The sequence below is a fragment of the Lynx canadensis genome, chromosome C2 (assembly GCF_007474595.2).
Source record: "Lynx canadensis isolate LIC74 chromosome C2, mLynCan4.pri.v2, whole genome shotgun sequence".
Lineage (NCBI taxonomy): Eukaryota > Metazoa > Chordata > Mammalia > Carnivora > Felidae > Lynx > Lynx canadensis.
The window spans coordinates 119,616,511-119,760,689 of record NC_044311.2 but is presented as its reverse complement, the minus strand read 5'-3'; positions in this window follow the sequence as shown (position 1 = coordinate 119,760,689).

The following is a 144,179-nucleotide window of genomic DNA, read 5'->3' as shown; positions in this document are numbered from 1 at the left end:
TTGAGAAACTCAGGCAAAATTCAAGCAGTTGCTTCAATTGCTCACATCACTTCTGCAGTAGCATAAGGCTACAGTGGGGAAACGAAGCACACTGATTTAATAACTGACAAGGATGCAGGATATGTAGAAACTACTGGGACTGGCATTACTGTGCCAATGCTCTGATGTTGATTTTCTAGAACTTAAGAGGAAAGTATACATGTAAGGTAATCAGTTTTGACATTCTGAGAAAACTTTCTAAATTACCTTAATATTTCAATTAAATGTGGATATAAATAGCTAACCAAAATGTTTTGGATGTTGATGTTTCATTGTAAATGGCACAATATATGTTTCAGAAATCTTGTAGTAATTTATTGCAAAAGATCGTAATATAAATGCAACCTATTTAAAAGCAGCAGAGTGGAAAGCAAACAAGGATGTTGTCTTTTAAAATATGTTCAGATAAGGCAGAAGAAAAAAAAATCTTTAAAAAACTGGAAGAGAGGGGCGCCTGGGTGGCGCAGTCGGTTGGGCGTCCGACTTCAGCCAGGTCACGATCTCGCGGTCCGTGAGTTCGAGCCCCGCGTCAGGCTCTGGGCTGATGGCTCGGAGCCTGGAGCCTGTTTCCGATTCTGTGTCTCCCTCTCTCTCTGCCCCTCCCCCGTTCATGCTCTGTCTCTCTCTGTCCCAAAAATAAATAAACGTTGAAAAAAAAAATTAAAAAAAAAAAACTGGAAGAGAAAGAGAAAGAGGCAGATAGTAAGAATTTCTTAATAGAATTGAAATGGATTTTCCCTGGGCTTTAAATACTGAAGAAGGTAATGAACTAGAAACTCTCTAGGCCAAAATCAGCCAGGAGGTTATTGCTATGAATCTGAGTTGTCATTCCATCCTGGGAAAATTCAAGGATATGAGCATAGATCACACTCATTTGACTCTAATATTAATGTATTTGGACCTAAATGGCAAACAAATGATTGCTTTTGAGTAGGATTCCCTTCTTATTACTTCTGCATCTAGGCTTGACAATTCTATGGTGTCTACCTCTCATCTGCTTTCCTACTTGTGCTAACATCGATGACAAAAATTCCTTTTTGGTTAAATTTGCATTATCTTCATGCATCTTTGCACTTCACTTTCCACAGGAATAAATGCTGATTTAAAAAAAATGAACTCTTCATTGCAGAAGAAAAGAAAATATCTTGGGAATGTCTTTAGCAAACCTTGCTATCCCTGACTTTTATACCATAGTAACACTTTTGTTAGACATCTCTCCATCTCTCCATTATCTGGTAGATCAAGGGGTGTATTCCATTATAGGTTTTAAGGATTGCTTCTTTGTGGTTATAAACTGAACCAAACTGTATATAGTCTAGTCATCTGAAATAGCAATTGGATAATACATAATTCCCTATTTGGATTCACATAAGTTATATTGGACATTACATCAGTCTATTAGTCTATTTTGTTCTTATACATATGTATATGTGTATGTATGCATAGTGAGTCTAGGTGCTAAATAACATAAATTTATATAAATATCTAATAAATATTTTTTTATTTTTACAATGAACAAATTAGTCTTCAGTTTCATCATATGCGAAATGGACTTGATTACTATGCTTATTTCATTGGGTTTCACTTGTTCAAAAAATACACACACTAGAAAAAAATAACACTGCAAATGAATACGTATATGCTAAATATACACTATGGACAATTTTCTCAGGGAATTAATAACTTTCAAGATTATCTTGGTAAAAAGGAGAATTATTTTTGTGTTTTTATAGATACAAAGTCTTCTCTAGATACACATATTTACGTGTGAGAACAGTTATTACCACATTTGTGCAACCTGCTTTTCTTTAATATAATAATAATTATATAATATACCACATAGAACAATAAGTAACACAAATCATTTCAAGTGGGCAGGATAGAGATTAGCCAGCTAAATTCAGTAAGGCAAAACTCAGCCTGTAATCTAGTCTATTATTTCCTGAGAACGTTTAAATAAGTTCATGACATGATTGTTGGAAGCAGTTTTGATTGGATCCCCATTAATGAAGGTAGTTTCAAACAAGCATATACTAAAAGTTTCACAACTACTCAAGGCTAACTCTAAAAGTTTGGCTACTTCTGTCTCTCAGTCTGAACTCTCCCAAGACCAGACTACTCGTGGTATGTACCAGTAACTCTGAAGAGAACAGCAGCAAGCTTGCACCTAATTCTAACTAATTTTACAATTTTATGACTCAATAGGATGGTGGTTGCCAGGGACTGAGGTGTGGGGGAAATGGGGACATATTGGTTAAAGGGTACAAACTTCCAGCTATAAGATGAGTAAGGTCCGGGGATCTAACACACAGCATGGGACTACAGTAAAGAATACTACATTTATATACTAGAAAGTTGCCATGAGAGTAGAGCTTTCATTGGAACAGCAAAAACAACAGTAATATGGTAACAATGTGAGTAAAGGATGTATTAGCATCCTTTCCAATATATATGTTTATTAAATCGTACATTGTACACTTTAAAATTACACAATGACACAATGTTATACCTCAATTTTATATCAACAAAGCTGGAAAAAGAAAAAAAAAAACAACAGAGAAACTTTACCACTCCAGATACTCTATAAGACTGACTCCAGAAGAAAAAAAAAGTATATACCTCAATTGTATTAGCACTAACGCATTTAAATGACAGCTTTGTATAGAATTTTCCCAGCTTGTTTCCCTGAGTTGATTTTCATCTAATTATATGAGTAGAGTAGGCAGTAAAATCATAGAAATCAATACCATAACTAAACAGATAAAAAACAATAAAGCAAAAAACATGTGTACATGTTATTAGAACTATATCCAACAGAAGAAAAAACAAAAACAAAAACAGAGTGTTCTCTACTAAAATTATCCCGCTTGGAAAACCTCATTTTAATGGCTGTTCTGTCTTAAGAAACAGAAACAATCTTTCCAAAACTCTTTTTACACAAAAAATATGCAATTAATGAAGGTATCCACACCCCAGTTTCTAAAGCACCTTAATGAGTAGATATTGCAGCAGCAAAACAACAACAACAACGACAATGACAACACTCCTGGTTACACAGTTGTCATTCAGTTTCAAGGTCACTGCACTACTTTATAAAAGAGAGAATTTGGCAAACAGACTATTTGGGAAGCAATAGGTCTATTTTGTAAAGTAATGGAAAAACTTCTGTGATTTTAGTTACATATTGAAATATTTCTATACTTTTTTATTTGTTGATCCTTAAAGCAGCAAAGAAGGGAAAAATAGGTTGATGGGAAATCTAAGTGTTTTATTCATGTTTTTTTACTATTGCATTTTCATTAAAGAAAAAAATATAGAATGTGTCTTCATGGAACCATTGAATCAAAGATTTTAATGAATATTATTTTTAAGTCTTTTTATGCAAAGGTAATTTTAAAAGGGACAAAAGATGTCTTTATAAATATGTTATTCTTTATTCAGAAATTTTAGAGAATTTTCCCAGCTTTTTTCTCTGAGCTGATTTTCATCTACCTAATTATAGGAGTAGGGTAGGCAATAAAATCATAGAAATTAATATCGTAACTAAACAGATGCAAAATCAAGCAAAACATGTGTACATGTTATTAGAACTATATCCAACAGAAAAAAAAAAAAAAACCTTAATGTGGAGGTTAAGAAGGTATGAAGGGTAAGAGTGTGGGGGCAGGGTGTGGGTGTGTCTGTGTGTGTGTGTTGAGGGGTGAGAAAAAGAGACAAATGTTATTTATACACAATATTTCTTATAGGTACTATTCTATAATTTTCCCCAGCTGGTTCTGAATTACTAATCAAATCTCATAGCTCTTAAAGTTGAAGTAACTTCCGATTTCCTTCCTATCTTTTGTGAGGCTGATTAAATTTAGCACTCATGATATATAGGCTTTTAAAACAGAAGAGCATATTTGACATGAAGCCATTAGACTAGGAAACACTGTGTAGATTTCTTTCCTCCCATTTTTCCCACACCTCTGCTCTAATTTCTAGAGATGGGTATCTTTTACTGATATCCAAAGGCCGTGTTCCTTTATTAAAGAAACAGGAAAAGTGATGGCACTCACCCCTCCACACACTGACCATGGATGACAGGCTTGCTGGTTTTTTCTCTTGGGAAAATGTCCAGATCAGGACCAAGAGTCCTGAGACAACTTAGACTTCCACTGAAGTCCAATGACATTGGAAAAAAGTAAGACTAGAGAAGTTTAAGCCACCCTAATCAGTATTTATAAAATATTACAGCAGGAAATAGATTTTTCTCAATTGCACATGGAATGTACACCAAGAATAGACTATAAATCAACTTTCATAAGTTTAAAAGAATCAAAATCATATAGATTATGTTCTCTGACCATGATTTTATTAAATTAAAAATCAGTGACAAAACGATAATCTGGTAAATCTTCAAATATCGGAAATTAAACAGTCTACTTGTAAATAAATCACAGGTTTGTAGAATAAAACTCAGTGAATATTTAAATGATATTTCTAAATGAATAATAATGGAAATGCAGCACTTCAAAATTTAAGGAATCCCAGTTAGGCAATGTTTGGAGAGAAATATATATTTTTAAAAGCTTTTATTAGAGGGGAGGGGCACTTGGATGGCTCAGTTGGTTAAGCGTTGGACTCTTGATTTTGGCTCCAGGTCATATCAGTTCATGAGATGGAGCCCCATATGGGACTCTGCGCTGACAGCACAGAGCCTGCTTGGGATCCCTCTCTCCCTCTCTCTCTACCCCTCCCCTGCACTCTCTCTCTCTCAAAAATAAATAGAAATAAAAATTTTAAAAAGAAAAAGGGAAAGATACAAAATCTCTGTTGCCACGTTAGAAATATATTTTACAAAAAGCAAAATTATAAATGAAATTAAAAAAAGAAAATAGTACAAATAATAGTGGAATCGATGAAATATATAATAGATAAGCAGTAGCTAAAATCAATTGTCAAAACTAGTTCTTTGATATGGTTAATAAAATTGTTAAATTCCTAGGAACATTGATCATGAAAAGTAAAAAAAAGAGAGAGAGAGAGAGAGGGAAATACACACAGTACCAATATCATGATAAGAGGGAACATCATTACAGATGATATTAATATTTAAAATATTATAACAACATTATGCCAATGAAATTGACAGGTGAAATGCATATGTTCCTTAAAAACCACAATTTACCAAACCTGAATCAAAAAACAGAAAACCTAAGTTGTTTTATATCTGTTGAAATTTTTTAGTCACGAAAAATACAAAGAAAATTCCAGACATGGGTAGCTTCACTGATGAATTATATAAGGCATTTAAGGAAGATACAATATGGCATTATGCCAGGCTCTGGGGAAATTATAAGAAGAGTGAATGCATAACCCTGAAACAAAAGACAAGCCTATTAGGAGCAAAGAAAAATGCAGACTGATATTCCTCATAAACATAACGAAATATTAGTAAAATCCATCCAACAATACGTAAATAGGATAATATATCATGACCAGGTAGGTCTTATTCTAGGACTATAAAATGGTTTAACACACAAAAAACAAAGAATATAATCTGCTACCTATTTTTAAAAATCATTTACTGACATCAATAGATACAGAAAGCATCATTTAACAATATTCAACACTGATTCATGATGAAAGCTATCAGAAAACGAAGAAGAGAATTTCCAGATCAAAAACTAGGCAGCTGTATCATAACTGGTAGCTCATATCATATCTAATGGTGAAATATTGAACACTCCTTCCATCTCAATATTGAGGACAAGAAAAGGATATTTTCTTTTAACATTTCTACTCAACTTTGTACCAAAGCAGTGAAAGTGAGATCACATCTGTCCAAACACTTCTGAAGAGTGTGGTGTTTAGACAGGCACTATAGCTATTACTTGGAGCCATAATTTTCTATGGGTTCTACAGTAATTTTGTTCAAAAATTTAACCCAGATTTATGTCACACAGGTGAATCATTGTGTCTGTTGATGAAAAAATATAGGTGCTCTGGTTTTCTAAAATCCATATTAATGACAAATGAATCACAAGTTTAATATTTCTCAGTATTACATGACTAGATCAATAGCCCTTCGGAAACCACATTATTTATTAATTATAACAGCATGCAAAAGAAACAAGTTAAAACTTTATAATCTCAAATAATTTGACTTGAAATTTCAACATGATACAAGATGATAATTCAAACCATGTGCTAGAGTACAAGAATTTGGGGAGATGTAACAAGATAGTTATGGCATCAATGGAGTTTTATTAATTATAATTTTGCAAAATATTACAGGGAGGCATATAGAAATCTAACAACTGATGTGGCACTTATTCATTTTAAAATAGCAGAAAAAGTCCCCACTGCTACTCTAGTATGGATCTAAAAGGAAATAAGGCATTTTAATAGCACTGTTCCTCAGACAAAAGAAGAAATAAACACCAGACATGAGAAACAACCAATAAACATTAATTGTGGTGCCTTCAAATAAAATTTGAAGAATAATTTGAGCTACAAAATATTGTGCTAATGAATTGGAAAGAGTGAACTGTTTAATTTTATGAGTGTGCTTTCCCAATCTGATTAGGGTCATTCTTTCATTTTCCCCTGAGCAATTAATTCTTGAGAAATAACCATATGCCTGATACTGTGTTTGGTAATGGAAATTGGAAACAGAAAAGTAGATAAGACATGGACTTTCTGATCCAGTGTAAGAAATAGAGGATACAACTGGTAAATTATTATAATACCATCATGTAGTGACTGTTGCAATTATAGGAACAGATGTGGGATAGGCAACATGAAGTTAAGTCATGACCTGAAGAGGGAAAAGCAGTGTCACCAAGGATCTGTTCTCACAAGTTCACTTTCATGTCAGGTTTGCAAAGAAAACTAGAAGTTTGCTATGTGAGAAAGGGAAAGAAATGCATTCCAGGTAGAGAAAACAAAATTAAGCTTTGAGCTATTAAACGATGCCTTGCCTGTTTGAGAAATGTTGAAGATTTAGAGTAGTGGGATCCTGGGTTGTACCTTGTGGCAAGCAGGTGGAGAGCCTTGGGGAATACAAAGGAGACACAAAGCTTGAAACAGAAGCTGAAGCAAGGCTGCAGATCCTCTTAAAGCCTAGGCCAAAGTGGGATTTTATCCCATAGACAAGCAACAGGGAAGAGCTACTTTTAAACCAGGAAGTTACGTGACACATATTGTTTTCAGAGAGACCTTTCCTTGGAAATTTATCAGATGGATTTGACTACTGAGACACTGGTAGAAGGGTGGCCGGTCTGGAGGCTAAAGCAGTATTTCAAGTGAGAAATGAGAATCTGGACTTGCACAGAGATAATGGTGCCATCTAAAATAAAATTCCATATTATCACTAGGTACATGGGCGCCGCTGATTTTTGAAATATGACTTTTGAGGTGCGTTGTACAAAAATGTAGATGACATCCACAATTCTGTTTCTGTCTGTCTCTGTTTATTAATTCTTCTCTTTCCTTTCCTGTATGGCTAAACACTCATCTTTTATGCTGTAAGTGTGTAAAAATGATCTGTGCTTGATTCTTCATTTATGCATCCGATGATTTAAAACAACAAAATTCTAGAAGGAGATACTAGAATTTCTTTAGCCTGTGCTGAAGCACTTTTTAGAGATAAAAATCCCTAATAATGCCAATCTTCCTCTCATTCTCTTTCTATTTGATTTTGGTGAAGGAAGAAAATGATATAATAAGATGTTTATGATTTTCTCTGTAAGAATGATAATTTTATGCTCTTGCAAAAACAGTAGGATATATATGTGTGTATATTTGAGTGGGGAGCTGGTGGTTACTACTGATCACTTTATGAATAGAGGGAAGAGACAAGATTAGAGATCCAAACAGGTTTTTTTTAATTTTAAGTTTTATAACAAGTTTTTAAAAATAATATGCACATCTTAAATTGCTGAGGTCACTTTTTAAAATTTTTGCAAAGCACAATGCTTGGCCAAATAAAGGGTCTAAAGGGATGGTCATGTTTGATGAAACAGTCTGTTTTGTAATGGAATTTCAACAGCACAATACTATGCTCAGAATTTCAATAGTTCTACTCCTTGTTCCTTTCAAATTCGAGCAGATTCTCAAGTCGGCAAGGAACTTTGGTGTGTTATTTTTCAGGGAACCACATTTAAGTCAGGTAGACCTGTTTATGTGCTCAGAGAATGTGCACTTCCTAGGGGTGTGTACAGCCCTCTAGGTATAGGTGTGAAGGATGAGGGAGAGAGAGATGCCTTCTCCCACTGAGGCTTATGACAGGCTGCTGTAACCTCCTACTGGAGAGAATTGGTCGGTTTGTGCAGCCTGGTGACAACCCTTAGCCTTCACATATATATCAGCTCAGTGAGAATGGGGCGGGGGTCATCTTTCCCCTCGATGTATCTTACCACTTAAAACGGTGAATATGGCCGACACTTAATAACTACTTATTCAATGAAATTAGTCTAAATGCCCAGACTGCTAAATGGATGGTACACTTTCCCTATCTTCCCAACTGCAAAGTTACATTAACAGGGATGCCTCAAAGACAAAATAAAAACCGTGTAAGTTTTTAAATGCAGTCTTTGAGGCAAGTGTGGGAAAAAGCTGGGCCTTGATGAACCTTTAATTTGACTATCAGTCCTGCTGCAAACTAACTGTAGGCAAGTTTTCTAGCCTCCTGCAACCTTGGTTTCCACATCTACAGTTACGGTGAATGATTTTTCCATTTCTTCAATGACACAGTTTCCCTGGAGATTGTGAATTGCAATAATGGACAAAAGGGAGAGAGGGAACATTAGTTTTGTGCATGCATACACACACAGGCACAGGACACACATGCACACACGAACGCACAGCACAGTGAGGAGTATTTCACCTGAGGACACTTTAGGTAATGGAATCTCTACCTTTCTCCTACTTGTCCCCACTCACCGTCCTACTTCTGTACCACGATGAGACATGATTCCTTAAGGAGGGAAGTGTGCTGGTTACGATTATCACTCACATTGCAAGTGACACAAAGTCAGCTGTATCCAGAGGCATAAGCTTCCATTTTCTTTGCTAGTTCTGCATCATGATTTTACTCTTCTGTCTGTTCATTTTATATCATAATAAAGGTGAGATTGCTTGCGACATTGAAGATATAATTTGGCCAAGTATAAACAGAGCACCAAAAATTGCTGAACACGAGGATGATTACCCTGTCAGGGGAGATATGCAGGCAGGTTTGGGGATAACAAGTAATCACAGTATTCTACAGGCTGAAACTCCTCCTCCGTTCATAAGGAGCAGCTAGTGACATTTAACTCAGTGCTGTGTTATGTCAACACTTATGCACTGGGTTTTTTCAACAGTGACGTGAAGTTTCTTAACCTTACCAATATATTTTCACTTCATATTATATCACAATTATAAAAGCTGCTAATATTACAGGTGTTATTTAAATCAAGATGTTTTATGGACATAAGAAAAAAACAAGCATAAAAATATGTGGGTGGTACTCTTAGATGTATTTCCTTTTTTTAACTTTTTTTTTTTTGAGACAGAGAGACACAGAGTGTGAGTAGGGTAGGGGAAGAGACAGTGGGAGACACTGAATGTGACGCAGGTTCCAGGCTCTGAGCTGTCAGCACAGAGCCTGATGCAGGGCTTGAACTCACAAACCGCGAGATCATGATCTGAGCCGAAGTCAGACACCCAACTGACCGAGCCGCCCAGGCACCCCTGATGTATTTCTAATAAGTGTTTTGGTTTGTTTTTTTTTTTTCTTTCTGTTGAAACAGATAACTAGAAAATTACTGTTCAATGATTTTAGAATTGTAGAATTAAACACATCATGTAAAACTGCACAAACACTCTGTCACACCTTCAAGTCATGACTTATAGAATTTCTAGGCACTGTCGGGATATCTAAGAACTAGAAAACTTTCTTACAGGTTTCCAAAACCATCCAGTTTCAAAGTCACAAATATTTACTAATAGTAGAGACACTCGACGTCTCGGGGTCCCCTGTGTCCTGAAGACCTCTCTGCAAAGAGGTGGTAGGTACCTGTACTTCTCAAAATTTAACATGTATCTGAAGAAACTGCCGAACCTATTAAAATGCAGATTCTGGCTCAGTAGCTCCAGGACAGGGCCTGAGAGTCGGGAGCTATAACAAGCTCCCAAGGGAGGCTAGTGCTAGTGGATAGTGGAACACGGCAGCAGTATAGACTCTTCCGTTACCAGGAAACCCTAACTGCTGGTTTCTTGCTGCACAAACCACATTAACGATGAAGCTGTGGACGCCTGTTCGGCAAGTGCTATACCGAGAGACTGTTTCTACTAGCACAGTGCCTGACCGAAGTCCGTATTATTATGTATTTGCTGAACTACTCATCTAGGCCATAAAGCTTGATACAAACATGCTCGGGTAGCTATCACAGCTATGATAAAGTAAGAACTGTGTTAAATAGTAAGGAGAGGGGGACCTGTGAAAAAGTGGGGAATCATTTACAATGTCTAATGAAGTACCTTTAACATGTAAATAGTCACAAGACGTTTTTCTCTGATTAATTCAGGTGTTAATTAATATAGCACTATGAGAAGCAGGTTGCACTTTTGGAGTATGAGTGTGGAGACTTTTAGTTATAAAGTTATTTTAAATTTGCATCAAGTTGCACTATGTAAAATTATGTGACTCATTTTAGGTGTCTCCATGTGTAATTATTTTCAAATATCTTTTAAATACATATACGAACTTTAAAAATCACATTGTTATTAATGTGTAAATATCTAGGCAAACAGAAATTTCCCATCTTTATTTCTGTTTTGTAAAGAAACAACTTATTAAACATGTTATACTCTATCAAAAGAGAATTTTCAATATACTCTCATTGTTACCAATAAGAAAAGCCATAGGTCTTTAGGAGATAGGACATAGCTTTTCATCTGACTGTATAATGTTTATGGGGGCTAGGTCAATAAATCTGCCCCCTAATGTTATGTAGTCTGAACTTTTTTTCCCCCAAACAATGAAGCTAAATAGATATAACAATAATAGGAAAAGGAGCAAACACTGGTATAGTAGCTGTTTATACATTTTTTATACTACTGAAATTTCATAAATTAGAGGCAGGATGAAAAATGGAACGTAAATTATAAAAGGTCTTCATTTCTTTACTGCATCAAAAGGAATTACAATAAACTTGATTTTTAATTCATTTTACAACTTAAAAAATGTTAAACTCATTTAGGTAGTTCTTATTTATTTATTTATTTATTTATCTATTGATTTAAATTTAAAAAGGGACTGGTAAATTGATGTTAGGAATCTGGTATAGTTACTTTCATGAGCATACACTACTTTGTTTTCAAATTTAGACTATGTAGATAATGGCTCCCTCTACTGGTAAAACTGTTGGTGATATATATGTAAAATCTTTGAATGACCCAAATTCCCAAACACTGATGAGAATAGCTGTTCACTAAGTTAGTGCTATTTGTAATGCTCTCAAAACAAAAAGAATTAGGTACGCAGTAATACCGTGAGTCCTTAATTTATAAAAATGTAATTCTCTTCTCTATTACAAATTAACCTGAAGAGTCAAGATAGTTCTAAATATACTAAAGATACAGTGATGACCAAAAACATTTATTTAAATGCAAAGAACTACTATATTTTGCAGCAATTATGCCCCTTTTCTAAGCTAAATGATATCATGGAATATCTGTTTTCTTTTTCTGAAATTCAGATGTCTGGATGGTCTCCAACTGAATAATGTTTAATTTGGGCCCATACAGTTTATTTTTCCAGCTAAATTATGCATTTCCTGAAATAAAGAAAGAAATATTTCCTATATTCCTAATTTAATACTCAAACTTTTAATAAATTCAAATGGCTCTTCTGACTTAAAAAAATTAATACTGCTGGCTGTGATTTTTTCTTTCATTTCCAATTTGTTTACAAATCAATTTCAAATCTGATTTAAAAAAGAGACTTTCTGGGGCGCCTGGGTGGCGCAGTCGGTTAAAGCGTCCGACTTCAGCCAGGTCACGATCTCGCGGTCCGTGAGTTCGAACCCCGCGTCGGGCTCTGGGCTGATGGCTCAGAGCCTGGAGCCTGTTTCTGATTCTGTGTCTCCCTCTCTCTCTGCCCCTCCCCTGTTCATGCTCTGTCTCTCTCTGTCCCAAAAATAAATAAAAAAAAATAAAAATAAAAAAGAGACTTTCTTATTTCAATGTTAATATGCAACTATGTTTTAGATCATATGTAGAGCATACTAAGGGAATTATTTTAAATTACTTTCATAGTATATCATTTTTTTCTTATAGTTTTTTTTCTCTTTTAAATCTGATTGGCCACAAAAATCAAGATTTTTTTAAAAAATTATACTAAAAAATTAATAACTTGGCAAATCTTAAGCTTTTGTTCTACTTGTCAGTAAGAGCGATCAAATTCTTTGATGTTGAAGAAAGAAAGAAAAGAGTACAAGCATGTGAAGTTATTGTCCCAGCAAAATTCACATAGTCATTACTTGGTAGATTGCCTCTTGAATGTCAAATCAGAGCTCATTCAACTAGAACCATCTCAGTGATTCCTTTTAAGGTTTATAGGACCAAATTTTTGCTACACCTGGCATCCTTCAACATACCTCCACAAAAGATATTTCTGTACTCAAACTCAGATTTTGAATTCTGCCTATCTTTGTGGAACTAATAATTTTCTTTTTGAATTATATTAATTTTTTATTCTTTTTACTCTGGCTATTTCTCAATCCGTCAACAGCTAAACTCCCAGAAGATTAATACATGTAATTTACAATCGAATTACACTTTCAATACAATCTTTTTGGAAAGTTATAGATTCAGGGTTCTTCCTTCTTTCTCTAATCTCTTAAAAATACTATTACAGAAATTTTCATAATCTCTTGCATATAAAATATTGGCAACCATTCAGGTGATCAAATTACATTAGCCACAATGTAACCTTATTAATGTGAATACAAGTCAAACTTGCAAAAAAAAAAAAAAAAATTGCCAATTCCTCCATTCACAATAAAGAATTGCTTTTTTGAACATCATCTTAACAAGAAGATACAAAAAAAAACGATGCTTCTACGTATAGATTATAAATCTATTTAAACTGGAATGACCTTTGAGCTTATCTAAATGTAAAAGCATTACCATAAACTATTCTCAAAGTGAAAAAGTATTATGCAAATGAAATGGGTCTCTAGAATTCCAATTTGGGGAACAACAGGTTCCCAACAACTGGTATGAAAAGCTTAACTGATGTTGAACATTTAAAAAGAGAAGGGAATAATCATACTTTTTTCTATGTTTTTTCTGATGGAAGAGCAGGTTTAACAGCCAAAACTGGCTGTTAATTTTTAATTAAATGTAAGCCTAAAAATATGTGGCTTAAAGACACCATAGGGCACGATTTAGTAGCCCATTAATATTTGTCTGCATCTTGTGTTTCAGTTTTAGATACATTCATGGAACTCCAAAATATATCTTTCGAATATATGAAATTTAATAGATCCAATCTTAGCATTTTGAGGACTCCTAGAGGTCACCTAATGCAACCTTTAGTTAATGAATCAATCCTATGCCATTTCTAATAAATAGTTAGAAATGTGCACATTTTTAGTAATGGGTAATTTATAACTTTGTCAAGATATTAGCAAGAAGATATAACTTTGAGAAAGTTTGTATATTACATCAAAAAAAGTCTCCTTTTAACTTCTATCCATTGGTCCTTCTCCTGCATCTTGGAAAGTATTGGTGGTTTTTACTTCATAATTTCTCTTAAAACATATTCACAAAATATTTTATTCTGATTACCTTTTTCTGAATATTTCTTAGGTTGTTAATATTTTCTTGAAAGTCTACAGACGATAAGTGAGCAATTTTCCACATGCAGTTCATAAAAATAAAAAGTATAGGAAAAACAGATTCTTCATCATCCCCAAATCTTTAATGTGCATATTTTGTATACATTCAAATACAAAATATATTTATAACATTTTCTTAGAAATTAAAAAACAAATAAATAATACCAGTACTTAGAACACCTTATTGGTTATGCTTATAACATTCCACAAAAATTATGTGAAATGTGGGCTACTGGGACAAAGCTGCAGAAATTGATAATTAATTATAAAAGATACTGTTGTGGGATTACTAAAGAGATCCATCGTTTCTTTTAATTAAAAATGAGGCTCCAGACACACCATCTCCTTCCCAGAAGTCACTGTGACCAGTCTGTGTGCCTCGTTCCAAAAATACTGTAGCTACTGCTGCTTTATAAAAATGTTCTCCCTCATAAGAATAAGTATTATATAATTCGGTGTATAAATAAAATAGCGGACATGTGTGTGATGACGGGGAAAGAGGAAATGGAATTATCTTTGAGATCTGAATTGCTATCATTTTGACATTTAATAATTCAATGTACATAAGAAATGGAACGTTTACCTTTTAGCCTTTTCATTTTTCAAAGATGGTAAAGATAAGTCTGTGTCCTGCTGGGAAAATTTTCAAAGAAGTTATAGAGTTTTCAAAATAGTTATAGACAACAATTCTAAAGATTTCCCTCTCAGATAGTATGAGGTGGTTCGGAAACTAATCATTTGATAGAGATTATAGTTTTTTTTCTGTACGAAATAGGTTTTTAGATCTAAATTGTTGTGCTGCATTGTCTTTATTTATTACTCTGATTGTTTATAGATATTATGAATGCCCTCAGATGCAGAAATTTTAGGAAGAGAGATAATAGCTTCACAATGAGTGGATGGACTTAAACCTAGAGCCTCTAGAAGATGATATATAGTGTGGAATGCACTTTCCTGAATTGATTTTATCCTTAAATAATTGTTGAACACCGTCTTTTGAGTAAACAAGTGCCCAAATCTCCTAATTTCTTGCTTTGTAGTTACTCAATTTTATACCTAAAAGGAAGCTAAAGTTAATTGCTACAACACAAAATGTAAAATTACAACTTCACATGTGTTATTGAATGTGTAGATTGAAAAGGTTTCCTGATTTGTAGACATGAGTAGTGAAGATGTATTTTTCTGTTAAGTAACACTCCTTTACCAGTATTTCTGTCTCTGTGATATATGTAAATCTTGTCAGAGTCCTCTTTTTGGAAATGTATACAACACATATTTACACAATATTAGTGGCTATTAATATCATTGTTATTTAATAGTAAATGCTAATAATTTTTTGGTTTCTTTTAATTACTTTAAAGAGTCGTCACTGACTATATGAAGTTTGCTTTACATGTGTATGAAAATAAATGTTACTCAAAACGGATCATAGACATGAATGTAAAATGTAAAGCTATGACACTCCTGGGAGACAACATAGGAGAAAACTTAGATGACTTTGAGTGTGATGATGACTTTTTAGATACAATACCAAAAGCATTATTCATAAAAGAAATCATTGATAAGCTAGACTTCATTTAATTAAAAGCCTCTGCTCTGTGAAAGACAAGGTCGAGAATAAGAAGACAAAGTCACAAACTGAAAGAAAATACTTGCTAAAGATACAGCTGATAAAGGACTATTGTCCAATGTATATTAAAAACCCTTAAGACTCAACAATAAGTAAACAAATAATGCAATTTAAAAATGGGCTAGAGACCTTAAGAGACACTTCAACAAAGAAGATGTACAGATGGCAAGTAATCAAATTAAAAGATATTCCACGTCATATGTCATCAGGAAAATGCAAATTAAAACAACAATAAAATACTGTTACACACTTATTAAAGTAGCCAAAATCAGGACACGGAAAACACCAAATGCTGGTGAGGATGTGAATAACAGGAACACTCACTCGTTGTTGGTAGGAATGAAAAGTGGTATTGTGCTTTGTAAGACAGTTTGACGATTTCCTCCAAAGTGAAACATACTTTTACTGTATGATTCAGCAATTGTGCTCCTTCGTATTTACCCAGAGGAGCTGAAAATTTATGAGTCACAAAAACCTGCACATGAATGTCTAAAACTGCTTTATTAATAATTGCTAAAACATGGCAGCATCCAAGATGTCCATTAGTAAGTGAATGAATAAACTGTCACATATATAGACAATGGAATATTCTTCAGTGTTAAAAAGAAATGAGCGATTTTCCAGAGTGGCTGCACCAGTTTGCATTCCCACCAACAGTGCAAGACAGCTTCCCTTTGTCCACATCTTCACCAACATCTACTGTTTCCTGAGTTGTTAATGTTAGCTATTAAGACAGATGTGAGGTGTTATCTCATTGTGGTTTTGATTTGTATTTCCCTGATGATGAGTGATATTGAGCATCTTTTCATGTGTCTATTTGCCATCTGGATGTCTTCTTTGGAAAAGTGTCTATTCATGTCTTCTGCCCATTTCTTCACTGTATTATTTGTTTTTTGGTGTTAAGTTTGATAAATTCTTTACAGATATTGGATACTAACCTTTTATACCATATATCATTTTCAAATATCTTTTCCCATTCCATCGGTTTCCTTTTAGTTTTGTTGATTGTTTCCTTTGTTGTGCAGAAGGTATTTATCTTGATGATGTCCCCATAATTCATTTTTGTTTTTATTTCCCTTGCCTTCAGAGACATGTCAAGTAAGAAGTTGCCGTGGCCTAGGAATATTACTTGGCAATGAAAAAGAATGAAATCTTGCCATTTCTAACAATGTGGATGGAACTGGAGGGTATTATTCTAAGTGACATAAGTTAGAGAAAGACAGATATCATATGATTTAACTCATGTGGAATTTTAGAAACTCAACAGATGAACATAAGGGAAAGGAAGGAAAAATAAGATAAAAAGAGAGAGGGAGGCAAAGCATAAGAGACTCTTAAATACAGAGAACAAACTGAGTGTTGCAGGGGAGTTGCTGATGGGGGGGGGGTTTGAATAGATGACAAGCATTAAGGAGAGCACTTTTGGGGACGAGCACTGGATGTCATATGTAAGAGATGAATCACTGGGTTCTACTCCTGAAGCCAAGACTACACTATGTGTTAACTAACTTGGATAAAAAAAGAAAGAAAGAAAGAAAGAAAGAAAGAAAGAAAGAAAGAAAGAAAGAAAGAAAGAAAGAGAGAAAGAGCTATCGAGCCACAACTTTTTGTGAAAACTTAAATGCACGTCACTAAGTGAAAGAAGCCAATCTGAAAAGGCTACATATTATATGATACCAACTAAAATCTTATTGTTATTTAGTTACAAATCTTTAGCATATTTAAATTTCAGGAAAATTATATGAGAAGGGGCTATATCTAAAAGTCAAATTAAATATAAATATCTATATCATTTTGAAAATTTATTTTTTCTGGTTTATAAATATCCCCGACTCAAAATCCCTTTGAATTATAAAGGTCCCCTTTTATTTATAAGGAAATTAATTTCTTTTCCATTACATATAGCAGCAAAAAAATAAGTACCAACAAATTACATCATAAGAAAACTAATATTCTTTGAGTAATGTCTTCTAACAATAAATGGTTATATATAAAATTCAGAAACTATATTATATTAAATTTCTGAAATGATGAAACATTATAACTCTAATTTCTGAAGTATCCACTTCTATGTTCCTTTGGGGACATGTATGAGCATCATTATCCCTTACCTAAAATGAATGGTAATTTTAAGGAAGATACAGAATATTTATATACCAGAAAAAATCCTTTTTTAAATGGGAGTTTTCAATATCTTAAAATTATCAATAAGCTAATAATTAAATTACCATTGGTTTTTTTCCATGGTGAAGAAAACAACACGGGAAGGCACAATGACATTATACATTGTTTATCTTTGAATGATTTATCTCATTCATGGTATTAATAACTTAGTTTCTGGATGTATTACTTTCCTTGCATGAGCAGAGCTCTAAGTGATCATCAAAAGCCATTGCAGTGCTAAATTGAGGAAAAGTTTTCAAGTGTGGTCTTTCATTTTTTTAGCTGATTTCCTCATGAAACCTGATGTCACTCCCTGGCCTCCTTCCAGAAATTAATTCCACATGATTGGAAACTCATCAGCATTTTGCATTAGCTGGGGCATGCCTAAGAATCTTTTCAATGGAAATACATATTACCTATTTAAATCACTACCTTTTCTATTGGTTCAGTGAACACTGACTTAGCAGAATTCTCTCCTTGAAACTCTTAAAAGGCACTGTAGATATGTAGGGAACCCAGAAGATTGTAAACTAAAGAGCCTCATAGCTCTAATGCAACATAGGAGGTGATGGCTAAATGAAGGCATTTTTGCTCACATGAATCAGTGATCTTACGTGGATTATATCTACATGGATAATGAGACTTCCATTTCAAAAACAGGTGTTTTAAGTGTCTGCTTTGCTTGTTTTTGTTTTTAAATCACTACTTTTAGAAAACATTAGAAGCATGGCTTTAGAAAATCATTAGTATGTATTTTTTTAAGTTTACATAATATTTAATATATTGGCTTGAGCGTAGGATTTTCTTAAATATTGGAAGATAAAGGGGAATATTATTTATACTATTCATGAGCACAGGAAAAAAAAACAAATTAATATGCATGAATTCTGAGACACAGGGAAGGAAATTTTCAGATTACAACATAGCAGTGTTAAATTTAGAGAGATAGATAGTATATAAATTAATTTCCCTTGTAAAATGAGAAGGAAACATCTTTTTCTCAGACTTCCCTTTAAAATGAGAAAGCATCAGACATTTATGAGAAATAATTTATGAAGATGATCTTTCTCTAATAATGATGAACAACACTAATATTTGTCTTAAGATGCTATTTTAGCTCACCATGCCATAACCAGTTTTTTTTATTAATCTATTTTGTTCTGGCCTACAGGATTTGCTTTTCGTGATATATGATTATATAAAAGAATAAGCCATATTTTAAGAGACATTTATTCTATTTCAAAAATAAACTTTGAATATCATGTCAAGATAGAAACTCTGATTTAGTGCTGCCTGAATAACAGTGTAGTACAGGCAAAATACCTATTTTGGCTCTATGACTTTAAAAGTTTTTGAAATAAAATTTGAAGTTAGTTAACTCATAGGCTTAAAAGAATTCACGAATGTTTTGTAGACAAGGCAAGTGCTTTTACATCTTTTTCTTGCACATGTAATTTAGATATTCAATAGGGTGTTAGAATATGAAGTACTTGTTTATGTGGAGACATTCACTAAAAGTTTTTAAAGGATTTTAATAGACTGAAATTCTTTTGCCTAATTTTAGCAATATGTGAGGACTGATGGTGTGAGACAAATCAGAATATTTTAATTTATAGAGAGCTGAGCTGATTACAGAATATTGTAAAGATATTTTTATTTGTACAAAAAAGACTATTTTCCAGGTGCACCTGGGTGGCTAAGTTGGTTGAGCATCTGACTCGATTTCAGTTCAGGTCATGATCCCAGAAATGGGGGATGGAACCCCGCGTTGGGCTCTGTGCTGAGCATGGAGTCTGCGTAAGATTCTCTCTCTCCCTCTGTCTCTCCCTGACTTGTGCTCTTAGTCTCTAACATTAAGAAACAAAGACTATTTCCGAATATTAAACCATAGTTTTTGTCTTCAACTTTATGGCACAATAAATTATATACGCTACACTGATAGGTAAAATCGAAACAGAGCAAAGATCCTTCATTAAATCCTGTTTTGATGAACAGTTGTAAAAAATGATACACATTCCTTTTTCTATTTCTCCATCTCTACCACTATCTCTTTATTGAAGAGCTGAAGAGATTGCTTTCCATCAGTAAAGCTCCCACATATAGAGATAATCTTTTGTTATATGTTTTGATTTTGGTGATGAATTGGGTTGTTTTAAAAATTCTGTATTTTCCAGATTTTTTTTTCCTCATTCAATGGCCAACTATCTTACTCAAAACAAAAACACTAATTTGAAAAGTTATATGCACCCCTATGTTTATTGCAGCATTATTTACAATAGCCAATATATGGAAGCAACCTAAGTATTCAGCCATAGATGAATAAGGAAGATGTGGCATTATTACTCAGCCATAAAAAATAATAAAATCTTGCCATTTGCAGCTACATGGATGGACCTAGATGTTATTATGCTAAGTGAAGTGAATCAGACAGAGAAAGATAAGTACCATGATTTCACTCATATGTGGAATCTAAAAAACAAAACAACCAACCAAGAAAAGTAGAAACACGCCTGCAAATACAGAGAACAAACTCATGGATGCCAGATGTGAGGAAGTTGGGAGGTTGGGAAAAATGGAAGAAGGAGGGTGGAAGGTACAAGCTTCCAGTTATGAAATGAATAAGTTATGAGGAGAAAAGTTACATCATAGGGAATATAGTCGATGGTACTGTAATAGTATTGTATGGTCACAGATTGCAGCTATACTTGTGAGAATAGCATAACATATAGATTTGTTGAGTCACTATGTTGTACACCTGAAACTACTGTAATATTGTGTAACCGTATTTCAATTAAAAAATACTTCATTAGAAAAAAAGTCAACTAGGGCACCTGGGTGGTTCAGTCAGTTAGGCATCCGACTTTAGCTCAGGTCATGATCTCACAGTCTGTGGGTTCGAGCCCCACATCGAGCTCTGTGCTAACAGCTCTGAGCCTGGAGCCTGCTTCAGATTCTGTGTCTCCCTCTCTTTCTGCCCCTGCCCTGTTCATGTTCTGTCTCTCTGTCTCAAAAATAAATAAAAAACATAAAAAAAAATTAAAAAGCCAACTATCAGTTCACTTCAAAATGGTTTTAACTAGGTGTGACTAGAGTCTCTTAAATAGGATGAAATTTGTTTTAGACTTACTGGTTTGAGTTTAATTTATTTCAATTGTCAAAAAAGAAAGAGATGAAGGATACTTAGCATAATTGACTCTCCCCATCTACTTTTAAAAATATATTTTAACTACATATTTAAATATAAATATTAATATTAAATATAAATATCAAAATATTTTAAAAATCTTTTAAGCAGCTCAGCTTTACATGAATATAGCATGGAAGAATATTATTTAACTCCTATCATTGATTGAGTGCATGGTGTCAACGATCTTGTTTGCTTCAAAGAGCCTTGCATAAAGTCACAGATTACACTTTCTTCAATAAAGAGGATAGACATTCCACGTCTTTCAAGGATTTCAGTTTTAGAGAGAGTTACCTATGGAAAGCTTTACTTAGGCCTGCCCATACATGCATGGTAGAAAAGAAGTCTTCTTATTGATAGTTTCCACTGGAACAAAAAATGGATGCAGAAGAGTGGTATTAACTTAGAAGGATAGTACAAACAATTATAGGATACTCTAGTTACAATCAAAGTAGCAGTGTGGTTAAAAAACAGACTCTGGAAGCAGAGTCAGAGTTATATTTTTAGAGTTCTATGTCAACTTTGACCATCCATGTTTCTAATCTCAGCCACTTCTTCACTCTGTGACCTTGAGTAATCATTTAATCTATCTGGACCTTGGCTTTCTTATTGGTAAATGGGAAAAATAATAATAGTATATAGATAAATATACTATATATATATATATATATAGTATATTTATCTATATATAGTATATATAATATATATAGTCTATATTATAGACTAGTTACAAGGACCAGAGGAAAGAACTTATATTGACACTTGCAATATATTATGGAATATAATAGTTTCGGGATTATTTTCTCCAATTCTGTTCTTTTTGGTTTTTACTCCTCAACCCTGAGAAGTGTACCCAGAGAAAACATCAATAGATTGCAACCAAAATAACAGATATCCTAAGTGATTTTATTTTACAATAAATTTTAGGAGAGATTCTTTTATTTTCCTTTACTTGAAAAAATACATGCATAATGTTAATTAAAATTTACCATATATATATATATATATATATATATATATATACATGGTAATATATATTTACATTTGGTACTATCCACAATTTCAGGCATCCCATGGAGGATCCGGAACATATCCCTCATGGCTAAGGGGGAAACCACTATATGAATTAAATTTATTATTTGTAAGTGACAGGAAAACGATGAAGCTTCAATATCATTTATTAAAAATGCAAATAATAAATTATATTTACTTTTATTCATTTCATCATTAACGTGATATTTCATTATGTTATTTAGTTTAATTACTTTTATTGCTGTCCATCTAATGCCATCCTTTCCTTGTTGTTATTCTGTCACAGGTGATTTTAACAACATGGTATCCATATACCAACTATTGAGATTTTACTATATGTAGAAACTAAGCTTTTCCTTCATAAGAAAAGAGGTTTATAATCTAATTATATATTATATTTTAGAGTTACATGTCAACTCTGATCTACTTTCTATTCAAATAATAAGGTATATGTTAATTTTACTTATGATATGCAAGAAACTCATTCATTCATTGCAGCCACCTTTTACCTATCAGTTTCACTTGTGGTGAATAAAAGAGATTTGGGACATGGGTGTCTAAAGAAAGAAGTGGGATCTAGGTTGAGTTGCTGAGTTAGTCTCACACTGAAATTGAAACATTAGCATGTGCCTTTTGCACTAAAAATCAAATTGTTCACCAGGTAGTTAGCTTTGAATAGATTAAATACTTCCAGATTGTGTATAGTTTCTCATTTTTATTCCTCTTTCTCCCTTTTTCAACTCATCCTCTTAGAAGAAAATATCCATATTTGGAGTAACTCTACTTAAACCTTGTCTGACACATTGTAGGGAGGGAGGGAGGGACAAGTATCAGTGTCTATTCACACCTTGGCCAGGCCAATAAAAGGAGATTTTGATGGTCAGTACCCAAGGGAACAGGAGATACCCTGAGTTGTGATGGGTGTCACCATCTTTAAATGCACAGGATCAGAACACAACTACAAGGGTACCATCTAATACCTTCAAATGTTCTTAAATACCAATAACCTTCCCTCAACTATTATCCATAGCCTCCAGGTAACAGAGTTGTGAAGGCAGTCTTAATTTGTAAGGAGAACCAATCAAGAGTTTATATCCTTTAGAAGAGTTTTCCTCTACATGTGCTTAGAGATATTTGTAAATTTTCTTTTAAAATCTAAGTCATAAAATAATTTAGCCAAAGATAACAAATGCATTCATAGAAACATTCATAAATATATTCACAGAAACACAAATTGGACTGAAGAGAAACATTCTCAGTGAAAGCTCCATGATTGTACATCATGTACACTAACTCTGTGTCTATAGCCTTGACTTGTGAAGGTGAATTTACATCAAATGCAGATAAAAAAGTTTATTATCCACACTGGGTCCATGAGAGTTAGAGTCTAGCTCCCTTTAGTCAGAAATGCCTAAACACTTACATAGATGGATCCACAGATACACGTCTTACACATAGATAAAAGGGTGTTGCAATGGTTACATCAAGTTACAAACATTAAAAGAAGTATCATAGTGTACTTTTGAAGAATAATATTTTAAAAAATTGGTCACGTTCTTCTGCTATGGAAAAGTTTCTATTTTAAATATAGATTGTGATAATCCTGGCTGACCTCTTAGCTTCTGGTTGATGTCATTTTTAATCATAGGTATAAATTTTCCAGAGAGTATTTACTGCTTAAATAGTACAGTGCATACCAAGGCGTCCACTTAATGCAGTATATAATCAAGCAATTATCTTCACGTTTAATATATATTATGTTTCAATCAAAGTGCCATCTGCCCATGAAAATCTGAGCTTTTATAGGCATGCCATATAGCATCCTTTTCAACATAACGCATATTATTCAAGCAGAGGTATGTTCTTCTTAATGAAATCTCCAGGGGTATACAGTGTTCTACACACCTGTGGAGCCACCCTGTATATCTGTTTAAATGTTCAAGAAGGCCAGATCACATTATCAGAAAATATAACAATCTTCAAAATGACAGAAAGTGGAATTGAGAACTCATTTTTATTTTGGGTAAATTTCGTGCTGTAAAAGTTAAAAATTATGACATGGGAAGGACACGGGATAAGGAGCCAGAAAATATGCTTGTTTTTAATGGTATCGTTACATGTTATAACCACAAAGCTGTACATTGCACATTGCCACTTCTCTAGGAGTAGGCCACAAAGAATCTTACCTACTTTTTATTGATATCTTGTGCTTTGGGTGGGTGCTAGACAGTACAGGTTTCTTCTTTTTGTCCCAGCCTCTTTCACTTTCAAATGTATCATGACTTGCACAAAAAATAATGTGGTCTTCCTGCCCATAGACTAGGGACTGCATATAGCTATTTGTGCACATTATCTCACTGAATTCCTAAGGTATTCCCATTGGTGGAGATATATGAAGAAAATCATATTAAAAGATTTTAGATGATACAGGTAGAGGTCACACAGGAATTACAAGTGCCAAAGTTAGGACTTGACACTCAAAACTTCTCTTATGCTATGTACTATTTATAGGTGTGTTAACTTTTGTTTGTTTGTTTGTTTGTTTGTTTGTTTGTTTTCGGAGTTCTCAGTTGTCATATAGTCAACAAGAATGTATATCCTGAAAAGTCGTGGGATAGTTGCCAACCTAAATTATATTTCAAAAAACTTTTCTTGAGGGAGTAAACCACTCAATAATTGGCCTTCACTGATTGTCAATTATTCTATTCTAATCTTCATGTATTCAATAAGCAGAGATCTACTATGTCCTAGGCAGTGGGAGTATAAATAGTGATATACTTTAATCTTAATAAGCTTAACAGTTTGACAGGAAAAAGAAAACAACAACAATTGACACAAATGCACTTTGTGATACATGCTATACTAGAGGTATAGGTAAGATATATAGGAACATATGAGAAACTACACTGAAACCTTGGATTATTAGGATGTCAGTTCTGAGAGAAGAGTCTTAAGGAGCAATAGGTATTAGCTAGATAAAGGTGGGAAGAGGAACCTTCTCGACAAAAGAGATAACATATAACAAGGATTTGCATTCAGAGAACAAGTAGCTTAGGGTATCTGGGTCCCAGAATTTGAGAATGGGTATGATGAGCTATGAGGATACAAAAGTGCTATGGAAAACAAGGAGATAGCAGTTCCATTAACATATTTCTTATCTTGATCCTTTACTCTTGCTCAAGATTGAAAATAACTGGTATAATATAATTTTTAAATAATCAAGTCTATGAAAATGTATGTATTAGTTACCACGTGAGAATCACTATTCAGTGCAAAGGATCTCAATCTAAGGAATTTTTTCCCTAGAGGATATTTGACAATAGAATGTTACAGAATAGGATGATAGAATTATAGAATGATTGTTGGGTAAAATAAAAAGAGCGCTAAAGAAATCCCTTCCTCAATGGATAATTTATATATCTACTCAATAACAGTATATTAAGAATCTAGTATATCCCAGGTAGTAGAAATAAGAAAAGCAAGAAGCAAAACAAAATCTAAAAAAAATGTCCATTCTAGCAGAGACAAAGGCCAAAAAATAATTGCTATATAGCTAGTGGATACTCTAAGTTACTTGCCTAATATGTATATATTTTCCTCTCTTTTAACTAGAACACTGATTTGAATTTTTTTTCTACCTCCATTAGGTCATGGTTCTTAATATTCTGATTAGTTTAGTCCAGTGCTTTTCAACTGGGGGAGAATGTCCCCTGGGGACATTTGGCATTATCTAGAGATGTTGTTGGTTGTCATGATTTTTATGGGGTGGCATCTAGTGAGTGTGGGACAAGAATGCTGCTGGACGTCCAACAACCTCCCCTACAACAACAACACAAAAAAAAATCATTTGAATCAAAATGTCAGTAGTACTGAGATTGAGAAAACCTGGTGTAATAGTTAAGAGCACAAACTGTCTGGATTTGAATTCAGCTCTACATATCCTAGCTATGTGACCTAAAAAAGTTTCTCTTCTTCTTTTAACAATTTTATTAAGGTGTAATTAAATTACAAAGAACTTCACATACTGTATTGTATACAATTTGATGAGTTTGAACATAAGCAAACACCTTTGATACCATCACTGTAACCAAGGTTATAGGCATACCTGTGACACCTTCCAGAGTCTCCTTACATCCCTTTGTTTTTGTTGGCTTACTTTGTTTTTGTGGCAGAAACACAACATGAAATCTACCCTCTAAACAAATTTTGAAATGCATAATATTGTATCATTAATTATAGCCACTATGTTGTAGAACACATCTCTAGAAGGTTTCATCTAGCACAACTAAACCTCTATACCAATTGAGTTTACTAACAATGTACTTAATCTTTTAGGGCTTTGTTTTCCTCATCTATAAAATCATTATGATAATAGTTTCTATTTCACAGAACTGTTTTAAGTGACTTGAGTACAAAGCACTCAATAAACATTAGCTAGTAGTAAGTTCTTCAACAAAGCACTCAGTAAATATTAGCTAGTAGTAAGTTCTTTAAGAACCAGGGAATGGGACTATTTACAAAAACTGTATCCAGGTCATTTGAAATGTAATATACCATTGACAATTCAGTTTTCTTATTTCCTTTTCAGGATTCTGGCCAGTATACTTGCTTATATTTCAAGTTTACATTTTGTTGTTGGTCCTATTTTTTTTAGGACCTAGAATATATTAGGTGTAAAGAAAGCTACAATATTTACTCTTACAGTAACTTAAGTTTGCAAACACACTCGAACTAATTAATTTGGACATTTAAAATTTTGAATCTCTAGGGCTCAACCAAAATATATCTTTCACAAAGTGAAAAACAAAGTGTGCAAATAATTCAAGATATCACTGGAGAATATTTAATTGTTCAGGAATTAAATTTTTCAAGATTTTAAAATATCTTTATATAAAGTAATGTGGTAATTGCAAATATGTCATCTACTTTATCCTATTAAAGCAAAATATCAAAGGACTTCCAAAAGAAAATATAACTTCATTCCTATTTAACAATTCAACATGAAAAAGACATTTCCCTGAATTGTGCATGAAATAGTAAATCTTCACTTTACTTAACCAAAACTTTAACCAGAAAAGTAAATAATTACTTTTATTACTTTCTTACTAATTTTGCATAACAAATTTATTTTAAAAGTACCAAATGCAGGGCTCAGTCAGTTAAGCCTCCAACTCTTGGTGACAGCTCAGGTTTTGATCTCCCGGTTGGTGAGTTCAAGTCCCTCATCGGGCTTTGCAGTCACAGTACAGAGCCTGCTTGGGATTCTCTCTCTTTCCCTCTCTCTGTTCCTCCCCTGCCTGTGTGTATGCTCTCTCTCTCTCTCTCTCTCTCTCTCTCTCTCAATCTCTCTCTCTCTCAAAATAAATAAGATAAAAAAAAAATTAAGTTAGCAAATGCAGCCAGATGTTAAATAGTAATACTGATAACATCTGATGTATTTAATATTTGGACATAGTTTTAAAGTTATGCTTCAAAACTATCACAACTAGATATAGAAAATGTTAGGAGAATTTATACACAAATATTTTTCTGAAAATATTATTGTTTTTCTGTATCATACTACTATCCAGAAAATTTATTTTAGGAAATGATCCCAAATTACATTTAACATTTTGGATTTGACTCTCAGCATCATAAGTAAACAGAAGTAATTAAATAATCATTCTTTTTGGAATGAGGCTCAAACTTCCACAACTAAAAAAAAACAAAAACAAACAAACAAACAAAAAAACCCACAAATCTATATAGGGTGCCACTTAATATATTTACCACTCTGAAACAGAATCATCATTTTTAAAAATTTTGAAACTTTAATTAAAGTTCTTCATGTACATAGACACATACATATAATGATGCATAAATACATAAACAATGTTGCAATATCCATGGTTTTTTTTAAAGAACAACTTTTCTTCTTTTTCTGGCTTTGCTTTTTTTTGCTCTTTTTTTCTCTTATTTTCAAAACAGCACCATTCTGCACCCCTGCCTCTCAGGAACTTGTTACCCCATAGTATGGACCCTTCTCTATTATTTTTATGCTTACGTAATCTTACGTAACAGGGATATTTCATAAATGTGTGCAGACATACACATATAAAGGTTTTCAGGTCCATTGTGCATCGGGTCCATATGCACACAAATCCATATATTTCACTCTCTGTACCTTGCTTTTTCATCTGTGACTACTTTCTTATTAACTCTTCTTTTTTATTTTTTAAATATTTATCTTTTTAGAGAGAGAGAGGGAGACAGAACATGATTGAAGGAGGGGGCAGAAAGAGGGAGTAACAGAATCCGAAGCAGGCTCCAGGCTCTGAGCTGTCGGCACAGAGCCTGACGTGGGGCTCGAAATCACAAGCTGTGAGATCATGACTGGAGCCTAAGCTGGACACTCAGACACCCCTCTAATTAACTCTTACAGACTACTGTTACTTCAATTGTATCTTTTAATGGGCATGTAATCGTTGTACAATGGATATACCCTCATTTATTTCACCTTTTCTTGTAGATAGTCATTCAATCTTGCTTCCAAGCTTTGTTTATTACTACCTACATACACATAATGCATATACATGTATTTACCTGATAATTGTTTTGTTTTCCACAACATAGGATGACTGCAAAAATGATCCAGAATTATTTAAGAGAGGTGTTTGTGAATAAAATAAAAGTAATTTTGAAAATGTTTGAACTTCCCTATAAAGTCAGAATGCTATACAGCTTAATAGATCTTAAGCAACATATATCTCTTTGTATTCAGAAAATAAATAACAAATGTGAAAATATTGAAGTTAATTTTAACTCTCTCCTTTAAGAAACTAGAGGAAGCCATTCATATGCTTGGTGGGTCTGGAACTTTTTTTCTGAGTCCTCAGTTACCCAAGTTCTGTTGCTATGCTTTTGTAGCGTCTCTTTGCCTTTCTTCTCCCAGGATAATCTGCACCAATTTTCCTACACTATTTATAGAAAATCTTCAGCCTGTGTTTATTCAATTGTTCAACATTCATATTAGGCACCGACCAGTATTAACTCTATGCTAACATTTTTCGTCCCTCTAATATGCCCAGCAAAACATGTCCCACCAGTTACTTCTACTGAAGAAGAGCTTGTATTTCTATCTCCTCTTCCTTCCGCTCTGCTCTCTATGCCTCTCTTACTCATTGCCTCTATAGTCTTCTTTTGCTACTGTAAAGGGAGGTATTCTCTCCTGCCAGCTTTCTACACAAAGAGTAGTTTTTTTCATACTGAGTCTGGAGTGAAAGCTTCCTTCGTTGAACACAAACATGGGTTCATGCTTCCTATGTACCCGCATTATACTGGCCCCATAGCTCTTTAATGTGTTTATGTTCACAAATTACATCAGCTTCACTTTCACATAGTTTTATAAGGTACCTCCTTAAAAAAATAATAATTCTGCCTTTTTGTTGAGTCTATTGGATAAGAGAATAATTATTTTCTGAAAGAGTAACTGTTAAACTACTGTTTATTTACCCCTTCATACAACCTCTACCTGGATTCTATACTAAATGGAATAAACTCATGATCTAGTAAATTAAATGGCAATATTTGAACGTAGAATTCTTTGATTTTATAAATTCTTTGTTGCAATTAGACACAGGGTTACATTTTCTTACATTTTATAGACACTCAAAAAATCCATCTTAAAGTTCCATAATGCTGTTTTCCCCCAGCACTGTTTAAAAAATACAGTGTGTATGTGGTGTGTGTGTGTGTGTGTGTGTGTGTGTGTGTAATTTTATCTAAAGATATGGAACATTTAGTATTTATTTTTTATTCATAGGTTTCAGACTTTACAAATCCTGAATCAGGGCCTTTCTAAAATTTGAAATTAGAAAGACTAGCAGTTAAGTAATTTCCTAAAAATACTAAAATTGATTCATAGGTGTGATGTTTTTAAGAAGCTTAGATTATTATATTTTAAGCATGGCTGTTCTTACCTGTTATTTTACCCTTGGTGCTTAGGCCACTATTGAGCACATAATAGACATCCCATGAATGTTCAGAATAAATGCATGAATACTATGGTTTTGAAGGCTTGGACTTGCCTTCAAAACCAATTAGAAAAAAGTTTCAAAGACCAGGAGATGGAAGTGGCCATCTTATCTATTATCCATCTGGAGGCAATGCTAAACAAAATAAAATTTACTCTCTGAACTTACCTTTCTTAATGCTGAGATCAAGTTCTTTCTTCAAACATCCAAGTAGTCTGTCATCATTTATTCTTGGGGGAACACACAGAGGGGTGTTCTGGCACCAATTGCTAACACAAGTCAGAGATTGCTTAAAAGAGAGAATTCCTTCAAGTCTCCTGCTAATTTTTCTAGGGCATACATCATGAGAACAAATGAAATTCAATCATACTTCTGGTACATTTTCTGAGTTAGGTTCAGTATGTGGTTTTCTCTACCAGACATATGAACTTTCAGATTAGTAGAAATTGGGGCAAAAATATTTCATAAGAATTTTGCAAGTCTAAATGATTATTTCTCTTTTTTCAATATTTATTATTTGTAAGCTTCTTGATACTTATAAGTACCAATGTATGCCCCCAAAAGACATAAAAAAAACAAAATAAATTATTAATTGTTTTATAAGAATCAGAGGTTTATATAGTTGCAAAGGAGAAATAGACCAGGAATGTCACAGACATTCCATTCATATTTATTTGTAAATTAAATTTATGAATAGATATATTTCTAAAAAATAAATACATGAATAAAATTTTCTAAATTGAATCATATTTTAATGCATCTAAGGTTATTAATACAGGTTAGCCAGGAATGTTTTGGTAGTGCTGATTATTACTTTATTTATCTTCATTAATAAGTGGACGCACTTGTGTACTAGGTTTCATTTAAAAAGACAAAACATACCTATATATTATGTCTTGCACCCACTGTGTAATAAAATTGTTTTATATATTAGTTGTTTTTAGAAAGTATAATCTCAATATTATCAGATTAATTATATGTTGTTATAGCCCTCATAATCTCATTATTAATAATAACCTCCTTAGAAATCCATAGTTTGAAGCCAACTACAATGTCAGATCTATAAAGCTGGTGGACTATCATAAATCTAGATCTCATATTGTGTAGAGTGATAGACTATACTTTATAGGTGCTTATCTGATATTTGAGCCAACCTTAATTCTCTCTTCAGAGTATGTCTGATTCTTTCCCCTGGCTTGGAAAATACAGTGACTCAACTCTCAGTCTGAGAAGAGTAAGCAATCATACTCTAACACTTCAGAAGAGAGAGAGAGAAAAACTGCTTGCAACCCTATAAAGGTCAAGATAGAGAATTCCTACTTGACTTTTTAACAATCTTGCTTGAAACAGTGGTGGAAAAAGGCTGAATATGCCCTTTTTGGGGATCTATCTATATTTATGAAGAATCAATATGACTTTCAGAGATAAAGCTTGATATGTTCCATTTTCCTTAAAAATAAATTATATTAAAACATAAATATAGTACTGAAAACTAATCACAATTATAAGAACTAAAAGGGTAAGAAGATTAGGAGAATAATCAGGTTCTATAACCTTGAGAAAAACTTACATTCTCTGTGATTTTTATGGTGATGTATGCTGACATATTTTAGAATATTTAGCTCATGCTTCAAATCTGATTAACCCCATATTATTGACCCCTTTGGCTTAACTCTAGGAATAGAGCTAGTAGACAAATCCACATTCCATATTAGAATAGTCTCTGAGGGCTTATTGAAACATTCTTTTTATATTTTTCCTGCTGTTAATGACAGGCAACTGAGAGCTCAGATTTCCAGACACATCCTCCATGAAGCAAAACTTCAGAAAAAGACCTACCATCAACCTAGGTATTCCTTAGAATATTGCAATCAACAAGAATAGCCTATAAAATTTTAGCCCAAACTTGAATTACAAAAGTAGTTCTAAAATTATTCAAGGAAATTACCGAAGGAAGTAATTGAATGAAAGTTCAGAGAGAAGACAGATATATTCTCTTTCATTGAAACAAGTAAGACTCATTATGCTATTTTTGAATAAATGAACATAAAATTGTGAATAAGCAAATGAAACACTATTTAGAATCAGGTGTTTGAGAAACCAAAAAAGTAATTCATGCTATAATTTTGACAAAACTTCTTAATAAGATTATTGAGTTTTCTTATCATAACTTAAAAAATCTAAGATGACAAAAATAAATAAATGTTCCATGTATTTTTGAAAGAAAATGGAGGGACGTAATGTTAAATGCAACAAAAGGTTGAGGTATTGAAGTGTAGAGTTAGAGCTTTGTTAGTTTTTTGTGTGGTTTTTTTTTTTTTTTTTTTTTTTTTTTTTTTTTCTTTTGAGGAAGGTGGATGGATTGGATCCCTTCCCTTTAAAATAAAAACAGTTTTCAGTTAGGATAAAGAAATCCATTTAAAATATTGTATTTCTTTTTTATAACATAGTAATAGGTAACCTCTTGATTTTCATTTATCTGAATAAACCTTTTTACATGGGAGGGACTATAGTAAGCAGATGCCAAGTTCTCCTACTTAGTTGTAAATTATTAGCATTCTGGCTTATAAATCAACCTCTTTTAAGTATGATAACTGATAATCAGAGACTGGTCACACTTGGATATACCAACAAAAGTGAGCATCTGAAATAGCAAAGCTGGGTCATGGTGAATCTGTGAGGGTAACTTCCCAGTAAGGCCTGGCCTGAGCAATCAGCTGGCTTTACCCATCATGTTACTATCTGGAGGCCCAGGAAATGGCAAATTTCAAATCCATATCCCTAGACTGCAAATGGTACTGAAAGCTCTCACAAACTCTGGATTTATGGAGCTTGTATACTACAGAATTTAAAAGCCAACAGCTTAGTGAGTAAACTGGAGATGGGGGATGAATGTATAAATTAATAAAAATAAATATCCATGGATTCTTTCAAATGACAGATTATTAAATCTTTTGGAGAGATTTAGTGAAGATGATGGCAAAGAAATATCCTGGACTCACCTCTGGTGAACACAAATCTACAGCCACATAAGGAACGATGCTCACTGAAAAGAATATGAAAGCTAGCTGAACAGCACCTCCACAACAAAGGATGAAAGGATCACATTGAGACAGGTAGGAAGAGCAGAGACATGGTCTTGCAAGAAATCTCACCCCAGGCTCTGCAACCCACAGTTGGGAGGGATCTCACACTATGGAGCTGGTCCCTGAGAAGCAAAGCATTTGTACCCCACATCAGGCACCCCAACCTTTGGGAAATGCAGAGAAACGAACCTTCAAAGTGTCTGGCCTTAAAAACCTATGGGTCTTACTTCCAGGGTAACCATAAGGCATAAAGAACGGAAAATTTGTTCCTAAAGGACCCACACAAAGACCCACTTACCCTGGGACCCAGTGCAAAAGCAACAGCTTGAAAGGTGCCTAAAGCATACGCAAAGGACACTTCCTTGTTAATCTTAATATATCTGCCAGAGACGTAGAAATCTATTGGGATTCTCTCCAGAGCTGGAGGCAGTGATGCACACCATTTTTGCATTTTCCATCTGCCTTGTTGGTGTCAATGCTGGAAGATGCCATTTTTTGCACCACCCCTCTAGACAATCAGCTCTTGTAGGAAACCAACCCCAAGCACCACAGCTTCAGCCTAGCCCACCCCTGCCTTCCAGCCAGCAGGCACCTGCAGCCACACAGGGCTATGGTGGCCAGACAGGATTGTGTTTCTAGGCTTCAAGGGTCTACAACAATCACAGAGACTGTCCTTTGCAGGTTACCACTCCGTAGGGCACTGTACAAACATCAGACAGAAACATACCCCCAGTCTTCATGTGAAAAAAGGTCTATTTTCTTATTCTGGAGTTTCAGATTGAGGGACATGCCACATGTTCACCACACATCAAGAGGCTAGAGAGGCAACCCCTAGACCATATTACTGCCTTCCCTTAGCTTCTCCTCAGCTTGCTGATACCTCCCGGAAAGGGGCTTATACATACAACAAAAGCCATAATTTTCACAACTGTCACCCAGGGGACACTTCCAGATCTCCCGGTCTGGAAGTTAGCAGGGTTTACAATTGCAGACCTTAAAACTGTTGCCTAGGACTCTGCTTACAATTAGCCTGAAACTGAGAACAGTCTGAGCCCCTTCCCTTTGGAACACTGAGAGTACTTGGCATACTCTCAAAACTTGGGACCTAATAAGAATAGATCAGGCTACTTTGAAGATCACAAAGGTTCAAGAATCACCAAAAGCTAAGACAAGGTTGAACAATAAGTTCAGAAGATAAAGAAGGGTGTTACATAACAATATATACATACGAAAGGAAGTACCACACTTTGCTATAAAAAAAGAAAATGAGATCTTGCCATTTATGACCACATGGATGGACCTTAAGGGTATCATGCTAAGTGAAATAAGTCAGGTGAAGAAAGACAAATAATGTATTATTTCACTTACGTGTATAATCTAACAAAAAAATGAATAAACAAAAAAAATCAAAAACAAACTCATAGATACAGAAAAAGGATTGGTAGTTACCACAGGGGAAGAGAATTGGGGTGTGAGAAAATGGGCAAAGGAGTTCCATTTTATGGTCTAGAAGTAACTAGACTTATGACAGTGACCTCTTGTAATGTATACAAATATCAAGTTACAACGTTGCATGCCTGAAACTTATTTCATGTTCTATACCAATTTACATAAGTTAAACAAAGGGGGGGTTGAATGTCTGTGGGATGGATAACTTGTGAAAGATAGAAAAGGAGAGCATTGAGCACTGAGTAAGAAGGAAAGCTGGCTTGTTTGTAACACAATTCTAAATTACCTGAAGTTGATTTTTTTCTCTTCAATTCCCTCATTAAGGCAACTTACAAAGCCATTTTGAATGCCCCAGTATGTTCAGTAGATTTTAACCAGCAAAGTGCTTTATTTTAAGAGATTATGCATCCATGCCTTCTATTTGGATCATAGAAAATAAGCAATTCTTTTTAACAAAGATGACAAGAAAGTTATTGATATGATATCTCTTCTGTCAGTTATTAATATTAGCTACACAAAACAAAACAGGATACTTTATTTTGGGTTACAAATTCTAATTATGAGCTGGGTTACAATTCTGAGTACGGTTCTATAGTGCTACTAGAAAAGTACAGATACAGTTTCTAAGTCTGTTTTTTTTTTCCAGAGAAAGAGAGAGAGAGAGAGAACGTGAGCATGCCAAAGTAGAGAAAGAGCAGAAGAGGAGAGAGAGAATCTTAAACAGGCTCCACACCCAGCATGGAGCCCAACGGGGGGCTCAATCTCTCAAACATGAAATCATGACGTGAGTTGAATTCAAGCCGGGTGCTTAACAAACTGAGCCACCCAGGTGCCCCCTAAGTTAAAGTCATTTTAAGAGTGACATCATTTATGTTTACTGATAACATAAAGTTAATCTAGAGAAGATACTATAATTTTACACCTCAAGTAAATAATATACTAATAGTTTAGAAGTGTTCAGAAATGGTCATTTAATGCTATAGGATTGTATATTTTGGGCTTCACAGAACTCTAGTGCTTAAACCAAATATTTATGACACTGTTTTGAAATAATTCAACAATGACTTTTAAAAATGGTTTTCTTGGGGTGCCTGGGTGGCTAAATGGATTAAGGATCCAACTTTAGATATCAGCTCAGGTCATGATCTCACGGTTCATGAGACTGAGCACAGATCCTGCCTGGGATTCTCTCTCTCCTTCTCTCACTATCCCTCCCCCACTTTCTCTCTCACTTTCACTCAAAATAAATAAATAAATAAATAAATAAATAAATAAATAAATAAATAAATATAAAAAAAATATTTTCTTTCTATTATTTATTCAAAGGATACAAAAACTGATTCAAGAGGCACATGCAAAAAAAATTTTAATTAAAAAGCAAAAAGGGGGGCACCTGGGTGGCTCAGTCAGTTAAGCGTCCGACTTTGACTCAGGCATAATGTCACTTTTGGTCCATGAGTTCAAGTCCCATGTTGGGCTCTGTGCTGACAGCTCAGGGCCTGGAACATGATTCAGACTTTGTGTCTCCCTCTCTCTGTCCCTCCTACACACACACACACACACACACACACACACACACTCTCTCTCTCTCTCTATGTCTGTCTGTCTGTCTGTCTCTCTCAAGAATAAATAAGCATTATTTTTCTTTAATTCAAAGGGGCGCATACACCCTGATGCTTACAGCAGTATTACCAAAGTAGCCAAATTATGGAAAGAGCCCAAACATCCACTGATTGATGAATGGATAATGAAGTTGTGGTATATAAACACATACAATGGAACATCACCCAGCCATCAAAAAAGAATGAAATCTTGCCAGTTGTAAAACATGGATGGAACTAGAGTGTATTATACTAAGCTAAACAAGTCAAGCAGAGTAAGACAAATACCATATGATTTTTCTCATATGTGGAATTTAAGGAGCAGACCAGGTGAACATAGGGGATGGGGGAAAAAAGAGGGGGCAAACCATAAGAGCTTCTTAATTATAGAGAACAAACTGAGGATTGATGGAGGGAGGGAGGTGGAGAATGGGATAAATGAGTGATGGGCATCAAGGAGAGCACTAGTTGGGATGAGCACTGGGTATTGTATGTAAGTGATAAACCACTAAATTCTACACCAGAAACCAACATTACCGTAATGCTAACTAACTAGAATTTAACTAAAAATTGAAACAAAAAAATGATTATCTATTTTATCTGTTTAGAGAATATGGCTCAAAGTCATATTGATATAACAGGAAAAATCTTGGTCTTGCCCAAAGTATAGGTCTAGCATAAAGTTGGTACTAAATTAATGTTTGTTGAGTGAATAGATATCCTGTATTTGAATTTGGTTTGACCAGTTTCTAGCTCTATGTGACTTTGGAACTGTTAATACTCTGTAGGAGCCACCATTTTTCAATCTGACAGCTTTCAGACTAAATGTAAGTAACCGATAAACTTATTAAACTACTTTGAAAATTATGAAATTATGTATCTGTATATTTCAATATTTTCTCAATGGTGTCTTTTGAATATTTGCATACATTTTAAAATATACCTAAATATAACTAACTATTCTGAAAAAAAAATAGATACGCAGAGGTCATAAAATTCTTATTTATCATCCTGTTGACATCCAGGGTACATTGATAGGATTCAGATACTTAGTGTCTCCTTCCTCTCTATTTCATGTGCTTCTCTTCAAAGCTTCTTCCTTGCAGTAAGTGAGCAATGAATTTTTCACAGGACATCCTTTTTACAATATTTAAGTTACATACCAGAATTATACTAAATATAGCACACCCTCAGCTGAGTTCTAGGTATAAATGCATTAGCATATGTGTAGTCTCTGGCCTTGGAAGTAGATAAAGCTAATAGTTAGCCCCACTGGGATAGAATCTGTACTCTTGCCCTTATTATCACAATGGTATGAATTGGCATTTAATTAGTTGGTATATGGAGCTAAAGAGGGGAGATGGGAAATTTTCAGGAATAGGACACAACACAAAGCTACAAAGCTGAGCTTTTACTAAGAAAACAGATCTTTAGTAACTTTTCTCAGAAGTGAGGTGGAATTAAGTGTGCAGTAGATCACAGGTTGATTGGACACTTGAGGAGAAACAATTTGTTTTTCATCCTTTGGTAGTGGGAGTAACTTGAAGCTGGTACATGCTCAGGATGATCGTGATATGGTAAAGATGACACAGCAACGAAAGGAAAAGGCTTTGGTCGTGATTTATTATTTAATTCGCTTTATCTTGATTGAAGACTCGAACACAATTAGGTGAATAGAAAATAAAATACATTTATGGAGCCAAGAATGTGAAATCTAAACGAGGTCAGGGCATGAAGCCAGGCCCACATGTGCGGCAGGGTGAGACCAAGGAGATCAGCCAGCCTCTGATGCTGGGAAAAAGCTATGTTTACAGGTGCACTCCCGTGGTCCTAGCAGTGCTAAGAGGGAAGTGCCAAAGCAGAGGTTGCCCAAGGAAGTCATATTTTCATTACATCAAGAGCCTGTGGTGTTTAGCAAGGGTTTGGACAGGATAAGTTTAAAGGCCCTTTCACATCTATAAAGTCTCTATTAACAATAGATAATTTCTCTGAATATTGTTTCTCCAAGACCCAACTTAAATCTGGAAGGTCTTTAAATTGGAGGTTTTATGATCAGATTCTTATACAACCTTGGTGTATGTATCAACCCTGTTAGACACTATCATTCAACAAGGTGAAAAGCACAGCATTATATCTGAGCTTTCATGTACCCTCTCTACTCACAAGAGATGCATGTCTCCATGGTGAAAATGCCCCCAAAAGTGTTAGGTTTCATCAAGATTGATTGATGGGAGGAGAGGCACAAATGGGTGGTCTCACATCTCTGAAATTGGGCTGCTGCTCTAGCCGCAGAAGGCTGATATTTAGATTCTGAAATGTGGGTATCTCACACAGTATAACATTCTGTCTTTCCTACTCTCCTCCTGAAGTATTTCACTAGGCCATGAAATAAAAAGATCGTGCCTAATGTCCTGTATTAGTTTCCTGGGGATGCTGTAACAAAGCATCAAAAACTGAGTGACTTAAAACAACAGAAGTGTATTACTTCACAGTCCTGGAGGCTGGAGGTCTGACATGAAGGTGTCAGCAGGACCGTGTTTCCCTCTACTACCCTAGGGGAGTATCCTTCCTTGCATCTTCTAGATGCTGATGTTTGGAGTAATTCTTGACATTCCTTGGCTTATAGATGCCATTCCTCCAGTCACATGGCTGTCTGCTTCCTGCATTATCTCCCTATCATCTCTCCTGTGTGCATGTTTGTGCCCAAATTTCCCCTTTCTATGAGAATACCAGCAATATTAGATTAGGGCTCACCCCATTGACCTCATTTTAAGTTTACCACTGTAAAGACCCTATTTCCAAATAATATCACATTCTGAGGCAGTGGAGGTTAAGACTTTATCATTTTGGGGGGGGGACACAAATCAACTCATAAAAGACAAATTTGTGGATTTAAATTGTCGTATTCTGGTTTTCCACACTGGTATCTGACTTTTGCAGGTGCTTTTTGAAAGATTCCAATGTGGTAAAGTAACTGAGATTGAGTTTAGGAAACTTCTGCTGGAGGAATTACAATTTTGGTGATAATGACAGACTGAAAGGATATTGTTTTCTCTCTCACTTGGCTTGTGAAGGTCCGGAATGCAGTTAGCATTTAGTTGTATCACCAACATATAAGTCAGTGGAAATAATGCATAAGTTATGAGATACAGCAAAATGTTTAAGTGCTGAGATACTATGAACAAGCTGTGTTCAGAGTGCTTCTGTCCTGTTCTTACCATGTTGTTGCTCAGACAAAATTTCTCTTTTCACATCAATTTGGCACCTTTGCTCAAAAAGGAAGTCTGACCTGACTTTTAAAGTTACTATGAAGAGAACTTTGTTTTATGTTATACAAAACTGGCTCTAATATTAAAAGATTAATCCCTTTTGCCTCTAAACATATGATTAACCATAAATTACCACACTAGACCTGATCACATCTTTCAAAAGCCTATTAAAAAACAAATTAACCTTTTCTCTCTAGTCTGAACTCCCTTGTTAATATGAAAATCAGGAGTAATTCAGGACTCTTAGCTTTTGTTATCCCAGCCATATTCCTTTGTGTTTTTCAAGTTGAGTTGTGACTGGAGAGTGAGTCATACCAGCTTAATTAATTTAGTTAAGAACCAATTAAAAGCAGTATTTTGTGCATGAGAAAGCTTGTCTGAAGTGTTTTGAATTTCATCAGGAGTTTCCTCATTACCCAGGCTTCTATATAGATGGCTGTGCCATGAGGAGGGGGGACACTTACTTACTGAGTTAGACATCCTCTAATTCCTAGTCATAAGTGAATTCATATGAGTTTTCAATTCTAAAGCAGGTGCAATTTATATTTACTCTCATAAATATATGACACACATCAAAAATTATTACCAAATTTCTTATTGTAATAATAATGTAGCAAGGTTTATGAGCAACTAACCCATATATTTTCTTCCTCCAGTAGACTAAATGATCTAAACATGCACTGTAGGAAGAAGATTAAAGGGAGATGTATTCTTTCTGTATCCTTCCTACCTCATTAATTCGGAGTGGAGCAATGTGACACAGTGCATTTTTAAAGTAATGTACTCTAAGAGTAGTGTGGGTTAAAGCAGTCTGGTCTTCAGATTTTTGCCCCATGGAAGCAGATGTTTAGACAAAGAACTAGCACATGAATCTCCTTATCAGGACTTCAGTCTGTGTGTGTTAATTTGTACCTATGTGTGAGGCAAATCCAGCAAACAAAAACCGTGTATTAGGAAAGAGTGGGAAAATTATTGGACAGTGAACTGGCTGATTTAAGGCAGGAGTCAGCAAATGTTCTCCAAAAGGGACAGATAGTAGGTGTTTTAGGCTTTGTGGACCAGATGTATCTGTATTTGGTCTCAGTTGCAACTAATCAACTCTATAGTGTAGCATGAAAATGGCCATTGATAATATATAAACTAATGGATGTGGCTGTGTTCCAATAAAACTTTATTTACAAAAAAAAAAAAAAAAACAGAAGAAAGATTGACTCTGACCCATGAGCTATGGTTTTCCAATCCTTAATGTAGGATATGGTAAGAGCACTGACCCTTAATGGGTGGGTAAGACTTTCATCATGCTGGTGTTCACTTTCCTCATCTTAAAATGAGTAGGTTAGACTAAAAGCCAGAAGGACTCTCCTGCTTTGCATTTCTAGGTTCACATAGAGAAATGGTCTTTAGATATAGTTCAAAGATAGTCTAGGGTCAAGCAGCTGATTCTCCAGTGTCCTCTTGGGAAAAAAAAATTCTCAGTAAGAGAAAATACTGGGACTTTTTTCTTTGTGTATGGGTATTATCTAGATTAAACACGGAATTGAAACAGTTATGACTTTAATACTTGTGAATTATTTATTCTCTAGAGGTCATAGTTCTGTTTAGGAAAAAAAGGTAAATATAAATATTTCAAAAGATTTCAAAAAACATTTACTTTGGAGTTAGAAATGGACTTTTCAAACTTGCAGATGACAATACGAGTATTAGAGGCTTGAGTGCTGGTAGACCACAGGCTAGAAAGTGGCTTTCAAAAAAAAATTTTTTTGAAGGGGTAAACTTCACTGGGAACATTCTCTTTGCTGGAATACCTCATTACCCAGCAATGTAGAATAAATGGGGCATTGCTGTCTATTGATTTGCCACCACAGCCTCTGTAACTAAATGTGGCCTGAGATAGTTCTTCAAACAAGAGAATCCCTGTTTAATTGTTGCTTGAGTAATTTTTCATTATCACTACCTGGGGATTGGAATTTCTATTTTCACTTGATGTTACTTGAAATATACCCTTTGTATAGTGTGTTTTTCAGCATATCAGAATCAGTCACCTATTACAGGAGTATCATCAAATGTACACACTAATTCCACTGCAGCGTGACTCAGAACTATAAATACACAAGTAATCAGCCCTCATTACTTATTTCCACTGGATTAAGGAAGGTTCTTACATGTATAAATTTTACTCATGTTTAGACTATCTTTATCACCTTTACTTTGAACCCCATCCTTATGAAGCTCCCTGTCATAGTTCAGAAAAACCAGAATTCTATATATTTTATCTGCTGGTCTCCACATGAGTTGGAAATGTTCTCTTTGAGATTATTCAAATAATGGCTCGATGGGAGTCCATTCACAGAATTTTTCTACCTTAGGCTTTGTCTTTCCCCTGCCTTAAACATAGGATCTATTATTAATATCCTTTCAAGGCATACAACAGAGGTAGTTATATAATTTGACCTATCAGTTTCTCTTTGTCCAAAGCAGCATATGTAAAAACAAATTAAAATTTGGTTACTATGTACTTAACCAGGCCAGTAAATTCTGAGTATCCATGATATCTTTATATTTCACAATGAGAAAGAGATGTAGGGAATAATTTAATTACATGGATACTCTGGGCACTTATTTTGAATCAGGTTTATGTGACTAAATTACATAAGCCACAAAGTCTGGTTCACCCTCCCAACCCCTCAAATATCATAAAATTTGATATTATTACCATTTTATCAGATAAGCATCTCTGGCCAAATGCAGATCCCTGTTCAACCAGAAAATTTTCTTTAATGTAACTATTATTTATCCTGCTAGTGTCTTCTACTTCTGACCACTGTAACTGATAATACTTGAAAGAGTGAGACAGTTTGAAGATATCCACTCAGCCACTTATTTCATTTATACAGCTGTTCAGTGGCTTGACTCCCATAACTTTAAAACTCTGGCTTTTACAAAAGTCCCAGATGTAGGAGAAGTATAAACAAATTTATAAATTTTGAAATAATGGTTGAAGATTATATCTCTGTAAACAATGTGAAATTATTTGAATGCTTATTTAGGTATTTGTTCAAGCTACTCTTAAATTTTTCAAATTGTTAAATCCACTTTAATTTTATAAGAATTCTTGAAAGACTTTGAGTTCTCTTGAATATTTTATCAGATGCAGAGGGTACTATTAAAGGAAAAATAATAGATAGATGATAGATATAGATAGATAGATAGATAGATAGACAGATAGATAGATAGAAGATAGAAATAGCTAGGAATTATAGTAAAAGTTGAATTGAGCTGGCAAGGGGAAAACACAAGAGTGAAAGTTGAATGAGGAAATATTCATTGATTTTTTATAAGAAATGTCCTTAATATTGTCTATGAATGCAAATATACTTCAAACTACAAATATATTATACTCTATTCATTCTTCCTCAGCTTCATAAAGAGTATTTACTTTGGCCTGATTATATAATGTTGTAAAGTGTGTGTCTGTGTGTGTGTGTGTGTGTGTGTAATCATATACACAATTGTTTTATATTTTGATATACTTATAAATAAGCCACCTTCATATCCCCAGAAATTATTTTCCCTAGAAATTTAATAATCCAATACACGAAAGAATGAGAATAAAACAAAGGAAAAAAGTGATTCAAAATTCTTATCTTCTAGACATCTCTAACTTACAGTGTTTTGGTGTGTGTGTGTGCATGTGTGTGTTAATCTTTGGGCAGCTTTTAGCTGGTAATCTATTGGGCACTCTGACTAGATTGACCAAACACCCTACACAACTATAAATGGAGAGGATGAAAGGCAAAGTGAGATTTACAGGCTTGCTCTTGAAGATAAAACCAAGAAGGCTGAGAAAAATACTGTCTGTTAGAAAAGAAATTATTCCTATCAGAGTATATCCTTTATAAAAGGTATTTTTATTCTCTCTATTAAAATTGTTCATCACCAGTGCTCTTTGGGATTATATCACCCAGAAAAAACAACGCTTGAGGCAAAAGGTTGAAGATTTTCTTAACAAGAAAAAAGCACTATGAGATTTTCAAAGGAAATACAGAATGTTTTTCTAATAAGCACATTAATAACTTGCAAATGTGTTGTCACATTTAGGGCAATAATTTATAGTACATTTCTCCCTAAGTATAAGAATTTCTGCATCAATTTGAGGAAAACATAAAGAAGGAATAAAAACTAGGCAAAATTACTTGTTGAAAACAGTTTTAAATTTAAAACTTAGTCAATTCAATTCTTATACTGACTACATGTTGACAGTTTTCCATAAACCATTCAGTCTTGTGTTACTTAACACATATGCTTATATCTTAATTCGGCTTTTTGAATTACTTTATGTCTCCTTTTTAGCCTTTATGTTGTTATACAGTACTGGTTGGTTTATCATTCAATTCCATTTTAAATTTACATAATAAAAACTTGCTTATAAGCAATTCAGGGTATCTTACATGTTGACACATATTACCATGCTGTAGAGTAAATAACTCAATGTTAATAATAAAAAGTAAAAATAAAGTAATAATAATCACCAGTGCTAGAAGGATTGTTGCTGCTACGATTGATTACTCCTGTTACTTTCTGAAGGCATTTAAACACTGTGTGTGAGCACGCGTTAGGAGAATATGGGTTGCAAGCGGAACAAATCAAATACAAGTAAGCTCAAGCACAAGTGATATATACTGACAGGGTGCCAGTATGGAAAGGCGTGCACACCATTGTTAAGAGTTCCAACTCTGCACACTTTCCATGTGACTTCAGACAAGTTATTAAGCACCCTATATTCCAATTTCTTCATCTGTAAAATGAAAACAATACTATCACCTAGCTTGTAAACTTATTGTGACCATTACGTGACCTTGTTTTTCAGAAGATTCAGAACAGAGCTTATATGTTTAGTGCTTTAGGACTGTTTATAATAAGCTATTTATAATACGTTGCTCTTGGTAAGGCATTTTTTAAGTTTATTTATCGAGTGGGAGAGAGAGAGAGAGAACAAGTGGGGGAGAGGCAGAGAGAGAGGGAGAGAAGCAGGTTAGTGCAGAGCCTGATGTGGGCTCAAACCACAAACCGTGAGATCGTGACCAGAGCCGAAATCAAGAGTCAGATGTTTAACTGACTGACTGAGCCACCCGGGAGCCACCTTAAAGCCTTTCTAAAAATCAAAAGGGAAAGTATGCAGCTGGTCCTCTAGAAAGAAAGCAGGATCAGAGGTGACACAGGAAACACAGAAGTGCTCTCTGTCTCCCACTCTGAATCTCTCTGTACATCTATTTTAGTCTAGTAGATGTTATTCCCATTTTACAACTAGGAAACCTAAAACTTAGAGAGGCTAAATACCTTTCCAAAGTCACCCACTAAGTGCCACAGACAGGATTTGAAGTCTAGTTTGTGTAACTCCAAATGCTTGTCATTAAAAACTACACTAGGCACATCAATCAAAACTTCTTAAAGTTTCAAGTAATGTCAAATGGTGATTATATACTTTTTCAGTTAATTTTTACAGTTAATTCTTAACAAATTGATAAGTACTTACAAGCGAGATGATTAGGTCTTCATTAGTAGGACATTCAATGTAATTGAATTTGCAGAAAAGGAGATGGATTTGCATCACTGCATTCATTCATATTCCATTTCTTGGTTTCTTTGAGGCCACTGGTCTCTACCGAGACAATATGGCCGTCACGTTATCTAAAAAATAAAGTAAATGAGGCTTTTAAGGACTGAACATACATTGTCCACCATATTAAGGCCATGTTATCTGCCCTTAATCTAGGGCAGGATATAGCTAGCTAGGATGTAGGAAGCTGATAAACTGGCTAAGAACAACATCATCGTGAGACAAATACTTCTCCTCAACCAAAGGTTCTTGGCACTTTTGACAAAGATCAAAAGGGAATTGAAACATTATGAAAAAAAATTAAGTGACATGTTGAAGTTACAGATTAAAAAAATTAAAAAAAAAGAAAATTTATAATTTTGGAATATCTTTGGAGTGGCTCTGGGCCCACAAATGTTTAATTTTAGTCTCAGAGAAATATTGAAATATTAAGTAAAGTAGAACCTTATATTGTAGAAGATACATTTATTTCTCAATATTTGTATCTAAACCATTGAAGAACTTGGAATAGCTCAAGAACTAGACAGTGGCTTTGGGGGCCCATGAAGAGGAAGGAAGAGAGGAGCAAAAAAATAATTCTTTTTGATATGGGCTAGCAAAGGGGGTACAAAGAGTTTCTTCATGCTCAGTTTTCCCTTCACTGTATCCTACAGCAATGGTGGTCATAATCAGTATTATTCAATTGCTAGTTAATTGTAAATCTGTGGTGATTATATACCAGCATCCTGTTATCATTCAAATTTTGTTACACTGAGTCAACTGAAGTTGATAGACTTACTTTTTTGGTTTAAAAACTTAAAGGAAGTACAAATAAATGAAAAGGAAAGCTAAAAGTGCATCATAAAAAAAGGATGCAGAAAATAAAAACTTCAGCAGTTCGAAGATGGACATCATTTGCTCATTTTATTAATTTAATAAAGTATAATAATTCAAGAGTCCAATTATAAAATTTGTTATAATTGGCCTATGTTATCACTATAGTATTTTATTACTAAGGCTGCTGACAATATTTAAAAGTATTAATTGAAATGTTGGAAAAAGGTACCCAATATAGAGTTATAAAATCTATCCTTTTAAAAGAATATTTATTAGACTTTTATGAAAGTAAAAATATATTTTCTGGACCTTTAGAAAATATAGACATGTATTGTTTTAACATTCATTTAAACACTGAAAACTCAAGGAAAACTATCAACATCTGTCTTGAAGACTATCAAAGAAAAATATACCAATAATTTATGGTACACATTTGCTGTCTTATCAGGTAAGAGTTCTTAGATCATAATTAATTATACTAAAATTACAAGTTGCTTATTAAGTATCAAAATTCCAATTTGGGAGATATTTATTTATCAAAAGTTTAACATGCTATTTAAAGTCTAAATAACATATAATCTGGTTGTTTTGATTCACACTATAAGATTCGCAGAATTAATATTTTAAAATAGTTAATATGTTTGATGTTATGGTTATTTTAAAGGTTTTTCTGAAATACAAGTCAAACTGTATTTTGTAATGTAAAGAGACAATGAGACTTTAAAACTTTATTAGCATTCTTAACATAGTTTTTTACTGCTAATTTGGTTCCAATATGATATGGATACATGCTATGGATACATGATATGATACATGATATTTCTTCATTTTCTTAAGATTCACTTCCAATGTACTTTTTAAAAATATTTTAAAGTAAGTGCTAATGGAATACAACAAATGAAAAGTATTTATTCAAGGAAATCTTCTAAAACTTAAGAACTACAAAAGTCTACATTATTTCAAACAAGTACTGCACCCTCCTTCCAACCTCCCAGCTCCCAGTCAGAGGGCAATCTTCCTAAGATGGGTGGGACATCAGCAAATCTCATCTTCCCCCAGTTACCTGTTGCTGAAGCTAAGTTCCGTCCATTGTGGTTAAGGGTTAGGACTCCCTTCATCTGCTCAGCCCCTACTTGTAGGATACAAGCTCTACCTTGGGAACAGCACTGCTTGAGGACAGTGGGGTCCTAATAGCCCTTGCCCCAACTAGTGGGGTTGGTGTGGCACACTGAGAGAGTCAAGCTGACACGTGGGGCAACCCCCACCCATCTGCTAAGTGCCAGTTCCTAAAGTGGGATTGTTACACAGAGAAAAGTGTGCCATTGTTCTTATTACACCAGGGCAGTGGCTCAGAAATTTTGCTCAGGGGGAAAAGCAGACTATAGAAGAGTTCTCCAATCCTTCCTCAAAGAAAGTGCACTTAATTTACACCAGTATATGGAGAAAGTCAAGCCTAAGGACACTCTCAAAAGAACAGTGAAAGTTGTAGTGAAAGGCAATCAAAAGGAGAATCATAGACTCATTGTAGTTGGAGGATCAGATGTAGGCCTGTTAGTTTGTAGAGAGAAACAATAAAAGAGACAGCTAAGAAGAACCTTCTTGGGATCACACAAATCTGAACCACTGACTTCAGAAACTATGGCTTCAAAGCCTGGATCAGTCTTTAAATCAATTTATGCCTAAAAGCATTGTCGAAAAATAGAGCTATCAGCCAGCAAATAGTGGGTTTAACTCTTTGGTGTGGCGAGGTTGAAGGGAACCCTGAGACATAACCAGTCCCATAGGGGTAGAGAAGGGAAGGAGGGAGATCAGAATCAAAGGTTGCTACAGTATCAGTTGATTTTCATTATTCATGGTAGTTACATTCTACAAAGTCACTGCAAACACTGTATTAGTGAATACTGAACCATTAGCTCCTAGGGGAAATACAGGGATAAAGTGCTACGATTTCAGCCTCTGGTCACATTTTTGTCAATGGATCAATTCATAACCTTACCATACATGTGTTTCTGTTTAAAGACACCTTATTTAATGTATAATGTTGATTCATAAACATTGAACTCACAGCCAACAGCATATAACTCATGCCTGAACAAAGCTTATCTAACACATGTATTTTCTCCTGAAGGTACATCACAGCCTCTTTCAGCACTGTGCTTGGGGCCATTTAAAACAGCAAAAATCACCAACATAAAGCACAATAACATGGCTCTAAATAGATTCTGAGAGGGACACTTGTTTATAATAGGAAAGTGGAAACAGTGAAGGGAGACTATCAATCACCTTGTTCGACCTCAGTTGAGAACATGCACATTGGGTGATTCAAATTTTTCACTGTTCTGTGCATATCCATGAAAGATCACAAAAGCACAGTGAGTATTGATTTGGGGTTACAGATAAATTTTAGTGAAAAGATAGATTCACAAATACTGAATCTGTGAATAATGAGGATCAACTATATTATCTAAAAGGTCCATTTTCCAGCAATGAAAGTTGTAAGACATACAAAGAAACAAGAAAATATGTCCCATTCACCAGAAGAAAAAAAAACAGCAATAGAAACTGCCTGTGAGAGCAAACAGATGCCATTTAAAAACAAAGACTTCCAAGCAGCCACTATAAATGCGCTCAAAGAACGAAAAGAAACAGTGACCAAACAAGCAAAGGAAGGCATGATGGCAATGTCCATTAGTACTGGGTTGTAACAGAGCTGAAGGTAAATACATGTCTGAATAATTTCATTCTCTTTACTAAGAATAAGTTATGTTTTAATTTATAGAGTAGGTCACTGAAAAACCATTCACTGACGTGGATTTATTCCAAACAATATATGATCTAATTGTATAACATATGTGAATGATGCTTTTTTTCATTAAGCCTAATGAAATACAGTTAAATAATTCAGAATGTTGTAAGAATGCATCACCATGCACATTAATATGGTATGAATGAAATATTGAAATGGAGCCTTAGTCTGTTCAGGCTGTGGAAACAAAAATATCATAGACTGGGTAGTTTAAACATCAGAAACTTATTTCTTGCTGTTTTGGAGGCCAAAAATTCTAAGATCAATTTGCCAGCAGCTTAGGTTCCTGGGGAAAATTCCTTCCTGGTTGCAGAGGGACACCTTTTTGCTGTTGATTTTGGAGAGACAGAAACCCCTCTCTAGTTAGTGGTTCTGCCTACAAAGTTAATAATCCCATTCATAAAGGCTCTCTCCTCATGACCTAACTATCTCCTAAGGTTTCCACTTCTTAACACCATCACCCTGGGGATTAGTACCTCAAAATGTAAATTTAGAGAAAAGACACAAACATTTAGTCCTTAGCAGAGAATATCAAACATTCTATAGAACAAAGGAAAAGAATTACGTGGAAAATTAGAGGAAAGGCAACCTTCTAGGCTGGGGACAGCCCACACACACACACACACACACACACACACACACACTCAAACAGAGAGTTAGCTCCTACTTTGTTCCAAAAATATTACTCAGAGCTAAAGTTGTTAATGGGAAAGAGATGATCTGTTTTCATGGGGCTGTTAGTTATCAGGAAGATAATCATAATGGAAATAATTATGAATGTAATACGTGTTAGGAATCCCACAAGGAAAAAAAATCCATTAAAAAATAAGAACAAAAGCAATAACCAAATAATTGAATTAAAATTTTTAAAAGTTAAAAGAAAGAAAAAGTATTCATCATGTCCTACTAAATACTAATAAAAATTTAGTACACTCAGACACAAAATAAGGCAAAAAATATGAATTAAAAACATCTATGGGAGGAGTTAAGATGGTAGAGAAGTCTGGGAACCCTGGGCTTTCCTCATCCCTCCAACACAGCTGTATTGAGGTTAGATCACTTGGAACACCCAGGAAATTGGTCTGCAAAATGGCAGAAGGATCTCCACATTCTCCAACTCGCAGGTGCCAGGTGTGTGGAAGTGAATTGGGGGAGAGAAAAACTGTGGTGACACAGAGGGGAGGGAACCCTTTCTGTGGAGAGATAAAAGGGAGAGATAGAGAGAGGGGTTGACTGAGTGTGGCATAAGATTTGCACAAGAGGAAAACTAGACCATGGACTGGGGAGTGAGAAGTACTGAGTGTTGCAGGTTTTTTTGCAAACACCTTTTGGAGCTCAAAGTTTGAGATTTTGACGTGCACGACTTTCTCTGGAGTGGAGCTATGGTATGCATTCCTGGGGAGAAGGAGGGAACTGACCCCAGAGTACACAGTGGGGTGTAGGGATCTCCAGGACACACTGGGAGAGAACATTCCCCTTCTAGAGTACCTTTGGAAAAGGGTATATTGCCTCTCCAAGGACAGAAGACTCTGTAGGTACCAGCAACAGGCATTTCGTTAGCAAAGGATAGAGGCCCACCTAGAGGGAATATAACCTTTGCGCTGCTTTTAGTGGTACCTCACCATAGATTCTGCACACTATGCAGCTCTGGGATTATTTTTCTGGAACAAAGGACTACAGACACAGTGTGGAGAGGCTCTACTCTGGAGGAGGGGGGGAACAGATCCGCATAGTGCCAGATCCTTTAAGACTTCAGGTTTTGAATCCCAGCCATGTGACAAAGAAAAAGGCAGGAGAGCTGTGGAGACAGAGCAGCTGACTGCCCTTTCTATTCTGTTAGGGCTTCCTAAACAGTGAGGGGTGTGAGGCCCCTTGTTTGGGGACTGGAGATTGAGGTGGTGACATTTTCCCCCCAATACCAACACGGTGCAACTTTAGAGAGCAGCATAGTGACCCCTTGTGGAGGCGGGACCCGCTTACACCAAACTCTGCCCCTCTGTGCCTGGCAAGTGCTTATTTACTGGGGCCAGACTGACTCTGAGCCAACACAGCCAGTGTCTCCTCCAGAAGACCAGCACAGGCAACATCCCACATGTGCCAAGCGTACTGAAAATTGAATGCCTCAAAATGACACCTGCAGTTCTGATGGAAATAGGACCAGGCTTACTTTTTCTTTTACTTTTTCCTTTGAAATTAGGCTCATAGTTTCTTGTTTGTTTCATTTTTTTTCCTCTCTCTCTCTTTTTTTTTGGATCAGGCTTCAGTTTTTCCTTACTTTTTCTTCCTTTTTTTTTCCTTCTTTCTATTTCTTCAGAATCAGCCGTATAACTTTTTGATTCCCTGATTTTTTTTTTTCATTCCCTTTCCTTTTCTCTTTTCTTTGGATTAGGATCAGGCTTCCCCCTGCCCTTTTTTTCCCAGGCATATTCTAACAAACAAATCAAAGGACAGCTAGTTAAAGGTCTAAACATTCCCCACTACAAGCAAGGAGGAGCTCTGCAGAGGACTGACCAGTGGGAAGGAGCAGCCAAAACACAGTAGCAGAGTGCACACAGTATTCACCAGGAACATGTCCTGAAGTTCTAGGTCCTGGAAAGTGTATGACCCCTTTTTTAATACAGTAGTACTCTCAGGTACAGGAAACATAACAATATTTTGAAACATGCAGATGGGGGCGCCTGGGTGGCTCAGTCAGTTGAGCTTCCGACTTCAGCTCAGGTCATGAACTCATGGTCTGTGAGTTCGAGCCCTGCGTTGGGCTCTGTGCTGACAGCTCAGAGCCTGGAGCCTGCTTCAGATTCTGTGTCTCCCTCTCTCTCTGTCCCTCCCTCAGTCATGCTCTGCCTCTCTCTGTCTCAAAAATAAAATAAAAGATTTAAAAACTTTTAAATAAAAAAAAAACATGCGGAAGACAGAAACTTAGCCAAAATGACAATGTGGAGGAATTCTCCTCAAAGAAAGGTCAAAAAGAAATTACAGCCAGGCACTTGCTCAAAATAGACATAAACAATATATTTGGGCAAGAATTTAGAACAATAATCATAAGACTACTAGCTGCACTTGAAAAATAAGCATAGAAGACACCAGAGAAAACTTTGCTGCAGAGATCAAAGAACTAATCTAGTCAGGCTGAAATAAAAAATGCTATAACTGAGATGGAAAACTGACTGGATATTGCCACAATGAGGATAGAAGAAGCAGAAGACAGAATAGGTGATATAGAAGATAAAATTATGGAAATAATGAAGCTGAAAAGAGAGGGGAAAGGAACCTATTATATCATTAGAAGAGACTTAGAGAATTGAGTCATTTAGGAGTCCCAGAAAAACAATATCAGGAAAAGGAGGCTGAAGGTTTATTTGAACAAATTATAGCTGAGAACTTCTCTAATCTAAGGAAACAAGCATTCAAATCCAGGAGGCACAGAGAACTCCCCCCAAAATCAACAAAACAGGGAAACACCATGACATATCATAGTGAAACTGCATAATACAAAGATAAAGAGAAAATTCTGAAAGCAGCTAGGGACAAAAGGTCCATAACCTACAAGGGTAGACACATAAGGTTAGCAGAAGACTTGTCCACTGAAACTTGGAAGGCCAGAAGGGAGTAGCAGGAAATATTCAACATGCTGAATGGGAAAATATATGCAGCCAAGAATTCTATCCATCAAGGCTGTCATTCAGAAGAGAAGAGAGATAAAGACTGCCCCAGACAAACAAAAACTAAAGGAATTCATGACCACCAAACCAGCCTTACAAGAAATTTTAAGGGGGACTGAGTGGAAAAAGAAAAAAAAAAAAAAAAGAATAAGACCATAACAACAAAGACTACAAAGGACCAGAAACATGACCAGAAATACCAACTCTACAAGTAACACAATGGCCCAAAATTCATACCTTTAAACAACCACTCTGAATGTAAATGGACTAAATGTTCCAATAAAAAGACATAGGGTAACAGAATAGATTAAAAAAACAAGATCTATCTGTATGCTGCCTACAAAAGATGGATGCTAATGGATGTCAAAAGAAAGTCTGAGTAGCCATACTTATATCAGACAAACTAGATTTTAAAACAAACATGTAACAAGGGATAAGGAAGGGCATTATATCATAATTAAGGGGTCCATCCACCAAGAAGATCTAACTATTATAAATATGTATGCCTCCAACTTGAAACTCCCAAATATATAAATCAATTAATCACAAACATAAAGAAAACCATTGATAATAATACCATAATAGTTGCGGGCATTAATACCCCACTTACAGAAATGAACAGATCTCTAAGCAGAATATCAACAAGGAAACAATGGCTTTGAATGACACACTGAACCGGCTGGACTTACAAGATACATTCAGAACATTTCACCATAAAACAGTAGAATATGCATTCTTCTCGAGTACACATGGAACATTCTCCAGAATAGATCACATACTTGGTCACAAATGAGCCCTCAATAAGTAAAAAAAGATCGAGATCATACCATGCATATTTTCAGATCACAACACTATGAAACTTGAAATCAACCACAAGCAGAAATTTAGAGAGCCCTCAAATACATGGAGGTTAAAGAACATCCTACAAAAGAATGAATAGGTTAAACAGGAAATTAAGAAGAAATTTTTAAATATACATGGAAACAAATTAAAATGAAAACACAACAGTCCAAAACCTTTGGAATACAGCAAAGGCAGTCCTAAGAGGAGAGTATATTGCAATTCAGGCCTAACTCAAGAAGCAAGAAAGGTCCCAAATACACAATCTCATCTTATACCTAAAGGATCTAGAAAAGCAACAGTAAATAAAATACCTAAAGGAGCTAGAAAACGAATAGTAAATAAAGCCTAAAGCCAGCAGAAGAGAAATAATAAAGATTTAGCAGAAATAAATTATATAGACACACGCACACATGCATGCACACACACACACACACACACACACACACACAGAGCAGATCAACAAAACTAAGAGCTGGTTCTTTGAAAGAATTAATACAATTGATAAACCCATAGGGAGACTTTTAAAAGGAAAAGAGAAAGGATCCAAATAGATAAAATCAGAAATGAAAGAGAAGACATCACAATCAACACCACAGAAATGCAAACAGTAAGAGAAGACTATGAAAAATTATTTGCCAACTAACTGGCAAATCTAGAAGAAAGGGACAAATTTCCAGAAACTCACACACTACCAAAACATAAACAGGATAAAATAGAAAATTTTAACAGACCCCCTAACCAGCAAAGAAATTCAATGTTATCAGAAATCTCCTGGGGCACCTAGGTGGTTCAGTCAGTTGAGCATCTGACTTCAGCTTGAGTCATGATCTCACAGTTTGTGAGTTTAAGCCCCGCAACAGGTTGCATGCTGGCAGTGCAGAGCCTGCTTGGGATTCTTGCTCTCTTCTTTCTCTCTGCCCTTAACAAATATTGTTAAGATGTCTATAATACCAAAGTAATCTACACATCCAATGCAATCCCTATCAAAATAACACCATCATTATTCCCAGAGCTAGAACAAACAATCCTAAAATTTATATGGAACCAGGAAAGACCCTGAATAGTCAAAGCAATCTTGAAAAAGAAAACCAGAACCAAAGCAGCCTGGAGCCTGCTTCCAATTCTGTGTCTCCCTCTCTTGCTGTCCATCTCCCCCTCATTCTCTGTCTCTTTCTCTCGAAAATAAATAAATGTTAAATTTTATTTTTTTAAAACAGTCTCTTCAGCAAATGATGCTGGCAAAACTGGACAGCAACACGCAGAAAAATGAAACTGGACCACTTTCTTACACCATACACAAAAATAAGTTCAATATGGATGAAAGACCTAAATGTAAGACAGGAAGCCATCAAAATCCGAGAGGAGAAAACAGGCAGCAACCTCTTTGACCTTGGCTATAGCAATTTCTTGCTAGATATTTCTCCAGAGGCAAGGGAAACAAAACCAAAAATGAACTATTGGGACTTCATCAAGGTAAAAAGCTTCTGCACAGCAAAGGAAACCATTCAGCAAAACTAAAAGGCAGCTGACAGGATAGGAGAAGTTATTTGCAAATGACATATCATATAGTAGTGTCCAAAATCTATAAAGAAGAACTTATCAAACTCAACTCCCAAAAGACAAAAAACCCAGTTAAAAATGGGCAGAAGGCACAAATACTCACTTTTCCAAAGAAGACATCCAGATAGCTAACAGACACATGAAAAAATCCTCAACATCACATCATCAGGGAAATACAAATCAAAACCACAATGAGATACGACCTCACACCTATCAAAATGGCTAACATTAACAACTCAGGAAACAACAGATGTTGGCGAGGATGCAGAGAAAGGGGAACACTTTTGTACCACTGGTAGGTTGCCAACTGGTGTAGCTACTCTGGAAAACAGTAGGAAGATTCCTCAAAAAATTAAAAATAGAACTACTCTATGACCCAGAAACTGCACTACTAGGTATTTATCCAAAGGATACAAAAATGTTGATCTGAAGGGGCATGTGCACTCCAATGTTTCTAGCAACACTAACAACAAAAGCCAAAGTATGAAAAGAGTCCAAATGTTCATCAACTGATGAATGGATAAAGAAGTGGTGTGATATATATATATATATATATATATATATATATATATTAATATATACATACATATATGTATGTATATATTTACATATATATTCATATGCATATACATATATACATATATACATGGATGTACATATATATGTATATACACACAATGGAATATTACTCAGCAATCAAAAAGAAGGAAATCTTGCCATTTGCAACAATGTGGATAGAAATACAGTGTGATATGCTAAGCGAAATGACACAGAGAAAGACAAATATTATATGATTTCACTCATATGGGGAATTTAGGAAACACAAGAGATGAGCATAAGAGAAGGGAAGGACATATAAGATAAAAAGAAAGAGGGAGAAAACCATAAGAGACTCTTAAATACAGAAAATAAACTGAAGGTTGCTGGAAGGGAGGTCAGTGAGGGGATGCACTAAATGGGTGATGAGTATTAAGGAGGGCACTTGTTGGGATGAGCCCTGGGTGTTACATGTAAGTGATGAATCACTAAATTCTACTCCTGAAACTAATACTACACTCTATATTAACTAACTTGAATTTGAATTAAAAAGAATATGGATATCTTATATTTAATACAAAAAATTATGTGTAATTCAACAAAAATTAGACTCATTTAAATTTTCATTAAGTTTCTCACTAAATGCTAAAAGTGAAAGGCAGAATAGTTTCAGAGATTTGAGGAAAAAACTTTTAATCCAATAACTTCTTCTCTTTGTGCACAAGAGAAATATTTCTCAACTATACAATGGTTCAACAATTACTACTACCTATATCTTCCATTTTAAAAGTAAAGTGATATAAACATGGTTAATTGGAACATATATTAAAATTATTAATGCAGGTTTGGGAAAGTTGTGGTAAAATGTAAAAAGCACTGTAAAATAGTGTGAAATTGGAATATTATACAGCCATTTATGTTACATATTCCAGTTTTAAATGACCTGAGGAATAATAACAAAGTCTAATAGATATTAAAACACCCTATGTGCTAGATACTGTTCCAAGTATTTTACACGTATTAATTCATTTAATGTTTACACAACCTTGTATCTTATGGTTGCTTTATTTTACTTTTGAGGAGACTGAGGCACAAAGAAGTTAAATAAGTTGTCCATCCATGAATCTGGTGTTTGAACAAATGTAACCTAATCCAGATATCCAGTCTTCACTACTTCTAATATTCCATTAAGTGGGAAAAAAGGCAGAACACAGTGTTGTACATGATATAATTTTTATATCATTTATTTCAACCAAACTTTATAAAGTCCTGCCAAGACTCAAACACAGAAGCTATAATGTTTTAAATTTTCTACAATTAGAATATATTAACCAAGAAAATGTTTAATTCTTATTAAACAGAAAAGTATAGTAAAAAAAAATCTAAAAAGCTTGTGTATCTATACTTCACAATTAAAAGTGATTATTTCAATTTTGACTTCATATAATTTTTCTTAAAATTAAAATATTACAAACAGTTTTTAACTCCCCTCTTCCCAGTAAAGTTTTGACTCTATCTCTCCATAGGGATGGGGAATGAGGGGTAGGTGGACAGTCATAATTTAATGTAACACTTTGTAACCTTTGTACTTATATTTTGTCTGCATATAAATATTTCTATAAACACAAAGAGGGACTGTTTACATATTATAAAACTACATGAAATCCTTCTGAAGCTTGATTTATTCACTTACATTATTTTCTTGAGACATAGCCAAGTTGATGCATATAAAGCTACTTTATTTTTAATTTCTCTGTACAAAGTATTCAAAGAATGCGCTAACTGTATTCTACCCATTTTCTTACTGATGCACATTTGTTTCCATGTTTTTTGAACTCTAAACAATGCTACAATGAACATCTTCGTACATACATTCTTATACATATTGGAAAATGTATCTCAAGAATGTAAATTTAAAAGTTAGACATTAGTATAATCAGAAACATGCAGTCTTTTTCAATTTTAATAGCTATTGCTCATATCTGGTTTTCAATCCATATACAAGGACCCCGGAAGTCACCACTCCATCCTAACCACAAAAAAAAAAAAAAAAAAAAAAAAAAAAAAAAAAAAAAAAAAAAAAAAAAAGGCTTAGTGGACTGAAATAGCTTCAGTTCTTCTTGGATTCCTAAAAGAGCAAGGAACAAGGGCAAGCCAATGCCCCCAAGACTGGAGAGACACATAAGCAAATACAGGGAGTCATAGCTTACCTTGAGCAGATATTCATGAGCAAATACCACCCTGGGAACCACCCAGTGGTTGGAAAACCTGAACTTATTTGACAAATATCAGGAGACTCAGTGTGGACAATTCTGAGAGTTAAAAATTCCAGAGAGACCGAGTAATATAGATGCCCCTACTATATTGGAAGATTTATCTCCAGAAGTTGGACCAGGTTCCCACAGTAAATATCTGAAAAAAAGTTACCATGGGCTCTGGCAGGGGTCAAGGAAAAGGAACCATTTTGAAACATGCCCAAGCACTCCGCTTTTCTTTACAAGGCCTGCTGTCAGGGGAAAGTAGTTAACCAGACCCTAATGTGCTGGCCTATTACCAGAGCCTGACTGACTGGGGGAAAGAAAATCACCAACTCTACCTGGCTCTAGATTTCCAGGTGGAAGAAGGGAAAAACCTACCTCCAACCCCCTCTAGAGGCTTGTCTCAGTGAGGAGAAAAATGAGAAACACTTGTAAGTTTTACAGTCCCGAGGAATAGGCTCATTGGAGTCTGAAACCTAATAATCCAAAGATTACAGAATATTTTCCTCCCCCACCACCTCATTACATCGTTAAAAGACCTATTTACAGCAGTTTCTTTACCTGATACCTCATGAAAAAAAAAAAATTACAAGGCATACCAAAGGCAAAAACACACTTTGAGAAGAAAGAGAAAGTATCCAAACCATACACAGGGTGTTGGGATTATCAGACCAGGAATTTGAAACAGCTATAATTAATATGGTAAGGGCTCTAATAGGTAAAGTAGACAGCATGTAAGAACACATGGGCAACATAAGCAGAGAGATGGAAATCCTAATAAAGAAACAAAAATAAACACTAGAGATAAAAAATACCGTAACAGAAATGAAGAATGCTTTTTCTTGGGCTCATTAGTAGACTAGATACAGCTGAGAAAAGAATCTCTCACCTAAAGGATAGACCAATAGAATTCCCAAAAAATAAAAAACAAAAAGAGAGAGAAAAAGAAAGAAAAAACTAAAGCAAACAAGAAAACAAACAAAAAACAGCAAACAAAAAACAGCAAACAAAAGACAGAACAAAATATCCAAGGCCTGAGGGATAACTATAAAAAGTATAATATACACATAATGAGAATAACAGAGGAAGAAGAAAGAAAGGAACAGAAAAAATATGTATATTTAAAGCAATAATTACTGATAATTTCCCCAAATTAATGTGAGACACTAAAACACAGACCCAGGAAGCTTAGAAAACACGAAGCAGGATAAATGCCAATACATACATATATACGTACATACAAGCATATATATATAAAATAAGGAAAAATTCCTGAAAGAAGCCAGAGGAAGAAATACCTTACCTATAGAGGAATAAAAGATGAAAATTACATCTGATTTCCCAGGCACCGTGCAAACAAGAAGAGAATGAAGTATTTAAAGTGTTGAGAAAAACAAAAAGAAACAAAACAAAACAAACAAACAAACAAAAAAAAACCCACCTCCAATGTAGACTTCTGCACTGTGCAAAATCATCCCTCAAAAGCAAAGGAGAAATAATGATTTTGTCAAAGAAATAGAAATTGATGGAATTTGTTGCCAGTTGACCTGCTTTTCAAGAAATATTTAAAATTCTTTAGAGAAGGATCTATAATACAGGTCAGAAACTTGGATCTACATAACATCAGGAATAGCATCAAAGAAAAAATAAGTGAAGGTAAAAACTTTTAGTTTTCCTCTTAGCTAATGTCTAATAATAGCAACAATGTATTTGATTATGTATGCTTATGTATATATCTTATACATACATATTATATGTACATAGGCCCATTTATGCTTATTTATGCTTTTATATATAAGTAAAATGAATGGCAGGAATGTTATAAGGGATATGAGGGAAGGATAAGAATTATTTTGTTATTTTAAGACATTTGTGCTACCCATGAAGTGGAATAGTTTTACTTGATATAATTCCTTGCATTAGCTGTAAATGTATTTTGCAAACTCTAGGACAATCACTAAAAAAAGTACGGAGAGAAATAGAACTGATTTGCTAAGACAGGAGAGAAAATGGAATCATCACATGCTCAGTAAAAACCACAAAAAGACAAAGGGTGAAAAAGATAGAAACTAAGAACAAGAAAAAAATAAAATAGTAACAAGCATGTTAGATATTAATCCAACTATCAATAACCACGATGAACATCAATGGTCTAAAAGAACAATTAAATGACACAGACCATCAAAGTAGATCAAAAAACAAGACCTAACTCTATGTTGTCCGAAAGAAACCCACTTTAAATATAAAGACACATCTAGATTAAAAGTAAATGGATGCAGGAAAATGTACCATGCTGATATGCATCAAAAGAAAGCAGGAGTAAATACATTAATTTAAGACAGAGCCGACTTCAAAGCAAGGAAAGTTGTGAGGGAAAAAGAAGCATCACTTAACGGGGTTTAAAAAGTTTGTGCTGGGGACACCTGGGAGGCTCAGTCCTTTAAACGTCTGACTTGATTTCACCTCAGGGTCTTGATTTTGGCTCTGATCATGACCTCGTGGTTGGGCATCTTTGAGCCCCATATGGGGCTCTGTGCTGACAGCAGGGAGCGTGCTTGGGAATCTCTCTCTCTCCCTCTCTCGATGACCCTCCCAATCTCATGCACACACACTCTCTCTCTTAAAATAAATAAAAACAACTTAAAAAATAAAAAATAAAAACTTTGTGCCAACGTATATACCCACAAGCACTGAATCAGTTCCAATTTCACTATGTCATCACCTCTGAGTAAGTCATACTTCTAGACGTCACAGTTTCGTTTTTTTGTTTTCTGTTTTTTGGTTGTTTTCATTTTCCATCCTTTTTTCTTCTCCAGATATATTTTTAGTCTATTAGTTTACTTGCACAGGGTGGTTTCATCTCATTTATTTTTTAAATTCTTTAGACATTGTATATATACCAATTGTTGGTCAAAATACCACAACTATCTCTTCTTAGTCTAATCGTTTTGTTATTATAGTACTATCATATAGAAAACTAATTTTGCTGTTGTCCACCTTTATTATCATAAAATCATCCATGTTCCTCTATATGTGTTGTCTTTTAGGGTGTTGTCTTATTTGACGTGTTTTTTTTTTTCTTAACCTGAGATCTTTCTTCTACATTTCCTCCTAAGAGCAGTCAGCTGTAAGTTTAATTGAAAACACTCCTTTGAAAGTAGTGTAATTCTTTGTGTATGGCTTTGAAATACCTAAATGATATCTTTATTTTCTCATGAAAAGCCAATGGATCCCAAACTGTTGACTTAAAATTCCCTTTGTTGTTGTTGTTCTTGTAATCCCTACACATTTGGAGACTGTCCATATAATTGTGGATTTGTTTCTAAAAAGATATCTTTCATTTACTCCATGAGGCAATAGTATCCTGTTTTATATATTATAGCTTAAGTCTTGATATCTAATAGTGAAAGGTTTTCTCTCTCTCTCTTTTTTTTTTAATGTTTATTTTTGGGAGAGAGAGACAGAGTGCAAGCAGGGGAGGGGCAGAGAGGGGGAAACAGAGATTCTGAAGCAGGCTTCAGGCTCTGAGCTGTCAGCACAGAGCCCAAAACAGGGTTTGAACTCAGGAGCAGTGAGATACCTGAGCTGAAGTTGGGCACTCAACTGACTGAGCCACCTAGATGCCAGAGGAGAGATAGTCTTTTAGAAATGTTGTGGATATTTATATCCTTCACTGTTGTACCAGTGAAGTCTCTTAGTTACAGACAACAGAATACTGGAAAGGGGATTTATTAAAGATATTAGATATCCAGAATGAGCAGGCAACTTGGCTTGGATATACAAAGCCAGAAGCAAAGCAGTCAGGGAAAATGTCTCATTGAAGTTTTTTTGTTTTGTTTTGTTTTGTTTTGTTTTGTTTTGTTTTGTTTTGTTTAACCTTGGGTCAGCCTGTGTCACTGTAACCTTGAATACCAGACTGGTCTCCGAAACTTTATCACAGCTTTATCAGAAATACCACATGCTTTGGGGCACCTGGGTGGCTCAGTCGGTTGGGTGCCCAACTTTGGCTCAGGTAATGATCGCACAGCTCGTGAATTCGAGCCCCACATCAGGCTCTGTGCTGACAGCCCAGAGCCTAGAGCCTGCTTCCGGTTCTGTGTGTGCTCCCCCTCTCTCTGTCCCTCCCCTGCTCACGCTGTCTCTTTTCTTCAAAAATAAACATTAAAAAATTTTTAAAAACAATACCAGATGCTTCATACAGTGATGTTTGCTACAAATCCAACTTTTTTGTGAATAGTTGATATCACATGTTGTTAAACTTTACTATTTTCTACAGATTTGGCTTCTTGGCTACCTGTGGGTCTTAAGCTTCTAGGAATTCTGAGGTAAATAGTTCTTAGCTTTCTAGTCTTCATAATAATAGATGACTGTTTAGAAGGAGGTGAAAATCTGTTCTGGCAAAGTCTTCTTTATGAAACATCGAGACTATCTTTTAATAGAAACCTAGAATATCCTTGTTGTTGTAATTAAATTAATTTGGGGAATTAATATATTTTTAAGCTAATGAGTTTCTCTATGAATATAGAATATCTTACTTTCTTTCTGAATCTTATTTTCTCTCTTTCATAATATTTTCTCTTTTTTGAGGTCTAACATAGTAAGATATATGGATCTTAAGTGTATAGTTTGATGAATTTTGATGAAAGCATAGCTTATGTAGAACACTATCATATCTTAGGAAGTTCTCACAAATTACTTTTCAGTCAACCTCCCCCCCCCCGCCCCCACCACCAATAGCAATTCACTATTTTGATTCCTAAAACCATAAATTAACTTTGTCTGATTTTGAAACTCACATAATCCAAATACTATACATACTTTGTGTCTGGCTTTTTGAGATCACTTTTGGTTTATTTTGAGATTTATCAATGTTGATGTTTATATTAGTATTTTTTTTTTTACTGCTGAGTAGTATATGATTAGACAAATGTGCCAAAAAAATTTTAGCATTATAAATAACAATAGGCATGCTTGCCCAAGTCTCTCTTTTCTTTCTGTGTGGATATATGCTTTTATTTCCTAAAGATAAATGTTTTGCAAATGCTGAATCATGAACTTGCATAATTTTATTACAAACTACCATTTTCCAAAATTTTTGCATACATTTTGTACTTTCAGTAGTGGTGAGTGAAATTTTAAAATTTTCTCCATCCTCTCTTATATTTCACACTTAGCCCTTCATAATTCGATGTACTTCATGTGTATGTAGTTATATCTTATTATATTAACTTTCTTGATAAGTAATGATGGCTAGCAATTTTCCACACACATTTTAACTAGTTGTACATGCTCTTTTGGGTGCAAGACTTTGGCCCATTTTTAGTTGCATTGTTTGCCTTTATAATTATGATAACTATTTACATATTCTGAATATTAATTCTTTATCAAATATATATTTTGAATATTTCTGTGTTTTGATTTTATTTTAAAAAAATTTTTAATGTTTACTTATTTTTGAGAGAGACAGAGACAGAATGTAAGTTGGTTAGGGGCAGAGAGAGAGGGTGGCACAGAATCTGAAGCAGGCTCTAGGCCCTGAGCTGTCAGCACAGAGCCCAATGCGGGGCTCGAACTCACGAGCTGTGAGATCATGACCTGAGCCGAAGTCAGAGGCTCAACCGACTAATTGAGGCGCCCCTTTGGTTTTATTTTTATAAGGAGGTTTCAATAAGAAGAGGTTCTTTTTTGTTTTTCAATTTTCAGTTTTCCAGTTTAATATTTATTTTGTGGTTAGTAATTTGTGATTTCTGAATAAAAAAGTTTTTATGAGACCATGCTCCCAAAGATATTCTCCTATATTTTGTTAGAGGAGCTTTACAATTAAGTCTACAATTTATCTCCAATACATTTTTTGTACATTTATGGAGTATTACAGAGTCTCAATTTTTTCTCATATGGATTTTTCATGTGTGTTTATGGGGTGTTATCATGTGTTATCTTTTTTCCCATTTGAATATTGTTCCAGTGCCATTTGTCGGAATCACGTTTCTTATTGCATTGCATTGGTGATTTTGTATTTTCGGTCTTTCGAATTATTTGTTACATTTATTCCTAGATATGTTTTTCTGATATTTTCAATGGTCTTGAGAGAATTCACTATTGATGCTATCTGGACCAACAAGTTTGTGCAGTTATCAATGTATTGCTTCCCAACTTCATATGAACCTTTCTTTGACAGACTTTGTGATATGGAGCTGGACCTTGAAGCCATTTCCGCTTTGCCAGCTGGACCAATATTAGACTTTGCCAACAGAGGGTGCTAAAGAGACACTATAAGACATAGTAGTGGGAGGGGCTTTTCACCCCTGTTTTGGAGTGGTTTTCTTCCTCTAATTCCAGAGCTGCCTGCCCCATGCATGAAACCTAGTGATACTCACCCTACAGTGTGTTTTTACTGCACTGCAGTGGATTGCTTCTTGTGGACCAAGTCCAGACTGCTAGCACCCCAGTGGGTGAATTCCTGTACATCATAGGTAGCCCATTAATACCTAATGAACTCTGCCTGTACCCCAGGAAGTGGCTAATAGCAGACAAGCTCTTGTTTGTAGCACCTCAGTAAACTTCATTATTCTATGAGACGCAGCCATACTTTTTCCAAAGACATCTGAATTTGTGGGAGTCCCATTTCCAAGTATGTTCCTCCCTGGTTTTTCTGCCCCTTGCCTCAAAGTCATAGCTGCTTCCTACATTTATTATTCCTTATAATTTAGAATCCTCTTTTATCCCTTTTAACAGCTGTTATCTCCTTTTCCAGTTAATAATCTTTATATTTAATGTTCTATGTTCAAACTGTTAATAGTATTTCTGTCTCCTGATTGGATCCTGATGGCCAGTTATCTTTGTTTCAAAATTTAGTTACAAATTTAATATCTTTATAGATATAGGATTATTCGGATTTTAAATTTTTTCATGTGTTATGTTTTTAGATTTGTTTTTTGATAAATTTGCATATTTTATCTAAATTTGCATTTTATTCTAAAATGACTTAAAATATTATTTTATTACCATTTTAATGCCTTGAATATGCAATATTAGTTTTACTTTCATTTTTTTATATTGAATAAAATTATCAATTTTTTTCTGTTATTTTTCTCAGTCTTTATATATTTTATGATGGTATTGTTGGCTGCATACAACTTTATGATTCTTACCTTAAATTTAATTTTGATTGATATTAATATTGCTATAAGAGTAGTCTTTTGGCTAGCATTTGCCTGGTGAAATATTTGTCATCTTTACATTTTCATACTTTCTGTGTTAATTGCATATTTTTTAGGGTATATCTTTAGCAAGCGTTTTATTGCTGAGATTTAAAAAATAATAATTTCTGATAATTTGTAAATTTTAATTAGTGACTTAAAATCTGTTTTTACTTTGTAATTACCAATATATTTAGATTCATTTCTACTATCTCCTAATATGTTTTATCTTTATTATTATTTTTTCTTAGATTTTTTTTACAGGATTCTCTTGGATTTTTTCTTACTGATTTAGATATTATAGAATTTATTTCTCTTATGCTATCTACTACACTTAGTATTTTATTTTAATTAATTTATTTTTTGGGGGGTGGGTGGAGGGAGATAGAGAATCCCGGGCAGGCTCCCCACTGTCAGTGTAGAGCCCAATGTGGGGCTCACTCGAATCCATGAACTGCAAGATCATGACCTGAGCCAAAATCGGAGGCTTAACCAGCTGAACCACCCAGGCTCCCCTACACTTAGTAATTTTATCAAACATATTTACCTTCATAATATACTGGGTTTAAAGATACTCAGTACATCAATTCCCCTTCCCTTAAAAAAGATGTGAATCCCATCTGTCTTTAACTCATTATCTAATTTTATTATTATCACTATTTTTTAAGTTTATTTATTTATTTTGAGAGAGACAGAGAGACTGCGAGCAAGGGAGAGGCAGAGGAAGAGGGAGAATCCCAAGCAGGATCCATGCTATCATTGCAGAACCCATGCCTGGTTCAAAGCCACCAACAGTGAGATCATGACCTGAGCCATAATCAAGAGTCTGACACTTAACCCACTGGACTACCCAAGCACCCTTATTATTACTATAGTGTAGTTCATATTTTCCAGCATGCTTTGACAAATTTGCAGCTTACATTGCTTCTAAGTTTTCAGATTCAGATTAACTTACTAGCTCTTTTTCTAGAATCTATAAGTGGTAGTATACCTTAAAATATTTCTATTTTTTTGAATGACATTTTAGCTAAAATTTAAGATATTACAGGTATTTTCCTTCATCATTTTGGAAATATTAATCCAATTTTTTCCATAATAAATTTTTACTAACAAAAATTATATTGCATTAATGACATTTATCAGTAGATTATCTGTTTTACCTTCTGAGTAAACATTTTTTTTAATCATTGACATTATTTTCAATTCAAAATTTGTGAGTTTGGATGTATTTTTATTTTTTTTCTTCAATATTGGATGTTTATTTTCTCTTTCAGGATTTAAATTCTCTTTAAATTCTTGAAAACTCTTAGGCATTGTCTTTTTGAGTATCAACTCTGCATTCTGTGTTCTCTTTTCTACTTCTAGAACTTTTTTTTTTTATGAAATTTATTGACAAATTGGTTTCCATTCAACACCCAGTGCTCATCCCAAAAGGTGCCCTACTCAATACCCATCACCCACCCTCCCCTCCCTCCCACCCCCCATCAACCCTCAGTTTGTTCTCAGTTTTTAACAGTCTCTTATGCTTTGGCTCTCTCCCACTCTAACGTCCTTTTTTTTTTTTTTTCCTTCCCCTCCCCCATGGGTTCCTGTTGAGTTTCTCAGGATCCACATAAGAGTGAAACTATATGGTATCTGTCTTTCTCTGTATGGCTTATTTCACTTAGCATCACACTCTCCAGTTCCATCCACGTTGCTACAAAAGGCCATATTTCATTTTTTCTCATTGCCACGTAGTATTCCATTGTGTATATAAACCACAATTTCTTTATCCATTCATCAGTTGATGGACATTTAGGCTCTTTCCATAATTTGGCTATTGTTGACAGTGCTGCTATGAACATTGGGGTACAAGTGCCCCTATGCATCAGTACTCCTGTATCCCTTGGGTAAATTCCTAGCAGTGCTATTGCTGGGTCATAGGGTAGGTCTATTTTTAATTTTCTGAGGAACCTCCACACTGCTTTCCAGAGCGGCTGCACCAATTTGCATTCCCACCAACAGTGCAAGAGGGTTCCCATTTCTCCACATCCTCTCCAGCATCTATAGTCTCCTGATTTGTTCATTTTGGCCACTCTGACTGGCGTGAGGTGATACCTGAGTGTGGTTTTGATTTGTATTTCCCTGATAAGGAGCGACGCTGAACATCTTTTCATGTGCCTGTTGGCCATCTGGATGTCTTCTTTAGAGAAGTGTCTATTCATGTTTTCTGCCCATTTCTTCACTGGGTTATTTGTTTTTCGGGTGTGGAGTTTGGTGAGCTCTTTATAGATTTTAGATACTAGCCCTTTGTCCGATATGTCATTTGCAAATATCTTTTCCCATTCCATTGGTTGCCTTTTAGTTTTGTTGGTTGTTTCCTTTGCTGTGCAGAAGCTTTTTATCTTCATAAGGTCCCAGTAATTCACTTTTGCTTTTAATTCCCTTGCCTTTGGGGATGTGTCGAGGAAGAGATTGCTACGGCTGAGGTCAGAGAGGTCTTTTCCTGCTTTCTCCTCTAAGGTTTTGATGGTTTCCTGTCTCACATTTAGGTCCTTTATCCATTTTGAGTTTATTTTTGTAAATGGTGTGAGAAAGTGGTCTAGTTTCAACCTTCTGCATGTTGCTGTCCAGTTCTCCCAGCACCATTTGTTAAAGAGGCTGTCTTTTTTCCATTGGATGTTCTTTCCTGCTTTGTCAAAGATGAGTTGGCCATACGTTTGTGGGTCTAGTTCTGGGGTTTCTATTCTATTCCATTGGTCTATGTGTCTGTTTTTGTGCCAATACCATGCTGTCTTGATGATGACAGCTTTGTAGTAGAGGCTAAAGTCTGGGATTGTGATGCCTCCTGCTTTGGTCTTCTTCTTCAAAATTCCTTTGGCTATTCGGGGCCTTTTGTGGTTCCATATGAATTTTAGGATTGCTTGTTCTAGTTTCGAGAAGAATGCTGGTGCAATTTTGATTGGGATTGCATTGAATGTGTAGATAGCTTTGGGTAGTATTGACATTTTGACAATATTTATTTTTCCAATCCATGAGCAGGGAATGTCTTTCCATTTCTTTAAATCTTCTTCAATTACCTTCATAAGCTTTCTATAGTTTTCAGCATACAGATCCTTTACATCTTTGGTTAGATTTATTCCTAGGTATTTTATGCTTCTTGGTGCAATTGTGAATGGGATCAGTTTCTTTATTTGTCTTTCTGTTGCTTCATTGTTAGTGTATAAGAATGCAACTGATTTCTGTACATTGATTTTGTATCCTGCAACTTTGCTGAATTCATGTATCAGTTCTAGCAGACTTTTGGTGGAGTCTATCGGATTTTCCATGTATAATATCATGTCATCTGCAAAAAGCGAAAGCTTGACTTCATCTTTGCCAATTTTGATGCCTTTGATTTCCTTTTGTTGTCTGATTGCTGATGCTAGAACTTTCAGCACTATGTTAAACAACAGCGGTGAGAGTGGGCATCCCTGTCGTGTTCCTGATCTCAGGGAAAAAGCTCTCAGTTTTTCCCCGCTGAGGATGATGTTAGCTGTGGGCTTTTCATAAATGGCTTTTATGATCTTTAAGTATGTTCCTTCTATCCCGACTTTCTCAAGGGTTTTTATTAAGAAAGGGTGCTGGATTTTGTCAAAGGCCTTTTCTGCATCGATTGACAGGATCATATGGTTCTTCTCTTTTTTTTTGTTAATGTGATGTATCACGTTGATTGATTTGCGAATGTTGAACCAGCCCTGCATCCCAGGAATGAATCCCACTTGATCATGGTGAATAATTCTTTTTATATGCTGTTGAATTCGATTTGCTAGTATCTTATTGAGAATTTTTGCATCCATATTCATCAGGGATATTGGCCTGTAGTTCTCTTTTTTTACTGGGTCTCTGTCTGGTTTAGGAATCAAAGTAATACTGGCTTCATAGAATGAGTCTGGAAGTTTTCCTTCCCTTTCTATTTCTTGGAATAGCTTGAGAAGGATAGGTATTATCTCTGCTTTAAACGTCTGGTAGAACTCCCCTGGGAAGCCATCTGGTCCTGGACTCTTATTTGTTGGGAGATTTTTGATAACCGATTCAATTTCTTCGCTGGTTATGGGTCTGTTCAAGCTTTCTATTTCCTCCTGATTGAGTTTTGGAAGAGTGTGGGTGTTCAGGAATGTGTCCATTTCTTCCAGGTTGTCCAATTTGTTGGCATATAATTTTTCATAGTATTCCCTGATAATTGTTTGTATCTCTGAGGGATTGGTTGTAATCATTCCATTTTCATTCATGATTTTATCTATTTGGGTCATCTCCCTTTTCTTTTTGAGAAGCCTGGCTAGAGGTTTGTCAATTTTGTTTATTTTTTCAAAAAACCAACTCTTGGTTTCGTTGATCTGCTCTACAGTTTTTTTAGATTCTATATTGTTTATTTCTGCTCTGATCTTTATTATTTCTCTTCTTCTACTGGGTTTAGGCTGCCTTTGCTGTTCTGCTTCTATTTCCTTTAGGTGTGCTGTTAGATTTTGTATTTGGGATTTTTCTTGTTTCTTGAGATAGGCCTGGATTGCAATGTATTTTCCTCTCAGGACTGCCTTCGCTGCGTCCCAAAGCGTTTGGATTGTTGTATTTTCATTTTCGTTTGTTTCCATATATTTTTTGATTTCTTCTCTAATTGCCTGGTTGACCCACTCATTCGTTAGTAGGGTGTTCTTTAACCTCCATGCTTTTGGAGGTTTTCCAGACTTTTTCCTGTGGTTGATTTCAAGCTTCATAGCATTGTGGTCTGAAAGTATGCATGGTATAATTTCAATTCTTGTAAACTTATGAAGGGCTGTTTTGTGACCCAGTATATGATCTATCTTGGAGAATGTTCCATGTGCACTCGAGAAGAAAGTATATTCTGTTGCTTTGGGATGCAGAGTTCTAAATATATCTGTCAAGTCCATCTGATCCAGTGTCTCATTCAGGGCCCTTGTTTCTTTATTGACCGTGTGTCTAGATGATCTATCCATTTCTGTAAGTGGGGTGTTAAAGTCCCCAGCAATTACCACATTCTTATCAATAAGGTTGCTTCTGTTTATGAGTAATTGTTTTATATATTTGGGGGCTCCGGTATTTGGCGCATAGACTTTTATAATTGTTAGCTCTTCCTGATGGATAGACCCTGTAACTATTATATAATGTCCTTCTTCATCTCTTGTTACAGCCTTTAATTGAAAGTCTAGTTTGTCTGATATAAGTATGGCTACTCCAGCTTTCTTTTGGCTTCCAGTAGCATGATAAATAGTTCTCCATCCCCTCACTCTGAATCTAAAGGTGTCCTCAGGTCTAAAATGAGTCTCTTGTAGACAGCAAATAGATGGGTCTTGTTTTTTTATCCATTCTGATACCCTATGTCTTTTGGTTGGCGCATTTAATCCATTTACATTCAGTGTTATTATAGAAAGATACGGGTTTAGAGTCATTGTGATGTCTGTATGTTTTATGCTTGTAGTGATGTCTCTGGTACTTTGTCTCACAGGGTCCCCCTTAGGATCTCTTGTAGGGCTGGTTTAGTGGTGACAAATTCCTTCAGTTTTTGTTTGTTTGGGAAGACCTTTATCTCTCCTTCTATTCTAAATGACAGACTTGCTGGATAAAGGATTCTCGGCTGCATATTTTTGCTGTCTAGCACCCTGAAAATCTCGTGCCAATTCTTTCTGGCCTGCCAAGTTTCAAAAGAGAGATCAGTCACGAGTCTTATAGGTCTCCCTTTATATGTGAGGGCACGTTTACCCCTTGCTGCTCTCAGAATTTTCTCTTTATCCTTGTATTTTGCCAGTTTCACTATGATATGTCGTGCAGAAGATCGATTCCAGTTACGTCTGAAGGGAGTTCTCTGTGCCTCTTGGATTTCAATGCCTTTTTCCTTCCCCAGTTCAGGGAAGTTCTCAGCTATTATTTCTTCAAGTACCCCTTCAGCACCTTTCCCTCTCTCTTCCTCCTCTGGAATACCAATTATGCGTATATTATTTCTTTTTAGTGTATCACTTAGTTCTCTAATTTTCCCCTCATACTCCTGGATTTTTTATCTCTCTTTTTCTCAGCTTCCTCTTTTTCCATAACTTTATCTTCTAGTTCACCTATTCTCTCCTCTGCCTCTTCCATCCGAGCCGTGGTGGTTTGCATTTTGTTTTGCATTTCCTTTAAAGCGTTTTTCAGCTCCTCGTGACTGTTCCTTAGTCCCTTGATCTCTGTAGCAAGAGATTCTCTGCTGTCCTGTATGCTGTTTTCCAGCCCAGCGATTAATTTTATGACTATTATTCTAAATTCACTTTCTGTTATATTATTTAAATCCTTTTTGATCAGCTCATTAGCTGTTGTTATTTCCTGGAGATTCTTCTGAGGGGAATTCTTCCACTTGGTCATTTTGGATAGTCCCTGGTGTGGTGAGGGCCTGCAGGGCACTTCCCCTGTGCTGTGGTGTATAACTGGAGTTGGTGGGCGGGGCCGCAGTCCGACCTGATGTCTGCCCCCAGCCCACCGCTGGGGCCACAGTCAGACTGGTGTGTGCCTTCTCTTCCCCTCTCCTAGGGGCGGGATTCACTGTGGGGTGGCGTGGCCCGTCTGGGCTACTTGCACACTGCCAGGCTTGTGATGCTGGGGATCTGGCGTATTAGCTGGGGTGGGAAGGCAAGGTGCACGGCGGCAGGGGGGGCAGGCTTAGCTCGCTTCTCCTTAGGTGATCCACTTCAGGAGGGGCCCTGTGGCAGCCAGAGGGAGTCAGATCCGCTGCCGGAGGTTTGGCTCCGCAGAAGCACAGAGTTGGGTGTTTGCGCGGAGCGAGCAATTTCCCTGGCCGGAACCGGTTCCCTTTGGGATTTTGGCTGGGGGATGGGCGGGGGAGATGGAGCTGGTGAGAGCCTTTGTTCCCCGCCAAACTGAGCTCTGTCGTCCGGGGGCTCCGCAGCTCACCCTCCCTTTGTCCTCCGGCCTTCCCGCTTTCCGAGCAGAGCTGTTAACTTATGACCTCCCAGATGCTAAGTCGCGCTTGCTGTCGGAACACAGTCCGTCAGGCCCCTCCGCTTTTGCCAGCCAGACTCGGGGGCTCTGCTTGGCTGGCGAGCCGCCCCTCCGCCCCGGCTCCCTCCCGCCAGTCCGTGGAGCGCGCACCGCCTCGCCGCCCTTCCTACCCTCTTCCGTGGGCCTCTCGTCTGCACTTGGGTCCGGTGACTCCGTTCTGCTAATCCTCTGGCGGTTTTCTGGGTTATTTAGGCAGGTGTAGGTGGAATCTAAGTGATCAGCAGGACGCCCGGTGAGCCCAGCGTCCTCCTATGCAGCCATCTTCCCCTCTACTTCTAGAACTTTTATTAGACATCGGTTGGAGCACTTAAATCTCCTCTTCATTTCTCAAATTTATTTTCATGTTTTAATTTTCTCATCTCTCTTTATAGTTAATTCTATTTTCAGTTGTGACCAACCTAACCTGTTTTTCTTCTATCGAATTAACAATAAATTTATCTGTATCTGCCTATCTATGTATAGATGTAGATAAGATTGATATAAATAGATATATCTGTATCTATATCCTCTTGTCTCCTATTTGCTTCTTTTAAGTTCTCTCTGGTCTTCATTTATGTCTACTTTTTATTGCTGTATCAACTGTTATTCTTTTTTTTTTTTTTTTTTTTTGCTATTATTTCTACTTTTATATCTCTGGGTTCTTTATCATACTTATTTCTGTCCTTTTCAGATTGTTCATTGGAATAAATTCATTGGAGTTGATTCATTGTCATGAATCAACCCACTTACTGAAACTGTTAGCTTCTGTTCATTTAGTTTTCTTGGTATGTTGTGAAACTTAGATTGTAAGCTCATCTTGAAAGAGAGTTTCTTCTCATTCTTCTCTACTTCTTCTTCCTTCTTATTAACTCCTTCCCTCCAAACTCTCAACATTATGACATCCCCTTCATATCTAGAAGTATGCTTTTCTCCATCATGCAAGTGTGGTTTTCCAATTCAAAATTAGAAATATTGGTAATACAGGGCTCTCATTCTATGGAGATATTATTGATCTAGGTTTATATCCCATGCATTGTGGGGAATAAGCTTAGGAATTCCCTGAGCCTGCACTGATGGGTTGACAAGACATAAAGAATTACAAAGCCGTAGGATGCTCACACCCAGTTTGGGTAAACAAGATTAGATACATAGGGAGAGTGTAGGGGTGGGTGGGCAAAGGTTCCCAGGATAGAGTAGGGGGGTCAGAGGCCCCTAGGATAGAGAGGGTGGGGCAAAGCCCCAATACAAAGGTATATGAGGTAAACAAGATTAGGTATTCAGGGCAAAAATGCCCCCCCAATTTAGTACTATAGCAGATAGCTGCTTTCACAGGAAGGAAGGACCAAATTGGATAAACAGGGAAATAGGGCTATAGACCACTGCAGGTGATGCTGCTCAGAGCAGAGCTAATTAACAAAAGAAAGGTACCTTGTTAATCTAGGCTGGCTAAGGTAAACAGACATGGCGCCTCATATCTGTCATGTCTGCCATTAACATCCAGTGCCAGGAATTTGGTTTATATTGACCCAAACCCCCTAACACTATATATCTTCAAACCCCTTTCCCTCATGCCCATAAGTTAATGTTCACAGATTCATTGTCTCTTTGTCCAGGCCCATCACATTTGTAAGACTTCTGATCTTAATAAATAAGGAGCAAGGACCCTTACTCAGGGATCTTGTCTTTTCCCGGACATTAGCCATCTCTTGCATTTTAATCTTGTGTCGGCTTTCTTGCCGGACAAGAGAGAACTTTAGACCCAGAGTCTACTACAGTGCATGGCATGACCATGGTCCTGATCACATGGCTTTCCCCACTCTTCCTGTTACTGAAGCAGAAGCTTAAAACTAGATGTAGACATAAGCAATTATTGTAGATATTTAATGTCCTTTCATAGACAGAGAGAATGTACATTAGCTCCAGTTCTTTCCAGTGAGCCTGGTTCTCCTCTTTACCATTTATGAGATGCTTTTGCATACTTTTTCCTAGTCTGAAGTTCAGCAGATCTGTGGATTCTGCTTCTTCTCACTATTCTGTGTTAGGTAAACAGATATATCTTATTTTGTTTTTGACCATGGTTATAGATCTTTAAATATTCTTTGGCATATGTTTCAGTCATCACTGCTATAAATTTAAGTAGAAGGTTTGATTATTTCTCTATGAATTCATAATATAATCTTGACAGGAAGAGTGCTTATTTCTATAATAGAGGTACACTGGGGATGGCTGGAGAGGAAACTAAAAAGATATACTATCAGAAGACACAAGTGTCCATAAAATTTACTTCTCCATATGTGTTTTCTCTTTTAATCTACAAACTTCTATGTAAATTATCCACCAAAGAAACTATATGCTATTCTTTTGATTTCAGAATTCATTGTTTAAATTACCATCATTTCCTGGTATTGTGTATAATCCTTTGCATAGCAAATCATTCTAAATGGCACATAGATATTAAGGAATAGAATTCCAGAATATGCCACTATACTACATTTTATATTTATTGTCTTTGGGTTTTTATTTCTTATCTGCCTATTCTTTTCAATGATATAGGTATCAGCGTCAGAAACTTGAAACACACCTTCAGTTTATCAAGTAAGGGTAGATCCTGATGAATAGTTTCATGCAAATAAAATGTTAAAATAAATGATTGGTTAATTATCCAGAAGAATTATACATTAATTCATTTTGAAAACTATAATTGCAAAGTAGACCTGGAATTTGTATCAACTCATTAGCTAACACACTTATTTCTGATTGGGAATCCAAATTAAGATGAGAAACTGTTAAGCCAGTAAATATTTATCAAATAAAATTGAGGTTTTGTTTCTTTTATTTTAAGTATGTAATTAACTGCCAAGCATATAACATATGGTTAAAAAAATATTTTTCATTGTCCTTACTTCTCAACACAATCATTTAGTTTTTGGAGTTTACATAAAAGTTCTATAATGGTTATATAAAAAGTCAGCTTACATAACAACAACAAAAACAAAACAAGTTTTTTTGTGTCTCACAAGACAACCTGCCATCTTGAAATGAAATGGCAGCCAAAATTTTCTTTGACAATTTTTAGTAAATTTTAGTAAATTTTGGGGTGCCTGGATGGCCAGTCAGTTAAGCATCCAACTCTTGATTTTGGCTCAGGTCATGATCTCGTGGTTGGTGAGTTCAAGCCCCACATTGGGCTTTGTGCTGGTGGCACGGAGCCTGCTTGGGATTCTGTCTCTTACTCCCTCTCTCTCTGCCCTTCCCCCATCCCCACCCCTGCTCATGCTGTCTCTGTCTCTCTGAAAATAAATAAACTTAACAAAAATAAATTTTAGTAAATTTTAACTTTTTAAAAACTTTTATGCTATATAGGTTACAGAAATAATATGATTCCTCCTTATGGAGTCTCCAAAGAATAAGTCCCATAGTTAAGAAACCAGAAAGTTTTAAGAGATCATTGGTGGCATAATTAGTGATTCTTCCTTATCCCATCTACTAGTTATTGTTATAAGATGGCAATACAGACTCTACCTCTTTCTTTAGTAATGTTAAAGTAAAAACATAGCAATATAAAACAAATTGTTTGTATGAGCTTTGCATGTGCTTACAGATGGCATTATCATCATCATTTGGGTTAACTGTCTGCCTTTGAAATGCATTAATTTTACAGAAAGATGATGCCTTTTCCCTAATATTTTGTTCATTTCTTTTTTCTCCTATCCTTAGAACTGATCCACATGAGATCATTGTGTTACCTTAATTTATCAACATCATTCCTGGAAGAATTTGCAGTAGAATCTCACAGCTACACACACAAATTGTGATAAACTATAGGAACAAACCATGCTTCCGAACAAAATAATACATTTGCATGGATTGAAAGCTGATGTTTAAAATACATTTGCAAATAGCAAGATACCAGTCATGTTTCATTGATCTCCACTGTAAAAATGTACTTGCATTGTATTTTTATTGCATGCCGAAAATTCAAACAGAAAAAAAAAAAACTAATATTTGCCATAAGAACATTTTACGTACAACTTATTTTGTTAATTGACCCTATTAAAAAACTATTCTTTTAACATTTGTGTGGGTTTCATTGATTTGTTTTTTAATCTCTTCTTTTAGTCTCAGCAATCGCCAGATTTCATAGAGTTAAGATCCTTGGAGAGGTCTCGTCTGAAGATGAATTTGTAATTGTATTTTATTTGTAGTCTTCAGTTGGAGGGATATTATCGTAATTTCTACTATAAAATTTAAGAAAAGAATATTTAAATTTATCACCATGTATCAAAATGTAAGATGCTTTGATTTAAATGTATGTTGTGTTGGAGAGTTCACATAAATTTATAAGACAGAGCAGTACCACCATTTTTAATATATTATTAGATGACAAATAAATTCCTGCTTTTCTATATTAACCCATCATATTCTCTGAAGAAAAGGAAATGTCTCCTCCATAAAGGAATATTAAACTATTTAAATAGGGACTTAGAAATCCGATATATTCATCTCATTTCCAATTTAAGAATTCTTCTCCAAGTTCCTAATAAATGATAATGTAGTGTCTACTGGAGCACTTCCAGAGATGTGAGCGCCCTAGTCTATCTCAGATAACAATTTGACCGTTTCTCTTTGTTTTGTAGTTTCCTTCACTGTGAAATACATTAATTGACTCAACAAATGTTTATGGAACAGTATTCTAGCAAAAAATAATTACAGAATTTGTTTGTTAAGAACCTGTAATCAAGTGGTAAAATTCACTCACTGCTGTTAATTTTGATCTCTACACAAAGAGAATCTTGTGACTTTTGAAGGGATATGTGCACCCAAGTTTCTCTGTTCTAAGCTGGAAATCTGTGGGTCAGTAAACTGTTGCTCAAGTGATGATTTCCAGATATCTTCATCTTTGTCACATTACTTTAATGTTTCTGGTATTACCCCCCTTTATTATAAACATGTAACTGATACTTAATATGGAACTTGAGATGCGTATACCCATGGTGAAAATAAGTAAAATTAGTTATTGCTTTGATTATTTGAACTGAGATATAGACCCTTATATTTTCTCCTTCAATATATTCAGTATTATTATTTTGAGTCTATTGTTTTATATGACCAAAGATATTTTACTTTAATCTGTCCAGAATAGGTCATCTATAGTTATGCTAAACTGCTTTTTGTGATCTGATACATTTATAAAAAACAAGGTAGGATGAAAGACAAAGCCTAGGCTATACAATTATACTCCTCTCTTGATCAGAATGCAGAGTCTGTGAAAAAAACAATGGTGCATACATTTTTAAAAGAAGGTTATTTGGAGTTTTAATATGATATTCAAATAGACCTTGAGATTCCACTGATCCCCAATATATTTAAGAACTGCTATTCAAAAAATAAATCAATAATCAAACACATTGGATCTGGTCTTAAACTAGTATCAGTCCATCTGTTGTATTATACAGCTTTCCTTTAAGGCATGATTTTAGTATTATATTTACTATCTACAGACAGCAAACTCCTTACTTAATAGTAAAAGTTTTCACAGAAAAGAAAAACAATGTAGAATAAATTTCTTAAAAACAAAGCAAAACAAGAATACTTGTTCCTATAAGGTGTGAAAGTATTTTAATTAACCTAGGAAAACTTGTTTGAATTAATGCATTCATTTATACATTTTTAATGAACCCATGCCCCCTTAATCACAAGAATCTGAAGTTGGAAAATGTTTTGTTGAAGTTTTATAATATTCTTTCAAGAAGATATGTAATGTCTCAGTAATCAAAATCCTCAGCATATCCTCATAAATTTTACAAGGAATTCTATATTTTAATTTAAAAATGTACCATTTTAGTAACAAAAGCCTAACTTTGATGCTAGTCTATGTTATTTATTCTTCCTTATTTGATTTTTTTTGTTTCCATAGAAACTTTTTTGCTTATTAAAATGCTTAAATCTTTTCTGTCTTCTGCCATTAGCCTATAGGTTCTATGGAGTCCTGGACCATTTCTCTCTTGTTCTCCATTATATCCCCAAACCAGAGCAGAGACCATAACATCTAATGCAAGAACAATAAATATTTTTATCAAATTTCAGGACAATATGAACATGAAAGATCTGGAAAACAGAAAATTGAGAATTTCAGGTAACTACGGCTTGATTTTAGCTACATTTCCCTCCTCAGAGAATGACAAAGGTAGATGGAATTATTTCCAAAGTGCAACTCAGGTCTGGGGGTTTTATTATTTCATTTGTGAACTAAGAGTTGGCATGCATTAAAAATATGTAGAATGTCCTCTCCCAAAAGACCTCATTAAATTTTAAGCTAGGCTTGACAGGCATGGATGTTAGGAGAGCCCAGGTGCTGGCTTCAACACCATATCCTTTTCAACAATATATAAGCTGCTTTCCACTGCAAGGAAACATACTACAGCCCTTCACAGTCGCCTTCCCACAGCGGAGGGGCGGTCGGGCACTTCCTGGAGAGTGAGCACAAACTCTGCAGTGGGCACAAGGAGCTGGCTCAATTCTATGGGAATTAGGAATAGCTACAGTCTCGCTGTGTTTAGGGCATAATGGATTCCTTTAATTACACATCTCCAGGGCTTCCTTAGCTGCTAGGAGACCCCACTCAAGTGTTCAATGAAGGAAACCCTCTTGATTCAAAGATTCAGGATATGCGGATTTGAATACCCACTGCATCCTGCCCCCCTGGTGCCACTCTAGCCCTCTGTTGCCTGCAGATGCCCGGCCTGGCAAACACTCCCCTTGTTCAAAAGGAGATTAGCAGGTGTTAAAGACCACTGGCTCCTAATCAAGGACTTCCCCTAATGGAATCAGAAAATGAAAGAACATGGGAAAGGAAAGTTACACATAAAAAGTAAGCAGCTGCTTGAAGCATTTTATGTAGGAAATAGACACTCATGGATTTTTGATGCACAGAATCCGTTAGAAGCCTTCCTGTAAAGACAGGAGACTTCCTGTAATCGGAGCATGAGACTTCACTTGCCAGGTCCTTTTGTCACCCTGAATTGAACTATTGTACAAATTTATAGGCTACCATTCATGCAAATATGAATTGGCAATAGGATAATCAACATAATCATTATCCATTTCAGGTATCAGAAAAGAATTTCTGAGTGTGGATAACCAAGCAAAAGAAATGCAGAGTTATTCAGAGTAGATACCTCATCTAGATGTAATTTATTTGAGACTGAATTCTCTGAGGTTAGGATGATTGTTTGCAATGATAATTTGCAGCCATATCCAAGCAAAATATAAGTAATAAATATCTGACATTATTTTCAATTGTTTATTTTTTAAAATATTATTAAGACTTCTTTCCCTTCAATATGTTTTTTTTTTTACATACATCAATGAACATTAGAAGTGTCTTTCAGTAGAAGAGTAAATTTTGCTTTGACTTAAGAGAATGCAAGTCTATTTTCAGAAAGGAGCAATTATTTGTAGGACTCTTATAATTAAATAATAGAATGAATGGGGAAAACAACTTTTCAGAATCCATACTGCTCCTACCACTGGATCAATATTCTTCAAGTATTCTTTTCACCCTGATGTTCTTTGAATATGGTTTATCAGTATTCCTCTATGACAGCCCTATTAAGCTAAGCTCATCTTCTTGGCCTACAAAACTCTCCATAATATGACCTATTGCCTGGTTTTCAACCTTTGTCCTAATACATTTTCAGTATTATTCTTTCGCTCTAGTGAAATTTGCTTTTTTGCTTTCCATTCCACACATTATGGTCATATCCACCAAGATAATTTAAGAATGCCTGTGACATAGCTCAGAGGAAAATGTGTCAATTTTTTATTCATATGAAGGATTTAAGATAAAACCAAGTACATTTTCTTCCTGCCCAGCTTATGATGTTTGATTCTAAGACCATATATAAAGAAGATGAAGAAAATCACAAAGAGAGAACCAATCTGTTTCTGATATGCTTCTAGTAGAATTCATGACAGAATGTCTTCAAAAAGCTTACTGACTCTCATGTACATAGTGCCTTATAGAGAACTGTAGAGTAACAATTCAACTGTCACTTATCCACTTAGTGTGGCTTATGACACAGTTAAATAAAGTGTGCACATTATACTTGTTATAAACTATATTAATAAGTACAAATTACATTTTTTAATAGTTTAAAAAACATTTCAAAGTCTAACACATAAAAAAAAATTCCTGTGGAAAAAATGCATTTTGTATTTATCTGTTGCCACTCATTTTGTGATTATGTGCATTTCTTTAAGAATGTATTATATAGCATTTCTCTACTGTGAGTAGTAAAGGCCACTTTTCCTCAGGGCATACAGATCCCAGTCATTACTTTGTTTGAGGGCACTTATTTTAATATTCATATATTCTGATGTTGTAGATATTAGTATACTCATCTTATAGGCAGAAAGTCATATTTTAGGAGTTGAAGTAGATTGTATATGTTTGCCTATTCATTAAATGTCAAGGCCATCATTAAGGAGATCAAACTCCAAAGTTTATACTCTTTTCAATATGTTATCTATTAACATTAAAAACCCTAGTTTTAAAATATAGTTTATCTAATGTTAGCAATATAAAGGGTTGATATCAATCCTGTTAAACAGAAATGTTTTGCATTTTAGGACCTAACTTCTATTTTTTTAATTTGTTTATTCCTTAAACGAATAAATGTCATAATTCCATAAAATGCAACACCATCCTGTGGCAATTAAGAAAAACTTCTGAAATGCAAGAGTCCGATACACTAAGCATTTCCATGCATATTCTATTACCTAAAGGCATTCTATATTACTTTTTTAAAAAAATGTGTAATTATCCGTTTCATATGACAAAGAATGACACATTTCATGTTTATCGTTTGCACATGCCAAAATTATCTCTCCATGGAAATAGCTCTACAAATTTTATATCAGTCAGTATAATATTACATCAAAGATAAATCTTACTTTTTTAGAAATCTGTATTTAGGAACATTACATAACTCAACACGATGACTGTCATGTTTAAAATGTGTGTACGTGTGTATGTGTACATATATATAGCTGTTCTTGATGATTCTCCAGACAACTGGTGACTATACATATATAAAAGACATTTTACCCTATATATGATTGAACTGCAAAACCTACCTAGAATCTGGTCAATTTGGATTTTAAATATTTTTTCTGTTTTGAAATTAGTAGAAAACTATGCATAATGAAACAGAAAATCAAGAACTGAAATGAGTCTTTGATGAATATATCCAATTATTCACAGTATCTGTAGTCAAAATTATGTTAGTGTCTTATTCAAAGAGAAAAGGAAAATTATTTTTAAAAATTTACTAGGTGGTTAGTGAAAATGTATGAAGGTGTCAGCCAATGGTGGTGTCTCCTGGATTCCTGAATTTTTTTATGTTCATCTGTATTGTTAAGCCTTTTTAATTTTTTTTAATGTTTATTTATTTTTGAGAGAGAGAGAGAGCATGAACAGGGGAGAAGCAGAGGGATAGGGAGACACAGAATCAGAAGCCAGCTCCAGGCTCCGAGCTGTCAGCACAGAGCCCTATGCGGGCCCGAACTCACAAACCGCGAAATCATGACCTGAGCCCAAGTCGGATGCTCAACCGACTGAGCCACCCAGGCGCCCCCTGCTAAGCTTTTTTAATAGCTTCTAGGCTTACATTTTTAATATTTTTCAAAAAGGCTAATAAGATTCTAAGGCCCCACTACGTCAGGCAGTTGTTCTGCTTTCTGGTCTACTTATTCTCTTTTTACTTATTTATAACGATAATACTATTTCAATATTTTCATCATAATTTGATGTTCTTTAACTCTGTAATACACAGCCTCTATACTTCTCTTGAAATAAAAATTAGGTGAGATGACTTATTTTTAAAAGCCTAAAAATAAAAATCATACACCTCAGTAGACAGTGTGATGCAATCACTTTCAATGCCTGTGTGTTAGTCAGTTTGGGTTGCTATAGCAAATTACCATAGACTCTATGGCTTAAACAACAAACCATTTTTGATAGTTCTGGGCACTTGCAACTTCAGGATTAAGGTGCTGGCAGATCCCATGTCTCATGAAGGCCCATTTCCTGGTTTGCAGATAACCATGTTCTTATTGTATCCTCACATGGCAGAGAGAAGAGAGAGAAGTCAGCTGTCTCATGTCTCTTTATAAGGGCACTAATCCCATTCATGAGAGCTCCACCTTCATGACCAAATTACCTCCCAAGTCTCCTAATATTATCACATGGAAGGTTTAGTATTTCAACCTTTAAACTTTACAGGGAACACAAATAGTCAATAATAACTCATAATAAATATTATTTTGAGGCTACTATTAGAATTATATAACATTCAAAAGTTCTAGCTCTGAGGGGCACCTGGCTGGCTCAGTTGATGGAGCATACAACTCTTGATATTGGGGGTGTGGGTTCAAGCCCCACTTTGGATGCAAAGATTACTTAAAAATAAAATATTTAAAAACAATAAAAGTTCAAGCTCTTGAATGTATGCCTGGGTTCCAATATTGGACTTATAATTTACTATCTTGGCCTTGGATAAGGTACTTAATCTCTCTGTAATTTACTTTCTCCTCTGAAAAAGATAAGTATTAAATAAGTATTAAATGAGTTAACATGAACTAAACTCTTAGAGTGGTAATTCTGAAAAAATATAAGCACTCAATAAATACTTGTTATTATTACTTACTTATCACTTCTACTTTTTTTTTGAAGGAGTATCAGATAGAAAAAATATATAAGTGATTGGTTTTACTTCCTATATTAGATACCTTAACACATATTTTGTCAAAAATTTTATGAAGGGTTGTCAAACATTTGGAGTCACAGAGATAAAATTAACAAGTAATGAACTGAAACTGGATATTTTGAAAGCAAAATATCCAGATTCCTGATTGTCCATCATATACACATTGTTGAACTGTATATCATTCTGTATCATTCTGAGTACATAAGTTTCTATTATCAATCTTAAAAGTAAATGAGCCAGTTATTTTACCAGTAAAATGGGTTTATCCTGAATAACAGATCAATTATACTTCAGGACATGCAAGCTATGACAAACCAAAAACAAGTCTGGAGATCAAAGGAGAGAAACCTTATTTTATAGAGAAAAGGAGGAAGTTGAGAGAGGCTATTTTGAATGAAAGTCCACTGAGGGAAAGCAAGAGTTCAGGGTGATGATGGTTTCTCAACTCATGACTGAGTTATGGTATTTTCTTATTGGCTAAGCTTGTTGCTGGGCAAAGAGAAATTCTTTCTCCTGCTACAGCACTAAAGTAGGCTTCTTCCTGTTGGGATTGCAAGGTACATCCATGAGTGGTAAGGCATGAGATTGCCCTTTCTGGCCTACTGACTCCATTTTAAATGAGGTTTCTTTTATTCAATTTTATACAACATACTCATGAGATTAATTTTAATGCTCTGATCTTTAATATCAGAAAATGTAAATGTGTCATACGTGGGCTTCCTTTGACTGCTTTGACTGACTTCCTTTGAATAGAGCTAACTGAGATATGCCAATACTAGAATAAGAATTTAAAAGTATGGCCTATAAATGGAAATCAGTACGAAAGAAAGGGATGAATGTGAATGTCATTAAACAAAGTAAAGGCTGTGTCAAGGACTAACAATTGTATTCCAGAATGAGACAGCAGAGTAGTAACTAAGGACTTACGTCACCTTTAAAAAAATGTGAAAATTTAAGGATAAAATAATAGCAAAACAACATTACCTAGATTTTTTATATTGCACTATGAATTAGTCACTGTGCTAAGTACTTGCTTTATATGCAATATCTAAATTTTCCTTTCCAGTTAGTCTATGAGGTAGCCATTTTATAGGTGGCAAAAGTGAGATCAAAATCCAAGTGAAACTCAACACCAAACCATCTCAGATAACTTAGGACCACATGAGTAGGTAAAAAAGAAATGTCTGATTGGTCAGGTCAACTTCCAATAATGCAGACTAACAGATGGGACACATGAAAAAGTCAGTTGTCAGGATAAGTCAATAACTGGACATTAAATTTATGTCAGCGAATGTATTTGTTTTGTATTGCTACTGTAAAAATTACCACAAATGTAGTGGTTTAAAACAATACAAATTTATTATCTTATAGCTCTGGACGTCAGAAGTCTGAAATGGATCTCACCAATCTAAAACCAAGGATCTAGAGGCTGTCAGAGAGAATTCATTTTCTTGCCCTTTCTAGTTCTTAGAGGTTTCCTGCATTCTTTAGGTCATGACACCGTTCCATCTCAAAGACACAAATGGCCATTTGATTCCCAAATCTCTACACTGACTCTTCTTTCTCCCTATTCCATATTTAAGGACCCTGGGATTACATCGGATCCTGATAATCACCTGACTAGTAAACTGGATTCCATTTGCCACCTTAATGCCCCTTTCCACGTAATATAACATATTCACAGATTCTAAGGATTAAGATGTGGGCATTGTTGGTGGAGGGAGTGGGCATTAATGTGATTATCACAGCAAGGAAAACACAAAACAGCATGGGCGGGAGTTGCCAGGACCTAGGCCAGTATAGGATATGCTAAAGGTGCAAACTGTAAGTCAACAAACATATTTTTATTGGGTCCTATCAACATTTCCACATTCAGGTTTCTGGCTTCTCTGCATAACTGGAATCTGTGTCTGCATTCTTGTAATTCTCTCACTCTATTAAAGCTGAATAGTAGTGGCCTCCTTTAGATGCAGCATGTACCTTCTCTGAGTTCCTACTACTTCCAGTGTTTGCTGAAACAGTGGCTCTGTGTCAATTGTTATTTGTGATCATTTTTCTTACTTTTACATTTTTATGTAGTAAAGAAGTATATCTTCAAGAGTGGAGAAATAAAGGGTGAGCCAAGAAGGCCATGTGTCCCGAGAAAAATTTGAGAGTCTATTTCTCTCACAATAAAAGTAAAGAATAGGCAAAGAAAGCATATTTTACAGCCAGCCTGTTTCACTCATTCATAGGACTTCTTTGGCCCCTACAGAGTTTGAGTGTGTGAGTCTGGATCTCTGTGAATAGGTGTGCCACCCAGAGAGTCATGATAAAGAGAGAGTGACACATTAGACCTGGCTAAAATCCAGCTTTTCCAAATTTAGAATAGTTTATGAGAATAACCATGCAGTAATTTTACCTGGAAATTCTATCAAGCAAAATTGAACTGAATATTTTTATCAAATATTCACTGTGGGCAAATCATACTGCATTTCTTTTTTTTTTTAATTTATTTTTGACAGAGACAGAGTGTAAGCATGAGCTGGGGAGGGGCAGAGAGAGAGGGAGACACAGAATCCAGAGCAGGTTCCAGGCTCCAAGCTGTCAGCACAGAGCCTGACGTGGGGCCCGAACTCATGAGATCATAACCTGGGCCGAAGTCGGATGCTTAACCGACTGAGCCACCGAGGCACCCCATACTGCATTTCTTATTGAAAGTTTTTAATACTCTTTTAAAATGTTCTATAATCGTGTCATGAGATAAAAGTGATGTCTGGATCAAAAGCTAGAGTAGCCAAGGGAAATATTTCATGACTAAATTTAGTAATTTAATGTAAATTAAAACTAAAACCAAGTTTAAATATTAAGAAATAAGAATGAGAAGTTAAGAGAGGTAATGAAATATATTAAAAATAAATCCTTCGCAAACAATCCATCAGGGGCGCCTGGGTGGCTCAGTTAAGCATCGACTCTTAGTTTCCAATAAGGTCATGATCTCATGGTTGTGAGATCAAGCCCTGAAGGCAGTTCTGCATTGGATATGGATCCTGCTTACGATTCTCTCTCTCTGACTCTCACCCACTCATGCATGTGTGCACATGTGCACTCACTCTCTCTCTCTCAAAAAAAAAAAAAAAACATTAAAAATATCCATCACAAGGAATCATACTACTAGCTGTTGGGCATACAGTTTTACCATAATATATCTATGCATTCACTTTTTAAGCATCTGTTCATTCATTAATTTATTCATTCAGGAGTTAGTGAGCACTATGGAGATATATAGACAAGAAAATTTCTAAGCTCAAGTAATTCATATCAAATAGAGAAAACACACTGTACTTGATTATGAAATAAATTTAGTCACTTTAGAGTCTCCTAAAATTCAAATTATATCATGCTATGTTTTTTGAAAATACCTTACTTAATCTTCATTTGTGAGTGAATCACAGAATTTCACATTGTAGATTGACATATGTTTCCTTTTCACAGGATATTTTATTTTCTTTTGTCACTTCTTGTTATTGATGTCTACCTTATGTCAAACTCCCAGTCTCTTAGAAAATCCACCTTTTTCCTAATGTTGTTTTTGAGAGTGCTCTTTTATATTTGAACTTCTTCCTCACAGGATGAGATGTAGATTCATTTTTACTGAAACGTTTGGGTGAAGGCTGTGCCACTCACATTTGAATCTATGTTTCTTTCTTTAAGCATTTAAAATTATGAGAAATAACATCTTTAAATATTACTTCTCTCCTCCCTTTGTCTCTGTTTAGAAGTTCCAAGAAAGATGTAGTAGACCTTTTTCCTTCTTTGATCATTGGAGTTTTAATCCTTCCTGAATATTTTTCATAACTATATCTCCCTGTATTTAATTACAGATGATATGGCCATTGAGGACATTAATTAATTTTTTCATTATAATTAACTCGCTGGGTTTTTTTTTATTACAATGACAACATTGTTTCTAAAATATAATTTACCTTTCTGCTTAGTTTTTTTCTTTTTTTTTTTTTTTTTTTTAAATTTTTTTTCAACGTTTTTATTTATTTTTGGGACAGAGAGAGACAGAGCATAAACGGGGGAGGGGCAGAGAGAGAGGGAGACACAGAATCGGAAACAGGCTCCAGGCTCTGAGCCATCAGCCCAGAGCCTGACGCGGGGCTCGAACCCACGGACCGCGAGATCGTGACCTGGCTGAAGTCGGACGCCCAACCGACTGCGCCACCCAGGCGCCCCTGCTTAGTTTTTTTCAAAGCTACTTGTTTTATTTCATGCTCTCCTATTCTTTTTATTGATTCATGTATCTTATTTTGTATCTCGAATCATCTAAAACATATCTACATATCTATAACATTTTTCAAATTGTTCCATCATTTCCAATTCTGTGGAGGCAAATCTTAATTTTTTTTCTATTTTCCTTAACTACCTTTCCTTTCGTTTTTTTTGGTTATCTGTTTGCTTTTGTCATCTTTTTTCCTAAGTGATATTGTTAGCTATTGTTCAATGAGACCTGTTTTCTGTGAGAATGCTGTTCTCCCTGAGTTGTGAAAGGTTTTGGACAGATGATTTTGTTTACTTCCTCAAGAACCCTAGGGATGTCAATGTTCTGTTTTATGTTAATTTCTTGGCTTGTGTTTCTGCACCATACTGTAGTATTAATTTGGAACCTACAACTCTGCATAACACAGGACTAGACTTCAATTTCTCATCAGTGATTTATTTCTCACATACATGGCTTTGATAGATGTCAAATGTCTTTGTCATTCACCTGGCCTACAAGCAGAGCTTTACAAGTCACTTTTCATTGGTGGGACAGCTCCATAGAGTATAATTGTAAGACCTGGCAACTGCTTACCAAAGTGAGGATGCATAGCCTGTTTTGGGCTAGATACAATATGGCAAAATTCACTGGGCTCCCTAGCATCAGCACATCTCTGGTACTGACTTCATTCTTTGTTTTGAAAGCTATGTATTTGCATTTATTTTCTCTGAAAAATATATTTAAATGTTGATGTGATTTTTTTCATAAAAGACTAGGCATTTCTATTTACAGCAGAAATAATTATTCTATTCCTGAAGCTACTAATCCTATTGATTTTTATTAACTTATATACTTTTTTTTGAGCTGCCCCCAATAAGTTAAATTCTCTGGTAATTAAATTGGCATTTCATTTATAACTATTTTAAGAAAGAGTTAAAATAATTCAAGAAATAAAATAGTTATTTTCTAAAAGTCCTGACATATAATTCATTAGATGTATTTTGATGTGCCTGGAAACAAATATATAATGATATAAACCCTTTCTGTATCAAACAAGCTCTGTAAAATATTGTGAAACTTGCTTTGATATTCCCAGAACAATGGAGTACTATACAAATTAGTGGTTATAAAGAGTGAATGAAGTTGACATCGGTAAGTGACAACACTGTGATGTAGGCTTCAGATTACTCTGGTTTACTGATAACAAAGATAAATGTCAACTGTAACTCTAGCTCTTAATCTTTCAAAAGAGAATATAAATATGTATACATTCATATATCTACATGTAGGCCTTAAAAAGAAAAACACAGGCTTTCCCCATTATCCAAAAGTAGATTATTCCTATAAAACTTTTTGTAAGCCAAAATGGCAGAAACCAGAGAGAATCTCCCACTTTCTGAAAGTTCACATTACGCCACTTTGCTTTTATGAAAGACCTACACTATTACCTGTTTTTGATAACCTAAAGAAATCTGAGGAGGATTTTCATTTTGTGAAGATACCTGCATTAGTACAGTATGACTTTTTCCATAAAAGTGAAAATCCTCTTCAGATTTCTTTAGGTTATCAAAAATAGGTATTAATGTACGGGTCTTTCATTAAGCAAAGTGGCATAACACAAACTTTCAGAAAGTAAAGGATACCTGTTTAATGGGATTGCCTTAAATCTGCATTATTTTTTTTGGGGGGGAGAATGTAGAGATATCAAATAAATATTGTATTTGAACTTGAGACTATTATAACTTTCTTTCTATTGGTCTCATTATAGAACTTTCCTTCATTTCAAACTCTAGCCAATTGATAATAAAGTGATGCTCATTTAGAAGCTACGTTATAAATCACATAATTAAACTAAGTTCCACATAGTTAAAGTATGAGATGATTTAAGTATACTGACAGTTAATTGTAATATATTTTTAATGCAAGAGTGTTCTTTTTCTTCCTCTACTTTCCCACAAGTTTAGACAAGATTAAAGGCCCCCCCCCAAAAAAAAAGCACTCAGAAAGTTAATTGGAAGAACTATAAAGTAAACCAAATCCAACATTCTTATTAAGTTAGAAGTAGTCAAATCTCTCCATCTAGAGAAAAGATTAAAGGCTAAGTAGAAAGATCCTGAAGGGCTCTTGACACTAGAATGCCCTCAAGTCCCAAGGACCAATGCTGGGGCCATGTACATAGATGTAAATGTAAGGCCGTAACAAACAGATTTTTTGCCATACAAGAAAACCTTCTACATCACTTGACATGCACACTTTTTTATAAACCCTAAATATTTCTGATACTAAGAAAAGGTTCAAGCTAAATTAAAAGACTTTATCCTCCTCAAATCTAGGGATGGAATAAAGATTAAATTAAGCAGCTTAAAAATGATTGAAACAAGTACATATATATACACAATTATTTGGACTTCTTAAATTCTCAGTCTAAGCATGCATAGTTTCACACGTACAGTGATTAGAATATCACTGAGATAGGTTTTTTAAAGTTTTATTTATATGGAAAAAACATCATTTAAAAGAATGCTATGGGTTTTTAATGAAGTTGATCAAATAATTATTGGTATATTATTCCTGGTAATTTTCACTCCACATCCATTAGTCTTCAGGTGTGTATACACACACACACACACACACACACACACACACACACACACATATATATAGCATCTCATGTATGCATACTACTAAGTATGAGCTTACTAACTAATAAACTTGAACAGGTCATAACCTATTTGAGTCTTATTTTTGTACAGGCATACCTCATTTGTTTGTGACAACCCTGAATGAGAGAAATCTATCAGTGCCATTCTTCCAATAGTATTTGCCTACTTCATGTTTCTATGTTACATTTTGGTAATACTCACAACATTTTAAACTTTTTACTATTATTATGTTTGTTATGGTGGTCTGTGATCAATGATCTTTGATATTACCATTCTAATTATTTTGGATATCACATGACATGCTCATAATAAGACAGTGAACTTAATCAACAAATGTGTGTATTTTGACTGCTCCACCTACCAGCCATCACCCTATCTCTCTCCCTCTTCATGGGCCTCCCTATTCCTTAGGACATAACAAAATTGAAATTAGGCCAGTTAATAACTATGATGGCCTCTAAGTTTTCAAGTGAAAGGAAGAGTCACATGTCTCTCACTTTAAATCAAAAGCTAGAAATGACTAAGATTAGTGAAGGAGGTATGTCCAAAGTTGAGATAGGCCAAAGGCTAGGCCTCTTGTACCAGTTAGCCAAGTTGTGAGTGCAAAGGAAAAGTTTTTGAAGGAAATAAAAAAGTGTAACTCCAGTGAACATACAAATGATAAGAACGCAAAATAGCTTTATTGTTGACATGGAGAAAGTTTTAGTGGTGTGGGTAGAAGATCAAACCTGCCACATCATTCCCTTAAACCAAAGCCTAATCCAGAGCAAAGCCCTAACTCTACCCAATTCTGTAAAGGCTGAGAGAGTTAAGAAAGCTACAGAAGAAAAGTATGAACCTAGTAGAAGTTGGTTCATAAAAGTTAGGAAAAGAAGCTGTCTCCATAATATAAAAGTTCAAGATGAAGTGGCAAGTAGAAACTGCAGCAAGTTTTCAGAAGATTAGGTAAGATGAAGGTGGTTCACTAAACAACAGATTTTTTTCAATGTAGACCAAATAGCCTTCTACCGAAAGAAGACGTCATCTATGACCGCAATAGCTAGAGATAAGTCACTGCCTGGCTTCAAAGTTTCAAAGGACAGACTGACTCTCTTTTTAGAGGCTAATGCAGCCGGTGACTTTAAGTTGAAGTCAATATTCATTTACCATTCCAAAAATCTTAGGTCCTTTAAGAATTATGCTCAGTCTACTCTGCCTATGCTCTATCAATGCAGCAACAAAGCCTGGATGACCATACATCTCTCTACATGGTTTACTGGTTTATTGAATATGTTAAGCCCACTGTTGAGACCTACTTCTTATTAAAAACAAAAACAAAAACAAAACAAACAAAAAGGAAACAAAAACAAACAAAAAAACATTCCTTTCAAAATATTCCTGCTTATTGACAATGCACCTGGTCACCCAAGAGCTCTGAATGAGATGTGCAAAGGAATGAATGTTGTTTTTGTGGCTATTGATACAACATCGATTCTGCAGCCCATGGATCGAGGAGTCATTTTGATCTTCAAGTATTATTTAAGAAATACATTTGGCAAGGCTATAGCTGCCATAGATAGTGATTCCTCTGATGGATCTGGGAGAAGTAAATTGAAAACCTTCTGTAAAGGATTCACCATTCTAGATGCCATGAAGAACATTTGTGACTTACAGGAAGAGGAGTTTGGAAGAAGTTGATTCCAATCCTCCTGGGACAGCTTGGAGGGGTTCATGACTTCAGTGGAGAAAATAGCTGCAGATGCTTCAGATAGTAGCTTAGGTAGAAAGAGCAAGTATAATTAGAAGCGAAGCCTGCAGGTGTGACTGAATTGCTATAATCTCATGATAAAACATGTATGGATGAGGGTCCCTTCTTAAAGATAAGCCAAAAAAAGTGATTTCTTGATATGGAATCTACTCCTGGTAACGATGATGTGAAGATTGTTGAAATGACAGCAAAGGATTTAGAATATTACATAAGCTTAGTTGATCAAGCAGTGGTAGGGTTTGGAGAATTGACTCCCAAATCTGAAAGAAGTTCTACTGTGGGTAAAATGCTATCAAACTTCATCACATGCAACAGACAAATCGTTCATAAGAGGAAGAGTCAATTGATGCGGCAAACTTTATTTTTGTCTTATTTTAAGAAATTGCCACAGCCACCTCAACCTTCAACAGCCCCACCCCAGTCAGCAACATCAAGGCAAGACCCTGACTAACTAAAATATTACAACTCACTGAAACATCACATGATGGTTGGTCTTTTTCAGGAATATTTTTAATTAAAGTGATGCACATTGTTTTTTTAGACATAATACTATTGAACACTTAATAGACTACAGTATAGTGTAAACACTTGTTTGCCCTGGGAAACAAAAAAAAAATCATTTGACTTGTTTTATTGCAATATTGCACTGGTCTGGAACTGAATCTGCAATATATCTGATGTTTGCTTATAACAGATTCCATAGCTTCTACTTCATGTATAACGAATATGTTTTACCTCTAAGATTCAATGTGATCTCTAATGTTCAAACTGGATAGTAATTGCTGAATTCTTACAATCTTTCACATATTCAAGGCTTTGTTTAATAAATATCAGCTAAATGAGTGAATGAATGAATGTCCAGCACTGTTAGACACTGGTAATCAGAAATGAAAGACAAGTTCCTGTTCTAAAAAATCATAGAAAGTAATGGGGCAGATGGAAGAGTAACCAATTTTTTACACTGTGATAGTTCCTTCAATAGGGTGTGTGTAGAGAAATGAGATCACGTTGAACAGAAACTTCACCCAGACTGTCATGGGGTATCAGGAAATGAATAAAGGACCAGGTTTTATAAAAGCCTCTAAGAGGCAGAGATTGTTACACACAGACTTGAGGGCAAGCAGAAGTTTGCTAAATAACAGAGAGAGAAAGCAAGTTTCACACAAAGGAAACAAATAGCTCCTAAGAAAGCATGAGTGAGTAAGAAAAGCGAAGTGAGTTTCTATATGAGATTCAACATGGTTGGATCATAGGGAAAATAATGAGATTACAGAGGTAGACAGTAGGCATGAGGCAGATCAGGAAGAATTGTTAAATGAATTCATTAAATGAATTTAAACAAAGGAATGACAAGATAAGACCTTTAATTTGTAAAAAGATCACTCTAGTTGTGAAGCACAGACATTGGATTCAGAGGAAATAAAACTGGAAATGGGAAGCAACAGATTTTGAAATTATCCTGGCAAGAAATGACAAGAGCATGTCTAAGGCAATGGCAGGAGAGACTGTACCTGTGTCGGTGTAATGAGGGGAGAGGAAGAAAGAAAAGATTGTTTTCAGTGCCTAGATGGCTGGCAAAACCATTTGCAAAACAGGGAATTACAAGAGTAAAAAGAGATTTGTGATAAATCTACTGTATTAGTTAGACTTATTCTTGGTGGTAGTGACAGAAAGTTCCACATAATAGTGATTTAAATAAGAGCTTGTTTCACAAAAAAGTCCAATTATATTGCCATGGCTGGCTAGGTTTTTCACACGGGTGGGAGATGAAGACTCCTTTGATTTTGTTGCTCTGTTTGCATGTCCTAAGCTCCCAGATCTATCTCATAATCGAGCATATTTTATCTAGCTTCATGTCCAGCTATAAAATGTGCATTTCAGCTAGCTGGAAGGGAAAAAAAAATAAGGTAAGGTAAGGCTGACCTATGCTGTTTAAAGACATTTCCAGGAAGTCACACAGAATTTCTTCTTCCATCCCATTGTCCTACACTTAGTCACAAGGCTAAAATTCTCTAGTCGAGGGACTGGGGAAGGTAGACCTTATTCTTGTTGGTTACGTGTCCAGATATATTCCGAAGATGTTATTACTGAGGAACAAGGGAGGCCTAGTGATCTTTGTCCCAACTAATAAGAGCACCAAGGTTTGATGTCTTATGAAGTCCAACACAAGATTTCATAAAGGTGCCTGGTCATGAAGGCCCAGAAGTCAGAAGAGAGAGCCAGGATGAAGATAACTTATATGTGGTGGTTGAAGGGACAGAAGTCAAAAAGATAGCAAAGAGAAAGTGGGACAGGGCTATTGACAGAACTGAGAATATCTGCTGACCAGTTTCTTTGAAATTCTTTATCAATTTTTGGGCCTATATTCTCTGCTGGTTTTCTGAGCTTAGGTTTCTTTTTCTTAAGTCTTGTCTTTCTTGTTGAGAGAGGTTGTCCCACCACTTTCAGTGCTTGACTCTTTCATCTTCTTCAATTACATTTATTCTGGTAGTGTGTATATTCAAGTGGATTTAACTATCACCAATATGCTGATGACTCTCCGATTTGTATCCCCACTGATATAATCCTCTCTTCAGAGGCTGTGTAACATCTGCCTAGGATATTTCTATTCAGATCCCTCATCTGTATCTGAAATCTAATATGCCTTTTTAAAAATCTTTTTCTTTTCTGTCTTGGCATATAACATCATTTCCCTAAACTACTTACACACCCATGCACGACTCTCTACTATCATTTTGCTTCGGATAATTGTAACATTTCCTTAGATGTTAATATTTCTATCTTACCAAACAAGTTGAAAATCGGCGTGGGACGTGGGAAGAATGATTACTACTCTTATTTCATTTTTGCCTTTAATGTGTTGAGTATATAGCATACATACAAAATCAATACTGATGATTATAAAATAAAATGGCACCAACACGGATTCTAAGAGGTGATGCAAAAATAATATCTGGCACATTTCCATTTGAAATCACTGGACTGTAGTAGTAGAAATAATACAAAATAGATCTCTTAGTAAATAGTTTTGTTTGCAAGAAATGAGTGATACACTGTGAATATCCCTGGTAGTATTCTCTGCCCTATAGGAATTATGCTTATGCAGGAAATTGGTGCTTGGTATTGCTAGCCAGGGCAAGTTCATCATGCTAATATCTTATCTGGGACTCACATTCATAGTGATTCATTTTGTGTCAATATAAAACATCACTTCTCATTAATCCATCTCTAAAGACGTACTGAGCACATGCATGTCACTGCATAAGAGCCTAAAAAGAAAGCCTAACTGTACAAACTCCTCTGGTACTTCAGGACCTTTCGGTCTTAATAAGAAAACGGTACACAAACGTGGAACACAATCTTAGTTTGTAATGAGAGACATACGCGTAATAAGAAATGGAACAATTTGATACTGTGGGTTAGGAAAGACTGCACTGAAAATGTGAGGTAAGGGTGCGGGGGTGGCTCAGTCAGTGAGGTCTCTGACTTGGGCTCAGGTCGTGATCTCACGTTTCATGATTTCGAGCCCCACGTGGGGTTTTGGGCTGAGGGCTCAGAGCCTGGAGCCTGCTTTGGATTCTGTGTCTCCCTCGCTCTCTGCGCCTTCCCCGCTCATACTCTTTCTCTCTCTCCAAAAATAAATGAATGAATAAATACACATTAAGAAGAATTTTTTTTAATGTGAGGTAGGAACTAAAGATTCTGTTTGACAGAGATTAATAAAGAATCTTCTTCCAAGAAGAGCAAACAATGTGGATTAAAATGTGAACACAGAAAAGGAAACTAGTCTGGGAAGAGTGACTGAATGGAGAGTAGTCATACCTGACATTCTGTGTATCTTTTTTTTTTAATCAAGTTTTTAAAATTTTAGTACAGTAGTCATCACTAAATCAATAATGATGTTTCTTTTAAAGAGGGAAGCGCATTCAGTCTATGAGATTCTATAAGGATTTTCAAAAATAAGATATTATCTGTCCTTTTTACAAGTTTTCTTAAACATACATTCTATGTGTATGTGTGTAATAATATGCCACTGAATCATCTGCAATGAATATTGGGAGACAAAAACTTTAAAAATATTTTCTTTGCCTGATTATATAGGATCAGAGAAAAATAATGATGACACATCTGAAATATGGTGAGTGCACATCAAAACTAGTTAATTATATAAGGAGGCCATGCAAGGTAATAAATACTCTTTAAATGAAAATATTAAAGATATTGTCAGCCAAATTTCATTATTAGTTAATTCCACATGACTCTCTGGCAAAATCAGCTACTCATGTGGAATGTCTATTAACTTTAGCAGGTGTTATGCATAACTAGCTTAGGGCAGATTATGGTCCACTGAGTGCAAGTATAACTCTTAAATTGATAAACCCAAGTGGAACTCCTTGCCATATTAAAAGGGATTTATCAAAATTAATTAGAAATTTCATAAAAGGGCTCCAGAGTCCAAGAGATTGTTTTCATTTCCCCTAGTTCAAACCAAACTACATGTACATATAGTATTTTTATAAAAATGCATAACTCATTTCTAAGCAGCAATGTATTTCTATTCCTATTTGAGCATACAGTTCTCTAGAGCTAATCTCAGTTGAAATTTATCCAGCCTTTTTAAGGCTTTGAATGTTCCACTACTTCAGTGGTGGTTGCTGTTAGGAGTTTTGGTCCAATATCACCACCCAACATTTTAGCTTTGCTACTTAAAATTATCAAAGTGTTTTGGTCGGACCTGAAAGTAGGCTCAATACACTTGGGGTTGAACAGTTTTCATTATTTTCTAGGCTCTGTGTTTAATCTGGAAAGACATTAACAATGTTTGTGAGAGCAGGCAGATATATCAGAGAACAAGAATAAAATAAGATAGACTTTCTATGTGACAAAGCATACATAATAGATCAGCTATTTGTTCTGTAGTATAATTAAATCCACTGTCCTACATAATTTGTGTTATAATCTTTCAAGTTTTCTATCCCATTTTTTCTGTTGCTAGCAGTTAACATTTTTATTGGATACCAATTAGCTTTAAGACACTTTTGATAAAGTCAATACATCAATAGAAATAAATAAAAGAAATATAATATATAATCCATATCTTCTGAAATTTAGATATAGAGGGGAAAATAAGGTATGTGTGTGGATAACTTCATTTTGATGTTATAAAGTACAGTGTGAGAAAACTTCTATGAGCCTAGAAATCACATGCATGTGAATATATGAAACTTTGATATTTTTGCCCAAGCATGATTAAATTTCATTAATTTAAAGACAATTATGACTTATTTGCTATTTCATAAATTTATTCATTTTGATATTATTTATCTAGATGACGCATTAGTGGAATAATTTAAGAGCAGTTATTTTTAAATCTGAACTTTAAAATAGCAAGTTTAATAGCTCCTTTAAATATCTCAGGCACTTTTTTCTAGTGTTTATAAATTTAGCTTCCAAAAACTAATTGCAACCTAGATTTTATTCGGCCATTTTCATTTATTGTGTAATATCTTTAGAACCGTTACGCTTTAATGCTAACTTATTTTTCAGCTGAAGGGAAGGGTTGAGCTACTTTGTTAATGATTAAAAAAAAAAACTATGATTATTTTGCATTTTTAAGAAGTGCATACAAATCTTTTAATCTCTGCCTACACCCATCAGAACAATTGCCTTCCAATGTAATTATATTCAAAATGCAAGCGAGATAATAAGTATCTTGGAATTTAACTTGATAAATATTCATTTGCCTTATAGGGAAAAGAAATGAACATTCTCATATAATTAGCTGCATATTTTTAAACCATGTTTTTATTGAGTTTTTTGAGGTATATTTTATGTATGCAAATCTGCTAATTTATAAGGTAAGGGAGGTAAGGAGGATGGAAAAACTGAGAAATCAGAAATATTCATTCCCATTCTGCCCTCCTTTCTGGGGAATAGGTTTCCTCATTATAAGAGAGAAATCTTTCCTTCCTCCTAACTCAGATGCTTTGTTTTAGTAAACCTAAGCCGATCAGAGCCCTTAATTATAAAACCAGGCTTATCATTCTTAGTCGCTATAGAAAAATCCTTGCCTTGTCTTTCTTCCTTTCTTCCTTCTTTTCTTTTTTTTTTTTTTTTTTCTTTTTAAACTCTACAAGCAGTGAATTCAGGCACTAGTAAGAGAAGACTGTTCCACCCTTGGAAGATGACAAAGGGCACACAACTTCTTTATAGTTTGAGGTCCACAACATTCAAGGCGGCACTCTCAGATCTGCAGGTAGACCAAATTGTACATTCTCTGACCCAGTACGTGACTGGTAAGACACAGATTTATTTTCTCTTTCAGTGGGGCGAACACCAGACATACGGTGATTCATATTTAAACATTTTAAAGTGTCAACAGTTTGCAAATTGTGTGTGCGCTCACGATCGGAGGTGATCTCCCAAGCAGTCGTAAGGTACATTTTGCAAAGGAGGATGCTGAGAGATTGGATGAGCAGCCAAAGAACCCACAGTGGGCACAGTGGAATTGACAGTCCGGTTCCAGGGCTTTCTACTGCTTTTTCTCTCCAGCACTGCTCTGTAAAGTGTTCTATGAGAGCATTGCTTTTACAAAAATTGCATCTATAATTAATCAATTTCTTATGAAATTATGAAAAAAAATGATTTCATAGGGAGGAGATGAATCTCCCCCCCCACCCAGATTTCTGTAACTTCACCTTCCACGAACTGTATAAATGCCTCAATGTGCTGTAGTTTTGTATTTCACCTGTCTTCAGATCTTATTTTGCTTTCATTCCAAACTTATTATTTACGACATTTTTAGCACCATCAAAATTTGATCAGAGTTCCCATAATAAGATAAATTGACAGATGTGGTGCGCGCAGGTATCCTGATTATGATTATGCCTAAATTGTATTTTATGAGATCGAATTAGTTATTGATAAAATAAATTAACATGAATGATTCATGCATATATTATAGACTGGTTTTAGTTCTAAAATTATAATTTAAAGAATATGTACCCTAGGGCCATTTTATTAAGGTCTTTTTACTTGAAAAAAGAAATAGGAGTCTATTTCCAGGTAGTAGTGTTTCACTGTAGAAACTTAAATACTCTCCACTCTGAGTGGATAGAAAATTAGTCCCAGAAAGAGGATTCCACTCCGGTATTATAAAGTGTCTGATTTTAGAGGATTGCACTCTCAAATTCCAAGCTTAAGCTCAGAGATTGTTGGCTTTTACTTTTAATGAAAAAGTCCTTAGAAGGCTTGTTTGTAGTGGTAGTGAAAAACAGATTGGACTCAAAGTACTTTATTCCTGCAGAGCTGAGATCAGCACATGCATTACTCTACCCATCTATCCAGAAAATGATATGTCATACTCAGTTCTGCAACTTAATAACATTCCCCCTTTTCAGTCCCATCCCCACCCCTGTGGATCCCTGGGCACCTGAACAGGTTTCAAGCTCCTTTTATCAGACTCTACAGTTACTGTGCTTTGGTGAGACCCCTCAGCGCCTAATGAGCCTGAGAAGGGACGCTGTGATTCCAGGTGGAGATAAATGGAAATATTTTCAGACTATGAGTTGCAGTCAGAGTAAATGCTGCAAACGAACAAAAGAGTCTTCAAATTGACAATCTTCAGGGTGGGAAAGAACACACTTTAAGGGTGAGATTTCATTTCTACCACTACTTGGATTTTCTTCATTTTCTCTGACATTTTCACACAGTCTGCAGTGACATCTGCTTGTTGCAATGGTAACAATGGTTCCTGAACTGATCGGTTAAATTGCACAAGCCAGGCATTGCTTCCATTCGCTTTCAAGTAACCCGGCTGGAGTCTGCTAGAACCCAATGAGATTGCTGTTGTTATGACAATTATTATTATCGGTATTTTATGGTAAAGTCATAACCTTCAAAGGCTGTGCACAAAAAAAGCGCAAGCTGAATACTATTTGGACTGGAAGAATGCAGAAGACGTTAATTTTGTCTTTACATTTAAATCTTGCTTAAATACTCACATTTCTGACATAAAGCTTTTTGAATTATTTGTTTTTACACTTTTTGAAAACATTCATTATGAAGAAATTTGACAAGAAAGACACAGAGGAAGAAAACCATTCCCCATGCCACCACCCGGAGATAGCCACAACAGTTTTTATTTCTATCTTTCCAAAGCTTTTAACCAAACATTATATTTCAACTTGGACTTTCTCTTTGGACTTTCTCTAAAGAAACATATTTGAAACTTCTGTATCATGCAGATCATTTAGTATATTTGGTAAAGAATGGGAAGTTTTGGAACATATTAAGTGGGATATTAAATATAATAATATCAGAAAAATTTCTTAATAGAACATTTTCCCTATAAGGCAGTCCCCTTGCACTGATAACACTTCTCTGTTGTTTTGCAGTTTTGTGAGCTATTTTACTCTGTATAAGATAAAATGTTCATTTCTTTTTCCTTCTTTATGTTAAGGCCACATAAGACTATATTGAATAATCCTTGTATCACAACATTAATAACAAGTTGAAATAGCCTTCAAACAATCTCACTTCCTTGGCACCTGCCAGCTATTTCTATTTCTATTTCTTTTTCATACTTCCCTCCCATAAAAAAGGCAATATTCTTGATGTGTGAAAAGGAGGATCCTATAAACAATATGAGAATCTCATGAACATGATGCCTCATCTGTTTTTGGTAGTAGGATCTCTGTATGCCTAAATGGCAATTAAACAGCAGGAAAAAAAAACAACAAAAGGAAGGAAGGAAGGAAGGAAGGAAGGAAGGAAGGAAGGAAGGAAGGAGGGGGGGGGGGGGAGGGAGGGAGGAAGGAAGGAAGAAGGGAGGAAGGGAGGGAGGAAAAGAGAGAGGAAGGGAGGGAGGGGGGGAGGGGGGGAGGGAGGAAGGAAGGAAGAAGGGAGGAAGGGAGGGAGGAAAAGAGAGAGGAAGGGAGGGAGGGGGGGAGGGGGGGAGGGAGGAAGGAAGGAAGGAAGGAAGGAAGGAAGGAAGGAAGGAAGGAAGGGAGGGAGGGAGGGAGGAAGAAAGGAATCCCTTGGGGCTGCTGAAGGAAACGGCCCACATGTGAGCTCAGGTCTTGGCAGGTTATTTCCTGTGGTTTACCGTAATTTCCAAACTGAAGCTTCCAATACCTTCCAAAACCAGCTACTGATTAAGCTGGGCAGATAGCAAAGGCTGACAGTCCTAAATATATTCTTTAGGAACGGTCACTATCTCCAATGCATCAGACCCTCTCTCCATGCAGATTTAGCATTTGCAACTCTCTTTCTACCTGGAACACACTTTTCTGAGATTCACATCGCTCACTCCCTTACCTCTTTCAGGTCTCTGTCAAATGTCACCTTGTTGCATGGTTTTCCCAGCACCCCTATTTAAGATTTGAGCCTGGGGCACCTGGGTGACTCAGTCGGTTCAGTGTGGTTCAGTGGTTCAGTGAATTGGAGCCTTACATCAGGCTCTGTGCTGACAGTTAAGAGCCTGGAGCCTGCTTCAGATTCTGTCTGTCTCTGTCTCTGTCTCTCTCTCTCTCTCTCTCTGCCCCTCCCCCACTTGCACTCTGTCTTTCTCTCTCCCTCAAAAATAAACATAAATAAATAAATAAATAAATAAATAAATAAATAAATAAATATTTCAGCCTTCCTCTGCTGTGTCACATTTTATCAACCATTCTTGCTATATTTGTCTCCTAATTAATTTAAATCTATCTAACCTACACTATCTTTCATTATTTATCTTGTTTATTGGTTTTTTTTAGGAAAATCTCTAAAGGCAAAGATCTTTGTCTTGTTCAATGCTATATGCTGAGTTTACAAAAGTATCTGACCCATACGTGGTAGCCATTCAGTGAGTAGTTTTGGAATGAATGAATAAGTAATTTGGGTTTTATGCCCCATTCCTCTGAATGCATACCTGTAGTTGATTTGGTAATATTGCCACAAAAGTTCTATATATACAACTTTCCTTTTTTTCCCCATAAAACAGATCAGCTAAGGAATTAGCAATGAATGCCATTTGTCATAGGCTTTTCCTATAATCTAGCCTTATAAAAAGTTCAAAACCAATATCCATATTTTTTATTGTCTCTTAAAGACTAAGGTACATATTTGTATAATTATTCAATAACCCAGAATAGCTATTACTATAAAGTAACTTAAAGTGGAAATTTCAAATATTCATCCTAAATAATTATTGTATATCTTCCCCCATATTCATTATTAACTTATAGCAGAAAATAACTACTTTTCCTCCTAAAACTGAAATCTTAAATGTCAATCCAGTCATTTAATCTCATTATCACCAGATAAATCATAAGGAAAAAAAAATGATAATTACCAGCTGACAACCTATATGGAATAAAAGCAAACCTGAATTGAGTGCTATGGTATGCTATTCACTGTACTAAACATACACATATATATATGTATGCTAAGCATTACATATAAATACACACAGAGACCCTAATCCGCACCACCAAATACCACATCAAGTGATGATGTTATTAACCTCATTTCACAGCTGATAAAATTGGAGTTGAGATAGATTAACTTCCCCTAAGTTACCAAAATGCACAAGAAGCAAACTGGTGACTTGAACCCAAATGTGTGATTCCTAAACAGGAAGTCTATTAAGTGATTAACACATATCAATCCACTTCATATACCTAACATCCCTAGGATGTAGGTGTTTTACAGATGAAATCGAGTATTTGGAGACATTCATTAATGTGCACAAAGTTACATAAATGAGTCTGCTTTAGGTGTGTTCTTTTCACTAGCTCTAGAGGGAAGAGAAGATTCCTTGCATAGTCCTAATTTTGTGTTCTGGCTGGAAACCAAGGGAAACAAAATTTCCTTAATTGTGTTTTATAAAGCTCTTTCTCTGGCCCCACTGGTGTTTTCCCACCATGTTGTGATGTGACATTAGTGCTATCAAAACGTCAGCTTGGAACATAATTCCTGCCTTTCATAATTGCTGTGAAAAATCATGGGTGTGAGGAACAAGTACTTTGTTTCCCTCTAAAAGAGTTGTGTCCAGAAGTCACCATTTATGCCAAACCTTCAGAGAGAAAAGAAATACCTTTTTCTGACCTGAATGCAATCTTACTATTCATTACAGTTAGATTTATATTGACTTTTTCAAGTGAAAATTGTACACTTTGGAGAATATTATTTTTAGAATCATGTACTATGAATGCATAACTGACCTCAGGTGGATGTTCAAAGCCTTGGTGAATTAGAAATATTCCATGAAGTTAATGCAGCTTTGGGCAGCAGTAAATAATTCATGCTATATTTTAATAGTTATCTTTTTACCATGAATATTCATAGTGTATACGATGGGGGGAAGAATCAGTTAGAATTACTTGGACCTCCTGGGAAAACTAAATATGATTGTTAGAAAGACGAAGGAAAGCATTAAGTCCTCAATAATTTAAAAGAATTTAGAGGTTTAAGTGTTGGTTGGTATAATCATCAATACTGTAAATCATCAGAATGTCTGTCATTGTCATTGGCTAGTTGCTTGTACCTTAGTTGTTATCAGACATAATTTTTTAACATAATGGGGAACATTAATGTTATTTTAAAAGCGTTTTATCTAGGGGCACCTGGGTGGTTAGGTGTCTGACTTCGGCTCAGGTCATGATCTCACGGTTCGTGGGTTCGAGACCCGTGTCGGGCTCTGTGCTGACAGCTCAGAGCCTGAAGCCTGCTTCATATTCTGTGTCTCCTTCTCTCTCTGCCCCTCCCCTGCTCATGCTCTGCCTCTCTCTCTCTCTCTCTCTCTCTCTCTCTCTCTCTCAAAAATAAGTAAACGTTATTTTTTAAAGTATTTTATCTAGCTCCTTAAAATAATTTCCTGAAACAAAGTGCTACAAGAATATCATTTTAGATATTTGAGCTTCCTTGAATGTAACAATAAGTAACATTTTATATTTATAGATTTTGACACACAGAACACAGCTACAGTGTAAAAACTCCTCCTTATAAAGAGTTAAGAGTTCACTGATAACTCCAGTCGTGGATTTATTAGACAAAATAATAATCTGTGTGATTTGATCAACATTTAAAAATAGAAAAAAGGTTTTGATTCTTAATTTGGTTAAACAAAAATTTGTTGACTATCCACTAACTGCAAGGTACTTTGTGAAACATAGGTACATATGTCTGAATAACAAATACCATCTACCCCATCAACTTATATTGGTGACTACTCATTTACTGAGTTGAGAAGATCATCTAGAAGACTTGAAAGAGACATGGATATGCACAAATTGTAGATTTATCAGTCTAGTTACAGGTAGCCGATTCAATATTGTCCACCAATTTAATAGTTCCTTTCTTATAGATTCAAGAAACTTGCTTGTTTTTTAATACTTTGACTTAAAAAGTACTCCAAGTTTTTGTCTTTCTGTTCACTCCAACTTCTTCAAATTCACAGAGGAAGATCTTATACAAAAGATTTAAATGACATGGTGACATATTGGTCTCATAATTCCTTTTATGAAAGAAGCTCAAATGCTATCCTTTATTTTCATTCAAAAACACTTGCTAACTTTATTCTACTTTGATTGATCCTTATAAAATTTATTCCAAAACTCATGTTGTCACCATTGTTTTCTTTATTCATTTTAAAACCAGATTTTTGAAATGAAAACATTTTGATCCCAGTTTAGATTTCTTATCAGTTATTATTATTGCCATTGCATGAATTATAAAAGTATGCATGATAATTTAAATAAATTCTAACTAAAATTATAATGAATGGTTGCATTTAAACTATGCAGGGCTTAAATAAAATAGAACAAAACACGACTGTGGTGAATTTTAGCCTCTTAAGGATATAATGAGAAGGGTATAATTTCCTTTTGTCTAATAGTAGAATTGCCAGGCAGAATTAAGTCATTTGAGATAGCAAGATAATTCTGAATTCTCTAAAAGTGACACAAATCACTATATCAAGCAGTGCTTATGGAATGACCTTTTGTACTAAGCACCTAAATATAGTATTCATGTTAAAAAGCATTCATCCAAAACTAATCTGAAAATCTATTCCATGGTGCACAAAATGTCTGTGCTCGTTCTTCATGTTTTACTTCAAAACTCACTTTGTGAAAACTTATTTAAGCAACATTAGAATCAGGAAAGACTGAAGAGAAATCTGGGTGAGGATAAAATGGGATCCCTTTCATTTTGAAGTATTACCTCCATTTTCCATTGTATTTGTGTTCTGAAAACATTTTCCTGCATACCAATTACATGACATTGTATTTATTTTATCTTACTTTATGAACATGTGTAAAATATGTACAAAGTACCATTCCAGGATTTTTCTAAGTATCTTATAAACTCTGCTGTTGTGAAATGCTACTAGTGTGTACCATCTGGTCCCCAGGGAGGTCAGTTCATGGTTTAGCCCAATTCAACATGAATGAATCTTTCCAGGTTAGATATTGGCAGCTGACTCATCTGGAAACATGGGAACAGAAGTGGCAGATAAATAGATATCCTTCAGAGAATGGGAGCAAACTTTGAACATGTTGTACAGAAGACAAGAAAATGAGTAAAGAACTATGAACAAATCCACTAATGATTCTAGATTTAAGAACTCAGGTAGTTAACAGAATAAACAGGTTGAGATATATAGGATATTTGGTGTATCTATAAAAGTATGTGATGACAGTTTGTTGTAACAAAATCTCACTCACCTACAAGGACATATAAAAGCCTTCACAAATGTTTGAAAAGATAAATTTCACCAGTGAAAACAATTGAGAAATAAGGGGCACTGTTGGGAATTCTATACACCCTTTAACATTTCCTCGCAATTTCTTAGCATCTAGACACGTCATGTATAATGATTCAAAAGACCTCTGGGTGTCTGTCTCCCCAAATTCCAGTTTCCCAATTGTGATTCCTCCACTGAGTAATTTGGATGTTTTCTTTTCCTCAGAAAATAGATTTTTTTTTTTTTTGTAAATGGCTTAAAGCTTGTCCAAGAATGATGAGAAAGCTCTTATTCTTCCATCAAGGAAGCTTTGTTTCATTTCTCTTTCACCTGGGTCACTAGCCTGAGGTCTGTAAAAATGACTTTTTTTTTTCCTTTGGTATTTGATGGAGTTGAAAAAAAAATCTGTCATAAAGCTTCTAGGATCAGGAAACAGAAAGTGTGTGCATGTGTGTGTGTGTGTGTGTGTGTGTGTGTGTGTGTACATGTCTACAAATGTGCATATAGATATGTGTCAGAAAACTACATATATGCATTGTTTTATTCATATTCAATTCATGGTAGCACAGGTAGATTAGAATTTTGCTTGCATTGGGGTGCATTGGTGGCTCAGCTGATTAAGTGTCTGACTTCAGCTCAGGTCATGATCTCACAGTTTGTGGGTTCGAGCCCCATGTCAGGCTCTGTGCTAAGTGCTCAGAGCCAGGAGACTTCTTTGGATTCTGTTTCCCTCTCTCTCTGCCCCTCCCCAGCTCACACTCTTTCTGTTTCTCTCAAAAATGAATAAACGTTAAAAAATTAAAAAAAAAAAAGAATTTTCCTTGCATGTTTTTAATGTAGTTGCTCCTAATTAGAATATTTACAGTGAAACCATTGCATTTAGGTAATTTATTTTCTAGATGGCTTTCAACATGAACAGAGAGGGGGGGGAAATTCATACAATTTTTCCCTTACAATTGTCTTTCCTAACAAGTGAAATTTTCAAAGATGATTTTGAGTTATTCAATAATGTCATGACATTATTTCTGCTTTTATTTTGTCTAACTTTTAAATATTTGCTTCCCAGGTCTTTTCTGGGCAACAGTGGATTTAGGGGTACTTTTGATCCTATAATTACCATGAAATCACTACTTTCTTAGGGAAGAATCCCAAGGAGGTCCAATTTGTTATTACAGAGCAAAGCCTTCTAAATTAAATTTCTTTCATTTATTTATCTTCTAGGCTTAAAGTGAAGCAATGTCAATGACATCCTACTAGGATGCAAATTCCTTACTCACCAGGAATTCTGTTTCTGTTTCTGCATCTTAACACCTAGAACAGACCTGTGCATATAGGATAACTAATAATAAACACTAGTTATATTCTTGAATAAAACTTTAGAACAAAAATCTGTATTCTCTAGAGGGAAAAATGAAACAAAAATCAATTTGTTCAAATTTTCAAATTTCCTCATTCCTCACTTTGACATCTTAATTGTGGGGGGGTGGGGAAGGACAGGGGTAGTTTGGGTATATGTGAGTGTGTTCACTGAGTGTTTTCAGTTTCTACTAGCTAGTGAAAGCAAGATGACATTTGCTATAACCTTACATCTTCTTCCATAATCTTTGGTAATTTTACCTCTTGCATTAGACTTTTCTTCACCTCCAAGGATTCTATCTACATGATCTCTCTTCTGCGCTATCAAAATAGCTTCCTAACTACTCTTTATGCCATTGCAATCTAACCTTGAGTGTTAAAGTAGCTTTTTAAGATAAAAATATAATAATGATATGAATTTTGTCATTAAAAAGCTTTGTTTTGCTCTCCGATGACCACAGTATTATGTCCAAAATACAAATCATGTTGAAACCTCTCTTTCCAGATAGTTCACCTGTCGTTCTCAACCTGGCTCCAATGACAGATAACTAATTATAGTTTCTGAAAGAGTCATGCATGTTCCAGTTTTTTGTTTGTTTGTTTGTTTTACTTGACCACATGGAGACATACTAGGTACCCTTTAAACTCTCAGCTCCAGGGGCACCTGGGTGAGTCAGTCAGTTGAGCATCTGACTTCAGCTCAGGTCATGATCTCACAGTTCATGAGTTCGAGCCCCACATCAGGCTCTGTGCTGACAGCTCAGAGCCTGGAACCTGCTTCAGGTTCTGTGTCTCCCTCTCTCTGTCCCTTCCTGCTTGTGCTTGGTCTCTGTCTCAAAAATAAATAAATATTTAAAAAATTATAAATCAATAAATCAATGAATAAAATTTAAAAAAATAAAATAAAATCTCAGCTCTAATGCCCCCTCATCTGTGAGGTCTTCTCTGACCATCATTCCTTCTGATACTCCCTAATACTTTTATATGCTCTCTGCTAGCACACCTCACAATGTCCTGTACTATTCATTTTCACATTTCTCTATGCACCAGACTGGGTGATGAATCCTGTGGACAACCTTATGGTCTATTACCAGGTCTCATAGCTTATAGGTATTATATATTTGTAGAATCAATGCAAATATAAGTATATTTTATAACATATATTAAACAAAATATACGCAGGCAAAATCTGTGTTTGTAAGTTACTTATAACACATCTAATCTATTCATATAAAATATAAACATATTTTATGAAAGCAGCATGAATGATTTATAGTGGTGACAGTTTGTTAATTTGCTTAAATCCAGGCGTAAAGAGAAGACTAGGAAAAGTCATGAGCTTCTTGGTTGATGAGACAAAATTGCATTATTCTAGACTGCTTTCCTTCAAAAATTTACATGCCGAGGATTGCTTTAACTTACCAAACTAATATTTCCAGCACATCTTCTGAGACAATTTTTAAGACCAAAGGTATTACTGTCTTGGAAGCAATAGGGGAGAAAATCTATGATTTTAATTTTCCACTTCAAGTAATAGGCAAGGAAAATGTTCATGGGTTTATTGTGGGTGAGGTGTGGAAACAAGGTAAACAAGTAAAGAGGCAGAGATATGTGTTGTGAGATATTTGTTTTGAGTTTGCTGTTTTAAAAAAATGCCTACAAATGCATGCATGCAGCACATGAGCACATGCACCCACACCCCACACAGAGAGAGTTAAATAACTTATCTGAATGTAAGTTTCAGTCAAGTGGATTTGGGGGTAGACTGAATATTCAGCTTTATTTTCTTTCTATTTAGAGATAGTAAATGAATCATTAGTTACTATTACTATCTGCCCCTTCTCAACACAGACTCAACAAAATTTTCTGATGCCACTATGGTTCATGAGTTGCCAGCCCCCACAGATTAAAAGGGAGCATATGGAGGGCATGGCCTAAAACAATGTTTGGCAAGATCATTACCTTATAACAGCTATGAATCAGTCCTTCTGGACATACACTGTGAGAGGGGTTAACTGGGGACATTCATTTTTTAAGTGGCCATTCCTTGGAAAACTCAAGATTTTGTAGCCATCTTAATATTCTTCCCTATGGGCAGAAGCAGTTTGTCTGGCTGAGGAGGACAAGGAAGTTTAGGAAGAACCAAAGACTAATAAATTTGTCTTTGAAGAAATTGTTGACAACTTCTCTCACTTTACCACCTCATAGACTATGTTCGTTTTAAATGAACTGCTTGACATTTTACCAAATGACAGTTTTCCTAAAAACTTATTATTCAGTATAGATAGAAATTTACTTTTCTGTCTGTCACCACAGTGATATTTATTTATGGAAAGTGGATGAAGTTTCTCAATTTCAATGAGTAAACTCTCAGCGGTAAACCTCGTCCTGTGTGTTTAAAGTCCTTGAAAGTTTTCTTTGGAGTTAGTTGTTAACGTATTTGATAAATTATAATAATTTTATGTGATTATACTTCAGATATTATAAAAATTATATTAATTTTCTCATTAAATAGAGATCAGCTTTCATATAAGTATACATGGATGGCATGTTAAATATACATTCATGTTGATATCTACATTTGATATTCTACCTCTCAATTAGATATATATGTGTATATGTTTGTGTATATATACATATGTATACATATATATATACAAACCCCCATATAAGTAATTGGGTAATCAATTGCTATGTAATCAGTAGGCCAGAACCCTGAGCATAAAAGCAGGTGTTCTAAGGGAAGAGGTAAAAAGGGGAACCAGTTATAAAACATTTGCTATCATACCACTGAGTGACGTCCTATTGAGGAGTTTTCTCAAATTGAGAATCACTCTATGATTTACTTTATTATATTTTGTAACATAATATTTTCAATGTACCATTTCAGAGGAGTTAAGATGGTGGAGTAGTATGGGGACCCTGAGCTTGTCTTGTCCCTGAAATGCAGCTAGATCATCATCAAACCATTTTGAACACCTAAGAAATTGATCTGAGGGTTAACACAGCAATCTGCATAATTTAGCCCCAGAACTTGGCAGGTATGTGGTGTGGAGAGGTGAACTGGGTGAGAGAAAGCCATAGAGCCACAGAGGGTAGGGAGCCATTTTTGCAGAGAGAGGACAGAGAGAGAAAGAGAAAGGGGGGAGAGAGTGCAGTGCATCCAGATTGTGCAAAAAAATCATTCCCCTTGAAAGTATCTGGAGATAAAGAGAGGAAGAGTGAAAACAGTCGCAGGGGATTGGACAAGAAATCCATTCCCCAAAATCTTTGCCAGGGAAGAGGTAAGGGTTTCAATACCACCAAGGTTCTATAAACAGTAGAGCACAGAGTGTGAAGTCCCAAGCTCAGTGCCTGGCCGTGTTCTGGTGAGGAAGTAGGACAAAATGCCAGGAACAGGCAGAGCAGTCTGAAGGGTCCATGTGTCACTGGAGAGAAGTGGTTCCCCTGCTTGGAGTACATTTGTTAGAGGTCATATAGGCTCTTTGAGGGCAAAAGTCCCAGTGGACTACAGAGAGCTGCCATGTTTACAGATATCAGAACAAAGACGCCAGAGTGCAGCAAAACCTGGTGTCTCCTGTGTTGTGATTTATCATAAACTCTGAGCCTCTGCTGCTGCATAATCAATCATGCAAATGTTTTCTGGGACAAGGCAGCACCCGGCCATTGTTTGGCAAAACCCTCCTCCAGAGAATCAGTGCAGGTCCAAGCCAATGGGGTCTCTGAAGTGAGAGGTTTTGAAACGTACCCCCATCTGAGATAACACTTTGAAAGGAGGCACCACCTGGCAGGCACAAACTTAAGACACAGGCAGGGTAAAGACAGGGAGTAGAAAGAAGCCTGAGACAACAGAGGGGTGCATGATTGTGTGTCTGTGAGAACACGAAATTCCCTGCCAGAGATTAAAGAGCTGGGTGAAGCCATTTTCATCTCTAGCAAGTGTACACACAGGGATCCACCCCAGTGAGTTAAGCAGTACCACCAAGTGGAGAATGGAACCATTACACCATGTCCCACCCACCTGTACCGTCCAGGCACATCCGCCAAAAGGACAGCACAAATACCTTCCACCTGCTCAATCTATGGACTAGAGCATGCTGCAAAGTTTCACTTCTAGGGGAAAGTGTATGTAATTTCATTCAGGTTTCATTTTGTTTGTTTGTTCATTTGTTTATTTTCTTTGCTTCTGTTTTTGCTTATTTTTTTATTTCTTTCTCTTTCTTGGATTATGTATTTAATTTTTTTATTCTAATTTAGTTTCTTTATTTTATTTTATTCTATTTCATTACTTAATTTTTTATTTTTAATTTTTAACTTTTTTTTCCTTCTCTTTTTTCTCTTTTCTATCAAGCTTCTCTCAACAAGCAGACCAAAACACACATAGGATCTAGTGTCCTTTAATTGACTGTTTGTTTCTTTTTCTAATTTTTTAATTTTAATTTTTTACTTAAAAATTTTTTGGGGGGGCACCTTGGGGGCTGAGTCGGTTGAGTGTCCAACTTAGGCTCAGGTCATGATCTTATGGATAGTGAGTTTGAGCTCCACATCGGGCTTTGTGCTGACAGCTCAGAGCCCGGAGCCTGCTACAGATTCTGTGTCTCCCTCTCTCTGCCCCTTCCCTGCTCATGCTCTGTATGTCTGTGTCTCTCTCTCAAAAATGAATAAACATAAAATTTTTTTAATTTTTTTTCTTCCTCCAAGATAACAAGATGGAGGAATCACCCCAAACGAAAGAATAGGAAGAAAGGGCTGCCAGGGATCTAATCAACACAGGTATAAGTAAGATGTCTGAACTAGAATTTAAAACCATGATTATAAGAATACTCGCTGGCTAAAAAAGCAGAGAAGACACCAGAGAATCCCTTTCTACAGAGATAAAAAATAAAATCTAGTCAGGCCAAATTTAAATATGCTATAACCAAGATGGAATCTTGAATGGATGCCATGATGGCAGGATGGATGAGGCAGGGAAGTGAATCACTGAGATAGAAGATAAAATTATGGAAAATAATGAAGTTGAAAAAGAGAGGGAAACAAAGGCAAAAGATCATGATACAAGACTTAGAGACTACAGTGACTTATTAAAAAAGGAATAACATCCAAATCATAGGAGCCCCAGAAGATGAGGAGAGAGGGAAAGGGCTAGAAGGTTTAGGTGAGCAAATTATAGCTGAAAACTTTTCTAACCTGGGGAAAGATACAGACATTAAAATCCACTTGGGGCGCCTGGGTGGCTCGGTCGGTTGAGCGTCCGACTTCAGCTCAGGTCATGATCTCATGGTCTGTGAGTTCGAGCCCCGTGTCAGGCTCTGTGCTGACAGCTCAGAGCCTGGAGCCTGTTTCAGATTCTGTGTCTCCCTCTCTCTCTGCCCCTCCCCTGTTCACACTCTGTCTCACTCTGTCTCAAAAATAAATACACGTTAAAAAAAAAAATCCAAGAGGCACAGAAAACTGCCATTAGATTCAATAAAAACCAACCATCACCTGGGCATATCATAGTCAAATCACAAAATACACAGACAAGGAAAGAATTATAAAAGCAGCAAAGAAAAAAAGTCCTTAGCCTACAAAGAAAGACAGAACAGGTTGGCGGCAGATCTGTCCACAGAAACTTGGCAGGCCAAAAAGGAGTAGCAGGATATATTCAACATGCTGAATTGGAAAAATATGCAGCCAAGAATTCTTTATCCAGCAAGGTTATCATTCAAAACAGAAGGAGAGATAAAGAATTTCCCAGACAAACAAAAACTAAAGGAGTTTGTGACCACTAAACCAGCCTGTAAGAATTTTTAAGGAGGACTCTTTGAGTGGAGGAAAAAATACCAAAAGCAACAAAGACTAGAAAGGGCCAGAGAACATCACCAGAAACACCAACTCTACAGGCAACACAATGGCACAAAAATTCATATCTTTCAAAAATCATTCTAAATATAAATGGACTAAATGTTCAAATCAAAAGACATAGAATAGGGTATCAGAATGGACAAGAAAACAAGACCCAACTATATGCTGCCCACAAGAAACTCATTTTAGACCTAAAGAAACCTGCAGATTGAAAGTAGGGGGATGGAGAACCATCTATCATGCTAACAGACATCAAAAGAATGCCAGAGTAGCCATTCATATATCAAACAAACTAGATTTTAATCTTTATTTATTTTTGAGGGCGGGGGAGAGAATGCGAGCTGGGAATGAACAGAAAGAGAGGGATACACAGATTCTGAGGCAGGCTTCAGGCTCTGAGCTGTTAGCACAGAGCCCGATGTGGGGCTTAAACTCACTCACAAGCTGCGACATCATGACCTGAGCCAAAGTCCAATGCTTAACCGACTGAGCCACCCAGCCACCCACAGACAAACTAGATTTTAAAACAAAGACTATAACAAGAGATGAACAAGGGCATTATATCATAATTAAGGGGTCTATCCACCAATAAAATATAATAATTGTAAATACTTATGCCAACTTGGTAACCCAAATATATAAATCAATTAATCACAAACATAAACTCATTGTCAATAATACCATAATAATAGGAAACGTTAACACCCTTTCACAATAACGGACAGATCATCTAAGCAAAAAATAAACAAGGTAACAATGGCTTCGAATGACACACTGGAGGAGATGGACTTAACAGAAATATTCAGAACATTCCATCCAAAAGCAGGAGAATATACATTCTTCTCTAGTGCACATGGAACATTCTCCAGAATAGATCACATACTGGGTCACAAGTCAGCCCTCAGCAAGTACAAAGAGATTGATATTATACCATGCATATTTTCAGACACCTATAAAACTTGAAATCATACGTTTGTGGGTCTAGTTCTGGGGTTTCTATTCTATTCCATTGGTCTGTGTGTCTGTTTTTGTGCCAATACCATGCTGTCTTGATGATTACAGCTTTGTAGTAGAGGCTAAAGTCTGGGATTGTGATGCCTCCTGCTTTGGTCTTCTTCTTCAAAATTCCTTTGGCTATTCGGGGCCTTTTGTGATTCCATATGAATTTTAGGATTGCTTGTTCTAGTTTTGAGAAGAATGCTGGTGCAATTTTGATTGGGATTGCATTGAATGTGTAGATAGCTTTGGGTAGTATTGACATTTTGACAATATTTATTTTTCCAATCCATGAGCAGGGAATGTCTTTCCATTTCTTTAAATCTTCAATTACCTTCATAAGCTTTCTTGCACTGTTGGTGGGAATGCAAATTGGTGCAGCCGCTCTGGAAAGCAGTGTGGAGGTTCCTCAGAAAATTAAAAATAGACCTACCCTATGACCCAGCAATAGCACTGCTAGGAATTTACCCAAGGGATACAGGAGTACTGATGCATAGGGGCACTTGTACCCCAATGTTTATAGCAGCACTCTCAACAATAGCCAAATTATGGAAAGAGCCTAAATGTCCATCAACTGATGAATGGATAAAGAAATTGTGGTTTATATACACAATGGAATACTACGTGGCAATGAGAAAAAATGAAATATGGCCTTTTGTAGCAACGTGGATGGAACTGGAGAGTGTAATGCTAAGTGAAATAAGCCATACAGAGAAAGACAGATACCATATGGTTTCACTCTTATGTGGATCCTGAGAAACTCAACAGGAACCCATGGGGGAGGGGAAGGAAAAAAAAAAAGACGTTAGAGTGGGAGAGAGCCAAAGCATAAGAGACTGTTAAAAACTGAGAACAAACTGAGGGTTGATGGGGGGTGGGAGGGAGGGGAGGGTGGGTGATGGGTATTGAGGAGGGCACCTTTTGGGATGAGCACTGGGTGTTGTATGGAAACCAATTTGTCAATAAATTTCATATATAAAAAAAAAAAACTTGAAATCAACTACAAGAAAACATTTGGAAATACCACAAATATTTGTAGATTAAAGAACATCCTACTAAAGAATAAATGGGTTAACCAAGAAATTAAAGAGGAAATAAAAGAGTACATGAAAGCAAATGAAAAGTAAAAAAAAAAAAAAAAAAAAAAAAAAAAAAAAAAAAAAAAAGACATGAACAGACACTTCCAAAGAAGACAACAGATGGCTAACAGACACATGGAAAGATGCTCAACATCACTCATCTCCTGGAAAATCAAAATCAAAATCACAATGAGATATCACCTCACACCTGTCAGAATGGCTAAAATTAACAACTCAGGAAGCAACACAGATGTTTGTGTGGATGTGAAAAAAAGGGAACATTTTTGCACTGTTGGTGGGAATGCAAACTGGTGCAGCTCCTTTGAAAAACGGTATGGAGGTTCCTCAAAAAATTAAAAATAGAACTATCTTATGACTGAGGAATTGCACTACCAGGTATTTATCCAAAGGATACAGAAATGCTTCTTTGAAGGGAGCACATGCACCCCAGTGTTTATAGCAGCACTATCAACAAAAACCAAATAATGAAAACAGCCCAAATATCCACTGACTGATGAATGGATAAAGAAGTATGTGCATACACACACACACACACACACACACACACACACTCTCACACACGCATGTGCGCGCGCGCACACACACACACACACACACTGTAATATTACTCAGAAATCAAAAATGATATCTTGCCATTTGCAACAACATGGATGGAAATAGAATGTATTATGCTAAGCAAAATAAGTCACTCGGAGAAAGACAAATACCATATTTCACTCATATGGAATTTAAGAAACAAAACAGATGAGGGGCGCCTGGGTGGCGCAGTCGGTTAAGCGTCCGACTTCAGCCAGGTCACGATCTCACGGTCTGTGAGTTCGAGCCCCGCGTCAGGCTCTGGGCTGATGGCTCAGAGCCTGGAGCCTGTTTCCGATTCTGTGTCTCCTTCTCTCTCTGCCCCTCCCCCGTTCATGCTCTGTCTCTCTCTGTCCCAAAAATAAATAAACGTTGAAAAAAAAAAAGAAACAAAACAGATGAACATGAGGGAAAGGAAGGAAAAATAAGATAAAAACGGTGAGGGAGGCAAGACATAAGACACTATTAAATACAGCGAACAAATTGAGGGTTGGAGGGGTGTTATATGGGGGGGATGGGCTAAATGCGTGATGGGCATTAAGGAGGGCACTTGTTGGAAGGGCACTGGGTATTATATGTAAGTGATGAATCACTAAATTCTATTCCTGAAACCATTACTACACTATATGTTAACTGATCTGGATTTAAATAAAATTAAAAATAAATAAAAATAAATGTACCATTTCAAACAACACAAACCCACAGATTTCTTATGTAACATTGATAATCACTGTTTTGAAGGGTCAAAGCCAACAGCAACCAACAAGAATTTACTATGCACCCAACACATTCTAGGTCAAATATACATCTTGTATTTGTTCACAACTGATAATTCAATGAACAACTCCAATTTACTTCAAGATTCTAATAAATTCACTGGGTAAATAAATATTTGGGGAAGGGTGAGTTCTCTCAACTGAGAAAAGTGAATGAAAATCAGTCCATCCAAATCCAAAAATAATGCCTAAACTAAACTTCGCCTTTTCAAGAAGAATTAGCTGAAATTTTGACTAAACCTTTGTTTGATGGCCATAAGTCAGTAATTTCTATTTGTTAATAACAAAAGTGTCTTGCTTTATAATTACACACACTATATAGAAATAGTGTATTAACATGTTTTAAAATCACCTCTCATAGAAAGATTTCCAGGTATAACTGGCAAACATCTACCTCAAATTCAACAAAAGGGCATCACTTAAGACTTCGGCAAAGAATAATTAAAGTCTTTAATACCAGCTACATTCCTCAAGCAAGATAAATCATTCAAGACATATTAAAAATGCTCAACTAGATCTGTTCTAATTCTCTCCAGTATTTTATAGAAGTGTTTTTATAATTTTGTTTAATACTTAAAAGTTAGATTATTTTTAGAACAAATTAGGATGGAAAATAAAAATGCAATTAGCAATTTCTTGTAGCCCCTACATACCTCTCTTCTTATAATTTTTAATATAATATTTTATCATGTTTTATAAATTTATTTTAATTCTATCTTTAAATATAGAGACAATAGATCTGTACTTTGACATGGTGACAGAATAGCCCTGAACAAAAGATTAAATGATTAAGATCATTGGTTTTAAACAATATTGTTCTACATTACCAGGCACTTGAGAGCATTGATCTTGGGCACATAAGCCATTTATCTATTTATCTATCTATATTTAAAATATGGCACAGAAAGGCATCTCAATAAGACTGAGGCAAATTGAATTCACTAATGGGGAACAGCAAATGCATTTGATAGTCTGATCCTATTGTTTCTTTGAGCCTGAATCAAAGGGAAGCATGTCCCTAGAGTTACATAGGTTCAATAATAATCTAAAGTAGGGGGGAATGTGAATATTTTGTAACAGACAAACATATTGATATGCTATTCCTTGTTTTTATTTTTGGGATAAAGAAATATAAATGTTCAAGATATTCCTATTGTGTGTCCAAAATGGAAAGAAGTGAGCAGGAGGATTGGAGGGAGAGAAAACATTTAATTCATTCAAGCTACCCTTGTGAGGTTAAAAAGAAAATTGATTGTGGTTTATTAGTGCTTTCCAATAAACACTCAAGAGTTCAGCTAACTGAAAGCAATTGATACTAGTGGAATCAATGATGCAGTAGAATACCCTAATGGGTATTGTTGAAACTTTTAATTCTCATTATGTAGTTTATTCTTTCAAGGGTTATTTGATGGAATTATTGTTGATGAGTATGTCTGAAGCTTTGCTATTTAAACAGTTGGTTTATTGAATGACTTTGCCCTATTTTAAATCAATTTACAGATGTCAGCACTGTGATTCATGCAAAAATATAAGCATAGAAAAAAAGTACATAACCTACACAGTGTTTAAATTCCTTACACTCCTTTCTAATTGATGGAGTACATCTAAGCTCCAATGGCCATGTTTCATTAAAAGTGATTGTAATTAAGAATTTCAGTAGGCTAACTTGTGATTGAATCACTCGATGAGCTGCTTATGTGTCATGTAAGATTCAATCCAAACTCGGTTTAGTGGTACCTTTCTTGTTTGCATTTTCACTGCCAGGTCTTTAAAATGAATTAAAAAAAACAGTTATCTGTTATAATTCACATATACATACCCCCAACTTCATCTTTCTGCTTTGAAACAACTGTACTTTCAGCAAAGGAATCCGTGGAGAGGGAAAATCAGAGTAGGCAAGACGATAAATTACAGAAGAAGCCAAACTTAATGAAGTTTGAAAAATCTTGTAAGAATACTCAAAGATATGCATAATTTACTCTTTCTCTCAGTGTGCTTTTATTTAAAAGTAAGTATACTTTTAAATAAAGTATATGTATATGTGTGTACATATGTTTCCAATTAAATATGAGAAATATAAGGAGTTTAACAACTTTCCAAGGCTTTAAATGACTGCAACAGTTTAATCTAGTATAGTTGTATATTCTTACTCTCCCTCTATTAATTCAAAGATAATCTGAGTGTAACTACAGGTATCCTTTGGAAGAAACTATGAAAGTTTGCAATTTTGTTAAGACTGTGTTCCTCAGATTACTTTACCATTCAGAAAATGAAGTCAATTAGATTTGTCCTTATATGATGTCAGGAATCCCCTCTTACAGGGAGAAGTGAAAGTAATAGGAGAGAGAAATCCAGGCAGGGAATCAGAAATAAGGGTTTTCATGTTCGCTGCACTGGTTATTACCTCTTCATCTCTGGGCCACTCACCCAAGAAAGCATCTATACACTGGGAGTCACAAAGTTCTTAAGAGGATCAAATAAAATCATATGTGAAATGTGAAGATCTTTGAATCTATGTTAAATAGTAGTATTTTGTTATTATTAATGTTAGTAATAATTTATGGGAAAAAGTGAAAACCTTCATATTTCTGAAATGTGACTATTTGCTTGGTGATTAAAATGACAACATGACTTCTAATGAGGTTGGGGCATTGTCCTTCTCTTTGTCTCATTTTCTTTTCTGTAATCATAAGGTTAGTGCAGGTGCCAGCATATTGTGAATAAAATTTGTCTGGTTTAACCTGAGAAATTTACATGCTTTAAGAAGAAAACAAATAAAGATCTTATTCTAAAAAGCATTTGTATACATCCAATAATTAAAATAAAGATTCTAATGTGTTAAAATAAGCTCAGTATTAACAAGAAAGATATTTATCATCACAGGTAGTATTTACTGAGTACTGGCCATATGCAAGACCCTATGGTGTCCACTTACATGCATTCTTTCACTTAATCTTCACCATATCCCACTGATGCTTATAATATCATTGTATATTACTTCATATAATATTTGTATTAACTCTATAAATGTGATAGCATCATTATACTGACTTAATGATTATGAGACTATGACTTAAAAAATCTAAGTAACTTTCCCAAGATTATAAGGCAAAAGTTCATTTTGAGTATAGGTATTTATGTTGCAAAAGCCTAAATCACCTCTGGAACTAAGGTCATGAACACTTGTCATAAAATAATAATAATAATAATAATAATAATAATAATAATAAGTAGCTGGATTTAAGTGAATATAAAACTGCGACAAACCTAGGTGAATTTCAAAAAATTCACCTTATTTTCCGTGACCTTCCTTTGGCAGGTGGCAGATGACTTTTGTCAACTAGGAAAGCATTTGGTATGATAAAAATACATTCTTTTTTAACCTCTAGTATCCTAGTATTCAAAAGTAGTAATAAAACTTAAGAGTAACATTAGACATGTTGAAATATGTATTTTAAAATGTTCTAGTGTAATCAAGACAGTGTGATATTGGCAAGAGACTAGAGAAATAGATCAATGAAACAGAATAGAATCCTGAAATAAACTCATGGAAATATAATCAACTGATCTTTGACAAAGAAGCAAATATAATACAATGGAACAAAGACAGTCTTTTCAACAAATGGTGATAGAATTACTGGACATCTGCATGCAGGAAGAAAAATGAATCTAGATACAGACCTCATGCCCTTTACAAAAATTAACTCAAGTGGATGACAGACCTAAATATAAAATGGAAAACTACACAACTTCTAGCAAATAACATAGGAAAACACCTAGATGACCTTCACTATGGCAATAATTTTTTAGAGGCAAACTAAAGGCATGATCCATAAAGAAATAGTTGCTATTCTGGAAATCAAACTAAAATTAAAAATTTCTGTCTGTAAAAGACACTTTCAAAGTAAATGAGAGGAGTGAGTCACAGACTAGAAGAAAATGTTCGCAAAATATACTGGGAATAAAAGACTGCTATCCAAAATATACAAAGAACTCTTAAAACTTAACAGTAATAATCTGATTCAAAATGGGAAAAAAAAAAACCTTAATAGATACCTCACCAAAGTAGATATAGATGGCAAATAAGCATATGAAAGACTGCTCCATATCATGTCATCAGGGAAATGCAAATTAAAACACCACTACACACCTATGATTATAGCCAAAATTGGGAACGCCAACACCACCAAATGCTGAAGATCATGTGAAGAAACATGAACTCTCATTTATTGTTGGTGGGAATGCAAAACAACACAGCCACTTTGGAAAACAAGTTTGGTGGTTTATTACAAAACCAAATGGACTATTACCATATAATCTAGTAATTGTGCTCCTTGGTACTCACTGAAAGGAGTTGAAGTTTTATGACAACACAAAAGCCCACACACACAGGTATGTCCTAGCAGCTTTAGTCACACTTGCCAAAACTTGGAAGCAACCAAGTTGCCTGTTAGTAGGTGAATGGATAAACAAACTGAGGGACATCCAGATAATAGAATATTATTTAGTACTAAAAAGAAATGAGTTACCAAGTCATGAAAAGACATGGAGGAAACTTAAATGCATATTACTAAGTGAAAGAAACCTATCTTCAAAGGCTACAAACGATATGATTCCAACTATATGACATTCTGTAAAAGACAAAACTATGGAGACAAGAATATTAGCAGTTTCCAAGGATTAGGGGTGGAGAGGGATGAATTGGCCAAGCACAGAGGATTTTTTAAAAAAAATTTTTTAATGTTTATCTTTGAGAGAGACAGAGAGAGAGCACAAGTCTGGGAGGGGCAGATAGAGAGGGGAACAGAGGATCTGAATCAGGCTCTGCACGGACAGCAGTGAGACTGATATGAAGCTCGAACCCACAGACAGTGAGATCATGACCTGAGCTCAAGCCAGACACTTAACTGACTGAGCCATCTAGGTGCCCCAAAGCACAGAGAATTTTTAGGGCAGTAAAAATGCTCTGTATGATATTGTAATGATGGATACATACCATTATACATGTACCCAAACCCATAAAGTGTACAACTCAAGAATTAACCTTAATGTAAACTATGGGCTTTGGATGATTATGATGTGTCAATGTAGGTTCATCAATTGTAATGAATGTACAACTATGGTGGAGAAAGTTGGTAACAGGAGAGGCTATACATGTATAGGGGTAAGGAATATATGGAAAAATCTCTATATCTTCCCTTCACTGTTGCCATAAACCTTAAACTGCTTTATTTTTTTTTTTCAACGTTTTATTTTTTTATTTTTGGGACAGAGAGAGACAGAGCATGAACGGGGGAGGGGCAGAGAGAGAGGGAGACACAGAATCGGAAACAGGCTCCAGGCTCTGAGCCATGAGCCCAGAGCCTGACGCGGGGCTCGAACTCACGCATCGCGAGATCGTGACCTGGCTGAAGTCGGACGCTTAACCGACTGCGCCACCCAGGCGCCCCAACCTTAAACTGCTTTAAAAAATGAACTCTTGATTTTAAAAAATGCCTTAGTAAAAGTAATTATGTAACACGTATGACATGAGAAAGAAAATCTAAAATTTGGCTGGTCAACTCTCTCTCGAGATACTTTCATACTAATTTTATTATACTCAACTTCTTACAGTGTTTCTATCCATGCAAGGAAATTCTTGAAATAATATAGAAGTGGTGTTCCAACATTTTTGTTATATCTCAAAAGAGATTCCAATTTTCTGCAATTTGTCTTATTTGAATCTTCTGGGACTTTATTCCAGATGCACATTTAAACAAGACCAAATTTGCTGCCAAATCTTTTTTTTTTTTTTTTTTTTTTTTTTTTTTTTTTTTTTTTTTTTTTCCTAATCAGCAACCAGTCTCTCCTGGAAGGCTATATTTAATACACTGTCTAGATCTTAGTTTTTGGTTTATGCCTGGAATCCATAGAATTCTAAAAATTGATCTAGAGTTTCTACACTAGAATAATAATAAGTAGAAGTAAAATAATCTAGTCCAGATAGCAAATAACCTTAAGGACTTTTCTAGACCAACTCTGAAAATCTGGAAAGCAGGTAATTTGCTGAAGCCACACCCATGACTATTTGCTCTGTACCACCCAAGTTTCAAAGTTTACTTTATCAGTGGAAAACATGGCCACTGAAAGTGCTTGCCTGGTGCAGTGGTTATAACCAAGAACTAATTCAAGGGAGAGAAGGTTCCAGGAAGAATATGTGAAAGATAGTTATCAGTTGAAATCTCTTTGACCTCATCTTCTACTCTCCCTCTCGCTTTCTCTTTTCTAACCACTCTAGCCTCCTTTCTGATCCTTGAACACAGCAGGCCACCCATGCCTAAAAGCCTTTGCAACATGCTTTTCTTTCTCAAATGTACTTACCCCAGAAATACGTATGGCTCTTTCACCTCTTTTAGGGGTTTTCAAATATCACTTAAGCCATTCTATTTCAAGTACATCCCAGATTATTGCTGTGCTTCCTATTCTTTTTCTGTTGCCTTACTTTCTCCAGCTATAACCATACTATATATTATAACTTCTCCTAATGTATTTATTATCCCACTTCTTCCACTAGAATGCAAGCTTCATTAGGAAAGAAATTTTTCAATGTTTTATTCTGCGCAGTCCTCAACACCATGGACAGTACCTGAGACTTCTTAGGCTTTTATAAATATTTATTGACTGATTGAGTGAATGATATTACCTTTATAAACACAGAGAATAAAATGTGAATGAATCATTATTTTCTTTTCTGAAAGTTTGATACCATATTTAATGAATCTGGCTCTCTTTGCTACATGTATAAATGAAATGTGATATTCTAAAGTTACTTTCTTCCTTCTTGCTCTCCTTAACTTGTGCCTCAAATACAGATTTTTTTTAAAAAATAGGAAATTTCATGGGGCGCCTAGGTGGTTTAGTCAATTAAGCATCTGACTCTTGATTTCAGTGCAAGTCATGATTTCACAGTTCATGGGATTGAACCCCACATCAGGCTCTGTGCTGACAGTGTGGAGCCTGGTTGGGATTCTCTATCTCCCTATCTCTCTGCCCCTCTCTGCTCTCTCTCTCTCTCTCCCTACCTCTTTCAATAAATAAATAAACTTAAAAAATAAAAATTTAAAATTTAGAATACTATAAAATCCTAAAAATTTTTATAAAAAATTATCAAACCATCCAATATTTAAAAGATTACTTCCTGGGGTGCCTGGGTGGCTCAGTCAGTTAGGCGTCCAACTTCGGCTCAGGGCATCTCACAGCTCCTGAGTTTGAGCCGTGCGTCAAAATAAAATATAATATTAAATATTATATATTCAAGTTGACTTTCTCTTTAAGAACACTGAAATAAGGCTATATTTATATATTTTATATACATTTTTATATAATCAAGTTGGTAACTATTTAACTTGGAGTCAGTACACTTGTTTTCTCCCTACGACCTTGTCACAAACTACTTGTCCTCAACCAAGTCATTTAACCTCTTTGAATTCAACTGACTCATGTAAACAATATAGAAGAAGCAGAGAATTAATTTGTGTCTTCCAATCTAAAATGCTTTGAGTCTATCTGGCTGATTTGTGATCTACTATGTTTATAATTCCTTATTTTAGGGCAATAAAATGAAATATAATTTAAAGCATCATAGTTTAGTATTTTATTTATTATTTATTTATTTATCTATCTATTTAGCATATTTTAAAGTAAATACTTATGTACAGAATGAAGTATCCATGTTCTTTTTGTTGTTGGTTGTTTTGGTTTGATTTATTTTCACCATTGAACAGAAACTTCAAGTACTTTGTCGATTATTTTTTGAAACAACTTTTCAGAGTAGAAATTATCTAATTGCAATGATCACTGTGTAATAAAAATTTGTAACTGGATATTGATCATTGTATTCAATATGACACTGTTCTGTTAATTTGAACTTAACGTATTTACCTTTCTAAACAATGCTCCTAAAGCAAAAAGAAGGCCAAGAAGTCAGTCATATCATACTTGTGAGTGTAAAAAAAAAAAAAAAAAAACAAAACAAAAACAGCAAATAAAACCCAGAAAGACTGCTAACTAGTTGTGGAAATATAAAATCATTGTTATGACTTATATTATGTCTGACTCACTGATCCAGATGTCAAAGGAATGCATGAGTCAATGAGACAAACTGTGTTTTCTTCTACTTTCAGGGTCCCAAATTGTCATTTCTGATTCTTTATCTGTTTTGTCACTAATTAATAGTTCTCAAACCATTCTATAACAAATTTCTTCATTCGCTTGCACAGATAGTTCGATAAATAACTGAGTTAAGGTGACAGGTTCTGAATCTTTATCAGCTCTTTAACTCAGCCTGAAGTTTTGTAAAAAAAAATAACAAGGAAGAGAGCAAATAAATTAACTCAACCTGCAAATCTAAAATACATAAAAAATACTTTTTTTTAATAAACCGACAGAAAACATCCCAATTAGCACTGGCAGAAGAAGAGAAGCATCATATCCTATACCTTGAAGCAGAATAACAAACAGGTCAGTAGCAGTGTTATAAATGTGGCCTATTTGTTGTAAAAGAAACCCAGTCCCCACTGATGTATCAATCGTATAGACAGTGATTCTTCAGCCTTCCAGGGCATCAGAGTCACTTGGAAGGATTATTAACACACAGATCACTAGGCACTCTGATTCAGTAGGTCTGGAAAATGGCACAATATTTGCCTTTATAGCAAGTTCTTCAATGATGCTGATGTTGCTGGTCCAAGAATCACATTTTGATTATAAATAATTTGAGTTGTACAATTATGGCTTTGAAAAGATCTTAAAGGTATTTAATCCACTTCTGTAATTAAAATTTTAATCATTGCTGATGGTTGAATTCATTGTTAAATATGAGCAACTACCACATGTTAGACATTGAGCCAGATGCAAATGATACAGTAAATAACCCCCTTTAAGAGGTCCATGGTCTTGAGTGAGAAAAGCACACGCAAAGGTTATTATTACACAGTTTTTCATGGAAGGATGAGCAGGATTTAGATACTGAAGATCTACTAAAAACTACATAACAGCAGAGCAACATGGTCAAGATTGAATTTTTAAATTTATTAGCCTGGCCTGACAGGAAGCAGGGGCGAATCAGAAAATGATTGCAAAGCTCCAAGTCAAAGACAACAATGGTGTGTAAAACCCTTCAATTTTTCCGTTGCTTTTAGTGTATCATATGACTGTTTTAAAATGGTAAAAACCATTCTGAATGCCTGATACCTGTTTACTTACACAAGCCTATCTCCTTGATTATGCTAGCCCTATCCACACTTAATAACAATACAATATTTAAAAACTGAGTCCCTTGGAATCTCCTTCAGTCATTCAAATTCACAGCAGTTTCTCCCACTTCTAAATTTTTATGCTTTCTTTTTTTATACCAGGATAACTCTTTGCCATCTTCCTCATTTAATTATCACTAATCACTAGCTAATCACCAACATTTTTATTTCAGTGTATAGGTCTCTTTTGCACAGACCCATTCCTTACTGTCTCCTCTGTGCAAGAGCTCTTTGTGCACTTTTCCATATATTTTACTACAGAAGCAGCCTCTTCAGGGCAGAGGCTGGGATCTTTATCAGTACATTCTTTAGAAAGCACAGCTTATAATAAATATACAATAAATATATGCAATTTTAGTGAAGGATAAGAGCCTGTGAAGGAGACAAAGGAATGGACAGAGATATAAGAGAAAACACAGTCAATTGCAATGTCATGGTAGCTAAGAGTTGGAAGGTATAATCAGCAGAAAAATATGGACTTAAAAACATCCAGTAGTTTTATCTACAAATGTTATTGATGACCTTATAGGCAGTGATATCAGCAGGGTGATAAAGACAAAGACAAAGAAGGAATTGGGATTTCTACACATTTTTATGTAGCATTTAATTCAGTATTTACAATAACCCTGTGAGATAAAAACCACTAGTATAATTTTACAGATCAAGTAAGTGGAGCAGAAAAATATTAATTGGCCAAAGGTTACAAAGCTAGAACATGCAGAGTTGAACCTAGAGCCTCTGATTCTAAGTAAGCTTCAATCTAATTTGTGTAATCTCCCCTAATCACCCCCCCACACACACATGATAATAAATTAAGCAATAAATGAAAGGTACCCCTACTGAGCCTGCTTTACAACATGCCTTGTGGTATCACATGGTTCCCATCTTCAGTTTCCTTCTCCTTTTCAAGGGCATTGATTTGAACTTAGCCTATTGAGTATCATTCTATTTTTGAAACATATCTCCATTTTACTGAATTTAATTTTGGTTATAACATTTGTTGCCATTAAAACACCTGTTGCATTTTACCTGTCCACAACATTGCATCAACTGCAAATCTAATGCGTTTGCTCTTCATCCAAACCACTATTTTATGTATTAAACAAGAAGGATAAGCTCAAAGATGCCAACTGACTCACATGTGATGTCTGTATTCATGCTTGTTTGTGGATAGGGGAATTGTTGCAGTTTGGATTCATTCAACATGTGTATTAAGAGGGCTACAGCATGTTATTAAGTTCTTTTATCTCATATTTGGAACTCAACAGTGTGGTATACATTAGACAACTTTTGCAATGTTAGCAAGGTTCTACAGTTACACCATTGGATGGGTTTTGTTAAATAGACTCTCACTTTTTAGAAATAAAATGACTGTTGTGGATGTTACAATCAAAAGGATGGTCCTTCCTTCTTTCCTCTTCCTTTATATAGCAAATAAAATAATCAAACAAAACATCTAAACTCCAAAGATTTCCAGGACCAAACTTGAAATGACTGTAGACAATTCTATTCACACATGGGTGGGAAAGGGGGGGTTCACAAAGAAGATGGGGAAAAATGTGAAGACAAGCATGAAGGCCTTTTGGTACTGTGATCTTTCCACTAGAAGTCCAAGGACAATAGAGAAGAGAGATGATTGTGTTTTACAATGGTCTTGATAAATGATTTTTTTTTTAATTGGTAGTTGGAGATAGGTGAGAATAAAATGAAAAATCACTTGAAAAAACCACAGACTCTTGGTGGAGGCTGTGACCAGAACACAACAGATACCAGTAATATTAAGGCCCGAAAGAAGAGTTGTAGTGCATGGAGCTCTGGAAGATGAAAGGTTCACTCTAATCCCTTTATGAAAGCAGACTTTCCACAGAGAGATTTTAGTCCTGGGAGCACAAAACTTATAAAGAAAGGGTGTTATTTCCCCTTATATTCTTCCACACCGTCTTCTCTCACTGTACCCTGAAGATGAATAAGACAGAATATCTGGCATGATATAAGAAGGAAAGTGATATAATGAATTAACATCCTTGCTTTACATTGAAAATAAAAACAAAAACAAAAACATTTTCAACATAAGGTTCCATCATGCCCACCATTGAATGAGTAGATGAGACTTTGCCTAAAATAATATTGCTGGTATGAGGGGTTGCTAATAACAGTACACTCCACTATCTGTTTTCAACAATCCTTTGCAAACTTAATTTACCACTACTCTCAGTATGAGTTATGCTCACTAGTAACACTGAACCACTTACTGCCCTTCAACTAACAGTTGGCATAACTTCATTTGGATGATTCTTATATTTAATAATATTCTTTTCTAATCAGCCTTTGCTCTTCCAACTGTTCTTTAATCACAAAGGCTTAGTATTTTCTTTCTCTAAAACTCATGCCATTCACAGCCAGAACCAGTCATTGAGCAAGTAGAATGAAGGACTTGTGTCATCAGTTAATTTTCAGTGTCTGTATCCCACATTCCAGTCAGAAATCCTTAACCCCAACATTATTAGTTGATTAGTAACTTATAATTAAGGAGTAATGAAATATTATTGTTTGAATTTGGTTTTAAGAAATGCTTCCTTTGCTAGATTTGTCTTCCTGCCATAAACTGAGGATTTAGACAGAACGCTTGTGTTCCCCAAAACTCCTATGTTGAAACCTAATTCCCAATGCGATGGTATTTGGTGGTGGGGCATTTGGGAGATGATTAAGTCATGAGGGTGAAGCGCTCATAAATGAGATTAGTGCTCTTATTAAAAAGACCTCAGAGAGGTTTCTTGCCCATTTGTCATATGAAGACAGTCTGGACTAGGAAACAGGCCCTCGGCAGACACTGAACCTGCATCATCTTGGTCTTGGACTTCCCAGCCTCCAGAACTATGAGAAATATATTTCTGCTTTTTTATAAGCCACCCAGGCTATAGTATTCTGTTATATCAGCCCAAATGGACTAAAACAGAATCTAAAGAATGATTTCCTAACTTTCATGTATTTATTTATTCTGTACAGTATCACAACTTAGAAATTGACATTGGTATAGTGCAATGACTTTATTCAGATTTTATTAAATTTGCATCAACTCATCTGCACATATGTGTGTGTGTGCATTTGGTTCCATGCAAATTTATCACATATGCAGTTTTATGCAACCACCACCAGAGTCAGAATATAGAACTATTCCTTTACCACAAGTTTCCTGTTTGATAGCCACATGTTTCTCTCCGTTGATCCCTCAGTCCTCAATTCCTGGTAGCCACTAATCTGCTTAGCGTCTCTATAATCTTGTCAGTTCAAGAATTTTATAAAAATGGAATCACACATTGTGTGGCCTCTTAAGATTGGCTCTTTTCACTCAATATAATACTGTTAAGTTTGATCCAGTCATTGTATGCATTGATAGTATGCTACATATTACACAAAAATTCACTTAAAATTGATCACAGACTTAAATATCAACTATAAATTTTAGAAACAAATACAGGTAAAATTCTGGGAAACTTGTGCTAAGTGAAGAGCTCTCAGACTTGACCACAAAATTGTGTTCCATAAAAGGAAAAAAAAAGATAATTTGAATGTTATCAAAATTGAAAACTTTTGCTAGGAAAAAAACCTTGTTAAGAGAATGGAAAGACAAGCTACAGACTGGGAGAAAATATTACAAACCACATAACTGACAAAGGTCTTTTTTTTTTATTTTTTTTTAACGTTTTATTTATTTTTGAGACAGAGAGAGACAGAGCATGAACGGGGGAGGGGCAGAGAGAGAGGGAGACACAGAATCGGAAACAGGCTCCAGGCTCTGAGCCATCAGCCCAGAGCCCGACGCGGGGCTCGAACTCACGGACCGCGAGATCGTGACCTGGCTGAAGTCCGACGCTTAACCGACTGCGCCACCCAGGCGCCCCCAAAGGTCTTATATTTAGAAATTATAAAGAACTTCCAAAACTCAACAGTAAAGAAACAAACAATCCAATTAGAAAATATAAGATTACAATAATAGATATTTCAATGAAAAGAATACACAGATGACAACTGAGCAGTGAAAAGATATTCAACATTACCAATTATTAAGGAAATAAAAATGAAAACCACAATGACATATGACTACACACTTAGGAGAATGGCATAAGTAAAAACTAGTGATAACACCAAATGCTGGCAGGATGGGAGAAACTGAATCATTCATACACTCATGGTGACAATATAAAATAGTATAGCAGCTTATTATTTGATATTTTTAAATATCAGAAAACATTAATATTATTATTTAGGATCAATATACAGTTAATATTTTTGTATATTTTTTCCTATTTGCTCCATTGCTTTTCATTCATTCCTGCAAATTCTATTTTTGTATGAGATTGTTTTTCTTCTGCCTAAATAACTCCAATTAGTGTTTCCTTTAGTGCCCATCAGCTGGTAAAAACTCCCTCAGATTTTTCTTTTTTTGTTTTTCTAGAAATATGCTTATTATTTTGTTTAATTTTTGAAAGTTATTTTTGAAGGATATAGAATTCTAAGCTGGCTGTTACTTTCTTTTGACATTTAAAGCTTCTTAACAATGTTTGTTAGTATCTTTAGACAATTTTGCAATAGTCTCAGCATTTATCTCTTCAATTATTGAGTCTGCCTCTCTGGCACTTTCTCTCTCTCTGTCTCTGTTTCTCCCTCTTTAATGAATCTATTTTTCTGGAACATGGCAGTAACCCCCCAATAATTGTCAATGTCTCCTTGTGGAAAACAATAATCACCATATATATTATCTATCACCTGTTTTTCTTTTTCCAATATAATTTTTTCATAATTTCAAGTATGTCTGTGTTTTATTTATCTTATCTTATCTTACTTTATTTATCTTATCTTATCTTATCTTATCTTATCTTAAAGGTATCACACCAAATGTTAAGAGATGTTAGAAAATGGCAATATATCTTTCCAAATCCTTTCTCAGTTAATTTCACTTATAATAATTCTAAATATGTTTATTATTTATTCAAATGATAAAAATATAAAAATCAATACCACTGAATCAGTTTATTGGAGAAACCATTTATATATAAGAAAATATAGGTAATAACGGAGAATAAAATAAATTAGGCAACATTTTGAGGTGATTTTCAAATGATTTAAAATTATTTCTACCTTCTTCACAAACCCCATTGCTCTTTACTTTCTCTAAATTTGTCACACATAGATCAATATGCATTATCTTATTTGTTGTTGTTTTGCATGTGATAGTCCCGTTAGAAAATTTGAGGACATAGAAAACAAGGTATTTTCCTTCAGTTACCCCAAAAGAACTTGAGCTTAAACCAAACATATAGTATGAATTCATTAAATGCTTGCTGATTTCCAAAAATTGTGGGAAAGCTAATTAGAGAAATCCCCCCAAAAGTGAATATAAATAATTCTAAAAGTGAGGTATTAAAATTACATGTTGGATTACTCAGTTATAATCTTAGGAACTGTAGGAAAATGAATAAGGAAAATAACTGAACAGTGTTTGAATAAGGAAAATAAGTAAACAGTATTTGAATATAAAGACAAAGGATTTATTAAGGAAAATAATTAGAGATCACAAAATTGTTCTCTCTTGTAAGAATGCTTAGGATTAGTGGGAAACATTAAAACAGACAAAGAGAGCATTAAGGTGGTAAGAACAATGCAAGACAATTTAGAATTCAGAAAAGGAATATGAAATAGATGACACAAAAAAAGGAAAATTCTGATGAGGTGAACAAGGTTACAGAAGGCATACAAAGCAGAATTGAAAGAGGCTTACACAAAGAGGTACTAGGACAAATTGAAGGTCAAGCACCAGATAATGTTTTACTAACAGATATGCTTTGATTTTAAAGGAGATGGAAAAACAACAACAATATAAGATCACTGAATTCTCAAAGGCAAAGGAGCTAATTAGAAGTAAAGCAATGGAAAAGTCACAAGTAAAGGCATATTTTTACATATTATTAAAAAATGATAGGGAGCAATGGGAAAATCTTTCGATGTCCATTAAGATACTATTAACAAAAAATAGTGTCTTTGCTCCTCAAATAATTACAAAGAAATAGGACATATACAGTGGAAATAGATGTTTCTGACAAAATAATTTAACTTCTTAATTTAGAAAAAAAAACAAACAAAACTTTAAGTGATCCCAACATTGAGAATTTAAAGTGAAAAAACAGAGTATGACTTTTTATATTTATACAAAATAGGAGGACCTCAACTATTAGTGACTCCTAAAAGTATTGAAAACACTTTTTCAATAATGGCATATTACATCAGCATTATATTTGTAGATACATTGTTTAATTAAGATATTTCTTTTATCCATTTATGGAATTTTCTAAGTCCCCTGTGATTTCCATTGTTATTTAAAAGAAATTATTTTACTGCTTATATAAACTTGATATTCTATAGATTTCTATAATTTTTACACAAATGTAACATATGATATGATAAGAACTCAATTCCCTTACCTGTAATATAGTTACTTCACTAATCTGTACTACAGCTGCCTAATCTGTAAAAGCTTCAATTTTTTTAAATGGCATTTTATAGTTGACCACTAGATGTCACTCAAGATAAGGTTTCCCCTTTCGTACCCCAAACACCCCTTCAGCTTCTAATTCTTGGTTCATTATTCTTATTTGGCAAATTTTATGTTTGTATTTGTACCCATTTAAATTTCATTACTTCCCACTGTGAGCCTTCAGATGGAAGTTTTCACATATAAAAAAATAAACCTCTAGAATTAATAATAATCTTGATTACATATGAAGTATGTAAAATACTGTAGAAAAAATAAGGTGGAGGTCTTTATTAGGGTGAAGGATCTATGGACTATGGAATTATCTGGAGTATAATTTTTAATTTCCATCTAGGTGTATACAATTATTAGAATTCAGTTTTTTAAAAAAGTAAATCATGTTACCAATTGTTTTGAATTGTTGATGGACAAATGTTATTGTTGTATGCTTTAATATTTCATGTTTTACTTAGTTTTTGTGTGTGCGTATGTGTGTGCTTGTTTGTATGTGTGTTTGAAAGAGAGTGTGCACGAGATGGGGAGAGGGGCAGAAGGAGAGGGAGAGAGAATCTTAAGTAGCTTCCGGGCTCAGCATGGAGCCCAAGTTGGGGTTCAATCCCACGACATTGGGGCCATGACCTAAGCCAACATCAAGAGTCAGGCACTCAACCAACTAAGCCACCCCTCCCCCCCGCCATCTCTATGTTTTTAAATAGAGATAATCCTAAAAGAGGTATTTTATATTATGAAGAAATTACTGAATTGCTTTAGTTTATATTATTTTCTTCTAAAATTCACTTATAAGACAGTCTTCTTCCCATTGCACAAGGTCTTCACTTTCTGATTTCCCAATAGAGTGCTGTAATTTTTCCTCAAGGAATGCGAGACATGCTTACAAGCTCTTATGTTGGTGTGCAGCAGGGAGGGCTTAAATAACAGGCAATTTTGCTCATTTTAACTATCTTCCTGAAACTAAAATTGTATATTACTTTTTTGCAATTATAGCTTACAAAAAGCATTTTTAACAGTAAGTGTGGAACTAGCCCTGGAGCACTCCATGATTGATAAATTTGTCACTATTATTCAACAAGTATTACTTGGGAAAAAAAATACTTTGCATAGAGGGAACATTTTATTTGTCTTTCATAAACTTATCATTTCCTTATTATGTCCTAATACTAAGACTTTTTTATTAAAGTACATTCTCCCAAAACATGACCTAATATCTGAGATTAAATTTGGCACTTAAGAAACGTATTAATTCTTTGAGTCACCAGGGCATCAAGAGAAGTGAGTGTTTCATTGTATGAAATGGTACTCCAGGGACTGAGTTAGTCCTCTATACTGCCTAGTCCAAAGAAAAGCCTAGTGCATTATTAATTGTAACTGTGCAGGGTCAAGTTTTACTAGGGAAATGGAAATTGGACAAGTGCTCAGATTTTACCTATAAACTTTGGATACAAAACTCCAGCAATAAAGCAGCTCAAAGAGAAAGAGCAGACTATAGTCGAATGCCAATCTGGGAAAAACATTCTGATACACATGAGACAATAACTCCATTAAATAAATAAAATTTTCCAAGGCCAATAGTAAAACAATAATATGAAACAGTGAACAAAAGATGAAGAATAAATAACTCTTAATTTTCAGAATAGTGATCTAAAGCTTAAAGTACATTAAGCTGTCCAAATTTTAAAACTTTAACCATACCTAGCACTTTTGAATACTAAAATAAATATGCCCATGGGTCTCTTAAGGAAAAATTTTAAAGAGCTGCCACAACCAGTAAAAATTATTAACACATTACTTATTGGGCTGAAATAGAGTTTCACATAATGCAACATGGCGGGCAAAGACTGATGAGTCGGCCTTCATGAAGATAAATGATTATGTAAAGCAGAGGTTTCAACATGGTGTAATATTGTGATCTTCCTTCTATCTGACCTACAGAGCATAAGTAAGTTACTGTTTCTCTACTTTCTGGAAGATATGATTTGTAGGGGAGTTAGGGGTCAATTTTAGAAAAGTTAGGAGTGTCTCTCTGCTCCAGTATTTCCCCCTTTTCAGAGGTCACTATTCCACGTTTTGTTGTTCCGTTTGGTTTTGTATCAGTCTGCATTTTATCCTAGCTCACACATTTACCTCCTTGGCTGACAGCTCTCTTTAGTTGTTTAAGGAAATTAATCTGAAGAACTGATGTACACGGAAAGGCTGAGGAAAGAATGTGTTGCTCTTTTCTGGTGACCATTTGTTTCAAAATGGTGGAATTTTGGGCTGCCACCAGGAAAAATATTTACGGCAGATGAGTATAGTAAAGCTCTCTAGTACTAGGCTGTCCTACAGCTATTTTCTTCAAACATGTTAAATTCTTTATGGCAGGCGTACTTTCTAAAATGACTTAAGGTGGTTCACATGAAAGGGCTTAAAGAGTAAAACTATTAACATTTGGATGAAAATATAAGAATCATGTAAGAAGGGAAATTATTATTTAAAAAAATTCAGGAGCAGAACGCAATTTAGCATTGGGACACCTCACAGTTATGGCAAAAAAATGAAGACAAAACAACGTAGCTCGTAGTTTATGGTGACAGTGTGTTTCCAGCTTTGAACTTGCAGAGAAATTTTCACCTAGGGAAAAGACATACATGCAAGTCCAGCAGGGATGAAGAAGGAGGAACCACTATCTCCGATTGCAGTTCTAGATACTCCAGGTGAGATGAATAGAGACAGCAGAGAATGTTAGAATCCTTAAGCCATGGATGAAATCACTGTAATCTACATAAGCAAAGGATGAGTTAGAATTGCTTTCATTTTCCCAACTCTAGTGAAAGAGTAAAGAAGGAAATAAGTTAAATATATTTATTTGTTTAAGGTGCTAAAAACCTTACTATTGAAGTATACTATTACGTTTTTAAATGGAATTTAAAATAGCCATTTAAATTTTCTTATTCCTTTTATTTTCAATTCAAAGATTTACTTGCTGCCATGGTAAAGTAGGCATTTTTAGGCTTTTCCTATGATTTAGCACATAAAACAATATAGTAGCTATGGATTTTGAACTAAGATGTTTTAATTAATTTGAGTTGCTATTTCAAGGGTCTGGGAAGGTCTGATGTTCCCAGAAAGTGTTTACTGCTATCTTCTAAAATTGTTCTGTTTTCTCAGATTTTACAGAATGATACACTGCTGAAGTCCAATAACTCAAATGTTTGGGCAACATTCATCAAGGCTGAGCAAACCCAGCCTCTGCTCTTGGCATTATCAGGATTTTCAAGGAGCACATCACTTCCAAGTTGTAGCTGTAAATGGCCTTGGTAGAGGCAATTTCAGGGACATCAGTCAAGATTTTGTCTTGAAACATAATGGCAGGAGATTAGAAATAATGCATTACCCCAGTAAACCACTACACCTGGTTTTATTAATAACATAGTTTTTAGGGGCACCTGGGTGGCTCAGTCGGTTAAGCATCCGACTTCAGCTCAGGTCATGATCTCATGGTTCGTGAGTTCGTCAGCAAGTTCTGTGCTAAAAGCTCAGAGCCTGGAGCCTGTTTCAGATTCTGTGTCTCCCTCTCTGTCTCTGCCCCTACCCACTCATGCTCTGTCTCTCTCTCTCAAAAATAAATAAACATTTAAAACAATTAAATAATATAGTTTTTATAAGGCAATTCCCAGTGTTACATAGACAAAACCCACATGGATGGGGTGTGAAAAAAAATGTCTAACTGGTATGAAGAGCTGAAAATAGAAAAAATAATTGGGGGTAAAGTTTTAGAAATACGTATTTAAGAGGAATTATCTAGTTACAAGCATACTTAAAATCCACCCCCCAAAAAATGCAATTAATGGAGAAGTGTGTTAGAGTTCCAGTGTGCCTGCCTATAAATTGCAGATATATTATTAATGAAAATAGTATACTACAAGGTCTCCAAGCATGCCAAAAGAGGGTCTCAGTCATCATAACCATCTATAATTGTAGATTTAGAAGTATTGAAGAATTTTAGTTAGTCACCATGCATATCTCCAGAAAAATAGACAAGGATATAAGATGTGCATAACATAGCTTAGAGCATGCATTTTGAATAGAGTCCAGATTTGGTTATAAAAGAGAAATACAATTTATTAAACTATCTTTCTATTCATTCCACAGAGGAATGAACAGAAACTCATTCTAGAAATTCTGCTCATTCTACTCAAGAAAATGTCATCCAACTAATGTTTTTGGTTCTCCTTCAACTATGACACTTTCTGCCCTCTATATTTTGCTAGTAATAAAAAATGAGTATGTTATAAATATTTATGAAGGTATATTTTTAATATGATTTAGGGAGAGAATTTATAGTTGCATGATGTAATCTATTTCTTCATTTTTAAATATCTGCATATTAATAATGCCAATATACCCACTGTTAATTTTACATATCAGACAAAGCCATATTTAGCTAATACTAAATAATCTTTTGGCCCTTGATAAGGAGGAGTTTTCAAAAACTTTTTAAGTTATTCATTAGGAAACTACCTTGACATGCTAATGAAAATATGAAAATGAACTATAATTTCATCCATATATAGTTAATTTAAGACATATCCATGATGAATCGAAATTTATTACAAGTCAATAAGACTATTAACTATTTTACTTATTTATTTATTTATTTATTTATTTATTTATTTATTTATTTATTTTTGAGAAAGAGAAAAAGAGATTGAGCAGGGGAAGGGCAGAGTTAGAAGGGGACAGGGGACAGAAGATCCGGCAGGCTCTGCACTAACAACAGAGAGTCAGATGCAGGACTTGAACTCACAAACTCTGAGATCATGACCTGAACCAAAGTCAGATGCTGAAGCAACTGAGCTACCCAGGTGCCCACTATTAACTATTTTATAATCACACTTCAGTTGATCCGTGTAAACTTAATGTGCCCCAAATAATACTTGAGTACAAGGACACAAAGCTGAATAAAACTACGATCTTGTTTCAGGTTGCTTATAGTTCAGTCTTGGACACTGACATGTAACAAATGGTAAGATTATGAAGGGGGTGGGGAATTTGTGGAATATAGTGAGATCACAAAGAAGGAAATTATTAGTTTTGTCCATGTCAGAAAAAGGGTGTTTATAGCAGGCTTCCTCCCCAACCAAAACAACAACAAAAAAAAGAAGACCTAATGAGCGAGGGAGGTAATAAAGTATTCCAGGCACAGAACTTGGTGATGAAAGCATCCTGTTATTCTGGGAAGACAGGTAAATCTATGTGACACGAGGCTGGAGAGGGGTCAAGGAGAGGCTGAAGGTATATACGTGGAACAAGTTGCATAAGAGCTTCCATACTCTGCCTGGGAATTCTGAATTCATTCTGGAAGACGTGGGAAGTTACTGAAGATTTTCGAGTTGGGGAATCATCTATATCTGAAGTTCTAGACAAATAATTGTGAAGCTATGGAAAGAAATTAGAAGAAGAGAGACATGTTTGTTGTGGAATATTTCAGTGTGGAGAGAGACAATGTAGAAGAAAATGACATGATTCAGAGTTGGGGATTCTGAGTTTACAAGCTGGTTTAATGGACTAGCAGTGTGATCTTGAGCAAGTCCTTAGTCCTTTTGAGACTTACATTTTCATGTATGAAATCGTGAAGAATAGGACCTACCTAAAAGGTTGTCGTGAGGATTATCTGAGGGAAATTAATGTACATATGCCAGGATAATTGTTAAATATTTAGTTATCTTTCCTAGAAAATGATCTTGACACTTAATCTGTGACTACAATGATAAAATTCATTCAATGTGTTAAAAGATTGCTAAAAGATACCCTGGAGCCACAGGTATCCAATACCTAATTTAAATATGTATAATAATTTACTGTCAGATAAGTTTTTCTTTCTAATAGCTAAAAACCACACACCTTATAAGTAGCTTAATTTGATTTCTTCTTTAGTTACAACAGAGAATGAGGAAAATAATAATTACCCTTTTCTGTGAATATTTGTTTAGACATGCAAAAATTTAAAAATAATTCTTATAAGTGCACATTTTGGGGCCTAATTGTAGACTTATTGTATCAGAATCCCTCATCAGGAACCTTGATATTTCATGTTTAGCATTTTAATAATTTTAATATTCATCTATATTTGAAGTCCACCACTCCTCCTCCTTCTCTTCCTTTTTAAATCTTAGAACTCAGCATCTACATCCCAAATTGCTTTAAAGATTTCTCCTGGAAATAACTCCTCCTTTATTATTATTTGCAAAATATAAATGTGCAACCAAGCCTATGAGCACAGCCTGCTGCTTCCCAGATGTGAAATAGTGTTTACTTAATCTTTCACTGTACAGAGCACTCACTGTAAAGAGGATGATTCAATGGTGGTCAATAACTGTTCTTTTGAAAGGGAAAATAAAAAGACTACACTCATCTGAAATGTTGCTGACCTTATAACAAATTAATATTTTATTCTTTACTCGGTTTTCAGTCCACCATATTGTTTAAAATGTCAGCCTTTGTAACTCGAGGCTGTTACAAATCACATGGAAGCATGTGTAAAAGTCATGGCCCTGAGCCCTTAGCCCTGTATCCAATCTACAGAATCTGCATCTTGTGGAGTAGAGCCACATATCACAAGTTGTAGAAGTATTCAAGATGATTCTTGTAGACATAATGTTTGTTCATCATTGGTCTAATTCCCATGACTCTTCTCTGCTATTTTGTATGTGTGTACATATATATATATATATATATATACATATTCATATGAATATTCATATTCATATATCATGTACACATAACTAATTTTTTACCTAAAAAATAGTATCTCTTTTCTTCTCAGAATACTTTCCTTTCCACATCTGATCTATATTAAATAGTATAACATTCTTCCTTTCTCAATGGCTATCATCAGGCAAACTTAAAGCTGATCTGATGGGTGTCAGGGACAGATACAAAGACTGAGTATCTGAATCAAAACAGACAACCAAGAAATGAACACCTGATTCTAGGACCAAGGATAAATTTGAGTATTGTTATTGATTGCCAATTATTTGTTGGTTGCACTGGATAACCAATCAAAGTTCACAATGATATTTATAAATTTCCATATCAGTGGAAAAAACTTGAAGCATGCAGGCCATATTAGGCCCATAAACATATTTTGTTTGGCTTGCACATAATTTTTCTAACTAAATTAGTTGTTGAGATTTAAAAATCAGAAGATTAAAAAGAAAATTTCACATTTCCAGTCTCTCATTAAAAAAATGGTAAATCTAAAAAATCTGTGCCTATATAACCATATTGAAGCTTAAGAGATGCTTCCTTTGCACTTCAGAGAACTTCACTCCATACTGGCCCACTTCACTCATTTACCTGTTCAGCCTCTGTAGGCCTGAGACTTTATAACTCTCATTCTAGAAATTTGGTATAATGTCAGCTACACTATCTCAAAAAGGAACAGCAAATAAATGTGTGTTGGATGGATATATGACTGAATGAACCTGGGAAAGTAGCTACATTTAAAAAATTTTAAATTACAACTTTATGTAGTCACAATTTGTTAAGGATCCCTAAATGCTGAGCCACCTAATAACTAGGGAATCTAGATTGTATATTTTCCATTTATTAAAGTTTAATACGAAAATGGAACTCAAGTTCTTACCACAATTATCTTTTTCTCTTCCAGCAGGAAATTGGGTTAAAAATGTCTAACTCAAAATAAGAACGACCCTGTAGTCTTCAAACTATCATACTAATTATTCTTATACTCCTGTATTTCCCTAATTAGAAAAACTAAACTCTCAGACTTGTATTTTATAAGGTGATATTGGTTTGGGGTTGGGAAATAAACCATCTAATTCTGTAATAATCATAAATTACGTCTCCATCCTGTCATAATTTGCCATTTGTTCAAGTATAATGTTAAACTAGTTTCATTTGCAAAATATATATTTATCATTCAAATTCAGTTTCTCTCCAAAAGGGTTCATTTAAGTCACTCTGCTTATCAATAAAGAACAATTTGAAAATGTATTAAACAATGGCTTACATAATGTCCCTCTCTTTCTTTTGGCTCATTGGGTTTTTCCAGTAAAACCTGTGTTTTCATCAAAATGAAACAAAAGATGTTGGTTTATTTTTTAACTTTAAGACTGTCAGCACTGTTATATGTAAGAATACTATTATATTATGTATAATATACTTTACAGAATATATTTTCTAGGTTCTAGTGATCCATTTAACTTAAAATGCTAAGGAGAATGTAAATTGACTTAGGTCTTTTCAGGAATTAAAGAAACGATTTTTTTAAAGGGAGGGAAGAAAGGGGAGTTGCAAAAGTAGGTCATATTGCTATCATTTTTTTGTTGTTCTTTTGAAGGATGCAGACTGAATCAGAATAAATAGAGGCAATATACACGCTTGTTCTGTGAATCACAATCCAGACTCAGAGCTGGTACAGATTTGAGGAATATACATAATTCTTATCCAAACCACGTCTGGTGTTTATCCAGGTTAAAATTTTCTTTTTTTTTTTTTTTTAATGTAGAATGCAATAAAAAATACATTTTTCTATTCACTCCCCAGTGTTCCAGTTAGAAGTTCACTCGGGTTGTATTCGTTCAATTCATTTTATTTCTTGACTTGGTAAGCTTAATATTCCTGGCAGGCTTTGAAAACATGGCTGAATAAATTTATGAATGAAAATTGCCAAGTTCTAAACCTGGCCCTTACCATTATTTTTCACCACCTTTAGAAGAAAATCAATCCCAGCTTTTCTAACATGGCTCTCTTATTGTCAAATCCCTGTGAAGTGCTGGATGCTGTAGTAAACAAATATTGACATATCAAATGTTACGAAAGCTTCAAGCATGGTTTTCATTAGGAGTTGCAAGTAGAAGTTGAAAATGTTTGTACAAATTATATTTTTTCACTTTTTATGTAAGTGACCAGCATGCTTTGATTCACTTTTATAGATTGGTTAAGTTATTTGGAGAAATAAACAAAACTCTTTCTTTAAACAAAAAACAAAATATACACTTCATGTTTATTTCACAGTTCTCTACTTCCATTGAAAAGAAAAATCTTGAATCTTATCATAAAATCTTAGATCCAATACTGGGTTTTTTATCCCTGCACGGCTTCCTGTTAGGCCTCCAGAACCAAACATAACACAGAATAAACAATATAAAACACTGTAGGATAATTTTTCTCTAGTTATTTTAAGGGATTTTATGACATTCTCATAACTGCTTTAAAATATTTTAATTTTATTTTATAAAAAAATACACAGCAAACAGATTTTTATATGGACTCTGTGCTGACAGAAGAAAAACTTAAGAATCATTACAGTTTAATGCTTAAAATGATGTAAAAAATTAAAATGTGTGTATTAATTTATAATTTCTTCATTTTGCGAGATATTGCAGATGATTTGCAAACCTTAATATATTCTTAGTTACCTGCTGTTATGAGCTGAATTGTGTGTCCCCCAAATTCATATATTGCAGCCCTAACTCCTAATGTGACTATAATTGGAGATAGTGCCATTAGAGGGAAAAAATTAAGGTTAAAAAAAGTTAATAAGGTAGGGAGGGCCCTTATTGTACAGGAAGAGATACCAATAATCTTTCTGTGTGTGTGTGTGTGTGTGTGTGTGTGTGTGTGTGTACAAACAGTACATGCAGAGATGAAGCCATGTGAGGACACAGAGAAGGTAGCCATATACAAGCCAGTAAGAGAGGCCTCACCAGAAACCAAACATGTTAAGACCTTGATTTTGGACTTTGAGCCTCAGAAACTGATAGAAAATACATTTCTGTTGTTTATTTAACCCACATAGTCTGTGGTATTTTGTTATGACAGCCTGAGCTAATATGCCTGCCCACAAAGCTGGTATTGAAGTTTACTTCCAATTTTTCCCAGGATCGACTGTTCCTTGTGAACAGAGTGAAGCTTTTGAGGAAGAATTTGAAGGAGTAGTTATATTCTAGTGGTTAAATTCTCTAGTATTAGAGTAGTAGATAGGAGATGTCAAAGTCATTTGAAGGTAGAGGAAGACTGTTGATAACTTAGATAATTCCACTAAATGTTTTTTGTTTTATTGTCACATTTGCTAAACCATAAAGTGTGTTTACACTAGCAACTACCCCTACTTAATTATCTGCAGCAGTTTTCATAATTATACTACTATTCTGAGGGTGTCTTATGTACAACTCACTGAATATTTAGCATTTTACTAAACATTACAGCCACTTCTTAAAATAGACATTATTAACCCATTTGGTAGATGACAAGACTAAAGCTCAAAATGGTGTCTTTTTTTAATAACATACAGCTGGAGAAAATCTATTTTTGAACCACATTGAACGAGCCAAACATGGCCCATGATCAAGTGCACTGACTAATAAAATTTTTAAGCCTGAATGAAAAAGTCAAAGAGGTGATGTCTTCTGATGAATTTCACCACGTATATACATGTGTAGGTGTATATGTACAATTTATATGTGTATACAACTATATGTCACATTTTAACAACTGAGGAAAAAAGTTGTTTGGAATAAAGGTAGGATATGGACAACAAATCGTTCAAAAAATTGTTAAATCCAGTTAAAAAATATTACCAAAATTAACAATATAAATTCCTATTGGAAATTGTAAACAGAGAGTCAGTTGGGCGACCGACTCCAGCTCAGGTTATGATCTCGCAGTCAGTGAGTTTGAGCCCCATGTCAGGCTCTGTGCTGACAGCTCAGAGCCTGGAGCCTGCTGCAGATTCTGGGTCTCCCTCTCTCTCTGCTCCTCCCCCATCCACACTGTGTCTCTCTCTGTCTCTCAGAAATTAAATGTTGAGGGGTGGTTGGAGGAAGATGGCAGTGTAGGAGGACTCTGGGCTCACCGCGTCCTGCTGATCACTTAGATTCCACCCACACCTGCCTAAATAACCCATAAAACCACCAGAAGACTAGCAGAACGGATTCTCTGGAGCCAAGTGTAGAGGAGAGGCCCACGGAAGAGGGTAGGAAGGGCGGAGAGGTGGTGTGCACTACACGGACTGCTGGGAGGGAGACGTGGCAGAGGGGCAGACCACATGCAAAGCAGAGCCCCTGACTCTGGCTTGCAAAAGCGAGGGGCTGGAATGAGTGTGTTCTGACAGCAAGTGGGACTTAACAGCTCTGCTCAGAGAGCAGGAGGGCTGTAGGACAAGAGGAGGGAGAGTTGTTGAGCCCAGGACGACAGAGCTCAGCTTGGCTGAGGCACTGGCCAGCACCATCTCCGTCTCCCATCCCCCACCAAAATCCCAAAGGGAACCAGTTCCTGTCAGGGAACTTGCTTACATCACATAAACACCCAAGGCTGTGCTTCTGCAGATCCATCCCTCTAGTGGTGGCGGGTCTGACTCCCTCCTAGTCATGCAGGGCCCCTCCCCAAGTGGATCACCAAAGGAAAAGTGAGCTGAGCCTGCCCCTCCCGCCCCTGTGCACCTTGCCGATCCACCCCAGCTATTCAAGACAGCACAGGGGAAGTGCCCCGCAGTTCCGCACCACTCCAGGGACTATCCAAAATGACCAAACAGAAGAATTCCCCTCAAAAGAATCTCCAGGAAATAACGACAGCTAATGAACTGATCAAAAAGGATTTAAACAATATAACAAAGTGAATTTAGAATAATAGTCATAAAATTAATCGCTGGGCTTGAAAACAGTATACAGGACAGCAGAGAATCTATTGCTACAGAGATCAAGGGACTGAGGAACAGCCAGGAGGAGCTAAAAAATGCTATATATTAGCTGCAAAATAAAATGGAGACAACCACAGCTCGGATTGAACAGGCAGAGGAGAGAATAGGGGAACCAGAAGATAAAATTATGAAAAAAGAGGAAGCTGAGAAAAAGAGAAATAAAAAAATCCATGAGTATGAGGGGAAAATTAGAGAACAAAGTGATGCACTAAAGAGAAATAATCTATGCCTAATTGGTATTCCAGAGGAGGAAGAGAGAGGGAAAGGTACTGAAGGTGTACTTGAAGAAATAATAGCTGAGAACTTCCTGGATCTGGGGAAGGAAAAAGGCATTGAAATCCAAGAGGCACAGAGAACTCCCTTCAGACGTAACTTGAATCGATCTTCTGCACGACATATCATAGTGAAACTGGCAAAATACAAGGATAAAGAGAAAATTCTGAAAGCAGCTAGGGATTAACATGTTCTAACATATAAAGGGAGACCGATAAGACTAGTGACAGATCTCTCTACTGAAACTTGGCAGGCCAGAAAGGAATGGCAGGAAATCTTCAATGTGATGAACAGAAAAAATATGCAGCTGAGAATCCTTTATCCAGCAAATCTGTCATTTAGAATAGAAGGAGAGATAAAGGTCTTCCCAAACAAACAAAAACTGAAGGAATTCATCACCACTAACCCAGCCCTACAAGAGATCCTAAGGGGGATCCTGTGAGACAAAGTACCAGAGACATCGCTACAAGCATGAAACCTACAGTCATCACAATGACTCTAAACCCATATCTTTCTATAATAACACTGAATGTAAATGGACTAAATGCACCAACCAAAAGACATAGGCTATCAGCATGGATAAAAAACAAGACCCATCTATTTGCTGTCTACAAGAGACTCATTTTAGACCTGACAACACCTTCAGATTGAGAGTGAAGGGATGGAGAACTATTTATCATGCTACTAGAAGTCAAAAGACAGCTGGAGTAGCCATACTTGTATCAGACAAACTAGACTTTAAATTAAAGGCTGTCTGGGGCGCCTGGGTGGCGCAGTCGGTTAAGCGTCCGACTTCAGCCAGGTCACGATCTCGCGGTCCGTGAGTTCGAGCCCCGCGTCGGGCTCTGGGCTGATGGCTCAGAGCCTGGAGCCTGTTTCCGATTCTGTGTCTCCCTCTCTCTCTGCCCCTCCCCCGTTCAT